General features: G+C 32.6%; 9 protein-coding genes, 1 long non-coding RNA gene and 1 other non-coding gene across 23 annotated transcripts; 4 read left to right on the plus strand and 7 right to left on the minus strand.

Annotated features, from left to right (window-relative positions):
• Positions 1–763: 763 nt before the first annotated feature.
• LOC130817398 (uncharacterized) lies at positions 764–15,565 on the plus strand. Of its 2 annotated transcripts, XR_009043776.1 has the most exons (5): positions 764–1,113; positions 6,964–7,091; positions 11,762–11,875; positions 13,197–13,724; positions 13,864–15,565. It is a non-coding gene; the product is annotated as an uncharacterized LOC130817398 (long non-coding RNA). The 2 variants fall into 2 exon arrangements; XR_009043775.1 differs by lacking the exon at positions 13,864–15,565 and having other exon boundaries at positions 13,197–13,839.
• LOC130817397 (uncharacterized) lies at positions 7,925–9,486 on the minus strand. Its single transcript, XM_057683075.1, has one exon. It carries the CDS (start codon positions 9,454–9,456, stop codon positions 8,032–8,034), a length of 1,425 nt encoding a protein of 474 aa, XP_057539058.1. The 5' UTR covers positions 9,457–9,486; the 3' UTR covers positions 7,925–8,031.
• Positions 15,566–17,413: 1,848 nt separating the features above from the next.
• Positions 17,414–22,973, minus strand: LOC130817399 (zinc finger CCCH domain-containing protein 14-like). The gene is made up of 3 exons (XM_057683076.1): positions 22,699–22,973; positions 22,059–22,119; positions 17,414–18,431 (listed from the first exon to the last, which is right to left on the minus strand). Exons 1-3 carry the CDS (start codon positions 22,778–22,780, stop codon positions 17,672–17,674), a joined length of 903 nt encoding a protein of 300 aa, XP_057539059.1. The 5' UTR covers positions 22,781–22,973; the 3' UTR covers positions 17,414–17,671.
• An 8,752-nt stretch (positions 22,974–31,725) lies between these two features.
• On the minus strand, positions 31,726–38,197 carry LOC130818640 (protein NRT1/ PTR FAMILY 7.1-like). The gene is made up of 7 exons (XM_057684801.1): positions 38,088–38,197; positions 36,663–36,667; positions 36,456–36,529; positions 35,333–35,480; positions 34,222–34,439; positions 33,568–34,127; positions 31,726–32,602 (listed from the first exon to the last, which is right to left on the minus strand). Exons 1-7 carry the CDS (start codon positions 38,195–38,197, stop codon positions 31,726–31,728), a joined length of 1,992 nt encoding a protein of 663 aa, XP_057540784.1.
• A 7,362-nt stretch (positions 38,198–45,559) lies between these two features.
• Positions 45,560–50,054, minus strand: LOC130818641 (uncharacterized). Its single transcript, XM_057684802.1, has 4 exons — positions 49,920–50,054; positions 46,258–47,837; positions 45,895–46,170; positions 45,560–45,737 (listed from the first exon to the last, which is right to left on the minus strand). The coding sequence occupies exons 1-4, from the start codon at positions 50,052–50,054 to the stop codon at positions 45,560–45,562; spliced, it is 2,169 nt and encodes a 722-aa protein (XP_057540785.1).
• LOC130817400 (enoyl-[acyl-carrier-protein] reductase [NADH] 1, chloroplastic-like) lies at positions 49,708–55,159 on the plus strand. The gene is made up of 13 exons (XM_057683077.1): positions 49,708–49,741; positions 50,287–50,591; positions 52,333–52,442; positions 52,537–52,592; positions 52,671–52,755; positions 52,861–52,908; positions 53,430–53,504; positions 53,584–53,695; positions 53,787–53,838; positions 53,921–53,972; positions 54,382–54,439; positions 54,592–54,690; positions 54,772–55,159. The coding sequence occupies exons 2-13, from the start codon at positions 50,324–50,326 to the stop codon at positions 54,924–54,926; spliced, it is 1,170 nt and encodes a 389-aa protein (XP_057539060.1). The 5' UTR covers positions 49,708–49,741; positions 50,287–50,323; the 3' UTR covers positions 54,927–55,159.
• A 1,871-nt stretch (positions 55,160–57,030) lies between these two features.
• Positions 57,031–61,371, minus strand: LOC130818643 (protein EMSY-LIKE 3-like). Its single transcript, XM_057684803.1, has 8 exons — positions 61,284–61,371; positions 60,113–60,251; positions 59,334–59,727; positions 59,137–59,205; positions 58,110–58,355; positions 57,963–58,031; positions 57,820–57,883; positions 57,031–57,482 (listed from the first exon to the last, which is right to left on the minus strand). Exons 1-8 carry the CDS (start codon positions 61,369–61,371, stop codon positions 57,439–57,441), a joined length of 1,113 nt encoding a protein of 370 aa, XP_057540786.1. The 3' UTR covers positions 57,031–57,438.
• On the minus strand, positions 60,656–71,173 carry LOC130817401 (protein EMSY-LIKE 3-like). 4 transcript variants are annotated; one of them, XM_057683080.1, is made up of 10 exons: positions 70,810–71,173; positions 65,472–65,677; positions 65,287–65,396; positions 64,936–65,182; positions 64,561–64,749; positions 64,365–64,433; positions 62,923–63,168; positions 62,775–62,843; positions 62,632–62,695; positions 60,656–61,873 (listed from the first exon to the last, which is right to left on the minus strand). In XM_057683080.1, the coding sequence occupies exons 1-10, from the start codon at positions 70,835–70,837 to the stop codon at positions 61,719–61,721; spliced, it is 1,383 nt and encodes a 460-aa protein (XP_057539063.1). In that variant the 5' UTR covers positions 70,838–71,173; the 3' UTR covers positions 60,656–61,718. The 4 variants fall into 4 exon arrangements, with proteins under 4 accessions (XP_057539063.1, XP_057539064.1, XP_057539062.1 ...); XM_057683081.1 differs by lacking the exon at positions 70,810–71,173 and adding an exon at positions 67,500–67,985; XM_057683079.1 differs by lacking the exon at positions 70,810–71,173 and adding an exon at positions 67,992–68,493 and having other exon boundaries at positions 60,659–61,873.
• Positions 71,174–79,126: 7,953 nt separating this feature from the next.
• LOC130817402 (octanoyltransferase LIP2, mitochondrial-like) lies at positions 79,127–86,620 on the plus strand. 9 transcript variants are annotated; one of them, XM_057683085.1, is made up of 3 exons: positions 79,127–79,543; positions 81,510–83,412; positions 85,439–86,620. In XM_057683085.1, exon 3 carries the CDS (start codon positions 85,444–85,446, stop codon positions 86,131–86,133), a length of 690 nt encoding a protein of 229 aa, XP_057539068.1. In that variant the 5' UTR covers positions 79,127–79,543; positions 81,510–83,412; positions 85,439–85,443; the 3' UTR covers positions 86,134–86,620. The 9 variants fall into 9 exon arrangements, 8 of the variants coding, with proteins under 8 accessions (XP_057539068.1, XP_057539067.1, XP_057539070.1 ...); XM_057683084.1 differs by having other exon boundaries at positions 81,544–83,412; XM_057683087.1 differs by having other exon boundaries at positions 81,556–83,412.
• Positions 86,621–102,846: 16,226 nt separating this feature from the next.
• LOC130818644 (uncharacterized) lies at positions 102,847–103,856 on the plus strand. Its single transcript, XM_057684804.1, has 2 exons — positions 102,847–102,884; positions 103,418–103,856. Exons 1-2 carry the CDS (start codon positions 102,847–102,849, stop codon positions 103,854–103,856), a joined length of 477 nt encoding a protein of 158 aa, XP_057540787.1.
• Positions 103,857–105,851: 1,995 nt separating this feature from the next.
• Positions 105,852–105,933, minus strand: TRNAS-GCU (transfer RNA serine (anticodon GCU)). The gene has a single exon. It is a non-coding gene; the product is annotated as a tRNA-Ser (tRNA).
• Between the last annotated feature and the right edge of the window lie 8,993 nt (positions 105,934–114,926).

The raw sequence follows: 114,926 nt of genomic DNA on the forward strand, positions 1-114,926 counted from the left end.
ATACTTATGGTCCCCACATATCTTTCACTAACTTTATTGTAACATTTTAATATTCTTTATGCCCCTATATATTTTCCACTAACTTTATAAAAATCATATTTATTAGTTGTGGTCCTTATATTTTTTTCCACTAACTTTTATTTAGTATTTTTTAATGTTTATGGTCTCTACTTTTCTTAATTAAATTTATTATTTAATAAAATAATATGTCTATTATTTAAAAGATTTTATTTTTTTAATTCCCGTGAACATTACTTGTGGGAACTTTATTAAGAAATGAAGAGAGTATTTTTTTTCTATAATAATCAACATATAACCTAATTTATTTATGTGATATAACTTTGTCTAACATGTGATAGAATTATCATTTGAAATTTATTTCACCAACAACTTTTCCTTATTATTTACTTAAATAATTAATGTATAATCTATTTGAATCGTGTAGTTTTTTTTGATATAGCCATGTAAGTAGTGTTTATGATTATCTATAAAAAAACCATTTCAAAATTATTTTCTTTTCTTAATTTATTACAAAATATTTTAATGATTTTTTTTTTACATAATTAATTAATATGTTATCCGATAATTATCCATTGTAATTAAAAAATATTACATATCTTAATTGATTGTATATGATAAAAATTAATAAATAAGATATAATTTAAAATTTTTTTTGTAACTAATCTATTAAACAATCAAAGATAATACATAATATGCTAAAATATAATTGCCTAATACGAACATGAACCGGAAAATTTTTTATCGTCAAATGTGTCCCAATTGTTTTTCACTAGTACATGGTATAGATTGCTTCCCAGTTGAGGAATGATGACATGAATAAAAACCAATAAAGGTGAAACCCTTTCTAAATCTGCCCGAAAAAAATCTGTTACCTGGTATGCTAAACATTGCTAATTCTGAAATTGATGATGGGTTGAACACAAAACGAAAGCTCTTAGAAAAATTATTGAGATGCTGATGGTGATGCAGTCAACTCAAATGAATGGCGGTAATATTGGTCATTGATAAGTTTACTATTACCATAAGACGACACGAATCAATGCTTAACTTGCTTGCAAGATCGTCGTTTGCAAATCAGATTCCAAATTTGAAGTAAGAAACATTATACTTTCATTTACTCATTTCTTTCATTTTGCTTGCCATTCCAGAATTGACTTTGAAGTATTGATGTGAAAACGAGATTGTTATGGATCGTTGCTTTAATTGTTCTTCGAATGAGTTGTTTTCAATCTGACGGTTGCTTTAATTGTTGCGAGTAAAATGTTGATGAATTATGTTGGTTGATACTTGGATGCTGGATGTTTGACCTAAAGATAATTGTTAATGTTAGAGAGGGATGACAACGGAGTATACTTTTATTGTCATTCACTCTAGAATCGTATTTTCAAATATGGGGTGTTAGTTTTAGGATCCATTGTGTTCTATGATTAACTTGATTGATCATCTTTGGATTAAATGATCATCATGCCATGATCAATGTCTCAAAGATGCTTGTTTCTTTGAGTACCTTATAAAAAATTAGTTGTAGCAATAAGGTGTTTGGCATGAGAGACTATAGTTAGACGTTGAAAATAAATGTCTCATGTCTTTATTTGGCAAATGATAAAAATAGACAGTAATTAGATAATAATTGATTATATTTACAAAGTTGTCCTTATAATTCTGTACTTTTCTTTACTTTCATTAATAGTGTAAATGTCTTTTTATAACTTACCCAAGTCTCAACTCAAATTACGACTCTCCTCCAAGACTTTTTTTGTGGGACTTTCTCATTTCCAAGTCTCAACCCCCAACCTTTACCAATTTTCATTCCCCTTAAACAAACAAGGAACTTTCTATAATTCTAACCCCAAAATGCCAGTCCCTCAACCTCGATTCCATATTGCCAAACACACCCTAAATACTTTTTACACAAAAGAAAGTTGCATATTCATAGGGGCGGATCCAAAATAAAATCAAATATTGTCAATATATTATTTATTAAGTATTGTTTTCTAAAAATATAATAGTAAGGCTTGAGCCTGAGATAATGCTGTCATACACCAATATCTTAACCAACTAAAACAATATATTTATTAACATATTTAGAGATATATCTTGTTAAATGCTGTAAGTTGACAGCATTGAACTGGGCTACATCCGCCCCTGCTTATTCATACGCATCTCGGTGTGCATGTGTGATGACTATATTGAAGAGACAAAGCCATTAGGATTAATTTTTATAACGCTTGCTTAACTTTGCACAAACGACAAACTAATGCTTGATCTTGATAGATTCTCATGACATCTATATCTTCGTAACTTTTATGTTGACGTGAACTTGAAACGATTGAGATTCGGATTAACATAAGTTTTTATGAAAATCTTTGTTACCTAATTTAGGCTCAACTTCTTTGGAGCCAGCTTTCAGAGCTCAAGGCTTCCATGCCTAATGAGTGTTGTATCCAGGCTAATTATCGTCAAGAGCTTTTATCTCGGGCCTATCTAGCTTTGCAGCTTATGAAGTGCTGCCTCAGAGTTATTTTTCGGAGGAGTAGTCTGAACGAACAAAAAGGTGTAGATTTATCGATGTGTTCCTTATAGTCTAAAGTGATTTAAATTGGTAATATTTCCTCAATTTCATATTAGTTCCAACAAGATATTGTCTTAAATATTAAGAACAATGGGGAGAAAGAGACATCAAGCAAGGCAAATGGGAGTAGAGAAGAAAATGTGAGAGATCTAGTGTGAGGAGAGAAAAAAAAACTAGGCAAAAGCTAGGGTAAGATTACTTATATTAGAAATCCTGCAAATATTTTGTGACATTTTCTAAAATGAGAAATGTTGGAACTACGAATCTGTTTTAAGTCGTCCTCAGGTTTTGAGTTTAATTAATACCTTGTTTTCAAAAACTTGAGTCACACATACAAGTTTTTGCACTTTTTTTACTTTGCGTCTTTGCCTTGGTCTGTCCACGAATAAAGTTTCTATTACCTATAATAGTGGAATTCCTTATGCATTTTGACCCATCTGATGTGACCCTTCATATCCATGCAATGTTGATCCCTTCACAAACTTCGTTCCTCAATTAAAATTTTAATTTCTTACATTTACTCTATCGCTTCTGAAAAAGCCTAAATCTCCTTGTTACAAACTAAATGGACCTCATTTATGGATGATATATTTATTTTTGGTTCTTTACGTAGGAGAGGAGTTAAAACATCAATGACAAATCCTTAGTCCCCTCACTATATCATCAAAACAATAACGTGAGGGATAACGAAGATTATACTTTATTCAACCCTATTTAATACTAATCTACATCCATGAAAATCAATTCCAATTATTAACATAATAGATTTTATAATGCAATGTATCACCTGTCATTACCATATTGCTATCATATTGTAAAGGTTTTTAAAAAACTATGATTGTAATATAGAACGAGGCTCTTTAAGAAAACTCTAAACACAATATTATAATATGAAGGAGAAACAAATATTACAATCTATGGCATTTATATAGGCAAATATACTTTTAAATATAAGTAACCCTAATCGTACTTGTAAAATTTGTTGTCCAATAAGGAAACCGAAAAATGACATAGCCTAAACTCTTATGCTAATGTTGAGTTGCTGTCACAAGTTATCAGAAATCATCCTTGAAAAAGATTCTTGATATAAAACATATAAAATAGTATGCCGACTTTTCTTATGCTGCCTCATCCTTACATCTTAATAGATTCTCCTCCTTCATTATAGTTCAAAATATTACCTAAATCATATTATTAGGTTTGTTGAGCAATTTGTGATCGAAATATTGACCGGGGCTCTTTTTGGTCTTATGACTATTCAAAACACAATACTATAAATTGAACTATGAATAATAAAGATTACAATTTAAGGCCTTTAAATAGGTAAGTAAGCTTTTGAATATACCTAAAGTAACCCTAATCAAACTTGTAAATTTTCTGGAAATTTAAATTAATCTACATACTATAATGAGTTTCTAACACATGTCGCTATAATTAGAAATGAACCTAGAAGAGATGTTTGACACAAAACATATTATAGCATGCCGACTTCATTATGTTGCCTCATCCTGATTATCTTGATATATTCTTCTCCTTCATTACAATATTGTCTGCATCACCGTATTGTGATTATAGTGTTAAGGTTGTTGAGCATATTGTGGCAAAATATAGATCGTGGCTCTTATAAGTCTTATGAAAACATAAAAGACAATTTTATGAACTGAATCATGGTTAATAAAGTTTACATTCTAAGGTCTTTATGTCGATAAACAAACTTTTGAATATACCTGAAGTAACCTTAACTAAACTTGTAAACTCTGCTAAGCAATAAGGAAACTGAAATAAAAATTGAACTAGCCTAAACTCTTAGATTATGCTGTCTTTTACAAATGTCGCTATTATTAGAAATGAACCTAAACGAGATGCTTGACGTAATACAATTCAAATTGCATGCCGACTTCCCTTATGTTGCCTTATCCTGATCATGTTGATAAATTCTTCTCGTTCATTATGGTGCAAAATGTATCATCTTATTACAATCATATTGTAAAGATTTTTGAGCAAACTTTGGTCGAAATATAGACCGATTCTCTTATAGGTCTTATGAGAACTTAAAACACAATATTATAAATTGATTTATGGGAAATAAAAAATACAATCTAAGACCTTTATATAGTTGAATAAATATTTTGAATATACCTGAAGTAACCCTAATTGAGTCTCTGTTGACCAATAAGGAAACTGAAATTGATCTAGCCGAACTCTTATACTATGTTGAGTTGCTGACACATGTCACATTTATTATAAATAAATCTAGAAGAGATGCTTGACATAAAACAAAGCAAATAGCATGTCGACTTTTCTTATGCTATGTCATCTTGATCATCTTAATAGATTCTGCTCTTTCATTATAGTGTAAAATATCACCTGGATTATCGTATTGTGAAGGCTTTTGAACACTCTGTCCTTATTGGTCTTATGAAAATTCAAAACACAATATTATTAATTGAATTATGAGAAATTACAATTACAATCTAAGTCCTTTATATAGGTAAATAGACTTTTGCATATCTCTGATGTAACCGTAGTCAAACTTGTAATTTTTTCCGACCAATGAGGAAACTGAAATTGACCTAGGCTAAACTCTTATACTATGTTGCATTTCTGACACATGTCACTAGAAGAGATGCTTGACTTAAACATGTCAAACAACATGCTAATTTCCTTTTGTTGCCTCATCCCGATCATCTTGATAGTTTCACCACCTTCATCATTATCGTATTGCGATCATACCATAAAGGTTTTTGAGCAAACCGTAGTCTAAATGTAGACCAATGCTCTTATAGGTCTTATATAAACTTAAAACACAATATTATAAATCGAATTATGGGAAATAAATGCAATCTAAGGTCTTTATATAGGTAAATAAATTTTTGAATATACCAATAAGGAAACTGAAATTGACGTAGCCTTAACTCTTATACTATGCTGAGTTGCTGACACATGTCACTTTTATTAGAAATAAACCTCGAAGAGATGTTTGACAAACATATCAAATAGCGTGGTGACATTCCCTATGCTGCCTCGTCCTAATCATCTTGATAGATTCCCCTTTTCATTATTGCGCAAAATATTGCCTTGATCATCGTATTGTGATCACATCCTAAATGTTATTTAGCAATTTGTGATCGAAATATAGACCGAGGCTCTTATGGGTCTAATGAAAATTCACAACACAATATTAAAAACTGAATTGTGAGAAATAAAGAGTAAAATCTAAGGCCTTTATAGTTTATACAGGCAAATAAACTTTTGAGTAGACCTGATCACCTGAAAAGTAACCCTAATCGAACTTGTAAAATCTGCTTACAAATAAGGAAACTGAAATATGAACCTAGAAGAGATGCTTGACATAAAATAAATCAAATAGCATGCCGACTTTTCTTGTGCTACCTCATTTCTTGACAAAGAAAACAAGTGACTTGGTCTGGCTATTCGTGAAGCTAACATGTTTGAACTTTTATGAACAAAGACCATGAGAAAGTTGATGGAAGCTTGAGACCACATCAAGATGTCTGGGTTTTTTTTTTTATCTTTCTCAATGATTATATAAGTTATCCTACATTCACTGGCCCCAAGACCAAGTATTCACGTGATTTCAATAAGTTTTCATGTGTTGTTTCTTTAATGTACAGGCCATAAAAATCTAGATTTAATTTCTCAAGCTTGCTGAAGTTTGCACATACCTATGTTCAGGATATCCAATCTATAATAAATTTTACATGAAGTAAAAAGTTTGAAAATTTGAGATTTTGATGAACGAGGCTTTTTTAGGGGAGTTACCTATTTTATTTGTATCTTCAGTGGGACTAACTTCCTGAGAGGCTTCCATGCTAAATGTGCATTATATCTGGCCGAAACATGGTCAAGAGCTGTTGTACTTGCCTTCAGGCCTGTCTTGCTTTGGTCCTGTAATGTCATTCTTTTAAGTTTATGATGAGGAATGGTGTTTATGGGATTTACTTCAGTAACAATTTAGTTACGCAAGTTGGTTTGTAGTAGAAATTTGGAAAATCTGGTTAGATTGAGACAATTAACTTATCTGATGCTATACTCTATGTGTTTAAAAGGTTAGTTCAATTTAATATTAGAACTCTCGAATGATGTGTTTCATTATGATAAGGGTTTAGCTGTGGACATCTTACTTCCTTGTTGGGACCTTTATGGAAGCACAAGATAAGCTGCTTGTGTTGGCTTATTTGTAAATAAAATATTAATTATGAAATACACAATGTCCAGGTCATTTCAGCTGAGTGAACTACTTATGTTGATATAGCTACTTTGTTCTCGTCTTGGATGCTAATAATTTTGCAATTTTTCATGACCATTCTGCAAGGGATTATTCTGATAACACGGTAATGATATTGCAGTTATTAAATCTTGTCCAATACAACCTCAGTGATATAGCCTGGCTGATTTACAAGAGTCCTCGCAGGCTAGAACTGCTGCCAGAAGATGACAAATTTGTTCCTGAAGGTTGATAAAAAAAGAAAACGAGGTATGTCTTTCTTTGCACTGCTTTATCTACACATTAAGACTCATGTGAATTTTATTTGCTTAATCAATTTACTTACGCATTTGACACGCTATTGTTAATAATTTCTGCTAAATAGCTGATAACGTAATATTACCCTTTTAATTGGATAAAAGTAAAAAAATTGGAGTAAATCATGGAATTACTATGTCCTTTTGTAGTCTAAATATTTGACAATGATAAGACTCTAATCCTCATTCATTGGAAAGTAAGGAAGTATTTTTAAAATGATACACTTTGCTCATTGGTGACGGTGGAGAGTTTTTGAAATGTATGAGTTTTATTTCAACTATTAGATCTTTCCGCAGTACAAAATATGAGTAGCTTTGCTTTGTTGTGTCATCTTTCCACAGTATGGTCACTTATCGATCGTAAAGGTTTTGAGCTTCCCACGATCAAAATATAGGTCAAGACAACCATGAAACCAATCACATTGACCGCAAAAGCGTTTTGCAATTGTTATACCAATGAAACCACATTTTTGGACTATGCATCCTCTCCACCAATTGAACACATCAAAACTCTTTTGAGAATTTAAATTTGGCACACTGAGGCAAGGAAGTATTTGTTAATGTATTTTTTAACACCTTATTATATGGATTGGATATTAATTTCATATGGGCTTATTGGAACAGAAGTTTTGTGGTTCATGAATTGGAGTTTCAGATTGTAGTATCAAATTGCTAGTTTTTTTTTATTTTTTTTATTTTTTTTTAATTTTTTATATGGTGAATACGTCCGATAATATATATAGATAACGAAACAATTTCTGTATTTGAATTCTTTTAAGACATAGAAACACAATTTGGGTAGAGTTTCAGTTCTACATTTTTGATCAACTAAAAAACAAACAATTTTTAAAATACAAACAAACAAACAACAATAACAACAAAAATTAAAATTTTTATTTCTCTTCCTTGATAATCTTAGGACCAGTTCTTACCCCCTGATTAGATGCGTTGCCCCTTTTCTCAGTAATATTTGCTGCAGCCGATGTTTCACCTTGCTGCTGATAAGATCTGGGCATTACTGTGATGATTCCATCATGTGACTGTGTAATGCACAGATCTTGCATCAGGTACTTGCGTTCACGCCGTTTCTTCCTCTCAGCTGGAGTTTCATCTTTGTAGTGGAGATTCATATGTGCTGCCAAGCGAGTCCCACTAGTAAAAGTAACCGAACACTTGGGGCAAGTGTATGGGGCATGCCTCATGATGGAAGGATGCCTTCTGTCTTGAGGATCAAGTTCACTTGTTTCATTTCTGTTGCCATTTTGTGAATGCATCTGAGGAGGCTCTTGAATTAGTTCTGTCTGAGGAAGAGGAGTTCCATTATATTTTAATTCAAGAACTTGGTCAGTTACCTGTTCTGTTGCAGGATGACTTTCTGGAGATGTTGAATGATTTGGTCGAGAATGAGAATTTTCAGGGAATGTGCCATTTCCACCATCAGGGGTCAGAACTTGGTGTTTTGATTGGTTCAGTGTCAAACTTTCAAAACCAGGAATATGATTGTGGTTTTCACCAGGGAAATACAGTGATGGCTGATTGAAGTTTAAGCTGCTTGCCCTCTGTGAAAAGGTGTGGTTTTGACTAGGAACTCTATGGTGTGGGTGGGATGATTGCCATTGATGTGGGTATAAATTGGCTGGGCCTGGTCTCGGGTGCGTCATTGATATGGGGATAGCAGTAGGAATATTTTTCTCATACTCTACATCAATAGTATTTGGTCTTGTTCCACTCACTGTAGGCACTGTAGGAGAAACATATTGTGCAAGATATCCAGTGAATTCGAGGCTTTGATTTGTTTCTGAAATTCTATCCAGTATAGGGCTTTGGTTTGAGTTTAGATTTTGAAATGGCTGCTGGAAATGGGAAGAAGCAGAAATGTAGTTATTATTCGTGATTGGGAGTGGATTTGATGAAGATTCTAAGAGATCATTTCTGGTGAATTGAGAAGGGGGCTGGCTGTTTAAGAGATTGACATTAACAAAAGAATTACTTCCCTGTATGATGTTGATGTTTACAAACTGTACTGGATAGGAATTAGATGTGCTATTCGGATGGTGACCAAAAGATAGAGTAAGGTTTGATCTCCTAGTCGTGGTCTCATCCATTTGATGATGAGAGACCACTTGACCTAACACCGGCATGAGCTGGGTTTGAGATGGGATGGTGCTAGCTGAATTGAGTAAAAAGGGAGCATCAACTGCATCATGACTATCATTGGGATGCTCCTTTTTAGGATCTAGACTGGAGGAGGTGAGAGCAAGAGTTGAGGCATCGACTCTATGGCCATTTAGGCTAGGGTGGTTGGTCGAATTTGGCATTGGGGATGAAAACTAGAAGTATTCTGAGAGCTGATGGGAGTTTGAATGAGGTAATAAGTATAAAGGCCCTTTTTATAGGCGTTAGGACTGAAAACCAAATTTTTTTACTTGATTCCACTAATGCCCCCAAGTTGATGGATAAGTTCAACGCCTCCTTTGAAAGGTATTATCTATCTTTTTATGATAGTCTACTCTAGGACAGTTCACATTGGAGACACTTAATGTGAATCTGAGCGTTCGCATTCTCAAGATCGTTGGAGATATGGTTTTAATGTAAAACGTTGTGATTTTAGTTAGTTTAGACTATATAGTTAAATTCCTTTTTTTTAATTTTTGAGAAGTTTAGTATTGCTTAGAAAAATTCAGCTTTAAAACCTTTTTAAAAGATTGTTGTTACTATGGCCATCACCATTATTATTTCAAACTTGGCTACTGGAATTACATTTGAATTTCAGGACTCCCTCATGTAGGATCGTTATATAATCAATTCAATAATTCTAACAATAATAAGCCACTTTCCATATTCCAGATTCATTGCCCTCTAGGTACCAGAAAATTTTCTACCATATTAGTATTAAATCAATTCAGGTTTATTTCTTTGTTTGTTTTATTTCATACGTTACAATATATTAATTATTTTAATAACTTGTGGACTGAATTTGATGTATAAGGAAAGGAATCAAATTTCAAAAGCTAGAAATAAATCCCACCCAATCTCATCCTTTTTCGGATGATTTTATGTCTGATTCCACCCCATGATACCTGTCATTAATCCCCCCCCAATAATACTCGGTGCTCTTTTGTTACTCACATTCACTTTTTTTTTGCAGATCCCAATGTAAACTTTAAAGTCAAATAATTTCAATTGTGGGGTTTTCAAAAATTATAAAAAGTTGATATTTGAAAAATATATATTAAGACGAATTTATCAAGATCTCACATGAATATATTTTTTCATGTGGATTGATTTAAACTTTGGCTCTAAAATTCAAATATTCTATTTGAGAAGAACAAAAAAGAATAGTGAGTACTAATTAAGCATTATCTGTGATTACTGATTAGTCAAATAAAGCAATGGTCTGTTAACTTCAACTTATTTTCACTAGAGTTTATTCATTTCTGCTGAACTTAACTAACTGAGTAGCAATACGGCAATGCATATGATATTTCGCCTGTATGATGCCAACTGAATCCATTAAATCTTTTTCTTAAAATCTTTCAAGTGGACACATGTACAGGAGAGAAGAATCCATGAATGCTAAGCATGCATGTATCGTTAGCCGTACATTTCACTCGTATCCCGACTATTGTCACTATTCACCTCTTGATAGATAACTACACCACAATATACACTTTTGACAAGATACGTTCAGAAGAAAACTGAGCTGATTTGCTATTTATCAGAAAACAAGTCTGATAATTGATTTTTCATTTTCTAAACAAACTAGTTCGCCTTTTCCTGTGCTATGGCACTGAAGTCATGCTTTTTTGGTTCCATTAAAACACATAGGATCTTCATCAGATTGTGATGATAGTTCCATTTGCTTGCCTTTCTCTTCTTTCATCTTTGTTTCTTCCTTTATCCTCAGGTTCGTGAATCATGTTCGACTAAAGGAAGTAAATTGATTACTGTTATTGTTGTGGACTCGATATGCCAATAAGATGTATTGGTGAAACCTGATTGGAGAAATGACTGCTTGAAATTAAAATAAGTTTGGAGCTTAGTGAAATTAATTATGGTGATGACTGATGAGGGTAGGAGACAGCTGCTTAAAACCCTGTTAAATTTTCATCACCAGAGTACTCATTGAATATGAATATATGAAGGATCTTTCATACATACGGGATATTGGGTTGATGATGATGATGATGAAGGATCTTTCTAAGGAGCTCTCTGATATGAATGTAGTTTTGTTAACTGTAGTTTTTGTTATGAATATTAGCTAAGCGCGTAATACTGTTAGCACAAACTTATTTGAACATCAGTAATTTTACAGTCATCATAGTCTTCAAAAAGAACTTTGCTTTTGGTTCAGTTTCTTACCAAACTCTTTATCTTAATCAACATTTAGTGAAGGTCACTATGTTGTGAAACAGAAAGTTTACTGTATTTCGTTTATGTTTAATCTCTGTGTTTACTTGTTGAGGTGCTACATTTCAAGCATTCTGTCTTCTATAAGAAGTTCATAATACTGTTTTCATGAGTTTTGTTATACATAAGGCTGGAATGCACGAAATGTATTTCTCAAAATGGTTTTAGCTGGGATTTTATGCCTAGTTAACATGTAATTTTGCATCGTTCTAGGACTACTCGACTGGACTAAGGCTGAAAGGGAATGATTGGAGGAACACTCAACTTCAACCACGGTGCTCGAAAACCGAACGTGAATTAACCTTCTTGCGTATTTAGCTTGTTTAGGTGGGTAACTCTTCTTCACTTTTCAATCGACTAAGATGCTTATTTACACCTTAAAATAAATTAGCAAAAAAATGTTTCTACATACTTAAATTTATTCACAAATTTGCATCTGTAAAAAATTAGGGAATAAATGTTTCTACAAATTTTAACTTTCAAATCTCTGCTTCATTCTCTTGCATATTGCAGCGTATATTGTAGCCTAAAACCTATCTAAAGCCTAAGAAAAATGATGCCAACTATTCTTATTAACCCTAAATAAATCCGGCTAACAACTCTTATTAAACCTATTTAAAGCGCATATTGTAGCGTAAATTTTAGCCTACATCCTAGTGCTTGCACCCTTTATAAGGTATCCTATTCAGAGTTTCGGATATTAGGATGGAAGTAAATGAAACTCTTTCGGATGTATCTAACATAGTTAAAAAGTAATTAATATTTTCTAAGTTAAGAAGACCATTAAGTTAGTAAATTGCTTGATTTTCTCCTGAAGTAACCTTCATGGGAAGTGTGTTACGATTTCATTTTCCATTTTTTTCCGACATTTGTTGGTGTTTCTACTTTCGAACTGCAATTTAGACGATATATGATTCAAGGTACCACTCCTTAAGACTTTACCTACTAAAGTTAAGTATCGTATAATAGTGTCAAAAAATTACTAGTATTAGACTGTAATTCTATTTAGAAAAAATTAACAGGAATAATATAATCTTTTGCTTATTTCCTTACAATAATACCAACTTTTGATTAACCATGAATAATACCAACTTAAAAGGGTGTTTTCCTAGAAAATTCCTAACCTGTTAAAAATCAAACTATTGGTGATTATAAGACAAAAAAAATTGGTAAATAAGTTAATATACTAAAGTTTGTATTATTCTAGGAAAAAATCCCTCTAAATTTGTTTTATTTATGGTTAATCAATAGTTGGTATTATTGTAGGGAAATTAACAAAATGTTGTATTATTCACGGTAATTTTTTCTTCTATTTATGCTTTCCCAACAGTTCTATCCCTGCTGAAGAACTCAAGTTTTAGTTGCAAGAACTAAAGGTGCTCATCTTTTAATTGTGTTAATGGTACACGATTCCTTTCTTTTACAATAAACAAACTCACCTCTAGAAGGTGTTGGTAGATAACTTTCCAGATTCGTTAGCCTCATAACGGAACACCCCTGGATCCATTACCATCTTAAACATATCGTATCAGGCTGCTTGCAATGATGTAAATAATGTAGATGTTGGAGTAAAAACATGTTTCTGCCATTTATAGTCAAGTATTAGCCAACTTTGGCCAGACGCTAATCATTGGTCCTCCAATGTTAGGTGTGAAACATTTAATGTTTTACAACCGAGGTGCAATCTTGGATCTTCACTCTGATTTCAAATTTAACCAGGAAAGCATACTTGCCTGGTAATTGAAGCCGATTGAGCAAAAGCTGGTTTTTGCAAACTATCATATCACAGCTTCATGCTTGGGTGGCCCATTTCTCTAAAAAGAGAATTTTAATGAAGCAGCCAAGCTCGTGAAGGAGATAAAGGCAAGGAACAATCTATGAAGCATAATTCTCATCAGTCTAGATTGCATCTTGCGGACTGTAATGTCATTCAGCTCTGGCAGTGCTTCGGTTAAGTGTTTGAATTACTGTGCCAAGAAGACATCGTAGGCGCAAAACTGATTTTTGTGTTTACTCTGACTTCTGGAATACAAGGCTATGGTAAATTATTGATGAACAATCTTTGATGTTGTCTCATGATTTGAAACACGGTAAAGCATGACGATGATTCAACCTTTTGAAAGAGGAAGTTATTTTTTGGGTGTGGGGTTCTTTTTCAGTCCCTTTTCCCAATATGGTAATTCTTTATACAATCTGTATTTTTTCTGGTATCCAGAATCATTTATAGGGTTGTAGAAATATTAGACACTTGTAATTTTTCGCTCCCCCGATATAGTTTCCTTTTGTGTATATCATCTAGAATTTCTTTAATGCAGCAACAACCTAATGAAAGATTAAGCTAAAGAAGATCAAGTGATAACAGCTGAATTAACTGGATCTAGTTATCGTCCTTGCAAGATTTCAGCGACGCTAATGGAAGGATCGGAGAAATATTGCAGATAATGCAGCAATAGTACATATAGGCGGAGAATGATTCATAATTTCATATCCTCTACAACATACTTTATTAATATTATTATTATTATTAGGCAAAATTATAAGAAACTACCTAATTTTTACCTCTTTTTGTAAAAAACTACTTTATGTAAAATTTTTTGCAAAAAACTAAATTTCTTTGCAAAACACTACCTTATAACGGTTTTTACCTTTTGACCGTTTAATTTAACCGTTGACCGTCATGTGACAGTCACGTGATTCTATAAACCCAATCTTCTTCATTTTAGCGTTTTTCATTCATTTCTTGCTGCTTGTTCATTCGAAAAACTCCATTAAATTCCGACTTAACTCATCTAATTTTTCTTAATTTGATGTGAAAGTTTTGAGGAATTTGTTTTAGATTATAGAGTAATTTTAAATATGAACAATGTATGTTTAAAAATGATAATTTTTAATTGGGTAAGTTATTTTTCACCTGATTTCAAATTTCCTTCTGAAAAGTTACTTTTTTTCTGAAAACATGAAGGAATGTGAAAGCTAGAACTGTTAAGATGAACTATGAATTTTTTACTGCTTGTTGGCTCAGAAATATCTCAGTGTTAGAACCTGCAGAATTCAAACTGATGTGTATTTAAAGTGTCATGAAATATGCTTAGTGTTATGAAGAATTATTTGAATATACCCAAAAAAGGCAAAAGAAATTGGAGAGGTTGTAGATTAACCGTTGTGAAAACGTAATCTTGCAGTGGAGTTGATGAACACGGGCAGTCAAAGGTCGATGGGTGGAGGGGTTCATGATGTATTGGATTGTTTGAAGCGAATGCACTCCGAGAATCCTAACTTTTATTTTGCAATTCAGGGTGATCATGATCCTTCCATTGCCAATATTTTCTGGGCTGATGCAGCTTCCCGGATTAACTATACCTATTTTGGTGATACTGTCGTTTTTGATACCTCATTCCGTAGTAATGGTTATAAAGTTCCATTTGCGACATTTACCGGAATAAATCATCATGGGCGCCAGTAGCCCAGTACTTTTTGGGTGTTCTTTGCTGCTTAATGAATCAGAGGCTGCCTACATTTGGCTGTTCCAAACATGGCTTCATGCAATGTCGGGGAGAACCCCAGTCTCAATCACAACAGAGCCGGATGGATTTGTGCAGAAGGCGGTATCTGAGGTCTTGCCTAATAGTAATACACGGCTTTGTTATTGCAAATGGGGCATGTTCAGAGAGACTCAGAACCGTTTGGGTCATGTTTATCAATCACATCCTACATTTGAGGCGGAATTCAAGAAGTGTATAATGGGAGTGACCGAGTGAGACAATTGGGGAATTTGAATCTCGATGGAGGATGCTACAGGAATGAGTTTTTCGAATGAACAAGCAGCAAGAAATGAATGAAAAACGCTGAAATGAAGAAGAATATTGGGTTTATAGAATTACGTGACTGTCATTTGATGGTCAACGGTTAAATTAAACGGTCAAAGGGTAAAAATCATTATAAGGTAATGTTTTGCAAAGAAATATATTATATAAGGTAGTTTTTTGCAAAAAATTTTACATAAGGTAGTTTTTAACAAAAAGGGTATAGATTAGATAGTTTCTTATTATTATTATTATTATTATTATTATTATTATTATTATTATTATTATTATTATTACCTAAACAGAACTCAAAATAACTGCTAGAGAATGACGGCCACCGAGAAAAGGCATAACATGCATTATTTCAGCTAATTATCAACTTACAACTCAACAAAAACTAAATTGAGTTCGAGCAGTGTTTTGATCCTTCACAAATCTTCTCTGCAAAATGGATTATGAATTTCCGATAACGCTATGAGAATTTGTTTATTCGGTGTAATACTCTTAAATTTAAACCATTAAAAATTATATCAGTAATTATATATTTAATCTTCAAAGGAATTACGGTTACACTAGTTCACTAACGGTTCATTTGATTAATGGCAACAATTGGTGGCAACGAGATTGATTTGTAGAGTAAAGTTTGATGATATATAACATGTCATGTCATTACCATGGTAATGAAAGATTAATCATAAAAACATACTTTTATTCACGATTTTCCTTTACCACTTAATATCATATGCTCAAGTGGTAATACATTGGAATGAATTTTATGAAAAAAATGTGATTGTTGAAGGAGAATTAGTATGATCATTTAATTTGTTAAGTGAAATTCTTTTTAAAATTACACTAACATTTTATTACCATTACCACCATTTAATATCAATTATTAAACAGGCATTAGGAAACTCATTTAAGGCTAAAAAAACTGGTTACTACAACTTTATTTCAAATGGTAATCTCTAAAATATTCAAATCTCAAAAACATACATCATAAAAACTCACCAAAACTCAGATACTATTCTATGTTGCAACATTTTTCCTCACTTTCTTAAGGTATGCGTGTAGGAAGCGGATTGAACGCAAGAAAATTTAGGTCAATGTAAACTATTAAATTACAAAAACTATACAGATAGAACAAAAATATAATAAACTATGATCTGAATCTGAATTTAGTTAGATTGCATTCAAATTTGACCTATGTCTATCTTATCAATCTTATCAATTGTCACTAGTGTGCTTACTGCAAATGTCAAAGAGGTGGATAAAAGACCCTTTTGACACCAATAGGTTGAGAGCATGTTAGGATTAGTGAGCCTTAAATGGGTTGGACTTTAAATAGGTATTTTGTTATTATAAATGAAGCGGCTTGAAAGCAAGCTCTAAATGGGTCCTAAGTAGGACTTCATTATTTTCTTTGCACTTAAATATCTTAATATATCGAGTTCACAAATAGGGATGACAAGTAGGTAGAATTATATAGGTTTTGCAACACATCCGTCTCAATTGGAGTTGGTATAAGTATGCATTTAGTAGGTAATGCGTGGATATGGTATGTACCCATCACGGATAGTGGTTACCCGCCCCACCTCATACTTTTCCGTTCTATATCTATAATGTACTATTTTATATTAATTTTGTATATTTTTATTAAAAACTATTAAAAAAATTAAAAATATTTATTTTATTTTATTACATTGTATGATTTAAATAAATTTGCCTGAATATTCTGCAAGCTACCACCATCCAAAGTCCATATGCCGTGTGTGGCTTTCTTTGTGGAGTCTGCCACCAAAGACTGAAGCCAAAAATTTCATAACTCTCGATGAAGATGAATTAAAAAGGTGATGGTGAAAATGGGAATGAAAACTTTTGAATAAGAATATGATGATAGAATGAGATGCTGAAGATGTTGGCTTAGCTTCAGCTAGCAGAGTACAGGGCACTGGCAGGTCTGCATCCAGCTAGACTCGCTAGTATTGCCGTTGATGGGGGTCTTGTAGAGGTAAAAAGTGAGTATATAATGGAAACATTCAAGCAAATGTATAAACTATACCACTACCAAATAGTTTTATGAGTATCAGATTGAAAGCAACATAGTGATATGAACCACAAACAAAAAGATTGAAAGCGAAAGAGATTAAATGAAGCTAATCCAACGCATATTACAAAAAGATTAGGAAAGGAAAACCCCGATGAACTTTGTACCACAAACAAAAAACATCCCACATACAAAATTAAGCATTGATTGATCATATCAAGATGACAACAAAAAACCAGAAATATGGTGAATGGAACACAAGGGAGGTGGAGCTGTTTATATTGCAGATTTTCGCAATTGTTCAGCCCCGTGAGCAAAGCGACACCGATCTCCAAACGTGCATGATCCCTTGGTAAAGTTTTCACATAGCTTTGTCTTGTGGTGGCTACCGCCACCAGGTTCGCGTCCGTGTGACTGCTTGACAGGAGGTCCAGAAGCTCCCTTGACATTTCTTATGAGCTCCTCAACCATGGCAGAGGCTTGTTTGATTTGATCAAAGGTACCCTCAAGTTCAATGTTCTTTTTGGTGGAATCTGTATCATGGTCCCTTATGGCAAGCTTCACCCCAGTAACACGGCTTATTTGCTTTGAATTGCTACCGCTTCTACCTATGACCGCACCAGCAAGGGAAGCATCGATGCTAATTTTAGCAGTAGCAGAAACCCCAAAGTTAGTGGCACCACCATGACTGGTTGGTAGAGGTTCCATCCTACCTCCTATTCTGTCCCCCATAAGCCCCATGCCATGTGGATCTTCATACAAAGGAAGGGATGGCCTGCCAAGCTCCCATTCTCCGTGAGCAAAATGACACTTGTCTCCAAATTTGCAACCTTCAGAGGAGTTAAATCTGTTGCAAATTTTCGTCTTGCCTCCTTGCAAAGCTGCGCCATCAGGAAATGATGATGGAGCTGCAACATTCCTTGCTGGTGGAGGAGCTGGAGTGCTACCAAGGTTCATCATCTGAGAAACAGCTTTATATCCACCTGGGACGTAGTGCAGAAAGTGACACCCCTCACCAAATTGACAACCTGTCGTGCTGCAAGAGACAAATTGGATTCAGGTTTCCAGTCTTGAAGTATGAAACACAATATAGTCAGACAATAGCTTCATCTAAGACATTAAAGGCTGATTGTTAACAAAGTCGGGAATGACAAGGGTGCAAATCCAGAAAATAACATGAACCAAATCAAGATTCAATTTTTTGCAGTTAAAAACAACATTGATAATATGTCAATACAGCACAACAAAAAATGCAGAATCACGAGTAACTAAGAGCAAAAAAGAATGATCACCAAAATAGGATGGTCCAAACAGCCAAGTATTATACCCACAACAAAACCAGCCCGCATCTTTGATGGTGAAAGCAAAACGATCAAATCTATGATGAAGTTGCTTGCATTAAAATATGAACCACCACTTCTCTCCCTCTCTATGTCCAACAACCACGCAAAGATGTAATTTAGCATAGCAAAATCTCCAAAACAATTGAATGTGACCCTCACGACAGAAATATCATATCAAACCCTTGGTCAAGTTAGCAATGTTCTACACCTATTTACAAAAGTACAAGACTCTGAGCTCTGATAACCTTTGGGTATAAACCTAGCTATTCTGATCCATCACATATGCACTAAATACTAAAGTTCTTTTAACCAGAGCAATATCCAAAAATGAGGTTTCAAGGTCCAATTGCAGAGGTGAGGGGCTGTTTGGGAATGAAAATTGGGAGATTAAAAGTTGAAATTATAAGGTGCGAATTGGATGAAATATTTCCCAATCCCTTGACGAGGATAATGATGACAACTGCTAGTTAGAATATAATTATTTAAGGGAATTACCTTAGTTTTAAAAAGTGCCTCGCTCTGCACCTTGAACTCAAGCTCGGCTAAAAACACCTCGGCAAGGTGAGGCAAAGCCCACTACAAAAGGCCTTGTGCGACACGTCTTGTGCGCCCGGTGGGCCTTCTTGTTGGGTTAGGTAATTAACTTATGCTTGTTTGTTCGAAAAAGAAGTAAAACTCAAAACCGTTGCTTCTTTAAGAAAAACAACAACCATTCAAAGAAGAAAATAACTTTTGGAATTCTTCGTATTCTTGTTATAATAGTTTTGTGCTAAAGTGGTGTTTATTGCAAGAAAAATAAATGTTTTCAAGCTTGTTGATACTAAAATATGAATATTTTAAAATTGATTTTTAAGCCCTCGCATACAAAAAGCTCGCGCCTTCGCCTTGCTCCTAGGCTCTGACGGCCTTCAGCGCCTCAATGCGCCTCGTGCTTTGTAAAACTAAGGGAATTACAAAGATGCCTCGGGATTTATAAAGGTTGAATTAAAAAAGATGAAGTAAACCCTGATGAATGATATTGCAATATCGGCTTTTATAATTCTGAAGTTCCACCTCAACGTCCTCCCATCCCTAAGACATGAAATGGTGCGACCTTAAAGATGTTGAAACCTCAATTCTCATTCCTATTTCCTTTCCCAAACATAAGACTTCTTCCATTTTCCTCACCAAGTCCTAGTCTAGGTTCCTCAAAACAATCATGAACCGCCCCCAATAGAAGTACGAAATCATTACATCCACATATAAAGTAAGACAAAGAGTAAAGTTTGTATGTTAAAATAGCCATCCCACACTTCCATCGAAAAATCTTTAGATCCTTAAGTGTTACGACCTTTAGCACATTGACAATACTAAGAACTATTACTTGTTAAGCGTGGAGCAAGAGAGGGCAAGGGGCAATATATTCAAGTAATGCAACAAGATTAATGTATTTGAGGTCATTTCAAGGTAAGAGACTAATCCCACATGCAATAAAATAAGGAATTTATAGATCAAATGGGCACTTTGACCTACTAAACTAAATTTTAGGGATGATCTGTTCCGTTTGATCTATTTAATCTAGTAGGACTTTAATGGGATTGAATATAATGGATTTGAAACCATTGCAAGGTGTAGAACTTGTCCCACATCGGTTGTATGGGTAACAAATGAGGGATTTATACATCAAATAGTCTTTTGGCATGACCTCTTGTTTGATCTATAATAACACCTATAATAGGATTATTACATCCAAATATCAAGTACTAAAGATGTAACCCTACGATCATTATACTCAATAAACTAAAACCGCATCACGTGAACTTTCATCCTCAAAAACCACAATTAACAAAACACCAATAAGAGTCCACGAACTAGGAAATAGAAAGCTTTAATTACAAACAAATGGCTTGCTAAAGCAACTCCAAAAATTCTTACCTACTTGGACCATCTCATATGCGACAAGGTAGAATTCAATAATATCCATATGCCCACATATATTGACGTACATAAGTGAATCTAGCTTACACAACAATCGGGACACAAAAGTCTAGAATTCTACAATCCTATTACTTAGAACCAATAATAACAAGCTCATGAATAACCACTATCCTAAACCAAAATATAACACCTGACATGGTAGCACCCTCATTCATCAAATAACAACCTCACTCATCCTATAAAGAGCAAAATTAGTAACCAATCATGCCTCAACCAATCCCCTAGGAAATAATATAATCCATAAATTGTTTCAGAAAAAAATTCGGTAAATTATTTACCAAAAAATTTTGTACAATTGAACACATCATGAATTTTCTTTGGTGAATTCAGCCTTGTAGATAACTTATTTCATCTCAGATTATCGGAAACAACACTCTAATGAATTAAGCATTTTCATCAAAATTCAAGAGTAGTATCTGTTAATTGTGATTTCTCATTTTGTAGAGGATGAACCTGTACCCAACTTAAAAGCCAATTCAATAGTCTGAAAATGGGGTTGCATCAATTTCAAAGCTTGTATTCACTTGCTCCCTTTCATGTTTAACACACCTTAATTTTTTTAAAATTTGAGAGTAGATTAAGCACGAAAGTTTGACCTCAAAAGGTGGTCCCACCAAAATAAATTTACTCATCATTCCTTGTATCTGTTTGTAATTAACAAAATTTATCAACAATTACTTATCATCATTTTTCTTAAATAGTATGCCTTATATCACAACTTTGGATGTTGAATTCATTAGTAAATATAAAATGCACTTTACCAACATAAATTTGTGTACTATAATATATGTATTATTAATCTATAATATACCTTCAATGTAAATTTGCATTAATCTAACTAGTAGCATTCTCATCAAAATTCAAGAGTAGTATCTGTTAATTGTGATTTCTCATTTCATCGTAGAGGATGAACCTGTACCCAACAACTTAAAAGCCAATTCAATAGTCTGAAGATGGGGTTGCATCAATTTCAAAGGTTGTATTCTCTTGCTCCCTTTCATGTTTAACACACCTTAATTTTTTATTTATTTTGAGAGTAAATTAAGCACGAATGTTTAACCTCAAAAAGGTGGTCCCACCAAAATAAATTTACTCATCATTCCTTGTATCTGCTCGTAGTTAACCAAAATGTATCAACAATTACTTATCATCATTTTTCTTAAATAGTATGACCTGTATCACAACTTTGGATGTTGAATTCATTAGTAAATATAAATTGCACTTTATCAACATAAATTTGTGTACTATAATATATGTATTATTAATCTATAATATAACTTCAATGTAAATTTGCATTAATCTAAATAGTAGCAATTGTTTTAGATAGGTTTTGAAATTTGAACCTGAAAAACTTTGTGCAAGGCTTTGATTTGCTTCCTACACCAGTTGTGAAGGACTCCAATTCTGTTAAAGAACATTAATTGTTTTCCCTTAGTGAGTTTATTATATTAATTCTTCAATTTATAATCTTAATACCATAATTCTTGATGAAATCTTTTGAAATTTTGATATTTTCTCGTTCTCAGTTAAAATTAAATCTTTTAATTCGCCAGTAATTTTTTGGACTACCAAAATATACGAGTACACTTTGAACAGATCAATGACAACAGCACCTCTAATAAAGGTAATCTGACTGTAAATTGCAAGAAACAAGTTAAAAGGAAACATTAGTTATTTCCTGTCAGATAATTGATAGTACGAATTCTTCAATTTCCAAGCTTCTTATCGTAAATCTAGTTAAAATGATTTCGATCATCGGTATTCATCTACTCAATTAAAATCCTTACAAATCTCAAATCCAACGAAGAATAAGACTCAAAATACTCTAAGAGCATAAAAAAAAACTAAAAATAAAGTACTTAAAAAATGTAAATCTGACAGGAAATTGCAAGGAACTCCGAAAAAAACTAAAAAGCTCCAATAACCTAGAACAGGAAAAGAATAAGCTAAATAAATAAATACATTAGAAAACGAAAAACGAACCAGGACGAGATTTCTTAAGGCCGCCATTTCCATTTAGAGCAACTTCAGATCTATTTCTCTTGCGAGGACCTCTAAACTCCATTGAAGGCGATGCGTCAAGTAATTTAATTACGTTAAACTAAGAAAAGGCCCTAAATTGGCAAGAAAATTGAATGAACTGAGCGAATTATAGAGACGAACGAGAGAGCAAAATGAAAACCCTAGCGATTTGCGAAGAAGGTAAGAGAGAGATGAATGAGGTTTAGAGAGAGAAGACGAGGAAGGGTGGATGTGATAATTAGGTTTGTTGTGGTTTAATCCACGTGCAATAGGTGAGGTCATGAAAGGTAGGATTGACGTGTCAATTGTCAATGGATGATACACATAGACTAAGGGAGCTCTGATCTGATTTGGTCTAATTCAGTTTGATTTGATTCAATTTGATTTGGTCTCATTTAATTTAGTCTGATTTGATCTGATCTAATTTGATTTGGTTTTATAAAGTTATTATTATTAGTATTAGTATTATTATTAATAATATAATAATGTAATAATATTATTATATTAATTAATTAATCAAAAATATTTATTAATAACATAATTAATGAAATAAATAATAATAATAATAAGAGGATACCTGGCACGGTTGGACTCAGTTGGGTCTCTGTCTTGAAGGGCAGCTTGCAGTTAGGTAAGGCTCTTTCTCAGGTTGTTACTTCACCATTTGTGGCCCCTGTTGTGAACCTTAATACTGTTTCGTTGCCAATTTTCCCATGCTCACCATCTATTCGTAGAATTGCTAAAATTTCTAAGATTGATGTTGAGCTTGAGATTAAGTATTGGGAGCTTTCTGTTGTTTGTTATGTTACTAGTGCCAACCCTCCTCTTCAAGTTGTTGATGGGTTTGTTCATCGTATATGGAAGGACCTTCACATTGATAAGCTAGGCATGGTTAATAGAGGTGTTTTCCTTGTTCGGTTTACTTTGAAGGAGCACCAAGATCAAGCGTGTAATATGAATGGAATTCTATTTGATAAAAAGCCCTTCATAGTCAAACCTTGGTACCCGAATATCTCTTATGAGAAATCAAGCTTAGCATCTATTCCGGTATGGGTTAAGCTACCTAATTTGGATGTTATATACTGGACTGAAAATATATTGAAGCAAATTGTAGGTTATTTGGGTAATGTTTTAAAGGTTGATAATGCTACTTTGACGAAGTCTCGAATGATGTATGCTAGAGTCTTAGTAGATATGACCTTGGCCGATGGTTTTCCTAAGGATCCTTTTTTTCTCTAATGAACATGATCAGCTTATTACTCAACATGTGTAGTATGATTGGCTTCCTACGTGGTGTACCAAGTGCGCACAGTTGTAGGGTGGGATCCAAAGCTTCTCGTTTACAAGTGGATGAGAATGTTTTTAGACCATTGAGGAGAGCATTCCAATCTAGGGGCAATAAACAGGGTGGTAATAAAGGGAAGGTTGTTGTTATGCAAGAGTTAGCTCACCAGCAGACTGTGACAACTTTTGAAGAGGTGCAACCTGCTGAGTTACCTGCTGTTACGCAAGAGTCAGCTCCCCAGCAGAATGCGACAACTTCTGAAGTGGTGCAACTTGCTGAGTTACCTGGTTCTGCCCAGCAGTCTAAGGTGGCAGCTTCTGTCTCTTCAAATCAGCAGGTTACTGTGATGCAACCCGAGGCTGTTCTACATTTAGATCCTTCTACTGATGCTGGTTCCTTATCCCCGAGGATTCCCCCTAATTCTTTGGTGCGACAAGCTTCTTTATCTCTTCATAATGGTTTTAATGTTTTGTCTATGGAGCATCCTAATAGTGCGATTGGTGATCATTCGGTTGTTATAGCGCTGGGAGCTGATCCCATCGGGTGTGATGATTAATTTTGGTGCGTGGAATGTAAGGGGTGTCAATATGACTAGGAAGCTATTAGAGGTTGCTAGATTAATCTCTTATCATAATCTCAGTCTTGTTGGTCTTCTTGAAAGTAAGGTATAGCGTAAAGGATTAGGGGTGCTTTATCTTCATATGTTTCCTAATTGGTGTATTACAACTAATTTGGCTTGGCATGATGGTGGTCGTATTTTAGTAGGTTGGAAGAGTGTGGATGTGCCTGTGGATATTTTGAGCAATCAGAGTCAATTTATTCATCTTGGTTTTTCTCCTATTAATGGTACCTCGTTTGTGTGTACTTTGGTGTATGGTATGACAAGCGTGAACGTCAGCAATTGTTTTATGATCTTATCTTAATATTGACACAGTTTATCTAGGCCCTATCTTATCTCCCCATCATCATACGCTACTCAATCTCAAGTTCACTCCTGCTGAGATCAAGCATGCTTTATGGACTATCCTTGACAACAAGGCACCGGGGTTAGATGGGTATAATAGTGGCTTCTATAAGGCTTCTTGGGAGGTGTTAGGAGATGATATCATTACGGCGGTTACTCAATTCTTCGAGAATGGCAAAATGCTCAAGAGTTGGAATAACACAACTATTACCTTGATTCCTAAGGTGCCTAATCCAGTTCATCCTGGTGACTTCCAGCCAATCTCTTGTTGCCACGTACTTTATAAATGTATATCTAAACTCATTTGTTCTAAGCTGAAGCTTGTGTTGGATTTTTTGATTGATCAAGCTCAAGGAGCTTTTGTGGCGGGTAGAAACATTATGCCTAACATCTTGCTTTGTCAAGATCTTGTTAAGCATTATATTAGATATCATTGTGCCCCTAGTTGTCTGATGAAGATAGATTTATGTAAAGCATATGATACGATGAACTGGCACTTTCTTAAGGAGATGATGGTGGCTCTTAACTTTCCTCATGAGTTCATCAAAATCATTATGACTTGTATTACTTCCACGAGCTATGTCTTGATGATCAATGGCTCTACTACCAATTCTTTTGCGGCTAAGCAGGGCTTAAGGTAAGGAGATCCTTTTTTCCCCTTACTCTTTGTCATAGGGATGGAGTATCTGTCTAGGAGTTTGAAGAGTTTTGTAGGGACTTTTGGCTTTCATTGGGGACTCTTCCATTCAAATACTTGGGGGTCCTTTTATCTTCTAAGTGCCTTAGTATTGCGGACTGTGAAAAATTGGCAGATATGATGACCAAGCGTATTAGTTCTTGGCAAGCTAAACACCTCTCGTATGCAGCTCGCTTACAATTAATCAACTTAGTCTTGATGGGTATTTCTTCTTACTGGTGTTAAATCTTCATTCTTCCTAAGAGGGTAATCAATATTGTTAATTCCATTTGTCGTTCATTCCTTTGGTTTGGGGTCTCTTATTCTCATAAACCGGGAAATATTAGTTGGAAGAAGGTATGCACTCCTAAGAAGGTAGGTGGCCTTGCTGTGAGGAATATCCAGGTTTGGAACCAGACAACTGTTGGTAAAATAGCTTGGTATATACACATCTTGCAGGAATCCTTATGGGTTAAGCGAGTCCATGGTGTATATACTAAAGGAGGACGATGGGAAATCTTCAATGCTCCTCCCACAGCTAGTTGGATTATCAAGAAACTGTGTGCAGTGACTACAGTCTTTAGGCAATGGATTTGCAATACCGTCTATTCAATTAAGGAGGTTTATGAGCATACCCTGATGACTCAGCATAAGGTTCATTGGAGAAACCTCGTTTGGAACAGGATCTCGATACCTAAAACTAGGTTTCTTTGTTGGTTAGCAGCTAGATATGGGCTAAAAACCAAGGAGAAACTTTATCAGTTGGGAATGGTGGTTGGTGATGTTTGTCCTTTATGTGGTTTATATCCTGAGACGTATAACCATCTCTTCTTTAAATGCACTTTCAGCCGTTCATGTATGAAGACGGTTAAATCATGTATTGGCATCACTCTTAAGCTAATCGCCCGTATGGATTTTGGAAAGCAAAGTATTTCCAAAATCAAGCAGCATGTGTTAAATGCCATCTTTGCTTGCATTCTCTACCATATTTGGAAGTGCAGGAATGAAGCGGTCTGGTATGCTTATGTGCGTTCCATGTTCTTACCATGATTAAGCATGACATTCGACAACTTTTGCCACGCATTGAACTTCATGGATGCAGCTGAAGTGTTACTCTGTTGAACTGCTCTGTTGACTTCTTTTGGTTGTTTTTTGATGTTCTGGTGTGCTTTGTGCTGGAATGCTACTATGTTGAACTGTGCTTGATGATTACACGTTCTGGTGTTTTGTGCAGCCTGATGAGCTGACTCTCTACTACTCTTGCAAACTCAGTTGCTATTGACTGTTTTCCTTGCTTGTATGCTGTGTTTGGTCTAGGAGCCTATTGTCTTTCCCATGTAGCTGCTTCTCTTGGCTGTACCTGTTGCAGTTTGTGTTGCGTAATCTAGTGCAGCCGATTTTTGATGGCTACCTGCTCTTTTTGGTGGTTTATTTTGTTTGTTTAATCTTATAGCTGCTTGGTATAGCTTGGTCTCTTTAGCTAACTTTGATTGTTGGCTTTTTTGTTAGGCCTCTCTTTCTCTCGTATGCACATGAAGAGTGGGACGAGGAAACCCTTTATAGAAGGTGGGCCTCGTTTCCACACTGATGCAAATAAGGAAGGATGAGTTTTTCTCGCCTTGATGTATTTGGTTTTTTTTTCTGGTGAATGAAAAAAGTTTTTATTTGCAAAAAATAAATAACAATATTAATTAATTAATTTCTTAATTAAATAATAATAATAATAATAATAATAATAATAATAATAATAATAATAATAATAATAATAATAATAATAATAATAACAATAAGTAATCATTTTTTGATATCATCTGATCTGATTTGGTCTGGTCTGATCTGAATCTTTCTGATCTGATCTGAATTGATTTGATCTGGTCTGATCTATCCGATCTGATCTGATTCCAGTAAGAATAAGTAATAAGTTCAAAAAATAAGTTGAAGAGAACATGGCCTAAGTAGAAAATTTGTTAATAGAAATTCTCCTGTATAACGGACGCATGCACGCGACCACCTCTAGCCCGACCTGCTACAAAATAATTTATTTACGAAATATTTTTAACATTTTTTATAATTTTTTTTGGATTTGTCATTTTAAATTGGAATGATTATTTTAAAGCTGAAAATAGACATTATAAGTGGAATTGACAACATTAAAAATCTTGAAGTAGTCATTTTAAACCTCAAAGTAGTCATTTTTAACCCTTAATCAAAGAAGATTAAGGCTTGCAGTAGGATCTTTAAGCATTTGAGTATGAATTTTAAGCTTAAGATGAACACTGTAACGATTAAAGTGGATAGTTAAAAAGTTTAAACCTTTGAAGAAGAAAGTTTAAGGCTTAGAGTAGTGCTTTTAAGTATTTAAATGATCATTTTAAATCTTGTAATTGATGTTTCAAAACTTGAAAAAGGTATGCAAAAGAAATAATTAAATCGTGCGATCGCACACATGCAACAATCTCATAGGAGAATTTGTGATTTGTTGATCCTCAAAACACAAACACCAAAATTCGGTAACTCCATGATGCGATAAGAAGTTGACTACTCAAAGTTGAGACAAAAAACAAAGGAAAATTACCCATTGTAACCTTGAGTTTTTGATATTTTTATGTGTAGACGAATATTTTTTATCCGCATAGTGACGAGCTTTCAACTTATAATGTCTATTTTCAGCTTTAAAATACCTAAAAAGTATTTAATAAATGACTTTTCTGCTATTTTTGACATTTAACTCGCATTTTCTCTAATAAACACTCATACAACTAAATTTTAATAAAAATCTTTATACAGATTGCTTAAACAACTAACAAAAAAAAGCCCATAATACTACCAAAATGCAACTACCATTGCCAAATACCCCATAAAGTTAGGAATGATTTATTTGAATATGTAGAACAACCGAACATGAAAATTGAGTCTAGGGTGGCCAAGAATCAAATAACCTTATCTTTAGCAATGATCCTATACAAAAAAACAAAGGAAAAGCGGTGCAGTTTGAGGGCATGGATACTCATACTCTTAGTAGCACTAAAATAAACCTTTACCGTCTGATAAGTGATATTAAACGGTGGTAATGAGAATGAAAATTAGTGTAATTCTTATTGAAAAATCTCTTAGTCACCTTGATGGCCAAGCTTATCCAACTTTAATCATCTCATTTTCTTCATAAATTTTTCATTCCAATGCATTACCATTGGAAGATGTGGTATTATGTGGTAATAGAAATTTGTAAAAAAAAAATTTGTATTGTGATCAATTATCAAAGTTTCATTACCATGGGAATGACATAAACTTTTAATGAAACTTTAAACTATAAATCATTCTCATTACCACTATTTAGTACCATTAACCAAACGGGCCGTTAGTGTTTTAATTACCAATAAGTATAAATTATGGTTAATCTTTTTTAATATTTTCAATTTTTATAAATAAATTAAACTAATTTAGCTAGTGATAGAGACATATAATTTTTATAGTATACGTATTTCATTAAATATTATATCTGATCTGAATACATATTTATGATAAAAAATATTTTTATATTTATTATGATTAATATTTAATTAATATAATGGAAACAAATGTTTAATGTTGATTTGTCAAACTAAACTTATAGTAATCCATATTAATATTTGATTGATGTATATTTTACCCTTAAACATCTCACAAATTCTCGTGTGAGATGGTTGCACCATGAGAAGGTGGTAGTTGGATAAGTAATGAAGGGTAAATAGTGAAGGGTTATTAAATTAATTAGTTTGGGTAAGTAAGGTATATGGGGATATATTCGTAATTACGTGTGTGAAGTAAGGGTATTTAAGTAAAAAAAGATTGACAAAAATAGAAATGTGACAATTGATATAGTTTTGCCAAATAAAGAAATGTGACAATTAAAATGGTTTGGAGGGAGTATTATTTACTAAAATAATTTATTTGTCAAGGCTCCTTAAGGATGACATTTGTCATTTTGCGACATTTTTATTAGTGTGTATCACAAAAAATCAAATTCTAGCTAAATTAGATAAAAATAGTCATGTAATCAACTATCCTCCACTAAAATTATTTCAATTATTAAGGCTTCTTAAACATGACATTTGTCATTTTCCAACATTTTTTATTAGTATGCATGATTACAAACGTAGTTTTGAGATAGAAAAATTACTCCTCTCATATTGGAAAAATATATTTATCCTTTTGAGATGGAGAAAAAATATTACTCTCCTTCTCTCCTACAAAATGGGTTGAGGTTGATCATCTTTCTTTCCTTTTTTTTTTCTTCATACTATTTTATTCTCTATCCAATATTATTTCTTCTTTCAAATTCACATCTATAATTTAACTTTTATTTCCTCAGGTATTTAACCTCAATACAAGCATGACTTTATACTTATTCAAAGTAATTTTTATAACTCAAAGTTACCATTAGAATAACATGAACATTTAAGAGTATAACGAATAGAGGTGTTCATGGGCGGACTTGGGCGGGTAGCGGATCGAGTAGTACCTAAAAAGTCTACCCGCGGGATCAAATATTCAAAAGCCCTCCCGTATTTGCGGGCATATTTTTTTTGTCGCTACCCGCCTATTTTTTTACGCGGGTGAGACTCGCAGGTAGGTGGGTATTTATTATATAAAAATTAAAAATATAATACAAATTAGAGTAATTTGCAAAGAAACACCTTATAAAACCAGTTTTTTTTGTAAAAAAACACCTTTTAAAATTTTTTTTGTAAAAAAAAAACACCTTTTAAGAGACTTTTTATTAAAAAAAACACCTTAAATCAGTTTCCGATGACTTTTGTCAACTTTCAGGCGTTGACTATGCCATTTGTCAACTTTCAGGCGTTGACTTTTGAGCTCAAATGGCATAGTCAACGCCGGAAAGTTGACAAAAGTCACCGAAAACTGATTTAAGGTGATTTTTAATAAAAAGTCTCTTAAAAGGTGCTTTTTTACAAAAAAAATTTTAAAAGGTGTTTTTTTACAAAAAAAAACTGGTTTTATAAGGTGTTTCTTTGCAAATTTTCCTACAAATTATAAAGTTAAGTTTTAATAACAATTAAAATACAATACATTGTCCAAAATAATCCAAATACAAGTCTCAAAATACTTAAATTACATGAATTTAAACATTATGTTGGATAAGCCAACATACGCATTGCATCGTCGATTTATCTTATTACGGAGTACGAAGTCAAGACATATACCTCTCCAATCATAATAAATTAAAAAAAATTATTAAAGTGGGTATAGACTCTAATTACTAAAGTTAGGCATGTAGTAGACTAGTTTCATAATTACTAGAATTAATTATTTAATAATTAATATATTAAAATTAGCGGGCGGGCGTGTATACCCGCGGGTATTTTTTTGGCGTCGCTACCCGCCCATTTATCTTGGCGAGTGAGTATTACCCGTCCAAATTTAAATTTTTTTTGAAAAACGTTGTCCAAGTCTGCTCGTTTTTCAAGCCGAGTGGGTCGAACTTGTGGGTAGCCCGCCAATAAACAGCTCTAATAATAAATTATTAAATTAATAACTGAATTTTTTGCATGATGATGATACTCCCCCTTACCTATTTTAAACCCTAACCATAGGCAAATATAATAGTGATAGTTTATTCATTTTAAAGTCGAGTGCAATTATAAGTCAGATAAATATTAAATTAGTGTATATGTTTTGAACACCTCTAAAGTCAATTATCATTAATGGGTAGTCTCTCGACTTTTTCATTGTGGTATTAATATCATAATCCAGTCAAATGTCATTAATTCAATTAAAATTTTGTAATTTAACCATATTTAATATTTTTAGAACCAAATATTTTATTATTAAGTAATTTAATGCACAAGCATATAGTATCAGTTCAATAAAATTTAAAATTGAGCTTATTTAAATCAATAAAAAATAAGACTAAATTTACTATATTTACATCGTACAAATTCTATAAACATAACGAAACATTTAAAACTTCTAAAAGAGAAAATGTACTCGTTATAACTTATAAGTCATTAAGAGGATTATATGTATACTGCTTTCACATCCCTAAAAAATCTAATTAAAATTCTAAACATTTGTCGTGACTTCTTGATTTTCAGGGTTTTCAAATAAATGCTCAGATTCCGGCCTAAAACTATTATCCTCAAATCTAACTGGTTTATATCTTCTAGCAAAGAATCTAAATACGATCAAATTAATGACTGATAACCCCAAAATAAGAAAATAAAATCGATCAATATGTCCTTGATTCAAGTCCGAAGGAATCCAACCAAGTTTATGACCTCGAGTGGTCACTCCCATAACCACGAAAACAATAATAACGCTCGTGAAATTTCCAACCGATATGGACAACATGACAAGCGAGCTTCCGATAGATTTTATTCCATCGGGAGCTTGTCCATTGAAAAACTCTAAGGACCCTACGTACATAAATACTTCAGAAGTTCCCACAAGTAAGTATTGCGGCATTTGCCAAAGCACGCTCAACATACTACTTTTCTTATTTGGTAACACTTTTTTAAGTCGTTGGATTTCTGTAATTCCGGCTGCAGCCATAGCTAGTATACCAATTATTAGTCCAATTCCCATTCGTTCAAGTTCACTTAAACCTTTAGAATATTTACGTAGTTTTTTAAGCATAGGGATAAGGATATGATTATATATAACCGTGGTAACGACCACACTTAAGATGTCGAACAAAGACATACTTGCTGCAGGGATCTCGAATTTTCCAAATATACGTGTGTCCATAACATCGCCTTGCTCGACGAACATAGACGCCATTTGAGTGAAGATGACTGAGTACATTATAGTACAAACCCAAAGAGGAATGAAATTAAGCACACATTTGGCTTCCTCTACTTGTGTCACGCTGCACGTACGCCATGGATTACAAGGATCTACTCTATCTTTGCTTGTTAGTGTTGCTGCTTTGTCCAAAAACCTGAAATTTATGCACAAATTTTATTCCAAACATTAGAGCCGTTTTGAAAATTTTCGGACCCTATGCAAAACTTTTATTTTGTGTCTTATTTATAGTAAATATATTTATTTGATTAATTAACTTAACATATTTTTTTTATTAACTTTTTCATATATAGGATAAAGAGGGGGCCCTGTGCGGTCAATCACCTCGCACACCCTCAAAGACCCCCTGCCAAACATAATAATGAGCTAAATCTAATTTTAAGAAAGGAATCATGTTAGTTAATTAATAATTGATGACATGGAAGGTTCTGAGCATATTCAATATGTTCGACTGCACATGACACCGAAAAATTAGAGGCCTTAATATTATATTACTCCGTATATGTTAGGTGTTTAAAGATACAAAATTGTTAAAAAAATATCATTATTTTAATATTACACAGAGCCTTCGTAGAATTTGTCAACTTTCACTCCACCCTTGATTGATAACGTTCCATCTCTCCTTGATTCTATTATAACTAATACAAAATTATAATGAATTTTTGTACTTATAAAATTAATTAAACTTAATAGCAAGCTAATTTAATTTTAAGAATAAAATTCAAATTAATCTTCAATTAGCTTAGTGATTGATGACTTTCCTTTTACCATTAGTTGGGTTCACACCATCAACAAAAAAGATTAATCATCTCTTCCCATTACACAAACAAAAAAAAGTTGTGAATTTAAAAGTGTTAGAGTATATAACATATTCTGAGGCCTCAACCATCAGCTTAAGCTTTTAGTTGATTTGGTTCCTTAACATGGTATCAGAAGCAATGTGACAAGATGTCACGAGTTTGAATCTCAACCACACATTATTTAAGTGGAATATTTAGCATCAGGTATGAGGCGTGTCTGTGCTGCATCCATACTTCTAGCCTCAACCATCAACTTACTTTTAGTTGAATTGGTTTCTTGAAAAAGCAACTTAAAACTTACTTAAAATTTTCAGAGTGAACAATCTTTCTACTTCCCTTGATAGCAGATTCAGACCCTTGAACTTCATATAACTCACTCGGAGCACCAACTTGCACATCCCACTTCTTAAACATAGCCCAAAACACTTGTAAAATGCGCGGAATAGGATTACCATGCGGCTTGATCACCCGATACCACTTCAATATAACTAAAAACAATGCAAGCCCTAATAATGCAGCAATGGTTGACAATAAAAACCCAAGAGTCCAATATCCTTTGTCTTCATAATACACTAATAAAGAGTTGGATAATACAGAGCCAAGGTTAAGTGCAACATAAAAAAAGGAAAAAAATTTTGATCTTGCATATAAGCCTGTTTGGGTAGTATCATCAAATTGGTCTGCCCCAAATGTTACACATGTTGGTTGATGCCCTCCATATCCTAATGCCACCATAAATATTGCTAGAAAGAATATATTTTGAATAGATCCGGATACTTCTTGACATTCCAAGTTACCATCACCACAACCTTTTGGTTTCAACATTAATTTCCATGACGTTATTGAAAGTAATATCAAACCCTAACAAAACAACAACTTTATAAATTAATTCAAAATGATAAAAACAATTAAATAAGAAATAATTAATTAGTAATGAGAGAATTAGGAAACATACCGGGATTAATATGAGTTGGGAAATAAAAAAAGTGCGGAAACGACCCAGGTAAGAATCACTAATAAAGGCAGCAAAAAAGGAAAACAAATAGACAATGCCAGTCCAAATGCTAACTTGATTGAGAGCAATAGCATTCTCTTTTTTCAATACTCTTGTGAGGAATAATACTAAATTTATACTCACTCCAAAATATGCTAGTGTTACTAATGCTTGGTTTACTGCAGACAAAAATTTAATAAATAAAATCAATAAATATATTATTGTAACAAAAATTTATCATCTCATCCAACTGGTTAAGAAATAACAGTCATTTTTACAGATATGAGTTTGCATAAATTTTTAGTTGGTTTATTTTTTTTATTGTGCAATATAGGTAATATCTTCTTATCCGTATTCCGCATATTGTCACTTTCTTTTGCTTATATATTTAGAAAAAATTATTTAGAATAATTCAATTTTTTAATGATTTTTCTACAATAATCTTTCCTATCCATTAACCATGAATAATCCGACCTTTAAAGGTATTTATCTAGAGTAAACTTGGATAACCTGATCACAGTAATTCACCAAAATAGTTAACTGAAAATTAATTTAATTTCAGAGAAAAATTTTTAAAATTTACATAAAAGATTCTAAAAAATAGAAAAAAAAATCATAAATTTTTTTTGAAACATTTTTGACATGTTTTTGGAAATTTTTTATTTTAATTTATTTTTTTTAAAAAAAATAAAAACTTATTATAGCAAGTCATCCGGTTACTGGATTTACTTTAAGATAATACCCTTTAAAGTTGAGATTATTCATGATTAATCAATAGCTGAGATTATTGTAGGAAAATCATAAATAGGTTGGATTATTTTAGGTAATTTTTCCATAAATTTATTATCTGCTGCAATTTAATATTCTAGCCATTTCTTAAAATTTGTGTAAATGTGTTGTTTCAATATTATGAAAATAAAGAAAAAAACATATTTGAATTTTCTAATTACGTACTTTTATAATATTAATTTTTTAAAGTTATATGTAATTTAATATATAAATGATTAAAATAATATATAAAATTATTAAAAAGTTAAATGTATTAAGTATTTAAATATATGTAAATTGTTACCTAACAAGACATTTGCGCATATCCATCCTCCTCTTTTCTTCAGAATTCGATTCGTGGATTGAGTTGCATGGGGATCATCTCTTTCCCTTTCAACTTCGTTGTTGTTGTTGGTTGGTTCTTCGTGGGATTGGACCGGATCATTTCTTTCCTACGACATTAGTAATTGATAAATTTGTAAGATTTTTATATGTTGTTTTACAAATTTTCGTGATAGACGGTTTTTGTACGAGTTTATATCTAACTCGGCTCGGCCGGTTCATAAAGGAAAATATAAAGTAAGAGTAGGTATTAAGCTTTAGTGGGTTGGGTATGAGAGACGTTTTTCAAAGAGACAGTCTCCATGTTTCAGATTACTGATTTCCTCTTCGATTACTTGTTGGTGTTCTCGTTCTCTAGCTTTTTCTTGTTTCTATCAGTATTATTAATATTCTTGTTTCCTTTTATTTATTTATTTATTTATTTATTTAATTTTTTTATTTTAATTTTATTTTTAATTGTTTTTACTTATTTATTTTATTTATATTCATTTTTTTTATCTTTCTCGTTGCAGAAATTTCTCTTTATCTTTCTTGAGTTGGGGGACTCTTTTGGCCGCTCTCTCCTTTATGGGTATGAGTTGCCGCGTCCTTTCCTCCCCAGATCCTGACCATAGTTTTTTATGAGCGAGATATACTGGATTTGATGATGATGATGGTCTCTATGGAGACTAGCTGATGTTGTTTTGTTTTTTTTTTAAATTTGATAATTACCTAATATTAACTAAAGAACGTAGAAATACGGAGTATTATCTTTTTATTCACTACAATTCGAGGTTTAAATATAATAAAAAAGATAAAAAAAAATAATATTACCTAGGAAAGTGCCACAAGTAAAAATATATATTTTTTACTAATTCTTTTACTATTTTTAGATAATGTAACAAAAGTTTCATTGGTAATAAATTGGTCTATAGGTTATATATAAGTCTAAAATAAATCTAAATAAATAAGCAAATAGGTTTATTAACCCGGACCTAGATCCGTATGGTCTTAAAAAATTAAACCCAAATCCTAAAAGTAGGGTTAGAATCTGGATGGATCCAATAAGATCTGGACACATTACATCTTACATTTTATCATCTTACCCTCTCCAAACCATAGACATCGGAAATATTGAGTAGATGATTATGATGACTTTGATTATAAATTAATTTTAATACTAATTGTTAAACGAAACTTGTATCAATAGTTTCATAATATTATATATAATTGAATTGTCAAAATTTACGCCTTATAATTGTGAGTGTGTCTTAACAATTTCGATGTAGGGGTTTAAAAATGTATGAGACAACCTTGCCTGCATATATAAACAATTCAGAGGTTACCACGATTGGGTATTGTGGCATTTAGCAGAGAAAGGTTAGCGTCCTATTTTCTCATTTAGTAATTTTTTTTTTTAAATTGAAAATATTATTCAAAGGACACACTAGAATTTGGGGCTCAAACTGCCGGTATAAAAAACCCCAAGAGAAGAAAAAGCTATTAGAAGAGGGGACTAAGAGATAGGCCACTCAAGGGAAAAGTATAGGAGTGGAGTATGCATACACCAGTACGTACGTACATCTAGTCAACGACATTCTAGTCTATCGTGCTTTATTTTTTTGAAGTCTGATAAGTGACATAGAGTGTTTTCTTTTAATACACTACAATAAAATTTAAATATAATAAATAAGGATAAAAATAAATATTAACAAATACTTCATTAATTAACTTTAACTATCTCCTAAAATAGTATAACAAACAAAAATAATTTTTGACTAATTCTTTTACTATTTTTAGAGAATGTAAATCATTGATTGTCTCTTGAAAAATGTAACAAACAAAAATACTTTTTTACTACTTTTATTAGAATTGTATACTAATAGAAAGTGATTGTAAGCTTGTAACACCATAAAAACTTACATTGACAATACTATTCATAAAGGGAGAAAACAGTTAAAAAAAATTAGTATTATATCTCTTTCACAATTGAATAATTAAAAAATATAGAAGGTTTAAGTTGAATTTATTTAATAGAAAACAATAATTTTCTAGATTAGAAAAAAATATATAGCTTTTTATGTTTTCACCAATAGCAACATTACTCGGCAGTTATATATCATATATGGAAGAATAGAAATGAAGCTGTTTGGCAAGGTTGTGTGAAGGCTCTTAAACTTAATGTTGCTCAAATAATTGCTTAATTAGAGTCTAAGTATGAAATTTAAACTCTAATGTTACCAAAATTGAAAGGCATAAAGTAACTTTGATGAATTGATATAATTTCAATGACTATGACAATGTTTAAAGGAAATAAAACAATGTAAAAAAAACACAAAAATTTAAAGAGGTTCACCCAATGATGACTACGTCCTCTATGGTGTTTACTTGCTTATATTATCACAATTGAGAAATACAACTCTTACAATGAAGTATTACAAAAGATGTAAGAGAATGCAAACGCTATGAGTTTAGGCTTAGGGGTTTGTGTTTGATGTGTTTGGATGAACAAATGAGCTTCCTATTTATAGGGGAGATCATACTAAGCAACATTTAATACGTTAAAGCTATGAATAAATGATAATAAAATGGCCCCAAACACGTGAAGAGTCAAAAACAACATCCTAAGAGCGTCAGAAGATCCGCTCGACCAAAGCAGAGGCTTGCTCGGTCAAGCGGCCTAGTCGAGCGGACTACAGGAAGCTACTGAATACATTTTGTCTGCTCGCTCGACCCACCCTGAAGCTCGCTTGGTCGAGCGGCCTTTAGTGGACATTCTGACAGCTTTGCTCGACCCAGCATAGTAGAGCATATTTTCCACTTCTTCATTAAGGTTCATAACTCCCATATTTAAGTCACACACATTAATCTCTTCATTACTTTAAGCATTATTCCATCACATTCAACACACATTAAATTACTCACTTAAAACACCAATTAACTTACTCCATAGGATTCCATCCCATGAGTTCACACAGGAATGCACAATCAATTGGTGCACTCAAGTTAACTTAAATCTCAACAGTTGCCAATATCAGAGTTGACATTAAACTTCGCTTCTTAAGCTTATGTCCCAACTGTTCAGACAGTAGGATTTTAGGGTGGCTAGCTTAACTATATATAGCTTTTTTGTGTTGATGTTTTTGGGCTTAGCTTCTGTTTGTACTCCAGTTTTGGTTCTACTGTAAGCCTCTCCTTGTTTGCACATAAAGAGTGGGACTTGGAAACCCTTCCTTAAAGGTGGGTCTTAGTTCCATACTGATGCTTGAAAATTTAAATTGTGTGTTTCAGTTTGGTTTTGTATGGTTTTGTTTATGGTAAATATAACATTTTTATTTGCCAAAAAGAAAACAATAGCAACATTAATCATCCCATTAACGATCCCTCAACCTTTGAAAGGGTTTATTTTTAATGATTAAATTAATAAAAAGGTTATTTCTGATTCACCAATGATAACAAATATTACGTACGACCTCACATAAATAAACAATGCACATAATCTAATGAACTGTTTACTTTAATCCATTATAATTCAACACTTAAAAAAAATATAAATCTAAATACTTCTATCCAAATAACCACCATATTATCCTACATAAATGTCAAAGTGAAACTTAAGTTGGTATATCCAAACAACCACCAGTTATTATGAAAAAGACAACTATTATATTTTATTTAAATCAAGAAAATACCAATATTGTAATAAAAAAAAATATGTAACTAATTTCCATTAAACATATAAAAGTATGGCATTGAATTCAATAATTTTGACTAACCTTCTCAGTTAACTCAGTTATATGGCTAGGAGAATCGTTGATGGCTTCCATTTGAAACAAATCCTATAAAAAAAATAAATAAAAACAAATGTAATCACTCAAATATTATATTTTAGAAGCCTATACAATTATTTATATAATTTGGGATCTGAAATTAACAATGTGATTGTCATATATATATATATATATATATATATATATATATATATATATATATATATATTCTATTTCATTATAATTGATACACTTAATTTTTTACTCATTAAAAATATGTGATTTTGATCATTTATATATTGAATTAGGCACATTTAAATTTAAAAATTATAAAAAGTTATTATTATGAAATTATGCGATTAGACGATTAAAAAAATATTCCACTTAACTATATTTTTTGTTTCATTAGACGATTAGATGAATAGTGTCAATAAACATAATGTAACACGTATTTCAAAACAGATAAAATACCTAGTGATGATTATAACTCCAATCGATATTGATATTGTTTCAATCTGATCACCAGTATGTTCAATGCAACCACTCTATCTACAATATCACTATATATTAATCTTATAGATCTTATTGTCATTTATGGAATACACTGGGTATAATGTTGATGTTCAAATTTTTATTTATTATTAACATAAAATTTGAACGATTATATTCGATTTGTGTTAGTATGCAAGAGGATTTAGGAGTAAATAAGTGAAATGAACGAAAGTTTAGAAATGAAAATGAAAGTTGTAATAATCTATTTTATAGATAATTTTTGAAGGTTTTAGAATAAAAGAGTAGATTTGTGTGAATGAGAAATAAAAAATTAGTGAAAATAGTTTTTAAACATGAAAACAATATGGAAAAAAATGCTCTAAATAGCAAATGGTTGGAGTAGAAGGATACTGATCGTTAAAAAATTATACTTAGATTAGAGTTTTTAGGCGCTATCTCATGATCTCATCCTATAATAGGCATGGTAGTTACTTATAAGTTATAACCTGGAATACACGGACACGCCACTAAATCTGCGTGTCGTGTGTCGGACACGGACACGTGACGGACACACGAAAATTCGTGTCCGAGACGCCAAATGAAGAGTCCAATATTTTAATATTTTTCCGGACACGGCAAGGACACGGAAGGGACACGACAAGGAGTCAAGGACACGTTTTGTTTTTTTAAAAAAAATTATTTTTTATTTCTACATGGTGTTGCCCCACCTCCATTCCCATTTTTTGTATATCCTCTTTGAATATTTGTTAATTGTTATTTGTTAATGTAATATTGTTAATGTGTTATTTGTTAATCGTAAATTCTTAATCTTAGTGTTTGTAATTTGAATTTTAAAAAGTTGAAAAATTGTGAGTTTAATGTTTTTAAAGTGTTTATTCACATATATCAAATAAAAGATTGTAAAATTATCTTTAATTTGATATATTTATTATATTACCATTTTCGTGTCCCCGTGTCCGCCATTTTTAAGTTGGCGTTTTTTCGTACCCGTGTCGTGTCCGTGTTCGTTTTAGTGCAACCTAGGTATAGCTTGATTATTGGGTAAACTTTTTTCTAATTTTTAATGTAATTTTTCTGTTTCACTATATTTGCTATATTTGACTATTATGCAATTCAATGTGTTATTTTGATCGTTTATGTATTGAATCATACACATCTAAAAATTATAAATAATTAATATTATGAAAGTATGCAATTAGACGATTCAAACAAAATCTCACTTGACTATATTTTTCTTACACATTAGCCGCAACATAAAAAGTAAGCTTGAACGATGAATATTGTCAATAATCGTTATGTAGTGAGTATTTTAGAACGGAGGAAGTATTTGTTGTAGTCCTAGTTAAATATATATAGCTAGTCTAATACTCCCTCTGTTTCCGTTTCTATGAGAATGCCCATAAAATATTTTGGGTGAAATTTAGTAGAAAAGGTAATTGGGTTGAGACAAAAAACAAGTCGATTATAAAAATAAGTGGTTAAGATGGAGATATAAATAAGTTTGTAAATAAGATTAAAAAGAACTTGAGAACATTAAAAAAAGAAAAGAATGCTAAATGAATAAGACAAATTAATATAAAGAATAGTACAAATTAAGGGTACAAATTATTTTAAGTTTCTGACATTGTTTATAATCAAATTAAGAAGAGCATCTGTTTTTAATGAATATATTGGTAGGCATGGACTTAGGCCAACAAGCAATATAAAAGTTATATCTAGTCTTGTCTATTTATTTACAGATTGGCTCAAAAAATGTATAAGTTTATAGTTTTGCTTTTTCGGTTAAATTAATAATAATCTGTTAAGTACTTTTTAATTTTTTAATCCAATTTTTTTTTTGTAGTACACTAATTAAATTTTAGTACCTACATATACTAAAAGTTATATATTGGCATTTTGGTAAACACAACAAAATTTTAATATGATAATTAAATATGAACGAATACGAAAACAAAAATATTTAAGTCTTAATTACTTTAAACTAAAAATTTGTTTTCTAGATGTAAAATTATATTTAGTAAAGGTAAGCTAAATTTAGCTTTACTAAATTAAGTTGTATAATAATAAATTAAGCAAAAAAAGTTCATAACTTAATAAAATTACCAAGAACATTTGTGGAAGATAAAAATATTTTGCAAAACATTCTATTATGGAAAAAGTCTAGTATGGATTTAGTCCACACTAATATTAGTGTGAACCAACTCTTATGCTCCGCTCCACTCTACTCTTCCACTCCATTCCACTCTTACACTCTTACACTTCACAAAATCACGTGACTATTTTTTTTCTATTTATTTTTTTTAATTTTTTTTCAGTTACTTTGAAGTATGTAATAAAGGGTAATTTTTTCATACAAAAAGGTCACATTGTATCAAAATAGAGGTCACCATAATAGTAAACTTAAAAATAAATAATTATTTTGTAACACTACATATTAATTTCAAATTTATTGTCCAATGTGGTAGATCTTTTACATTAATTACTTCTACAAGAAAGACACCTTTTGTACACCATAAAGGGTAACTTTGTCTTACTAAATAGGTGACATTGAATCAAAATAAACGTCACCTCATCATAAACTTTAAAATAAACAATAATTTTTGTAGAACCACAAATCAACTTCAAAATTTGTTATTAATATGATAAAATTTTAAACCAAACACAACAAATACAAGTTAATTATATTATATGGGAAGGATAACACTATATATATTAGATAACTTTATCTTATAATAAGGATAACATTGAATCACAATAAAAATCACATTAATTACTATAAAAAGCGAAAAAAATAAAAATAAAAGTGATAAAACTTAATCCATTCTCATTTATGACTTTAAGTTCTATGATATGAAATATAGTTCTCCTAATACTTCCCTAATTACGGTTGACACTTTAAAAGCATATAATTATATGGGTTAATGCTTCATTCAAAAACGGCTTCTTTATTAACGGAACTAATTGATGGTGATCTGAATAATATATAGTGTAAATTTTTATGGTATATATATCATGTTATTCTCATTATAATGAAAGTTTGATCATGAAAAAATTGTTTTGTTCACAATTTAAAATAATTTTTCATTACCATTTAATACCACGTGTTCAAATAGTAATGCATTAGAATGAATTTTATGAAGAAATGAGATTGTTGAAAGAAAATAAGCATAAATATTAAATTTGTTAAGAGATATTCCTTCCAAAATTATACTCTCTCCAATTCACTAGTATTGTCTCATTTGCTTTTTGAAAACTGTTCATTTCTTACTCTTAGTTTGAATTTTATTATTAATCTATAAATTAAAACATAGTCAAGTGAAATCTTGTTTGATTCATCTCAATGCAAAGATTATTTATATTAACTATTTAGTATCGATCATCAAATAAACTGTTTTACCTTTACCTTTTGTCTTTTCAGTTGGCCTTTTTAGCTTGTTTTTTCGACTTTCTTTTTTAGTGATGTTGTTTTGTATTTAGATTTTATTTTCGAATGTATTGTTTTGTTATAAGGGTTTGAGAAGGATCCGACCCATATAAATCGTCCGTCCCTCTCACATTATGATTTTATAATGATATATATTAGTAACAACATAAGTTATTTGATCAACAACACAAAGTACAATAAGTTCAACAAGCAAATATAAAGTCCATATTTCAATCACCTTATTTTGACTAAATATAACTTATGTTTATTAAAATAAACTTAATTTAACCACATAAAATTGAATTTTTGATGCTTATATATTTATTTTTTAGTATGACTGCAAGTTGAATCAAATCAAACATGGGATAAGTATAGGAAAAAATAAGTTAAGTTCAAAAAATTAATTAGAGAGAAAAAAAAACTAAACTCTATTTATTGATGATATATTAATTAAATTAGACTGCATTATGCGGTTGACACAAATTCTCAATTAAGAGAGTCTTATTGTAAGACAATTTTAAATTGAGTTAAATAGACTAACTAATTTAATTAAAATATCAATAATTTTTGTACTTAAATTAAAATAGTTCTTTTAATTGCTCAATATTATTTAACACATCACTTGAATGTTAAAATTGACACTGGCTTATCTTACTAAAGACACAGTCACATATAAGAGTCAGTAAATTGGGTAACGGTAATTCTCCTATGACAGTCGCATGCATGCAACCACGACCAACCCAACCCACTAAAAAAATAACTTTTTACAATTTTTTTTAATTTTATAATTTTTTGGATTTGTTATTTTAAACTTGTAATGATTATTTTAGACCTTAAAATAGACATTTTAAGTGAAATTGACAACTTTAAAATCTTAATGTAGTCATTTTAAGTCTTGAAGTAGTCATTTTAACCCTTAATCAAAGAAGATTGCTTGGAATAGGAATTTTAAGCATTTGAGCATGAATTTAAACTTTGGAATGAACACTTTAATGATTAAAGTAGATAGTTAAAAAGGTTAAGGCAAAAAAAGGTTAAGGCTTATTTGAGTATTATAAAGTAGTCATTTCATCAATAGTGATTATTAAGTATTTAAATGATCATTTTAAATCTTGTAATTGGTATTTTAAAACTTAAAAAGATATGTAAAAGAAATAATTAATCTCATTGGAGAATTTGTGATTTGTTGGTGAGTGGATCCTCACAAAACACAAACACCAAAATTCAGTAATTCCATGATGTGATTAGAAGTGAACTAATCAAACCTGAGAACCTGCAACAAAGGGAATTTACACATTGCAATATTAAGTTTTTGATTTTTTTATGTTTGACAAATATTTTTATATCTATATGGTGACGAGTTTTTAACTTTTGCATATAATGGACAAAAAGTTAAGATTTTTGTAAAATTAAGTACTCATTTCAAATAAATTATCGCAAATAATGTCCCATGAGGATGATTGTGATGCTTATTTTTATAAAAAAAAGAATTATTTTAAAGGTAATGCTTCAATAACCTCAAGCTGGACGTTTTTAAGAAAATATGTAAAGTCAAGGAGATTTTAAGCTGTTGGGTGCACAATGAATCCTACTGTACCCCATAAAATTAGTTTACAAGGAACTACTAGGTGATGGCCAAGCAGTATAATGGGCTAGGTTTGTTTGGAATAGAAATCCCAACGCATAAGTTCATCTTGTAACTTGTAGTTAATGATAGACTGAAACACGTGATAAGTTGTTTGCAATGGGGATCATTACTAATGCTACATGTCCACTATGTGGTGTTGATAATGAATCTACTGATCACTTGTTTTTTAAAAAGTTCTTTTAGTCTACAATGTCTCATGCACAAACATTTTGCAATGGCTGGGTATGACTGGAATTGGGGATTCTATTGTCAGTTTTGCTCATAGAAAATGGTCTGGTGCAGCTAACAAACGTAAAAGTCATGAGAGTTGCCCTCAGTAGCCTTACTTGTGGTATTCGTTGCGCTAGGGATGATAATGTCTGTAATTTTAAAGTTGCCATAGTGAATATGATGACCAAGCATTTAAAGAATGAAATTAAGAGAACATCCCAATCTAAGGTGTTCGTCTTGAAGACCCTTGGATTAGGTTGATTTTCAGCTAGATAGTTAGTTTTGCCATAGAAGTCTTGTTTTTCTTGTATGCACAGGAAAAATGTGGGTGGAAAAACCCTTCATAAAAGATGTGTGATGTGTCCCCTAGGTTGCACTAAAACGGACACGGACACGACACGGGTACGGGAAAACGCCAACTTAAAAATGGCGGACACGGGGACACGTAAATGCTAATATAATAAATATATCAAATTAAAGATAATTTTACAATCTTTCATTTGATATTTGTAAATAAACACTTTAAAATTATAAAACTCACATAACATTCAAATAAGTACCAAATAAACAACAGGAGTATTTAAAAATAGTCATACAAACCAAATCAAAGAAAACCAAATAAATAGGTAAATATAAGTTTGATCTTCACATATCATCCATATGACATCCATCATCATCCTCCGCTACAAACGTAGTTTCCAACTCGGGCTCATCAAGAGAAAGATCCGCCATGCCAAGGCAAATAGAATCTTCTAGATTTCCAAAGTCATCTCCTCCAACATCCCACAACCTTGTTCTTCCCTTGTTATAAGCCTCACCTCTCCTTGAAAGCAAACGAAGATTGTTATGAATTGTTATGAATGTACACCAAATCTTGAGCACGTTTTGGTGCAAGTTTGTTTCTAGTACATGAACGAATGAATTTATATGTGCTCCAATTCCTCTCACAACAAGAGGAAGATGATGGTTGTCCTAACAACTTGAATGCTAATGCTTGAAGCATCGGAACTTGTGAGCCATAAGTTGCCCACCAATGCTTTGGAGCCATCATGTACATATCATTCAAGCACTCCGGTTCGGTAAATACACCACCATCTCTTGCCGAGAAAATAGCATACTCCATATTAACCTTTCTTCTATCTTCCAAGTTTTGAAACAATCTTCTGAAGCAATTAAATCTTTGTGTGGAAATTTCATTGTCAACATGTGGAGCAACTCTACCGGGGACCTCTTTAAGCCACACGTCACTATAATACCTTTTAAATACATAAAAAAGAAGAGAATTTAGTTAATACATAATCTAATGCTTTAAACATTTAAACATACAATATGATCTCCTTTACCTTGGATTCAAAGAATGTGCCAAACAATGAAGTGGAGTGTTGCTTTTCTTCCAACGGCTAAGAAGTATTGTTTCGACCACACTAAAGAAAGAAGAATACTCATGCCTTTGTTTATGCTCATGGTTATATATGATCTCCTTCACCTTTGAAATCATTGAATCCCATTTTTCATATACTAGATGAAGGGATGCTTTGTCGGTATCACATGCTCTTATCATTTCATAAATGGGACGAGTAAAATCAAGGATGTAATCAACGTTGTCCCACCAATCGTCATTTAAAATCTTTTCCCTCACAAGTGTAGCTTGTCCACGATGATCATCACGATATGTGGACCAAGCCTCACTAACAACCATGGATTGAAGAGTTGGTTTAAGAAGTTTCATCCTCTTTAGCATGACAACTACCGAAGCGAAGCGAGTATCACCGACAGAAAGAAGCTTTAATGGAGAGAACTTATTAAATATAGCTAACCTCATTGAATGGTTCATTATGTAGTTTTTGATAAATAAAGCATCTCCATGAACTTCCGTTATCCAATGACACTCATCATAAACCTCCTCATTGTTTGAAACATTTTTAGCATTACAAATGTTTTTAAGAGCAAGGTTAAGAGTGTGAACAATGCATGGTGTCCAAAATATATGTGGATATCTACCCTCTATAAGTTCTCCAGCGGCCTTGTAATTGCTTGCATTATTAGTCAGAATTTGTACAACAAATTTGTCATCTCCAACTTCTTCAATGGCATCATTCAACAAACTAGCAATAAAGTCTTTATCCTTTACCTCTCCTGAGCAATCAACGGCCTTTAAGAATAGAGGACCAACTTCACAAGCTACCATGAGATTAATTAAAGGTCTCCTTTGTGGATCACTCCACCCATCACTCACTATACTTACTCCTTTTTCCCTCCAAGTAGCCTTTGTGGGTTCTAAAAGCCTTTCAACATTTTCTTTCTCTCTCTCTAACAAAGTGGTTCTCATTTTATTGTAACCAGGAGGCTTGTAACCAGGAATATTATTTGTGGCAGCATAGTTGTATGAACTAACATAGTAAGGGTTTCGACAAAGGTTAAAAGGCAATCCCCTAGTAAAAAACATCCTTGCTATCTCAGCATCTAAGTTGTTTCGAGCTTGTATATCAAAAGCTTTGGTGATTGGGTTGTCAGATTTTCTTTTCTTGGCATATGAAGTTGGTGAAAGAGAAGTTTCGGAAGACAAAGAATGACTAGGAAGTGGTGGTCTTTTTGGTTGTCTAGATTCTTTATATTGCTCAACTTGTCTTTCTAAGTTTCTCATTTGCATTTTATCCTCATTTGTTACATTAGGACATTGATTAATTTCACCTTTTGCAAGTCCCATCAAATGTGCTCTAACTCTAGTATATGAACCACTCTTTATTTGTTTGCAAAAGTTGCATTGCCAAGTATAATTACCCCCACCTCCACTCATTTTTTTCCCTTTCACAACATATTTCCACAAAGGATAATAACAGAAATCACCCTCTTCATTTGCAGCATCACCACTTACATTGCACGAATCAGAGCCACTAGCCCCGCTACTAGACATGATTGAACTCTTCAAATTCAAACAACCACAATTAAAGATTTATAGACTCCATCAAATTCCAGTAATCAAATTCCATCACAGTAATTTCATCAAATTTATAAACAACCACAACCAATACAATACAATACCAGTAATCAAATTCAATCAAATTCCATCACAGTAATCAAATTGAAATCAAATATCCATCACAGTCCATCACAGTAATCAAATTGAAATCAAATATCCATCAAATTCCAGTAAAAATAAATGTTAAAACAACAACTCAACAAGATTAAAAATTTAAGATTAACACTAAGATTAAAGATTAGAACAAGATTAATATTAGGATTTAGGATAAAGATTGAAAATACCTGAAACAAAATCAAAAAAATCGATTTTTAGGGAAGCACTGGAGCACTGGAGCATTGGATTAATATTAGCCGTCGAGTGTTTGAGGAGCACTGGAGCAGACCACAGCACCACTCAGTGAAGCCGTCGGTGGCGGTGGCGTGGTGGAGGAGCAGCCGTTTTAGGGTTAGAGGAGCAGGCGTGGTGGAGGCGTGAGTCCAGTAACTCAAAGTGAGATTTGAGATGAGAGTAAGTGAGAGTGAGAGAAGTGAGAGACTGAGAGTGAGAGTAGTGAAACTGACCGCGTGGTAGAGGGTTTATTTCTTCAGTTTTTTCAATTTTTTTTTTTTTAAAAACGACACGTGTCCCTTGCCGTGTCTCTAGCCGTGTCCGTCGCGTGTCCTTGCCGTGTCCACGTGTCCGAAAAAAATATTAAAAAATTGGACACTTCATTTGGCGTGTCGGACACGGATTTTCGTGTGTCCGTCGCGTGTCCGTGTCCGACACGTGTCGGACACGCGACACGTCACACGCCAGCCGTGTCCGTGTTTGCGTAGTGTGTCCCACTCCCATGTTGATGCAAATTAAGAGTTATGGTCTTATCGGTTCTTTTCTTCCTTTCATATTTTGTATGATTTTGTTTTGATTTAATAAAACAATTTTCATTTTCCAAAAAAAAATTTATAAGAAAGCTTAAAAAGAAAATAAATAATAACATGAATTTAATAAAAACTAATTTTTTAACTACTAAATGAAAAAAATGAAAATTTAAGATCACCATATCAATTTTAAAAAATATTCACAAAAATTTGGGTGAGACCGTCTCACTTGTGAGACGCGACTTATTGGGCCGACCCAATTGTGTGTGTGTGTGTGTGTATATATATATATATATATATATATATATATATATATATATATATATATATATATATATATATATATATATATATATATATATATATATATAGATTTTACCAATTTCATTAATTAAAATGTCAATTTCAAGAGTTAAAACACCAATTTAAAGACTTAAAACACCAATTTAAAGACTTAAAAGACCAATATCAAAGATATGAAATTGACATTTAAATAATACAATTTGATAGTTTTAAGACTTAAAAGACCAATACATTAAATTCTTATTTTAACATTATTTAAATATTAAAGTTGATATTAAAAACTTTAAAATTGAATTTTTAAATTTTAATATTAAATTTTTAAGTCTTGAAATTATCCTTTTAAATCTTAAAAATAACCATACTTTTAAAATATTATTAAATCTGAGTCAGTTGCAAAGTTATAAGCCCGTTTCAAAGGAGAGTAACTGAAAAATATTTCTCCATGTAGAAAAAGTAAAAATGATGGTCATCCGTGGAACTTGCAGAAAACAAATATAGTAACTTTTCCTCTAATTCGGTAATCCACCTTCAAACTCGTTCACTGTTTTAGAACACTTATTACAAACAAGTGTTGGGAATCTTGATTTCATAGAAATCCCATTTTTTTCATTCAAAGATTTAAATTTTCACGAACCCATTCCTTAAAATTGTCTCACCACTTTTACAGTCTTCAATTTGGTATATGTAAGCCATTATTTTCGCATTGTTGTTTCTTGATTCATTTTACTGCATTTTTTTCTTTTGTTTTATGTTGAGTTCTTGATAGAGTTTGAATCTTTGACCATTATATTATATATACATCATAAATGCATTATTTTAATATTATAACTGATTAAATCTTCATCTTCTATATGATTTTTACCGGATATATGCAATGTTGATGATTATAACTTATAATCTTTGAATCTTGAGACTTGAATGCATGGATTGAATGTAGCAATTTTGATGATCTCAATTGTGTGCATTGTACAATTTTGATGATCTCAATTGTGTGCATTGTACAATTTGATGATCAAATAAGCCTTTAAACATCAGTGCTCGTGATTGTTGGATGTTTTTCATCGTCTTCATCATACCCATTATTCCCGCTCATGCACGTCATGATTAGGGTTTTGGTGAGAGTTGGAAGACGATAAATCGCAGCCTCGTTTAAGGAGATATTGTTGGGCTTATATCTGTAGACACACAATTTTGTTTTTTCGCAATTTGATTCAATTTCAATTTTGCAGATTAATATCTGATATTGTCGGAGTGAGTTTATTGAAAATGGTCGCCTCTACAGCATCAGGGTTGCAAATGGCTGCAGTACAGCCATGTGTTTCTGCTCGTCGGCGTGTTTTTAGGGGCAGTTCAGTTTCCTTGAGCACTGATTTTAAGCCAACATCGTGGGCAGAGCATACTAGGAATGTATCATATTCAATGCCATTGCACCGTATCAACTCATCTTCCCCCTCGAAATCGCGCAAGGGAGTGATCAAAGCAATAGTAGATTCCGCTGAAAGGCCGCCTGTTGGATTACCTATCGACTTAAAAGGTGATTTGATACACTGTGCTATATTGTACCATAACATTCATGTACTCGTGTGTTTGTGCTATTATCTTACTGGAATGTGCACTGGATTTTAAGGATGTGTAAATTGTTGGCAACCCTTTATGTGTTGAAAGACTTAAAGTGTTTGGTAGTCGCCAGTCAGCTTTTGTGTTGACTTCTTGTCAAATAGCTAAAAAAAAATTTTTGATAAATGACTTTTCTATTGCTTTTGACTTTTAACTCATATTTTCTCCAATAAACAGTCTTACAACTAATTTTTAGTAAAAATCTCTATACAAATGGCTGAAACAAGTAACAAAAAAGCCCATGCTACCAACTACCATTGCCAAATGCCCCCATAACGTTAGGAATGATTTATTTGAATGTGTAGAACAACTGAACATGAACATTGAGTCTAGGGTGGTCAAGAATCAAATAACCTTATTTTTAGCAATGTTCCTAAACAAAAAAAAGGGAAATCTTACCAGCGAGTTTAATATTTGCGCCTATTTAGATTTATGATTGAGGTTTTTGTTGCCCCTGTTGGCGGAATCGGGTTTGAAATCTCTAAACCATTATCTACTTGCATTGTACAACAAAAATAAGTAGTAATGTGTTTTATTACCTTGAATGCTTGAAATATGAGACTAATGTTATTGGCACAAGTGTTCTGTTGCTGTGTGACGGACTATTCTTTTCTAAATATAGGTTTAATATAATATAATAGTAAGTACTGCTAAAGCGGAAGTCTATCGAGCCGTGATTATAAATAAAACAACAGTATTTTCAAAAAAACAAATAAAAATTAAATCATCAAAATATTCTTGAACGATCGGGGTTTCTTGCAAACTAGGTTTATGTTTCACTTCCTCAGTAGTAACAAAACATAAGAACCCTTCGTCTCCTTTTCTTATCATTTGTAACCCTTGAATTACAGAAATTGTCTCTAGCTGAGATTTTGATTCTTCCGAATACACTTCATTCTCTCGGGAGTTTCTATTCTAACAACCTTTTCCTTACACAAAATCTCTGCTGAATATCTCTCCAACCAATCCATACCCAAAATGATATCAAATGTTCCCAAATCTAATTGAATTTAATCAGTTGGTAAAAGATTCCCACAAATCTCCAATGGAAAATTATAAAAGATACGATCACACAGGAAAATTGTACCTTCAGGTAAATGGATACACAATTGGGATTTTTGAGGTTTCAAAGAAATAGAAGATATGTGGAGAAATGCACTAGAAATAAAAGACGTATCCGCTCCACAATCAAACAAAATTGTTTTGAATAACTCTTACAGTCAGTTTGTTTATTGTTATTAAATGGTGGGAACTGAATGGTAATGATATCTTAATGTAAGTTAGCTAGAAAAACTACTTAACAAGATTTATGAATCATGATTAAGCAAAATTTATTCCCTCCTATTATCATTTGAAAAGGCGGTATTAGGTGGAAATGAAAAATTATGAAGAAACATGTTTAAGGGTGGGAGCTACAGTACCATGAGAATTACGTAACCCAATTTATGAATCATAAAACTAAAATTCATTCTCATTACTATCATTTAATATCAATAAATAAACTCCTTGTCAATTACTCCATGAGAGGCTTTTATAAGGCATCAATTACTCAGATTCCCACAAACTAAAAGATCAAAATGGATGATTTTATGTGTAATGCAGTCAGGAGTGTTAAAAGAGCAATTGATTTACGAGAATATAACAGGGACTACATGCAGGTAAGAGGGCATTTATTGCTGGTGTAGCTGATGATAAAGGTTATGGTTGGGCTATTGCAAGGTCTCTGGCTGCAGCTGGTGCTGAGATTCTTCTTGGCACTTGGGTCCCGGTAAGTGACTCCTGGTTTCAGCTTTTGAAGAATAACAAACTTTTATTTCTGTTCATTAAAACATTTTACCGTCTTTTCAATGTGGTTTTTACAGGCGCTGAGTATCTTTGAAACAAGTCTAAGACGTGGGAAATTCAATGAATCACGAGTGTAATAGTTTTTTTTATCTGTTTGTTCTTTTTTTGAGACTTACACAAGCAATGGCCTGATATTGAACTGGTATTTTAGGTTGCCTGATGGTTCATTGATGAAGATTGCCAAGGTTTATGGTCTAGATGCTGTTTTTGACAATCCAGATGATGTTCCTGAAGATGTAATGATGGACCATCCATTATCTCCCTTCTTTTACTATGAATCTTTAGTGTATTTTTGCTTGATGAGAGATCTCTTATTTCTTTTGGTGATGGATCCAATGCAGGTCAAATTAAGCAAGCATTACTCTGGATTAATCAATTGGACTATTAAGGTATAAATGGTTCCGTTATCTTTGAATGCATCTTAAATATCTTTAACTTAAAGAAATGACATAACTAGGTCCCACTTTAATCCAGACTATAGGTGTTCAATCTACTCACTCTCGTTTAAACCTGACCCACTTTGGACTGTTTTTTTAAAGTTCATATAATAGTTTTTAATTCTACTTACGGCCCGTTGGGTCGACCTACCTATATATATAGTAATATCATATAAAAACAAAAAAAAAAAAAGCCGTAAAAAAATTTTTCATAACCAATTCTTATAATTATCTGGCCCAGCCCGTTAATTCACCTACCCGTTATTGACTCAACCTGCTATTGACCCTGTTAAAATGTGACCCGACCCTTGACCCATTAGGTCGACCCGTCTCGTTAAACACCTCTAATCCAGACTATGCATTCACCTGAAATGCCCACACTAGTTATCATTTCAAATTGCTCTTCTTATCTCCATATCTAATTCACAGCATATCTTATAAATTGTACTGAATCATTTTTTTATGAATTGTAGGAAGTTACTCATTTAGTTAAACAAGATTTCGGCAACATTGACATCCTTGTTCATTCACTTGCAAATGGACCTGAGGTTATTACTGATTCACATTATAAGTTTCTTGCTTTTATGGCCAATTGCTTTTCTAATTGATACAGAACACATTGTGTAGGTCATTAAACCTTTACTAGAAACGTCAAGGTACGGGTACCTTGCAGCATTATCTGCTTCTAGTTACTCTTATGTTTCCTTGCTGAAGCATTTCCTTCCAATAATGAATTACGGTATGATCCCCTTGATACGTTTTGCTTCCCTTTTATTTACAAATCTCTTTTTTCTTCTGCCCGATTTAATGGTATATTTTGCTGTTTGCAGGCGGTTCGTCCATCTCACTGACCTACATGGCTTCCAAGAGGATGATTCCAGGGTAAAGTTCCCTTCTCACTTTTTTTTACGTGCCCTCGGTTTTCTTCTTTTTTCTAAATTTTATTTTCTGACTTCTCATACAGTTACGGTGGAGGCATGAGTTCTGCAAAAGCTGCATTGGAGAGCGACACACGGGTTAGCATATGTTTATATAAGCGAATCTCTTGAGGGTGCAAATTTGCTTGACTGGTTCTTGGGGTATCCCGGGTAGCTGACCACCTAGGGCCCCTCGAAATAAGGGGTCACAAATATTTAATGGTGTTATTCAGGCTTAGTTCCAAACAACAATTTTTAAGTGAATTGTTGACAAACCTTTTTTATATTTGAAGTAATATAATGTTACAAAACGTTTTGTCTTGAATTATTTTTCTTAAAGTGGAAATGTTTTTATCTTATGCTAAAATAAAAGGCCCCATTTTAAAAGACAACGCAAAAATAAATAGGGCCTCTAAAATCTTTGCTCTACCCCTGAAATTAGAATGGTTTTTTAGATGCATTCACTGGTCAATCTTTCTTATCCTACCATTGTTTTGTATCTGCTTAGGTACTGGCTTTTGAAGCAGGGCGAAAACGTGGGGTTAGAGTGAACACAATATCAGCCGGTAGTTTTGCTATCAATTTTTCGTCCTTACTACCCTAAACCCGACCATAATTCGTTTTTTTCGATTTGCGATTACCAACGAGATTAGTGAATCATGTGACATTAGACTTCAACTGCGAGTTCAACAATTTTCTAATGTTTCCCTTCCTTTAGGTCCACTACGGAGTCGTGCTGCAAAGGCTATTGGGTTCATCGATATGATGATCGACTATTCTATGTCTAATGCTCCATTGCAAAAAGAATTAACTGCAGGTAGGATATATAAGGGAAGCCAATTGATTTGATCTTGTCGTATATTCCACTCTTCTATTAACGATCTTCAATCATGTGCAGATGAAATCGGACATACAGCTGCTTTTTTGGCGTCACCTTTGGCCTCTGCCATAACTGGTGCTGTTATTTACGTAGACAATGGTCTAAACACGATGGGAGTAGGCGTAGATAGTCCAGTTTTCAAGAACCTCGAAATTCCGACAGACCAGGAGTAAAGCACGACGAGCCAACACCTCCATTTTGTGCTGTGACGTCCAGGCTCTTCATTCAATAGTTCATATGTTGAGGAATATTATTTGGGAGCAGGAAGCCATGTGTACAGTATAGAATTCATACACATGAACTAGTTCTTTTTAGTTTTTAGGTTGAAAGTTGAAACACTTATGATCCAAATCTATTGTTTGATGCATGGTTACTTTGTTCCTATATACTATTCAACCATGTGTGGTTGAAGAACTTTTGCTCAATTGAATAATAAATTTCAAATTTAGATTCCATTATTAGTGTACTCGGCGTAGCAGTTTAAATAGTTAGTAGTTTAATAAGGCTAAAACGCTATTTAAAAATGTCACTATTCTATTAAGTAGCAATTTTTCAACAAACTACACTAACTCGCATCATGATCAATATTTTATTATTTTTACCGAAAACTATCAATTTAGGTAGCTAATTACAAGTTAATCATCCTTTAGCTAAAGCGACTCGCATAGCTACCATCATTGGCGGACCTACATAATAACCTTAGTTAGCACAGGCTACCTATAATTTATTTTCCTTTTTCTTTTCAAAAAAAATGTTGCTCATTTTCTATGACTCACACTCACCTACTCACCTTTTCTATGTTATCTCTCTCACCTTTTCTCTTTCAATTTTTCTCTTTCTCACCTTCTCTCATTCTGTTACACTTTCTCTCATTTTCACATGGTTCCTTGTACACTTCACCGGTGACCGGTTACCATACACCACCGCACACAGAACCACCATCCACGCAAACCGCCTGCTTGGTTGCTTCACACCGCAAAAATGCTTAATCATGAGTCAGTGACGATGCTAAGTGTACTGTTTACTTCTAATCTATTTCTAGTTCTATTCAATTATTCACTTGTAAGTTGTTCTTTTAATCTCATTCAATTATCTTGAGATTTGTTATTTTCTTTGCTTAATTTTTTTTTTATTTATGCTTATATTTTTTTTACTAGTGGTTTTCACTTTCAATTTATTATTTAGGATTTAGGAATAGAAACTCAAAGATGATAATTGTGAATTTGATGATGAAATGTTGAAATTTTGGATGAAATGTGGAAGTAATGTTGGACATTATCAGTGAATTTGGGATTACTCTTGTTTTGTGAGGAATTTCATTTTTAAGCTTTTGTTTCATGATTTCTAATTTGGAATGCATTTTTATTTTTTTAATCTTCAGTTCTAATTTATAATTTTTTGTGCTTATATTTTTAGTTATATTAGTGTTTTTAACTGATTAAATGATTTAGTAATAGAAATTCAGATATGATAATTGTGAATTGATGATAGAATATTGAAATTCTGAATAAAATGTGGATGGAATGTTACACTTGGTCACTTGTTTGGAGTTTGATCATTTTTAAACGAATCATATAAAAATAAAGTACGTAATAATATCAATTGTTGAATGATAATTTCTTACGTTTTTAGAGTATGATTTGTTTTTAAAATACATCTAGGTGGATAGTTTTAAGACTTTGCAAATCAATTAAACTAGCAATGCAAAATAATTTGCTTGTTAATGTTAGTAATAGAAAAAGGAGGAGTGTTGGAACGAAAGCAAAAGTGTTTCACACGCATCATCTTAATGCAGTCTCAGTTGCAAAAAAGGACATCCATTCGGGCAATTGCTAGTGCATTGGACATTGGTCATTGATCATTCCTAAGTTATAGAACGATGAAGTTCGGAAATATTAAAGCACATACTAATTCTATCAAAACCACAGCTTTCATATGAGTATAAAAATAGGAGACTTAATTTCATTTTCTCAAATTATCTTACCTACCGTAAACACTCCACCAAAGTTTAAGATGATTTACAATATTGTGCGCCTACATGAGAAGTGGTTTTATATGAGTATGGAAACACAAAGAAACTATTTATTCCCTTGGTAGTATGTCTTTGCAAGACCATAGCATTCTGTTTGATAATACTACATACATTTTTTCAGATTTTGCCTGGGTAATATGTCGTGTTAAGAAACAGAACTAAATTGCTATTGTATTTTGTGCATATAATGGAACAAACAACTGCTTTTCAAATAGAGCTACAATTTGGTTATGAAAATGAGCACGGCTAAAACGACCCTATATAAATGACTAATCAATTAAAGAATTACAAGAAAAGTTCTCGTAAAAAATACATAATGGTGATTAAGAATGTGCTAAAACGATAACCTACAACTTTCTTATAAAATCTACTGCCATTCCTAAAGATTAATCATAAAGATTAACAAAAATCTACAACTTTCCCATAAAATCTAATAAAGATTAACTAAGAATGTTCTAAAACGAAAATCTACAACTTTCGCATAAAATCTAACTAACACTGATATAATCTGGTGATTGTCACACTGGCTAAGCTTCTTTCTTCTTTTGTAAGGAAACGCGGCATTTATCACCATTTGTTCATAGACTTGGACCTTCCCTTTTCCTACCTTCTACGCCTATCTCATCGTATGTCCGTTTTCTACATCCTTGTTCTCAGTCCATCGACTTTCCTTGTGAGGAGGGATGATCTTCTCTATCTGATGAAAATAAATTAGAAGAAACTAAGAAGGTATTCAAGACATCGACAATTTATAGATAAGAATGTCCTTTATGTACAAAAATATAAGCATGTAACTAAGGGCATCATTCCTATTATAGATGAAAAATCAATTCGTTTGGAGCGTCAATGATAAAAAGCAAAGACCATGAAAGGCAGAATGAAATTTTAAAAAATTTGAACTAAATATTTGATTAAAAATATGTACATGATACCGTGCAACCGCTGATTTTTAAGAACTTAATCGAGAAAGGGAGAGGAGAAAACAGGCCCAATATGTTTCAAATTTGTACAAACAGAAGGCAGTTAGGCATTACCACTTTCACTGTCGGATGCATCCTCTAGCATAGTAATAGCTTGGGTCAATGCTTCCTCATGTTCCTGCAATACATTGATTAATTAAGACACAGATCATGACAAATGTGCTAACAGAAATTAAAGGTTGCCTGTTATTAATTACATTCAACACTTTCTTGGCTTTCTCAACCTCCATTGGGTCAGGATCATTAGCAGAAAAAACCTCCTCCACCTGCAAAACATCAAATTCTGTCAAATAAATAATCAACTGTTGACAAAATGAAACTCTTCTCCCAAGCTAAAAACTCACCTTTTTAATCAGAGCATCAGTTTTTGGTAACCTAATTTCTCCCGATCCTTCTCTTCCAATGCCATTTTGAGGCATAAATAAATCCATTTTGGGATGGCCCTTTAAGGTTCCGTGGCCTCTTACTGCACCAATTGCTCCACCACCACGGGCTAAAGACTTCTTAGGACCACGACCTTGTCCAGCTTGCGAACCTTTATGAGAGAGTCCAGGTTCCTGACCGTCCCATCTGATGTCTTCAGGGGATATCTGGCACATAGCATTAACAAATATGAGCAACTTCCTGGCATTTTCTCCAGCTGATCAGAGGAACGGCAGCAAATAATCATGAGTTGTACAAATTCTTTGTGTCAGGAGGCTCACGGATTTTTTGTAGGTACATGTGGGCCCTATCAAGTTGCTCTCTCAGTGACCCTTGGCTAGTTAAATGACCATCCCCAAAGAGCCCTCTTCTCCCCAGCCACATGAAAACCAAACCAGGAGAAAATCCCAGGGAGGTGAGGGTAGTAAAAAATCAAATCTCCTTTAAAATAGGTTTCCCTACAACATTATACCGTCCCTCCAATGACAGCCAGAGGTGTTGATTCGGTTTATCGGGTTGATTTCGGGTAAGGTGTTTCGGGTCGGTTTAGAATCGGGTTTGGTTTTCATATTCTTTTTTACATAATTGTAAATAGTTTTTAAAGTCGGGTCAAATCGAGTTCAGTTACAAGGTCAAGTAAATTTCGGGTCATCGGGTTTGTTTTAAACACCTTTAGATGTGTATTAGCAAAAAAAAATGTAGTATGACCAAAGTAGATATTATTGTTCAAACAACATGCGTGCAATCAATACTTATATAGATATGTGATTAACATGAAATAAACTATATAGCATATGGATGTGGATCTCGTTTAGAACTTGAGATCGTTTTTTCCAATGAAAAGAAATACAACACAAACACAAGAGTAAAATAGTCTAGATCATTCATAAAATCCTATTTCATGAAAGGGCAGGCTAAGTTTCATTAAAAGGATCAGAGCAGTGTTACCTCTTTGAGATTGAGCCACTCCCAAGATTCCTTTTCTGTATTCATATCATAGACTATTGCATGCAGACCCTAAAAAACACAATATAACAAGAACGTTAGTCTTTAAGAATAGACATGATGCATCTTGCTCTTATTTCTATTCAAAATCAATTATTCTGTAATTTCCCCCAGCGTTATCACGAAAACAGCAAATCTACCTCTTTATAATCTGTTATCAATGCCTCATAGAAACTGTTATCATCCGGCCACCTTATCCATACTCTCTTTCCGATGTGCTGATCAATCTTTTGAGCTTTGTCAGGCTCATTAGGTCCGAATGTACCAGAAGTACTATGACTTTTACCCTGTGGCCTTCCTGGAACAGCGGGGAATCCTGGAGGACGGCCACGTTTCAAGTTTGATGAAGATGACTGCAAGGATGGATGCTTGGCATTGGGTGGAGAAAGTGCACCAGCATCAGAGAGTGCTGACGCTGAGTGGCTCGTTTTCTGTTTCTTACGTGAGGCTGAAACAGTAGGACTTCGAACAAATTCATGAACTGGAGAAGAGCTCAGCTTGCCTTGTTGGTGCCCATTCGACTGTCTCAAATCTCTGCCAAATCATTAAACAGAGTTCTAGTCAAACCAAAGTACATCGTCATCAACTATCTTAACAGCCTGTTTGGTAAGTGGTATTAAACGATGGTAATGCCTAATGGGAATGAAAACTAGTGTAATTTTGGTTAAAAAAACCTCTTGTCTACCTTGATGTACATGTTTGTCTAACGTCAATCATCTCATTTTATTCATAAAATTCATTCCAATAGTAGGTGGTAATGAAAATTTACAAAAAAAAAATTTGTAATCACAGTTTAATACCCATGGGAATGATATAGAACTTTTGATAAAATTTTACGCTATAAATCATTCATATTACAACCATTTAGTAGCCAAACAGGCTTTAAAAGTGATATATATGACTTTCAGAAAACAATTACCTTAATCTTTTTATCATATCATCAGTATTGACCCTTGAAAGATAATCCTTGTGTTCCTCATCTGACAGTAAAGAAATACCAGAATCATGTTCAGAAATCTTAACATGTATAATGAGTTGGTGACTACTACCATAATTATCTAATAAAATTTAAATTTGATTATATCAAGAACTAATTCCATATCTAAGAAAGAATAAGCATCTACATTCTAAAAGAGCTCTATATAGTAAACCAATGAATTATAAGTCAGAGGACAAATCTATCACTACAAAACCTTTCCTCACATAAGAAAAGGCACTCAGCTCCTAGTAAAAACTTAAAATCAAGAATTTACCACCCAATACTCCAGCCATTTCAAAATTTTATGAAGCTGTCCATATTTTCTTATATACTTCATCTTCCTAAAAGAATTAATTCCCTCGTATTAAAAATATATATTTACCCTAGAGGAAGGTGGGTAATTATTGAAAATATATACTTACCCTAGAGAAAGGTGGGTAATATTCCCAAAATGAGGGTGAAATCATTTCTTACCTACTTCATCTTCCTCATTTTATATCCATATTTTTCTCTTTGCCACCATTTTAATTAATTTCTTAAAATCCATCTCAACTCATTGTTTATCTACCCTTAAGTTTCTACTTTAAAGCCAGACGTGACTATATTACATACTACATAGATTATCATAAAAATTTCAAGGACCCAATTTCTAAAACATCCTAAATTTGAACGTTGCCATTGCTAAAAATTTTACTATTTCTAAGTCCCCAATAATCTTCCAATCCAGAAAACCAGCAAAAATTAGCCTTTTTCACAAGGCCATAAAAACCATCAAAAAGTGCAACTTTCTAGAAAACCTAGATAACAGATTTTTACATAAATAAAAATTGAGAGATAGCAGTGGTATGATAAAATTAAAACCCTAAACAAACTTTTTTGTAAGGATAGAGTGAAATCACATATCTACTAACAGAAAAACCCCAAATAAATTAATTTCAGTGTCCGATCAGGCTCCAACACTACAAAAACAATTCCAAAGAAACTACTACACAAATCAAACACCAAAACGAATTATTAACACGACAAATCAAATTTCAAAATTCATTCAAATTGCCGTTACTTCAAAACACAACACAATTCCGTTGTGCGCCTAGATGAGAAGTGGGTTTACATGAATAGGGAAGCACAAAGAAACCATTTATTCCGATGGTAGTATGTCTTTGCAAGACCATAGCATTCCGTTTCATAACACAACACATATTTTCAGATTTTGCCTGGGTAGTATGTCTTGTTATGAAACAGAACTAAATTGCGATTGTATTTTGTGCATATAATGGAACAAAATAACTTCAGTTCAGCCGTGTATCACAATCGAGCAATGATGTGGTTAACAAAATCAGCACATCTAAAGCCATCCTAATTCCTAAATAAATAAGAAATCTAATAAAAATTTACAAGATCAATTTTCGTTAAAATACATAATAGTAACAGAGAAAGTGCCAAAAATCTACAACTTTCCCATAAAACCTAACACTGCCGCTCCTAAAGATTAACTATTATGATTTTTAACTGGACACTGATATAATCTGGGTAATTGTCACACTGGTTAAGCTTCTTGTTTCCTTTCTAAGGAAACCCGGCCTTTATCACCATCTGTACCCCTTCCCCTACCTTCTACGCCCATCTCATCATATTTCCGTTTTCTCCATCCTTGTTCTCGGTCCATCGATTTTCCTTGTGAGAAGGGATGATCTCCTCCATCTGATGGAAATAAATTAGAAGAAACCTTAGTTTCAAAAAGCGCGAGGCGCATCAAGGCGCTAGCTTTTCATATGCAAGGCGCACCTTTTCGTTAAACCTTAAAAATCAATTCTAAAACATATATAATGCTTCAAATAACATGATATTCAACATGCTTGAAAACATTTATTATTCTTGAAATAAACACCACTTTAGCACAAAACTATTAAAATGAGAATACAAAGAACTCCCAAAGTAATATTCTTCACATTTTATTTTTTTTTCCTAAAGAAATAACGATTTTTTGAAGCATAAGTTATTGCCCAATAAGGAGGCGCACAAGGCGTGAAGCGCATCCAGGCACCCAAGCGCATGCCTATTTAGGTGTTTTCAGTCGAGCCTGAGCTCGGGCGCACAAGGCCAAAGCGAGGCATGCTTTTTAAAACAAAAGAAGAATATAAGAAACTAAGAAGGTATTCAAGACATCGACAATTTACAGACAAGACCATCCTTTATGTACAAAAATATAAGCATGTAACCAAGGGCATCATTCCTTACTAGAGAAGAAAAATCAATTCGTTTGGAACGTCAATGATAAGAAGCAAAGACCATGAAAGGCAGAATAAAATTTAAAATATTTGAACATGTTTAATTAAAAAAAGGTATCTACACGATATTGCGCAACCACTGATCTATAAGAACTTAACCGGGAAGGGGAGAGGAGAAAACAGGCCCAAGATGTTTCAAATTTGTACAAACAGAAGACAATTAGGCATTACCACTTTCACCGTCGGATGCATCCTGTAGCACAGCAATAGCTTGGGCCAATGCTTCTTCATGTTCCTGGAAGACATTGATTAATTAAGACGCAGATCATGACAAATGTGCTAACAGAAATTAAAGGTTGCCAGTTATTAATTACTTTCAACAGTTTCTTGGCTTTCTCAATCTCCGTTGAGTCAGGATTATTAGCAGAAAAAACGTTCTCCACCTGCAAAACATCAACTTCTGTCAATAAAATAATCAAACTATTGACAAAATGAAACTCTTCCTCCAAGCTATAAACTCACCTCTTTAATTAGAGCATCAGTATTTCGTAACTTAATTTCTCCCACTTCTCTTCTTCCAACGCCATTTTGAGGCATAAATGAATCCTTTTTGGGATGACCCTTTAAGGTTCCGCGACCTCTTCCTGCACCAATTGCGCCACCACCACGGGCTAAAGACTTCTTAAAACCACGACCTTGTCCAGCTCGCGAACCTTTATGAGAGAGTCCAGGTTCCTCATTGTCCCATCTGATGTCTTCAGGGGATATCTGGCACATTGCACTAACAACTATGAGCAACTTCCTAGCATTTTCTCCAGCTGATCAGAGGAAGCGCAGCAAATAATCACAAGTTGTACAAATTCTTTATATAAGGAAGCACACGAGTTTTTTGTAGGTACATGTGGCCCTACCAAGTTGCTCTCTCAGTGTCACTTGGCTAATAAAATAGCCATCCCCAAAGAGCCCTCTTCCCCCAGCCCCATGAAAACCAATCCAGGAGCAAATCCCAGGGAGGTGAGAATAGTACAACATACACAGGGCTATAACCCAAAACCAAGAGTCAGCCTAATTATAACTAAAAACCATGCAAGAATCTCGCAATTATGTTCTACATTAGCTAAGGAGAATACTGAAACAAGTAAACTAAAATTCAGAAGCGAATTTTTGTTAAGACGTAAGAGGTAATTTAAGCAATTATATGTCGATAATCATACCAAAAATGGTACTCCCATGACATATTTATTCAACTTAGAATCCAAATTGTTTGAACAATATTATAGTTACGAGTAAAAAAACATTGCTCCAACTGTTGATGATGTCATCCCCATACCCTAGTTCTGAATACGTGCTCAAGTTTATATCAAAATTTATGCTCATCTCAACTAGTACAAACAAACAAATGGTGCAAATGAAACCTCTAAACCCTGGCCCACAAAAATCAAATCTGCATAACAAAATGCGGGAAAAGAGTAGATAAAACCCCAAGAACAAGCAACTACGATTTTGTTTTTCTATCGAGTAAGAATATCCATCTACACATTTTAGAGACTTCTGGAACTGTTAGCTGCCACACACGAGACTGATGCCTAATGGTATTAAAAAATCACATCTACTTCTTTAAAATAGGTTTCCTTACAGCATTAAACTGTCACTCCAATGACAGCGATAAAGCCTTTGTAATTCAAAATTTATTTGAGTGATGTGTGTTAGCAAAAAAAAGAAATAGTATGACCAATGTAGATATTATTGTTTAAACAACATGCGTACAATCAATACTTATGTAGATATATGATTAAGATGACATAAACTATATAGCATATGGATGTGGATCTCGTTTCAAACTTGAGATCGCTTTTTCCAAAGAAAAGAAATACAACACAACCATAAGAGCATAAAAATCATTCATAAAATCCTAGTTCAAGAAAGACCAGGCATTTTAAATAAAAGGATCAGAGTGGTGTTACCTCTTTGAGATTGACCCACTCCCAAGCTTCCCTTTCTGTATTCATATCATAGACTAAAGCATGTAGACCCTAAAAAACACAGTAGAACAAGAACGTTAGTCTTTAAGAATGGACATGATGCATTGTGCTCTTGTTTCTATTCAAAATCAATTATTCAGTATATCCCCCAGTGTTATCACAAAAACAGCAAATCTACCTCTTTGTAATCTGTTATCAATGCCTCGTAGAAACTGTTATCATACGGCCACCTTGTCCATACTCTCTTTCCGATAAGCTGATCGATCTTTTGAGCTTTGTCAGGCTCATTAGCTCCGAAAGTACCAGAAGCACTATGACTGTTAACCTGTGGCCTTCCTGCAACAGCAGGGGAAGGATATGGCATAGACTGCAGGGAAAACAATGTATCAAGTCAAAAAAGAAACTAGGACTGGTCAAAACACAAACATTTACTTGCACTTATAAGGTGTAATTTATCCAAAAATATCAAGCACGATCTCCAAAACATAATGCAAACAGCAAAATAATTAAAAACCCATGTAATTTTCAAATTTTGATATCTCCATAAACTTACTGCTTTTGCCTTCTTGCCTCGCGATCCTGGAAGAGGGCCACGTTTCAAGTTTGATGAAGATGGCTGCAAGGATGGATGCATGCCATTTGCTGAAGAAAGTGCACCACCACCAGAGAGTGCTGACACTGACTGGCCTGTTTTCTGTTTCTTACGTGAGGCTGAAACAGTAGGACTAGGAACAGATTCATGAACAGGAGGAAAAGAGCTCAGCATGCCTTGTTGGTGCCCATTAGACTGTCTCCAATCTCTGCCAAATCATTAAACAGAGTTCTAGTCAAAAGAAAGTACATCATCATCATCTACCTTAAAAGTGATAATATGACTTTCAGAAAACAAGTAGTGTTTTCATACCTTATTTTTTTGATCATATCATCACTATTGACCTTTGAAAGAGAATCCCTGTGTTCCTCAACTGACACTCTCAGCTCTTTCCTAAGTTCTGTTATCAAACTTTCCTTTTCCTGTCAAAATACAATGTGCTTAGACAAACAAGATATTAATTTTAAACATACTTGGAGATAAGCAACAGCAAGTACCCAAGTAAGGGCGTCAGACTGGGCCTTGAAGGCTCGCAACACAGCACAGTATGCTTCTTGCTCAATAATATGAATTTGTGTTTCCATGTCATTATTGGGCATCCTTGGATATGTAGAGGCGGCAACTGCAGGTCTTCCATTCCCAGTTACACGTGCATTTCTAGCAAATCTATGTTGATGAGGTGGCGGAAGATCATCATCCGTTCCTATGAAAATATAAAAAGCACAACCATTAAGATGAAGATTACAACCCATGATAAATTAACGTAGAAAACAAAGGATCAATAATCATTGTGATACAGAATCATAAAAAAGAAACTTATAATCAACATGTGTTGAAATGAGAGGATAAGAAAAAACAAACCAACTCTTAACAAGATAAAATTCAGCAGCAAAGGCACATAAGAATATATTTTCATATAGCACATTATGAAGAAGCTGTAATCTGTTGACAACAGAGTACAGACATATCTCTGTTTATGTAGAAGATCGGTACCAAGATAATTACAACAGATAATTAAAACAGGGCAATGACAGTAAAGAACTAATATTATGACAACAGCAGAACCAAAACAACTAGAAAATAAAGAAATACCAGAATCATGAAAATTAATCCATTCAGTAATCTAAACATGTATGGTGAGTTGGTGACTATACCATAATTATCTAATAAAATTTAAATTTAATCATATCAAAAACAAGTTCCATGTCTAAGAAAGAATAAGCATTAACATTCTAGAAGAGCTCTATATGGTGAGCCAATGAATCATAAGGCAGAAGACAAATCTACCTCTACAAAACCTTCCTTGCATAAAGCAAGGCACTCAAAGCTCCTTCTAGACAACTTCAAATCAAGAATTTACCGGCCCAATACTCCAACAGCCATTTCCAAATTTAATGAAGCTGTCCATATTTTCTTATATACTTCATCTTCCTAAAAGAATTGATTCCCTCTTAATAAAGGTAAATATTTACCCCAGTGGAAGGTGGTTACTGGGTAGTATCCCCCAAATGAGGGTGAAATAATTTCTGATCTACTTCATATCCCTCGTTTTATAACCATAAATTTCTCTGTCACCATTTCGATTTTGTTCAAATCCGCTTCAAATCATTTTTTATCTCCCCTTGAATTACTACTCTAAAGCCAGGCGTGACTTTAGTACATACGACATAGATTATCACAAAAAATTCAAGGTCCCAATTTCTAAAACCTCCTAGGGGTAGCTTAGATTGAGGGGTAAATAAAAGTCAAACTAGGACATAAAGTTAGTTAGATAGATGATTATAGAAATTTGATTCCTAGAGGGGTGGATGAGTTAATTAGACGTTAATGAAAAATGGAGAAAATAGGAATTAATTCCAATTTACCCTAGGAGAAGAAGGGGAATTCTTTACCTCCAAATAAGGGAAATCAACCTTTTTTTATTCATCTTTTATAATTTATTCATATTCTACCTCTATCACAATGATTTCAATAACTTCATTCGCATCTTTTGACATTTTTATCCCCTTAAATATTTACTCTCAATCCAAGCGATCTCTAGACTTGAACATTGCGATTGCTAAGAATTTCACTATTTCTAAGTTCCCAATAAACTTCTGATCCAAAAAACCATCAAAATTTAGCCTTTTTACAAGGCCAATAAACCATCAAAGATTGGAGCTTTCTAGAAAACCTAGCGCACAGATTTTTGAAAAAATAAAAATTAAGAAATAACTGTGGTATGATAAAATTAAAACCCTAAACAAACTTTTATGCAAGGATGGACTGAAATCACAAATCTACAAACAAAAAACCCCCAAAATAAATTAATTTCAAAGTCCGATCAGGCTGCGACACTACAAAAACAATCCCAAAGAAAATACTATACAAATCAGACACCAATAGCAAAATCAACACGAAAAATAATATTTCAAAATCAGTTCAAACTACTGTTACTTCAAAACACAACTCCGACACAAATTCAAATCAACTAATCTCAAAATCATACCAACAAAAGAAAAAATTCCGATCTCAAAGAATCTCACCACTACTCTCAGAAAGATCATAATCCATAGCAGCTTCAAGAGATTGTACTGAATTTTTTTCAACCAACTTCCGAAAAACCGAATGGTGAAAATAGATCAAACAGAAAAATGACCAAAAATCGATAAAACTTTCAACAGATGATTCAAATTAGTGATCAAAGCGATAAAAATTAGGATGAAAAAGAAGAGGAAACAGAAATCTGGAATGAAAAATTGATGCGATTTAGGGTTACCATCACTAATCTACTAAAAAGAAACCCCCAAAAATATTAATTTCACAGTCCCATCAGGGTCTGACAAAACAAAAACAATCCAAAAGAATACTACACAAATCAAGCACCAAATCGCAATTTTTAACACAAAAAAATCAAATTTTCAAAATTCGTTAAAGCTACAATTACTTCAAAACACAATTCCGAAGCAAATTCGAATCAACTAATCTCAACAATCATACCAACGAAAGAAAAAATTTCCGATCTCAAAGAATCTCACCACTACTGTCAGAAAGATCATAATCCATAGCAGCTTCAAGAGATTGTACCGAATTTTTTTCAAACAACTTACGAAAAACCGAATCGTGAAATTAGATCAAACAGAAAAATGATCTAAAATCGATAAAACTTCAACCAAGTGATTCAAATTAGTGAGTAAAACGATAAAAATTAGGGTGAAAAAAGAGGGGAAACAGAAATTTGAAATGAAAAATTTATGCGATTCAGGGTAGAATGAAGAGATAAAAAAAGGACGAAGGCGGTTGCAGTGTTGATAGGCTGAGAACAAACGCGGACTTGAAGCATGTTTAGTTAGTTGAATTTTTCGTTTTTTTGAGTGTTTTTCGGTTCATAAAAATTTTGAATTCCGGTTGTTTCTTTTATTTGGTTTCCTATTCAATCGTTTGTGTAAGTTGTGTTTTGTGTTTGAATTTTTATTTGGTTCATAGATTGAGAGAGTACACTTTTTTTTTGGGAAATTTCCTCACCACACATTCTCCAATCGTCCTTTTCTATTAGAGGGGAGTTTTGTTTGTGGAAAGGAAATTAATCTAAGGTTAGATAGGCAAGTTAAGATTGTTGCAATGATTAATGTACAAATTCTTGTATGAAGTGATCTCACCGTTAAACGATTTAGTATGAACTGGTTTAATTATAATTTCTTAAATTTTAATGAAAAAAATCAATTTTTGAAAACAATATAATATCACGTCAACCAATTAATTAAATTGATATTTAATTATAATGACAAATATATATTCAATTACTAATTTGATGGAACGAAAACGTAAGTAAACTGAGAATTTACCCTTATACTTACTCCATGAAGAGGCCATCACCTCAAATAATTCAATGCCAACAAAGTAATCTCAGATAACCCTAGTGTATACACCCCTCCTACTTTATCACCATTTCGATTTATAATCATATATTTCTCTTTGTCACCATTTCAATTTTGTTCAAATCCATTTCAACTCATTTTTAATCTTCCCTTAAGTTACTACTCTAAAGCCAAACGTAACTTTAGTCCATACGACATAGATTATCACAAAAAATTCAAAGACTTAATTTCTAAAACTTCCTATGAGTCGCTTGGATTGAGCATAAATATTTAAGACGTAAATAAAAATTAACTAGGAAATAAAGTTAATTAGATAGATGATTAAAGAAATTTGATTCCTAAAGAGGTGAATGAGTTAATTAGAAGATAATGAAAAATGGAGAAAATAGAAATTAATATCCTTATTTTGGGTATAAATTTACCCTAGGGAAGGAACAAGGAATTTTTTACCTTCAAATGAAGGAAATCATTAAATCAACATCTTTTTTATTCATCTTTTTATAATTTACTTTCATTCTATCTCTATCACAATTATTTTAATAACTTTATTTGCATCTCTAAATACCTTATTACATTAGTTTGACTTTTTTATCTCCTTAAATATCTACTCTAGCTTGTCTTGTATGAGACCGTCTCACCATAAGATTAATTGATCGTTTTAAGGTTATAAGTAATCAATCTAAAACTATAAAAATTAATTATTTTAAAATTATAATTGATCACTTTAACATTATAAGTTATCACTGTAAGGTAAAATATGTGTATTGGACTAGCCTAATAACAATAATCTCACTGTTAGATTGTCTTATTTAAGAATTAGTATTTACTCTCGTCCCAAGCAACCCCTAAACTTAAACATTGCGAATGCTAAGAATTTTACTATTTCTAAATTCCCAATAATCCCCTAAACATATACATTGCGAATGCTAAGAATTTTACTATTTCTAAGTTCCCAATAATCCCCTAAACTTATACATTGCGAATGTTAAAAATTTTACTATTTCTAAGTTCCCAATAATCCCCTAAACTTATACATTGCAATTGCTAAGAATTTTACTATTTCAAAGTTCCCAATAATCTTCCGATCCAAAAAATCCATCAAAAATTAGCCTTTTTCACAAGGCCAATAAACCATCAAAGGTTGGAGCTTTCTAATAAAACTTGCGCACAGAATTTTACAAAAATAAAAATTAAGAGATAACAGTGGTATGATAAAATTAAAATCCTGAACAAAGTTTTTGGCTAGGACTGAAATCACAAATCCACTAACAAAAAACCCCCAAATAAATGTTTTCGAAAAAAAAAACCAAAATAAATTAATGTCACAGTCCAATCAGACACCAAAATGCAAAATCAACACGAAAAATCAAATTTCAAAATCAGTTCAAATTACTGTTACTTCGAAACACAACTCCGACGCAAATTCAAATCAACTAATCTCAAAATCATACCGACAAAAAAAAGTCTGATCTCAAAGAATCTCAACACTTCTATGGGAGTTATAATCCATAGCGGCATCAAAAGATTGTACCAAATTTTTTTCAACCAACTTCGAAAAACTGAATCGTAAAATTAGGTCAAACAGAAAATGACCAAAAATCGATAAAACTTTCAACAAGTGATCCAAATTAGTGATCAAAGCGATAAATATTAGGGTGAAACAAGAGGGGAAACAGAAATCTAGAATGAAAAATTGATGCGATTTAGGGTTACCATCACTAATCTACTAAAAAGAAACCCCCAAATTAATTTCAAGTCCGATTAGGCTCTGACACAACAAAAACAATCCAAAAGAATACTACATAAATCAAACACCAAATCGCAATTTCAACACAAAAAAGAAAATTTCAAAATTCGTTAGAGTTCCTCTCAAAAAAATGCCATTACTTCAAAACACAATTCCGACGCAATTTCAAATCAACTAATCTCAACAATCATTACAACAAAAGAAAACATTTCCGATCTCAAAGAATCTCACCACTACTATCAGAAAGATCATAATCCATAGCAGCTTCAAGAGATTGTACCGAATTTTTTTCAACCAACTTCCGAAAAACCGAATGGTGAAAATAGATCAAACAGAAAAATGACCAAAAATCGATTAAACTTTCAACAGATGATTCCAATTAGTGATCAAAGCGATAAAAATTAGGGTGAAAAAAGAGGGGAAACAGAAATTTGAAATTTAAAATTTATGCGGTTTAGGGTTGAATGAATAGATAGTAAAAGGAGGAAAGCCGTTGCAGTGTTGATAGGCTGCGAGCAAACGCTTATTTGAAGCATGTTTAGTTAGTTAAATTTTCTATTTTTAGTGTTTCTCGGTTCATAAAAATTTTGAATTCCGGTTGTTTCTTTTATTTGGTTTCAATTTTTATTTGGTTCATAGATTGAGAGAATACACTTTTTTTGGGGTTTTTCCTCACCAGTCACCTCACATTCTCCAATCGTACTTTTCTATTAGAGGGGAGTTTTGTTTGTGGAAAGGAAATTAATCTAAGGTTAGATAGGTAAGTTAAGATTGTTCTAATGATTAATGTACAAACGTTTGTATGAGACGGTATCACCTAGACGGTTTAATATGGGCTGACCCAATTATAATTTTTTTAAATTGATGAAAAAATCAATTTCTGAAAACAATATAATATCACATCAACCAATTAATTAAATTGATATTGAATTATAATGACAAACACATATTCAATTATTAATTTGACGGAACGAAAACGTCAATAAGCTGAGACCTTACCCCTATACTTACTCCATCAAGAGCCTGTCACCTTAAATAATTCAAGGCAGCAGAGTAGTCTCAGATAACCCTAGTAGACCTCTTCTACTTGAATCACAACAAATTGAAAGAAGAACAGGAATCGTATCAAGTATCAGAAATAAAACATATCGGTGGCTATACTAACTAAACAGAACAACATGTTCATCACCCTTATACTTGGATGACAACAAATATAAAAGCCTCCCTTGTATTTCATTTTTCATGATTTAATATATTTTAATAATTAACCGTGAGCACGCAAACATATAATCAAATATACATCATATACTTTATTTTATGATCATAATTTTTTCCAACTAATATATATCTCAAGAATATCCAATTTAATCGCATTTGGCAAATCACCATTTTAAATCAATTGATGACAACAGAAATCATAAATACTTTTATCCCAAATTCGACCGCTTTTAATTGTTATTAAAATAATAATATAAATTTCATCAAAATAATAATATTTTAAAGTAAACAAGTAACGAAAATAGGAGTAAATATAATATAATCTTTAGTAATAAATATTTAAGTATAACATTAAACAAAATCAACATCTCGTTTAAACACATTATCACCACTTAGCACCTAATACTAACGAGATAATCCTAATTGGAGGGTCATTGAAAATTACCTCGTAAAACGATCACATAATATAAATTTACGCTTCTATCAAACTTAGTTTACGAATTTGACGTCTAAAGTATAATTGCTATTTGTAATTTGTAAATAGCAAATATCTAAAAATTGAAAAATACCATAAACGAAAAGAATAAACTTATAATGTGGTCAAGAAAAAATGACCAACGAGAGAAAAAGATTTCGAAAGAAAAGGAGGAAGAATCTGACAATGGTATTATATATATTATTATTATTAGGCAAAATTATAAGAAGCTACCTAATCTATACCCCTTTTTAAAAAAACTACCTTATGTAAAGTTTTTTGAAAAAAACTACCCTATATAATACATTTCTTTGCAAAACACTACTTTATAACAGTTTTTAGCGTTTGACCGTTTAATTTAACACTTGACCGTCACGTAACAATCACGTGATTCTTTAAACCCATTTTTTTCTTCATTTCAGCGTGTTTCGATTCATTTCTTGCTCTTGTTCCATCGATGATTTCAAGTCCAGTAGCAATAGTAAACTCAAGTTGATGAACATTCAATGACACTATGCAAATCCCTTTTCTTTGTTTGTTTGAAATTGAATATACTCCATGAAAATTATAGAGAATTCAAAAATATAAGTGATTGCAGTGAAACAAAATGAAGTGAATTGACCAGCAGAGAATCCATAAATTTAAGGGGAGAGAAAAGGTGAAAGGTTAGATTTCGGAAGAAGACAACAACATTAAAATGGGTTTGTTTCTGTTTCCCAAATTCCATTAAAGAATCGAAAAACGCTAAAATGAAGAAGAAGATGGGTTTAAAGAATCACGTGATTGTCACGTGACGGTCAAGGGTTAAATTAAACGGTCAAACGCTAAAAACCGTTATAAGGTACTGTTTTGCAAAGAAATGTATTATATAAGGTAGTTTTTTGCAAAAAATTTTACATAAGATAGTTTAGGTAGTTTCTTATAATTTTGCCTTATTATTATTATTATTATTATTATTATTATTATTATTATTATTATTATTATTATTATTATGTGAGAGTGAGAATAGGAGGTTAGAAAAAACTTACGCTGTAACTTATAGGTTTTAATAATTTATATTATTTTATTTTATTTTTTATTTTTTTTATTTTTTATTTTTTCAAAATAGAAAATTAAAACTGCAATTTAGTTTTATTGGAAATCTTATTTGTAATATTAAATATATTTATTATTGTTATTATTTCTTTTTTGAAAGTATTTTGATATTACACCTCTCTAAAGGTATAATATTCCATTTAAATTAGAAAATTTAGTAAATTCAAGAGTGTTATTAATGTTGTATTAGAACAAGTTGAGTGCCATCATTTAAGGTGATTAGGATGATGTTAATTAATTGTTTTTATATTACTTTGGCTTGGGATTATTATATTTCTATATGTTATTTTCAGGAAATAAAGTTGTAAATTTTACAAATAAAAACTTTGCCGAAATTTGAACCAAATATGCAAGGTACACGTGGCTCAAGCATGACATTAGAGGAAGATAAGCATGAAGATGAAGCCAACCAAGGTCCACTAACACTCCAAGACAGCAGCACAGACAGCACATAAGGCAACCAAAACTGCCAACCCCAACCTGCTGACCAGCAGACCTTGCAGCCATCCCACAGAGCTAATCTGAGCATCCCAGGAGACACCAAGGGTAGAATTGAAATCTCTATACATGGGCTTACTGCCATGGTCCAAGATGCCTCTTGACAATCACAGAAGATGCCCAAGAAATGATGCTGAAGGTCGGGTGTTCAGCAGATAATACAACAGAGTGAATCAGCATTCTGTTTTCTGATTTTTGTTCTTAAAACGTGCACATGTTAGTCACGTGTTATTTTTTAGCCGTTATGTTTGTTTGGCTGTGTAAAAATTTGTCTTAACTAATTTTAGAAGGTCTCACAGCTCTATATATATAGGAGGCCTAATCCTTTGTAAACAGAGTTTTTCAGAATTTTCAGAAATAAACATCATTTTGTTTTTTCTTTCAAACATTGTTTGTTTGAGCCTCTGAGTGTTAGTCATACACTCATTCCTTTGAATTGTTAGTCATATAATTTCAAAGTTTATCTCGCATTCCACAAGGTAGTCAATCCTTGGGTCGCATAATCAATTACACGAAGGTGGTGAGTGAAGCCATTGGAAGGTAATCAGTCAGCCGGAAAATCAAGATTTGGTTTCTTGAAGCTGATTTTGTATCGAGTTTTGTGTGCTGGTCGTGTCTATTTCTTTCAAATACATATTCATCATCTTGGGGCAAATTAAGGTGTGCTATCCACCCCTTAATTTGGTGCAAATTTTTTCTTAAAATTTCATCCATTTGTTAGTGCTTGTGAGACTTTGAACCCTAATTTTACCCTAGTCTACTACGTTATACTTATTTATAAAATTCAATGACATATGTATAATGTATAATTATTAATATATATAACAATATCTTGTTAATATCAAACATCAAATAATATGTTAAAATGACATTCTCATATTGATTTGCCATATTAAATAATTCTTACCAAAACTAACATCAATTTATTCCTTTGATATATAAGTAAATATTACAATTAGATATGTTCTGTTAAATTTTCTTTGAAATATTATATTTTTGAATTTAGAAGCTAAATAAGATTTCCAAATAAAGTTTTTTAAAATATATATTTGAATTTTTTTATATTGAAGTATTTATCATTTAATAAAGTTTTTTCATTAAAATTTTAATTTTTAAAATATTTCATCAAGAAACAAAAAATAAATGATAATAAAAAATTATTTTGAGAATGACAAAGAATCATTATGATAAGTTGATAACGTTTTTGAAAGATTACCCAAATTCATCTTACAAAGTATAAGAATTTTAATTAATATTTAAATTAACGATCATATTTTTTTCATTAAAAGCAGTATATATTCTAAAATTTTCTATCTATTTTATAAGAAATATTATAATTTTAAAATAATAACAAGTAATTGCATCTATATTTAAAATTTATATTTATATATATTTTTATACAAACAACTTTGTGTATTGCACGAGTTTTTATATTAATATTATACTCTCTTCTATTCATCCTAAGTATCTCATTTTCTTATTTGGTTAAGTCATTCTAAATGTTTCATTTCTATTTTGGGTATGTTACCTTTACTAATTTACCCTTATTAAATTTAGCTTTTTCACACCTTTATACTTACTAACCCCACTTTACCTCTATAAAAATTTAAAAACACAAAAAAATTTTCTTTTATATGTGGTCTCATTTAACCACTTAAAAATAATGAAAAGTCAAATGCGACATTTTGGATTAATAGGAGGGAGTATATTAATAGTCTAGGGATACAAATATACAATTACTATGTAAAAAGTAAAAACCCTAGCTCATTTTGTTCTCCGCTTTGCAGCCCTTTTTTCCTTTTCTTACGTCACGACCCGGACCCACGGCTGCCAACCTCTAGAGCCCTCATAGTTAAAACAAATTCATTTGCATAATTCTGGTCTAAAGACTTTTTTCTAACACCTCCACTAACCCATTGTCATTTGATTGTTCCTGGCTCCATTAAAACCCTCACGGGTAGGGCTGAAAAAAAAAATCGACCCGCTTTACTTAATCCGTCGACTCGCTTGACCCGCATCTTGAATGGTAGGTCATAAAAAGTATAAACCCAGCTCCTCTTAATCAGGTTGGGTCATGAACCACAAAATAATTTTAACCGAGTGGCTGTTGACCCATTTATCGGTTTATTTCGTTTATTGGAGAGGAAATTTTTTTTAAAAGTGTTCACTGCTTGCGATATCAAAATTGCAACAGAATGTTTATTATTGTTGAATTTGGTATGACTTTTGCTTAATAGACCAACCATTAATATGCTTAATTTGTGTTTGAGGGTGAATTATTATTAAGATGATAAAATGAGATTTAAAAATAAATAATAATTTAAAATTTAATAAAAGATGGATTATGTGGTATTAAAAAATAAAAATTACAAGTGTTTCTTAATGTATTTTAGACGAGCAAATAAGAATCATACGAAAAATAGACGTAGAGGTTTTATGGAAGCCGATATCCAGGTACCCGTGTCCCAACCCAATTAATCCGAAATTCCGAATAATCAAATATCGAATACTCGGATTAATCGGGTCAGAAAACAGACCGTTAAATTAGTTACCCGACTAATCGAGTTCCGGCTTTTTCGGGTACCCGGTTGTAAACACCCATACTCACGGATCATGACACCAATATAATATATTTTCCATTAAATTTTCTCTTTATTTTTATTATTTTTCTTTCTTGCAGAACAATTGCATAATCTGTTCTAATGAAAAACACAAATGCTCTTTTTAAATGTTAAACTTGCCAAAGGCTTTTGACTTTTCCTTCATAAAATCAACCTAGACATATTTAGAAAATTATCTATAAGGATGATCATATATCGTAGGCCACTTATAGAATGTCGCTTGATCGGCCTCAGTTACATCTGAATGAGCAAGTTCCAAAGGTGCCCAGACCGAAACTTTGACTATTCGTCGGGCAATTGGTTTACTTTACTATATCAACATTTGACTTACTATATCTTCCTTGACATCCAATTCAGAAACTTAAGCATGGATTTCTTCATCAACACCTTGAGCTTGGTATAGCTCACGTGACCCAAGCGTGCATGCCACAAGCTACTCGTCAATAATAGAGTTAAATTATTCTCTATATTTTGAGACACATTTACCTCTTGAGGTCTAAAAACTTCATATTTCTAAATGTTGTCTTTTGTGATACTAATGTTAATTTCTTTGTCATACTTGAAAAAAACAGGCATTATTCAAATGAACTTGCTTGTTGCTGAATCAAAGAGTTGCCACCATCTTGCCAATGTGGATGATTTGTAATTCTGAGTTGTTTGCCGTAATAACAACTTGACCAAACTTATACTCAAAAATACTCACAAAAACACAAACCATGTGACTCGAACAACCAAACTCGATGATCTAATAATCCTTGTAATGGATCATCTTATATGTGATACCTTTGATTAAGCTTTAAAAAGGATTGATAGACTACTCATATCAACAAGGTGCATCTTCTATTCTAGGAGCCCATTTGCTAAGAACTCTACAGTTAAGTGTGCTTGGTGGGGAACAATGTTAGGATGGGTGACCTCCCAAGAAGTTTTCCAGGGTGTGTATGGGTGAGGCCAAAGTGCGCTGAAAGGACTTGTGTTGGTCTATGGGGTCCTTCTACAGTCTCCATGGGTAGTCACCGGCGGTCCAACGAGTTGGAGTGTTACAAATGGTATTAGAGAAATCCTACCGCCGTGATTGATTATGTGTTCAATGCACCTAGCAGGGAAAAAGGTCCCGAAACTACAGTCCAAGGATGATGTTGTATTCCTAAGTGGGGGGTGAGTGTGATACGCCGAATTGAGCTTTAAAAAGGATTGATAGACTACTTATATCAACAAGGTGCATCTTCTTTTCTAGAAAGCCCATTTGCTAAGAACTCCACAGTTACGCGTGCTTGGTGTGGAGCAATTTTAGATGGGTGATCTCCTGGGAAGCTTTTTGGGTGCGCACGAGTTAGGCCAAAGGGCGTTGAAAAGACTTATGTTGGTTTGTGGTGCCAGTCTACAGTTTCCATGAGACATGGGTGGACATCGACGGTCCAAGGGACCGGGATGTTACATTATTATTAGTGGTGGAAAGTGCAGGTTCTTTTGGCTCGGTATCGCAAGCTAAGTTGACACAGTCTCATGTCAAAAGGCTGGTGAAATAACCCAAAAATTAGCCGCTTAATTAATTGTAATTAATTAAGTGTATCCGAGATTAGTATTTCTTAAGCGTGATATTTTATTAGTACTTAGTAAAATATTTTAATACATTTGGGTTATTAAATTTTAAGTATGTTATTTTATTGAGACACAAAATAATATTTTATTATTCAAGGATATCAATCGTATTAAATTTGAGACAAAAATAAGTTATACGCTAGGTTGCATTAAAACGGACACGGACACGACACGGATACGGGAAAACGCCAACTTAAAAATGGCGGACACGGGGACACGAAAATAGTAATATAATAAATGTATCATATTAAAGATAATTTTACAATCTTTCATTTAATATATGTAAATAAAGTCTAAAATAATATCAAATGATCAGAAAAATAGTATAAAATACCCTTTATCTTAATTTGAAAAGGAGAATAAAATAAAATTAAAAATAGAAAGTTGGTGAATTTATAACACCATTGAAGAAAGAGCTTAACTCATTTCCTTCTCAGCTTTCTCTCTCTTCAAAACTACATCAAAAAAAAAAGAAAAAGTTTCAACCTTTCAGTGATTTTTTCACTTCAATGGCAGATTTTACAGCTATTCATTTCCTCCAACAATGAAGATCACTCCAGACACCGACCTTTCTTCTTTACTTTCCTCCAAAAAAAATCCACCTCCACAACTCCATAAAAACCCAGATCTTCCCCAAAAAACCCTGTAAACCTACCCGGAATAGCCTTCGGGTTTCCAAAAAGTCCGGCCCGCCTACCCCACTACTACATGCTGAAGTTCTGAAGTTCTGATTTTAATTTTTTATTTTAATTTATTTATTTTTTTTTAAAAAAAACGTGTCCTTGACCCTTGCCGTGTCCCTTTCGTGTCCTTGCCGTGTCCGCGTGTCCAAAAAAATATTAAAATATTGGACACTTCATTTGGCGTGTCGGACACGGATTTTCGCGTGTCTGTGTCCGACACGCGACACGCAGATTCAGTGGCGTGTCCGTATATCACAGGTTATACGATGAAAAGAAGGTAAAAAGTAGGTGTGTCATGGTTAAACACGTAAACGTATGAGGTGTCAAACCTTTAACAATATCAGGTTACTCATCATCCTTCATTTATTTATAAAAATATAGAAAATAAAACCAGACTCAAAATTGAGCTCCCCTTCTCCCTCAAACTTCAACACCATTATCAATCATCACTACCACCATCGTGCCTCCACATACGCTGCCACTGCTGCGCCACCTTTGCCGCCACTTTAGTCACCACCTTCTTACTTCTTTCTTTTTGGTAAAGTTCCATGTCTTGTTATTGATATTAAAGTTAGGGTTTTATCAATTTGGGGTTTTTAACTTGAATCTCAATTGGGTTTATAGAATCAAGTAAGGGTTTCTAATTTGGGGAAAAATTAGTGATTTGAAGTTCCATTGGGAGATAATAAAGTTGATCATTGAAGAGGTGATTCATCCATTGTTTTCTAAAAGCTCATATATCAAGTTTTAATGGAGATTTGCTCATAAAATAGGTAAGACACAATTAGTAAAGCTTTTAAAGTTTGATTTTGAGTAATTGATTTTATATATCAAATTCATTTGATTTATGACTATGACTTTGATTCAATATAATGTTTATTGTTGAAAATCTGTTTATTATGCTTTGAGTTTGTGATGACTAAGTTATTGTCAAGATTATTGAGTTTAAACTTCATGTTGAACTTGGGTATTATGATCTTGTTTTTGGGTTTTAGTTTGAGTATCAATTAGATTTATTTAGGTAATTTTGATTATGATATCAAGTTAGGTTTCTAGTATCAAATTGAGTTCTTATCAAGTTTTGGGTTCTTGTTTAACGTTGATTAGTAATGGTTATTTGGGTTAATTTTTACATCAATTGGGTAATTAATTCAAGTATTAAAGTTGTATTCATTTGGGTTCTCTTTGAGTTCTAGCTCATGTGGTAGTGTTTGATTAATGGTTACCATTTGGGGTTTTGATTCATCTTCAAAGTTTAAAAACAAAGTTCATTTATAGTGCTTAAAAATTCAGGTTCTGTCCTCTTTGTTATCGACTGATTTCAAGCATCTTCTGGCCATTTTTGGGTTTTGGTGTCTTCATAAGATTTGTAGAGTTCTGAGTCGCGATCGTGTAGGTATTTGAATAGCCCCCAAATGAGTTCGTAGGATAGAGTTATGACCAAAATACTAACACTGTCATGAAAATCGAGAATAATCAATCATGAGATTAATTGTTCAAATTGAGATTTCAATTGGGTATTTCTTTAATCAAGTATTTAAGATTATTTTATGTTTCTTTATTGGGTAATTTTATCTTTCTCGAGCCAGAGGACTCCTTTGGTCACGCTCTTCTTTATGGGTATGAGTTGTCGCCATCCATCCCCAGACCCTGTCCATAGTTTTTCTATGAGCGGGATACACTAGGTAGGATGATGATGATGATATTGGGTAATTATGAATAGTATAAGTTTGTTGAGTATTATTGACGGTAATGAAAAAGGGAGTTTGGATTGTTATCTTTTGGCGTTATAAGTTGATGTACACAAGGTGTATGTTCAAATGAATCGATGAAGTTCTTTGGTTTTCTAAGTTGATTTTTGGTTGAAGAATTTATTCATAAAGGTAACCTACAAGCAAACTACTTTCTTTTATATTTAATTTACGTATTTTGACGTTCAAGTTATGTTTTATAAGGTGTGGTATAGCTGCTGCTTTTATTTGAGTAAAATTGTATAATTTTTGGTGTTCGAAATTTTGGATTTTGACTTCATTTGACCTTGCTTGTAGTCCTTGATCAAAACTATGAAAATGAACTTTTCAATATTTTACTATGAAAATGAGTTATAATTATTGATTTTAAAGAAAAATCAAGTGATTTATTGATTCGTTTTATATTAAAATGTTCGACATTGAAAAATGTCCGTTTTTGGGAATTGGCATTGGATATTTATATCCGGATTACTGTGAAATCCTATAGCTTGATAATAGGTAATGGTTATTCGGATCGGTCTCGAGCCCCCGATCCCGTTTCGTTCTTGTAAGAACCATATTTTCAGTGATGAGATCACTCGTGTTCTCAGGATTTAGATCAAGCCTACTTCCTGACGGCCCATATATTCCCACGTTTTAAACTGTTGTTACATTATTGTTTTTAATGAGTTTTGAATAAATATGTTTGGTATATAAAGTTTTGTTTGTTTCGCAATGAAAGCATATGTTTCATTTGCCGTATTGTTTCACTATTGACTTATAAAGTAATAACCGTATTTTGATTTCGCTATTAACTTGTAAAGTTTTAGCCGTATTTTGATTCGTTATGAACTAAAGGTTCATAGTCGTGTTTATGTTGATACCAAATGGTGTTTTTAAAAGAGTTGGATTTACCAATTGAGCAAAGAATTTGATTGGAAATTTTGTTAATGACTTGTATATAAGTGTGATAGTTTGTCGGATTACTCAACAATTCAATTGTTGACAGTCTTTGATGGGGCCTTCCCTTATGGGTGGGATAGATCCATTTTCAGGTTAGCTCTGATGTGGAGACGATGCCTACTTGTATTGTGTGTTATGTGCGAGGCGAGGACTTCTTTTTGAAATACAAATGTAAATTAGATATTTGTAAATTAAATTGTAATATTTTATAATGTTTTGTAAATAATATTCACTTAATTATGTAAAAAGTTTTTAATACTCTGATATTGGTTTGCTGCGGCTATCGAGCCACAAGTTAGATTCAGCCCAGACACTATAAGTCTTCCGCTATGCTTTGTAGACAATATTATTATATTGTTTACGTTGGTTTTGGCTGTTTCAACTGGTCTTCACTTCTAGTAAAATCTTTTGAACCATAATCTTTGATTGTGTAGGATGCTTGAAAATCCAACACCTTTTCCCTTTGGATTTCGTACTCTGTTGATGTTGTTCTACTGATTTTGACCAGCATTCTCGAGCATTGAGTCTCTTCTTACAATTGTAGCATTCTTGAGCTCCTCTTGATAGAAGCTCCTCTTAATTGTCCTTTTTGGAGTCTCCTAACATTTTGCTTTGTGTTTCTAGGTTGATTACTTGAATCACGAGTCTTCTCACTGTCTTATTTGGCATTTTGTTACCAAACAAAGTTGTATCTTCATCCTTAACAAAAAAAATCCAAACCTCTGATTATTAAGAGCCTCCTAGTTGGCTAACACATTTTCAAACTCAATTTAGGGTCAATTGTGTAGCCTAACCTCGAATTACTGTGACAAGACTATTTAAGCTCGGCTTCAAGCTACGAGCAATGATCCTTCTCATCCTTGTGTTTGCGATTGAGTTCTTAGGGTCCAACTTTGTAATTTTCTCACATAAAAAAATGAAACTCATGTTTTGTTCGGTGTTACTAACTGCGAACAACACGTTTTTCAATTTTTTTGTCTCATCTAACGTTAATAACTGCGAACAAACAATTTTGACCAATTTTTTTGTTCGCAGCGAACATATCTGGCCTTAGGCTCGGACATGAAGATGCTTATTTTTGAAATTAAATTTACTTGAAACTTATTTTTTTTTATTTCTTTTGTTAAAATTACTTAATTGTTTCAAATTTTCCCAATCTGATAAGTTTTTTTGTTTGATCCGTCCCATAGAACAATTGAACAAAGGGAGTTGGACACTTATAATGTTAACTTTTTTTTTAATAATTTTTTATAACCTTTTTTCCTTGAAATGAAAAGGAAAATTTTATATGGTAATTCTAAATTTTTTACTTTTTTACGTGAAAGATAAATATTTTTTTAAATCTATAGTGTGACCGTGATCATTCAACTTTTCCACGTATTATAAAAAAGAGATTTTTTTTAATTTCACGCTATTTTTACCCAAGTTAATTATTTTTTAAAGAAATAAACGTAAACATCACCCTAATTGACCACATATTTTAAAATCTACTCAAAATAAATAATTAATTTATTACTTATAAAATGTGAGTAACATTTTAACACTAATAACATTTGCTCAAATGAATAGTGTTTTCTATTTTAGCTGAGATCGAGCCACAATATTGTTTCAATTTTTCCTTTGCTCTAGTTTTTCCTTTCCTTTTTCACTTTTTCCTGGCTCACCTTCCTAATTTTCCCTTTCTCCCTCATCACTTTCCCTTCATCCATTTCCCTCATTTTTGGTTCCATTTTCGTTCAATTGCTGAGTTGTTGATTTTGTTCTATTTTCGTTGTTCTTGAGTTGTTAATTTCTTTAATCTACTAGAAAATCTACAAGCATCCCATGTTTGTTCAATTTTCGTTCCATTTCTTCAATTCCTTAATCTACAAGAATCCCAGTTCAGATCCTTTTTCTGTTAATTTTCGTTCATTTACAGAGTTTGGGTTTAATCCATTTCTGCTAAAACGGTTCGTCTTTTAATGTCTTTTCATTTTGATGTTTCAACTTTCTATAATTTGATCTAATTTTAATGGATTTTTGTTTTTGCGTCTGGTAGATGAATGTTTTCTTTATTTTGATATTTCTCAGGTATTTTTGTTTTTATATTTTGGATTAATTGGGATATTTGTTGGTTGATCTGATGAAAATTTTGAGCTTTTTGAAATTTTATATAGATATGACATTTGACACATCTAATTTTCGGCTTTCTCTTTCTAATATAACCAAAAAATTTACATTTTATCAAACATATATTCCCTCCGTTACTCCTTAGTTGTCCACTTTACATTTAAAGCAAATTTTGAATCCGTATATCTCTTAAAACGCCTTATTGAAAATAGTATATGTTATGTATAAAAATACTTTTGCATAATTTAACAAGATTTCACATAAATATAATTTGTTTTAATATATATTTTAAAAATTAAAGTTAAAATTTTCTCTACTACAAATAAAAAGAAACTAAAAATTAGAAAATTTAAAAACTCAAAATCACCCCTAAATTTTAATAAAAGTTTTATAAAATACCAAAAAACTCAAGATCATCTATCACCACATTAAATTTTCCAATAAAAAATTACTCTGGTAGATGAAACATATCCTAAAAAATAAAAAGTAACTGTAAACCCCAATACTCGTTAATTACCGCCATGCCACACAATCAATAAATTATCTTTCCTAAATCCTACGTTCCCCATAAATTACTAGCAGCTGCTATTCTGATATCTCTTCCTCTCGCATTGAAATTGTGCCGTGGGGTTAGTCATTTAAATTTGAGGTTTTTCCATCATTTTAGTTCATCTTGTTTTATATTGAATTCATTGGTTAACTTTTGAAATCATATTATTTTGTGGGAATTAAAATGTGCTCTAATGACTTATAGACTAGATTGTATGGTTTATTGAAATCTTTGGTTACTGAATTGTTGTTTAAAGTTGGAGGTCGGATCACTGAATTCAGGTTAGTTTTCGAATAGGTTCAAAATTGAAATTGGCTTTTGTGCGCACATTGATTGTTACAATATTGTAAATCCATTTTGAAGTCGGGTTAAAGTCTGATTCAGTTACAAAGTTCAGGTAAATGTCGAATCATTAAGTCTGTTTAAACATGTCTATCTGTATTATTGTTCATTGTTGATGGTCGCCGTTGTTTAGACTATGGTTTGTTGTGTCGCCAATGACTTTATAAGGTTTGTAGTTGCTGTTGTTAGGAGTTAAGTGAATGTGGATATATCTTATGAGTATTAAAGAGCACACACAGTAGAAACTCTATTATGATAGAATAGGATAAGAGATGATAAAAGAGATCAAGAAAGAATGTGTGTGTTGAGTATAATGTGAGAATGTAGGTTTTATATGATTAAATTTTGTAAGCTTGTGTGGTGGAGGTTGATTTTTGGATGAATTCTAAATGATGTGCAAACTCTTATTTTTAGGAGTGAGATGTTTGTTAAATGTATAACAGGAAAATCGAGATTGTTCTTGAGGCAAGCCACAAATAAATCAAAATTTAGCTAGCCTTCGAAAATTAGAGCACTGGTTTTGAGGGCCATACAGGTTGGGCCACATATCTTAGTTGTCTTATGATCCTAGGAGATACCTTGTGTTGTTAGAATTTAGAATGTGGCTTTACAGCTGGGGAACGCTTGTTTTGCAGCTATCTACTTCTTCCTACTCTGATCAAATGTTCAATATGTTTTTTAGCACTATTCACCAATCACTCGTAGTCTGTATTTTATCCTCAATTTTATATGTTTAAACATAGTCAAGTGAGATCTTTGATTCATCTCAAATGTAAAGTTTAATAATATCAACTTTAATAATTTTTAGCAAAGCATAGTTAGAGATATTGGATTGGAATATTGATTCGGCAAGTTTGCAAAATCAGATGGGATTTCTAATTAAATTATGAGGGAGTGTTTGTTTAGCTGCTGTTGGATTAGGACTATATGCAGATGGTTTACAGACTTGAAGTTGATTATCTACTATTTCGTAGGGAGGATGGGAGCTCGCCGGTGTCTTGAAGTTTGGAAGATGGGCACTGTTAGCTACTTAAACGCACTCAAACTCCAGGAGAAGTTGGTATCCGATAGAAAAGGTCAAAAGATAAAAGACACTCTTCTTTCTTTGCAACATCCTCCAACTTATACTCTAGGAAAACGTAAAACGGCTCACAATTTGCTAGTTCCTGAGACTGAGCTGAAAAATATGGGAGCTGAACTTCACTACACCCAAAGGGGAGGGGACATTACATATCATGGTCCACATCAAGCCATATTGTATCCCATCGTATCTCTTCGTGATATTGGAGTTGGCGCTCGAAATTATGTGGAAAAACTTGAACAAACAATGATTGAACTTGCATCTATTTATGGAGTCCAAGCCCGCCCTGGAGAAAAAGGTGAAACCGGGGTATGGGTTGAAGATAGAAAGATCGGTGCTATTGGTGTTCATATTCAATCTGGGATTACATCTCATGGTTTGGCTTTTAACATTGATCCTGATATGAACTACTTTACGCATATCGTCCCTTGTGGGATTTCAGATAAAGCGGTCACGTCTTTGAAAAGGGAAACAGTTTTGGAACTTCCTACTGAAGATGTGATTCAGGATCAGCTAATAGATTGTTTTGCTAAACAGTTTGGATTTAGTCTTGTTTTGTTAGACAACACTGAAAGCAATGTTCAATAAGTTGTGTATTTTCCCATTATATTGATTGTGAAATTCACCTATGCATCAACCTGTCTCGGCAGTGGCGGATCCAGAAAAAACGAGTGATGTCAATTTAAGTAAAACACGCTTATTGGGTTTTGATCCCTGGTCACTTGTGGAAACTGGAGTCTGGAAGACAATACACTAACCAACTTATCTAGGGTATATATAACATTTGATTTTATTTTGGATTTTAATGATGTCAACTGATCTCAGTGACATCACGCTAAATCCGCCACTGTGTTTTGGACTCTTGATAATTTGATATGTAGAGCACTACGCTTTTGAAGTGATGACCGCCCTAAAAAATGATCCGTAAGGGTGTAGAAACCGAAAAGGAAAGAGGAAACGACTTTGCTGTTCTGTTCCTAGAAATATAACATTGTGCTTATATATTTGAAGGGATTCTTGGTTTACTGTAAGAGCTACATTAATATCAGCTATTGTATGAATGCTGGTTTTGACAGATCAGAAGTGTTGGGACTGACAAGAGTTTCATTGTAAGTGTTAAATTAGGCTGGACTTATTGTGAATGCCAGCATATTAACGGGAGGACACAAGTGTACACACTTCATAAGCCAAGGAGATATTTACCATCCCAAAACCATATGGTTTTTTTTTTTTTTTTTTTTTTTTTTTTTTCATATGGTTTGGGGATGATATATATCTCCTTGGCTTATGAAGTGTGTGCACTTGTGTCCCCCCATTAATATGCTGGCATTCACTATAAGTCCAGCCTAATTTAACAGTAAGTTCACTTATATTTGGATGTTAACTTCATATTCTACCTTCTTTTATGTTGTTCGAGTGAAATTTCAGTTTCTTTGGGACTAATAATGTTGTTCGAGTGAAATTTCAGTTTCTTTGGGACTAATAATAGGAAGATGTAATCCTAAAGGTATCACCTTTGGGTGGTTATCTTTCAAAGGTCTTTTATGTATCTTTAAAGATCTGAATTCTAACCTTTGCTCGACCTTTTCTTCTTGAGATGGGACCTTTCATTTATCCTTTAAAAATCCGATTTTTGCATGACTTTTTCCTACTAAGGTCTAAATGACCTCATACCTGTTAAACATGTTACCGATTTCCCTGCACCACTCTCACCCCTTTTCGTCACCATTCGAAACACTGACCCCAGCACCACCAAAAAACAGTCATGCAAAGGTCTGATCATTAAAGGATATGTTGAGTTATGATTGATTTTGATGATAATAAACAAATGATGATTATCAAATTAATATGTGTGTTAAGATGTGTATGAACAAGTTATCGGTTATGAATATAAAAGTTCCCAAGAACATCAATAACTTAAAGACTTATTTTAAAGCATACAACAAAATAAATAAACAGTTTGTTTTTAAGAGAACGTACAGGAAAGATATTCGATCCGGAGTAGGATCGTTGATGAGAGTACGTAAAGACTTGGTCAAAGAAGTTGTGATAATATGTGATCCAGAAAAGCTCAAATATGTTGAGGATGTTAAAGGGTAGACAGGAGGTCTACTGTTCTCGGCAAATAGTCTGCTGTTTTTGTGTTGATAAGTCAGAGACTGAGAAATTCTGAGTTGAAGCCAATCACCAGAGACATGAAGATTCAAGTATGAGTGTACTAGGCTTCATGTAAGTATGATGAAACATAGAATATGTTAATATACGTGAAGGAACAAGAGTCTGTCTCAGAACAAGTCAGTGTAGGAATGAGTCAGTTTAGGAACAGGTCACTGTTCCTATTAGAACGAGTATAAGTCAGTTTATGAATACTCTAATGAATATATGTCCAACAGATCTACGTAAAACACAATAAGGTAGAAAATGATGAAAATCAGTAATTTAATAGTTTATTTATTATTAAAATGATTTTTTTAATAAGAAAAAAAGATAAAATTTGCTATAAATAGGCCACGTTTTATTAAGAGGTTTTTTTATTTGAAATAATCAATTCCTTTAGAAAAATCGTCCCTTAAAAAGTGGAGTTACTCCATGTTTTACTAAGAGGTTTTTCTTTGAAATAATCAACTCCTTTAGTAAAATAATTACTTAAAAAGTGGAGTGAAAATAGGAGAGTTTTACTCTACTAGAGAAAACGCGTGTGACTTGTTTAATGGAGATATTTTAATTTTAGTTTGCTATATTTTAGAAGAAAATATCTCATCTTTTTAATAGTTATTTTATCTAATTGTTTTATAAGAAAAAATATATTTTTTCAAATATGATTTTATTAAATATTTTTATGGGATTGTTTGAAAAGAATTTATATAAAGCAAAATTATATTTTACGGCAAAAATATTTCTTATAAAACAAAATTATATCTTACGTAAATTAAAAAGCTGTTATTGGAAAAGTAAAAGTCATAAACACCACCCTTAGATTTAGGAAGATGGGTGCTAAGGGGAATTAATTAACCACATTATATTTCCACTTTCCTAAATATAAGGGTCATAGAGGTTATATAACTAATGAGAAGTAGTAAGAATTTAACTTGCCAAAAATAGCTTTTCTCACTCTTATATAAAGACTTCCGTTAATCAATTAGAAAGAGAGTCTCCACAACTCCACCATGGGGTATTCACTCCTCAAGAGTGTTTACTTCATTAAAGTATGGGCTTCATAAATACTGAGTTTCACGTAACATCCTAAATACATATTTGAAGTCTATTCCTAAAGATCCTGTCATGTAATGGTATGTTCCAAAGTTTCATTATATGTAGAGTTTTATGCTCGTCCAACAATGAGTTTGTACTTCGAGAGAAGTGTGGAGAGTTTGAGTGAACTCTTGTAATTTGGAGAAGAGAGTTTGAAAGAACTCTTGTAATTTAGAGAAGAAGGATTTGAGTGAATCCATACAAGAAAGCCGAGAATTTAGAGTTAAGTTCAAGATGACTGTGTCTCGTGATAGCTTGCTCGAAGCTGGAGATTGGGAACAAGGGGCTGTTCCCAGGGGCATTAAGTTTGGAGAGGAACTTAATAGGAGGCCAGTGACTCATGATAGCTTGAGTGAAACTGAGAAAAAGTGAGCTTTGTGAAAAGCGAGATAAAGAGGAAGAGAAAGAGAGAGAATTGTTGGCCTAGTTTTGTTTGTTTTATGTAATTGTAACGAATTGCTAAAACATAGTAGAGAATTTTGAAATCTCAGGAGGTCGTGGTTTTTCCTTCTATTTAGGCTTAGAAGGTTTCCACGTAAAATATTGTGTCTCTTTCATTTATGCTTTACAAGTTCAAGTTTTTAATTCCGCAAAAGATTTAAAAAACGCTATAACTAGCTCATACAACAATTCAAACCCCCCTCTTGTAGTATCTATCCATAAATAACAGGATAAATAAAGGTCGGATATACAAAAGAAAGGTCTTGCAAATGTCAAATCTTTCAAAAATAAATAATTGTTTGGACTTTAAAAGATGAGCATATCGTAAATAAACAATCAGAATCCAATTTAAAGCTTAGTTACCTTGTATATTATGAATGGGGGCATTTTGCAACAAAATATTTTGTGCACATGTTGATTTGTTTCCCCCCCATAAGGTGTTGTATTAAATCTACCAAACCCTTTCATTTGAAGCCATGATGGTGAGTTTTAAAGTTTTGTCTGAATTGTACTCAAGCCTGTCCTGCTACAGAGTCCCCATTCACAGTTGTTTTTACTTCTTTTGAGATATAATGACAATTCACAAGCTCTTGCTGCTTGTGGCTGTGGGTACATATTGCCCTTGCCTTCCAAAATAAAATACAAGAAGGAAATATATAAACAATATACTTCCTTCGCCTCCCTTATTTTGAATTAATTGTCATTTTAGTCCGTCCCACTCACTTTGCACCATTTCTATTTTTGGACAATGACTCACTACTTTCTTTTAATATCATCTATACATTCTAATTCTTTTTAATTTCATCAACACAATTCATTTTTTCTCTCCATTTATTATCAATTTCCACTTTTTTCTAAAAATCACATTATTTCTCTTTGATGCAAATCTATGAAGACAAAGGGGCTAAGAGATAGTAATGTACTTATTATCGAGACAAAGGGACTAAGAGATAGTAATGTACTTATTATCTACATGATGAAAACTATCTGTTCTGTTTCATAATTATTGTACTTATTATCTTTTTTGATTTCTCAATTTTGCACTCTCTCCATTTTTGACAATCGATGTTAACTATTTGTTGTTCTCTTTTATAGGTTTCTTTTTGAGCTTTTCACAATCGAAATAAGAGTTGAGACAACTGCAAAATTATTCACATTGACCGTAAAAGCCGTTTCGTGATTATTACCGCAATATCAGTTCCACATCCAATATATTTCAGTAGCGGTACAAGTCAGGCTAGCTTAATACTTGGGTCATCAACGGGGAGCAAAATGTATACCGTGTATTTTCTTACTCTTCCTTACTCGGCGAATTGAAAGCGCTTAGCTTGGATCATTAAGAATTAAGAGCATTACCGGTAAATTTGCTAGTGGGAAAGTAGGTCTCAAGAGTATTAGTCCCATATTATAATGAAGAATGACAAAAAAAAAAAAAAAAAAACCCAAAATATATTCATTATTTTGTAATGTACCAATATATTCTTTCCTTATAAATATGCTATAATATTATAAGCAAAGAAGAAAAAGAATTATTCCGTTGTGTCACAAGGATAAAAGAAAAAACTTTTAATTATTAAACTAACTCAAGATTTTAATACTATTTTCCTTTTAACACGGAGTTGAGCATGTAAAAGATCTTAGAAATTTATTTTCTAAGTTCATTGTTATACTTAGTTATTTAATGTATTATAAAGATCTCTTAATGCACACAAGATTGACAATCCAAATAAACTCGAGCTTGGGAAACCTTGAAAAGATATTCCTCTTTCATAATTCATATGTATTCTTAATCTCCTTGTCAAAGTCAACATGAATTATTTAGTGAGTGAGAATATTATTATTATTATTATTATTATTATTATGTTGTGATTATGAAGATATTATTTAAAATCTCAATTCAGTGATCAAATTTAGTAAATTCGTTACTAGACTAGAAAAGTGTGCTTTCCCAGCTAAATTTGGCTGTTTATGATGTTTTTTTAAGGGATATTAAAAGTAATTAAGGATCTTATGAAAGGGGGACAGACAGCTAGCTCAATGTCATGTGATCAGTAACATTTCACATGTGAGATATCTGTTTATATAGAAGTATTAAGAAAAGCAAGGCTATGAGACATTTTTAATGCCTGTCTATTCATTATCACATGATAACCAGTTTCTTAACTTTGAATCTTGAAAGGATTCCAAGAAAAGGCCTTTTCATGGTGTTTTAGGATTATTAGATTTTAGAATATTTAGTTATTTATTGACTGATATATTAGTTCATGTAGTTGACCCTAATCTTTTAAATTAAGGCTCTGACATTGTTGTTGTAGAATATTTGATATTTATTGCACCAAGTTTCACATTAGAGCAAGCATCTAGAAATATGTAAAAGGTGTGAGCATGTATTAAATATGATTAAATTTGACCTGATCTACCCAGCCCAAAATTTGAGCAAGTGAGCTGAGCCTACAAGTTGATTTACTCTAGGCTCTAGCACACTTGCATTTCATTTTGGAGCAAAATCACAAAAACATACAGTTTGTATTAACAATCTATTATCTCATTGCCATCTCATGATAATCACCTATAGGGGATTCGAGGGGGTCAGATACTTGTAATCTTACTATTGCTAGTAATGACAAAGAGATTGTTTTCGATTGATCCTTGGTAGCAACATCATGTGCAATTTAACATAAACAAAAAGTGCATATGATTTAATGAAATATTTTAATATAGTCCATTATAATCCAAAGTCTGTAACATTAAAATAAATTGTAAATACTTGTTTTCACCATACTTTTGTTTCATTTTTCAGGTTTATGCAGTGGCCATACACTAGATACAGCGGCGTATCCAAAAAAAAGAAGTTAATTTAAGTAAAGCGTGCTCACTGGGTGTTGATCCGTGGTCATATGTGGAAGGCAATACCCTAACTAACTAATCTAGCGTATATTTACATTTAATATTTGATTTTATTTTGGATTTATGTCAACTGACCTTAGTGACATCATTCTAGATCCGCTTCTCAAATCCAGATGAGCAGAGAAGGTATAAAGGCATTGATTATCTAATATCTTGATCTGGTTGGTTTATAATGAAACAAAAAACAAGCCAAATACTCTGCCCATATCTGCTTCGTACTCCGTATATTATACATTGATAATTTAGTATAAAACATACTGAACTGGCTTCCAATTATTATTGTCAGTCATAGTCCTTTATGTCAGAAACTTACATGCCTATATTCCTCCCTTTAAGACAGAACCTGAGAAATATCACATTTTATATAATACTTGTAGATTTTAATCCTTTCTTAACTGAAAAACCATGAAAAATTCTCTGAAAATATTGTGTATCTTAGTTGCTTTGATTCTTATTCACTGTTTTATGGGTTCTTTCTTGACTCTGTATCCTCAGCAAGGAGTAAATAGAAGCCATTCAAGAAGATTGCTTGTTTCTGATCTTACACATAATGTTTCGGATTTGAATACATTGCCGGCTAGTTTGAGGAAGGCGCCGAGAAGCGGTTCGAATCCTTCACAGAATAAGTCTCCTTCTCAGTGTTAAAGGTGTGTATGGATGGAAGAAAATGAAGCAAAAGAAAATGGAGAAATTTAAAGGGATGAAATATTCTTTGTTTGGATAACAAAATGGGAGAAAGAGATTTGAAGGAGAGAGATTTAGAGGAATTAGATGAATGCTTCTTGTTAAGATTTCAATCTTTCAAAAATTGAAAAGATTTAAAGGGAAATTCATCTCTTTTTTTTTCCCTTCCGTTCCTTTCTTTTTTCTACAAAATTCTTATCCAAACAAGATGTTAGTCTTGAGATCACTATAAGAAGTAGTATTTCTGTTGAAAATACTTCACATGTGAAAAAGATCCTACATCACTAACATAGTAGATTGTGGACTTGAAAGTCTTGCATATAATACTTGATGAGTAATCCTCCTAATACCATATGATTTTGGGAAAGATTGAACCTCATCAAGTGTGCATGCAAGTTAAAGTTGATTAGCTGTTGGTTTGTGGGCCTGAGGGTGCCCCGTGAGTGTGTCCATATAAGTGGGCCCATGAGGTGATTATGTGATGAATTATTATAGCCTAGCAAGTTCGATTTTCAGGTCTGCCCACCCATTTTTGTCAATAATATATTAGAGGAAATAGGTGAGTTCAGAGTTTTCTTGGATCTCCTAGTACTTGGCATTTTGAAGGTTCTTCTTTTTGACTTATTGTAATTTTTATTAGTTTTTGTGAAGAGATGAATAAGATATTAGAGCAGTGTAAATGTGTAATTATAGAATCAAAGTATAGTTTGATGCAGTATAATTAATACTTTTAATTTTGACTAGAAGTTTTTGTTTTTCTTTATGATTTACCTTCCTGTCATTGTTTGGTATCAGTTATTAGCTATTTGATATTGTCTGGATATTTCTAAGGAAAAAGTTTGAATAGAAAAAACATCGATAAAAAAAAAGGTGTGTCTATACGAGTGGGCCCACAGGTGAATATGTGATTAACTGTCATGATCTAACATGGTATTCGGCCGAAGGTGGTTCTTGGATATGATGTGACTTACATGTGAGGGATTGTTGGAAATGCTTCTCCTGTGAGGAAGATCTCACTGATAGGTCGTTTTACTACCAAAAATAATTCCTAATTCACCTAACTAGTATAGTTGGGAAAGTAGGGTCGAACCACTGTGGAAGGACAAATGAAGTTACAATTTAAATTAGGTTCACTATTGTTAACGATCAAATGTTGGATTTTTGGTTATCTAAGTAGAACGCAAAAATAAGAGATGAATAGAATTCAATAATTAAAAACCTAGGGCTAAAAGGATCCACTATGCATAGATCATGATTCATGAACAACAATTGGGATAGGAATGAATATAGGCGAAGGAAGATGTTGCTCTCGCAAACAAATTCGACAATCAAACAATAAAACAAGCTATCGCGATTAAAGCTTAATTGTTCAAAGAAGGAAATCGTTCACTCAAACTCGCAACTCTCGTTTATAGAATTGAGCGAATAAAACTTGCAAATTGGCCAAACATGCAATCAATCTAAAACCCATCAATTGAATCGCCTAGACAAACCAAATTTAAATCCTAAAATCAAACAAGAATCATGACCTTTTGCATAGTTTCACCAAGCCCTAGAAATAAAACTACTCACTAAGCATATTAAAACTAACAAGAGATTCAACAATTAAATTCATGGAGAAAATCAAATTCAAATTTAATGGAAAAACAAACATTCAAAAATAATAATGATAAACAAGAACAAGAGATTGGAATTGAAACTAGTACCTTCAATATAATTAAAATTACAATGTTCAAGTGTTGATTAACAATCCCCCATGACAAGTAATGTGCTAAATCTCTTCACTACCTAGCCCTCAAAACAGAGAAAAAAAAACCGTCCCCAAAATTCCTCTCAAAAGCTATTTATATCCCCCTTAAAAGAGATCGGAGGATATGGGAAGTTACAAAAAAAAATAACTGCTTGACCCGGCCGGGTATGTGGAAACCCGCCCGGGTACGCAGCAAAACATTTTAATCTTCAATGGAAGTCTGGCCGGGTATGTGGAAACCCACCCGGGTATGTGGAAACCAGCCCGGGTATGAGAGTCTCACCCGGTCGGGTATGTGGAAACCCGGCCGGGTGCGTGTGGCAACTTTTTCCTCCAAATAGCGTCTTCAAATTCTTCTAAGTATCAAGTGCAAACCCGGTCGGGTATGTGGAAACCCGGCCGGGTATGAGAGGCTCACCCGGCCGGGTATGAGGAAACCCACCCGGGTATGAGACCTGGTCAGCACAAAAATGACCTTTGAGTAGCTTATGACCTTCCAACTTGCAAATCTCGCTCCAAGAGTCGATTCCTAGCATAATTAGAGCTTTGTACCTACAAAATAGATAAGAAACAAACACTCCAACCAAGCATAAAAACCAATAGAAAATTGAGCAAAATACGCGAGAAATGCTATGAAAATACAATGGGGGCATGGTAGAAAATAATATATAAAATACACACATCACTCACGTCACTGAAATAGTGGGTTATGGACTTGCATATAATGCTTAATGCGTAATATTCCTAAAATCCAATAATTTTGAAAAAGAGTGAACCTCAACAAATATATTATGTGAGAATTGTCACGGGCCTAACATAAACTAGTACTATTTTGCACCTTATCAGGTTAGTCTTCACCATGGTAATAATACTCAGAGGAGGAGAAAACAATGAACTGAGATCAGAAGGAGCTAAGGTGAAGGAGATAAAACCTAAGAAATAAAAAGATTGGCTTCTGATTCTATCATAATGCAAAAATACGTTTTCTGTCGTGATAACGGTCGCAAAATAGATTTCACGATGATTTTGCGTTTTTCGTGGCTTATATTTTGATTGTGGTAAACTTAAAAACCCAGTTTTTGCTTATATGGTCACATAATAGTGATGTGGTCTTGTTTTTGCACTATGTTTTATATTGAGCTCCTTCATCAAATAAGGTAAACTGATTCCATTAATTACCTATAAACCCAGTTTTTATGTTAATGTAACTTCTGTATTTTGCCTTTTTTTGTAAGTTTTCATTAATTTGTTTTCAGTTCTGGTTATCTTTAACCTTTCCCTGTAAAGAAATCCTCCCTGATCTTTGGACAAGATTTCAGCTAAATATCATTGCGCAAACTCGGTCTGACTCAAGCTGGTACAGACTGGATCAATTCTAGGCTTGACCATAGTGAAAAACAAGGCTGCGTTGTAAAGGTCTAGAAAACAAACCGATATTTCTCATGTTGTAAACATCTAATAATCATACTTTTGACCGTTATTTAGGCGTTATGAAAACCATATCACTGTTCTGTTACCGTAATAGTGACCGATTCCACATCTTTTCACCAATTAATGTTCCGTTCCCTAGCAACAATAAAGGTCGTTTTCAATTGAATAAAGGTTGTTTTCATTTAACCTTGAACCTATGCATAACTTTAGACTGCTTTATGATTAGTATATATATGAAAGTTGAAACGTATTGTCAAATAACCAACTCAACCAAAAACTTAAGTTGATGGTTGAGGTTCCAGGATATGCTACATACTCAAGCACGCCTCCTCACATGAGGGCTCTTTGGGCTAGAAGTGAGGATCCGCACAGATCCTTCTCATACCTAACGCTGAATAATTCACTTTAAATAAGAGGTGATTGAGATTCGAACCCATGACTTTTTATCACGCTGGCTTTGATATTATGTTAAAGAACCAACTCAACCAAAAATTTAAGCCGATGATTAAAACCTATAATGTTTGCTATATATTTTAACACGTATCAATTTGGATCATTACCCCTTAGAGTAGATCAATATTACTCTATTGGAAATGATCAGACAGTACATGAATTATTTCATTTCATTTTCCTAGAGAAGTGAAAATATATTATACATAAATTGTACAAAACATATAATCATCTCTTCAATTCATTTCCATATGCATAAAAACCTTGATAGCCTTTTAAAAATATGATTTCTAAAATTGGAAACATATTTTCTAATTGCTTCTTGTGTTCACCCCTCTTTAATCTAAGTTGCATTAGTCAGACGTGTGATCAGGTGTTTTTGGTTCGGTTTTTGTATTGATTGTTTGTTTCCAAATCATTCAAAATTACGCGGTAATTATACATGCTCACGTCTAAGCATGTAGTAGCCAATAGGCCTTATTCAACCGTGCATACCCCCAACTATGAATTTGGGAGCCCTTGTCCTTCTCTCTAGCAACCTTACAATTATCCCTATATGTTCATAGCACTGAACAAAGAATGTCCAAGGCACTCTTGATAAATGCTGAAAAATCGAGAACCTTTAACGAACGCAAAATTAAAGAGGTTGAAAACGAGTAAGTTCTTCTCTTTCAGTCCTTTTTGGTTTTGATGATTTACTCGAGTATGTATTTTTCTTCAATTCTTTTATAATTGTCTCGTGTGCAAAGTTTTAAGACGAGAACTCAAACATATAGACCTTAGATCGTTATTTGTTTTGTATACTTGAATCATCTTTGAATTCGAAAAATGAAAATGACGAAGTTTGTAATCATTGCTTCGTTTCTTGCTCTTAGGACACATAAATCTTTTGAGAAGTCGGACAATGTAAATGATGCATCGAAGTCCCAAGGTTTACTCTCTCTCAGGTATATCGTCTTCTCACAAATAAAATAACTTTGTATGTAGTTTTGTATCAAAATTTCGACCCTGACTATTGGGATTAAGGCTTTGCCTACAATAAACTTCTTGTTGTTATATCTCCTTACCCGCTATCAACTTATTAAAATTTCTGTGTAGAGGCAAATTCATGGTGTAGTTTGGATGAACACTTACCTTTACATATGTACTAACCAATTCGACTACTATTTATCTGTGTTATATGTTGCACAACTAATGAAACATATTTCGCTAGTTAGTTCGCCTTTTAAATTTGATCTTAATCCAAACTCGATTTTTTTGATATGTTTTTTTAATTTTGTCAAATTTTCAATTCTATGTTATCATTTTGGGTTGAAATTCACTATTATTCTAGTCAATTTTTATATTTTGAGCTTATTTTCTTTGTTGAAGTCTTAAAATTTGTATTTCCGTGTTTTATGTAAGAAAAAATTTTATAAAAATATTTTTTTAAAATGTTTTTTATCGAAAAAATTACGTAAAAAAAAAAATATTTAAACCTCTTAACCTTTTGAATCGACCCAAACTAATCGAAATTAAAAACAATCCGACTAATAATGACACAATTTGAAGTTAATTCATAATCCAATGTAAAATCCATGACTAGTCTTTTTGACAAGTCTAGTCCTAAACCATGGGATATTATTGTTGAAAGACGCAATTAGAGGTGAGCAAATAGAAACCTAACCGTTTCCAATTTAGTAATGGTCGACTCTCAAAATGGGTTGATCGAGTAAAGGGAAAAGTTTTGAGGTTTGGAGACATAGGAATAAGCTGAGTCAACTTTCATTATGTTCGTTCTAAAGTCGACTCAATTTTTGATTGAAGTATTTCCAATTTTGTGCAGATATTAAGCCGGGTCGGCTTTAAGTCTAGCCTCCTAAAAGTCAAGTCGATTATGAATGTTAAACAAAGTTACGCGTTGTATTTTCTTTCTTAAGCGCACTCTAATCACTTAATTAATCATCTATCTACATTCTAAATAATATTCTCTCAATTGTAATCCTAACCCCTTAATCCTAGTAGTCGTTAATTATCTCCCACTCTAGATCTTCCATTATAGACCTCCATTTATGTTAAGCAATTGATAAAAACATCATACCTAGAGAGGATGTAGTCCATATTTGATGAATTCCAATAAAATCTAAGTGTTGTTGATTGCGTTGAATTTACATTTTTTGCATTTGGTTTCCCTAAATTCTTCTTTTATTGATTTTTCAATCAACATTTCTTAATAAGTGATCCTAAAGTTATGATTATTCATACTTAATCAAAAGTGAAAATTATTATGAAAAATTAATAAAATGTTAAATTATTCAAATTTTTTTTATTTTTCGAAATAGTTACAAGCATATAGTTTTCAAATTTTAAGTCGCCCTTATTAGCATTCATACAAATTTCCCTACATCTATATTCTGAAAAATAATTTTTCATTTATCATGAATTAATTCATGATAGAAGTAATTCATGATAGAAGTTGTTACAATATATTGTTAGTTATTTTTTTAGTGTGTGTCTCTGTTCTAACCTTTGTGGGGTCTTGGCTTGTTTGTGTTTGAGTTAACGGCGTCACCGTCCTCTAACATCTGATTTGGTCCACGGGTAGTCGAGTATAGAGTTAAGGCAGATTAATATTAACCTAAGGTCAGGTCCAAGGAGGGGAAAGGGGACAACGTAAGAAGGATGTTGAACTAAGAGTGGGGACTTGGAACATAGGCACGCTACAAGCCAAGTCATTGGAATTGGCGACTGAACTTTCTAAATACAAGATTCAAGTGGCTTGTGTTCAGGAAACAAGGTGGAAGGGGCAAAAAGCAAGCGTTTTAAAGGGTTATAAGCTATGGTATGCGGGTTTGGATGGGAAGCGAAGTAGAGTCGGTATTCTTGTAGCTAATGATATCCTAAAACAATGGTAGAAGTTAGAAGGTGCAATGATAGGATTATGCTAGTTAGAATAGTAGTGGGAGAAGAGGTCATATTGATCATTAGTGCGTATGGGCCGCAAGTTGGGCTAGATGAGGAAGTCAAATGTGAGTTTTGGGATAACCTGGGTGACCTTATAGATACCATCCCTGCCGATGAAAAAGTTTTTATAGGTGTAGACTTCAATGGAGACATAGGTAAGGAGGCAGTTAACTATAACTCAGTTCATGGCGGTTTTGGTTATGGTGTAAGGAACGAGAGTGGAGAGATCTTGATTGAGTTTGCGTTAGCAAAGGAGCTGGTTATAGCAAACTCGATCTTTAGAAAGAAGGATGAGCACTTGATTACGTACAAGAGTGATGGGCCTACAACCCAAATTGACTACTGTTTAGTATGGATTGGAGCTCGTGTCTGGATTGTAAGGTTGTGCTGGGTACAGAGATGCCCACCCAACATAGGTTATTAGTATCAGTGTTTTGTATGAGGAGAAAGATTTCCGAGAAGAAGATAAAGGTTACGCAAACGATCATGTGGGGTCGACTTAAAGGGGATATGGTCGCAACCTTGTCAAGCAAGATCAAGACGTCGGGCTACCCAAGTATATCAGAAGATGCAAATCAAATGTGGGCGACCATGGCGGAAACCATTTGAAAGGTGGCAAAAGAGACATTAGGTGTAAAACCCCGAGATTTTTTGACGTCATTAATTAATATTTTAATAAATTTTGGGGATTTTATAATTATGTTAAATTAATTTAGAAGTAGTTTTAATAAACTCCTTTTATATACGAATTTAAATATTAACATATATTTATATTAAAAATATAATTACAATTTCTAAAAAAAGAGGTTCGAATCAAAAATTTTATTAAAATGTGTGAACACTCGAAGGTGAGTTTTCTTAATTACGCTTTCAAGAGGGTGAACCTAAAAAATAAATAAATAAATACTACTACTAATAATAATAATAATAATAATAATAATAATAATAATAACCATGATAAAGGGGCATGCAAACCACAGCCGCCAGTCCCTCTCCTCTTCTTTTACCTTGCTCTCTTCCTTTCCCTCACGGCTGTACCCTCACCACAGCCCAAACCGCAGCTCACCACAAACCAAACCGAAACCGGCAGCCACCCTGTCCTCCTCTGCGAGCAGCCGCAAGCAGGCTGCGTGCCTTTTCTCCTCCCATCAGCAGTCGGGCTGCTTTGTACCGCCAACAGGAGCAGCCGCACTCGGTGCTTCCTCCACCATCCCACACAACCCTGGTTCACCGCCACCACAACCTTATCCACCTCTTCACCATTTTTACTACTTTTAACTTTGTAAGCCATCTCTTCTTCTCCCATTTGATTCTTCTTGTTTTCAATTTAAAATTTTATGAAGTTTATGAGTGTGATGTTGATTTTTTGTGTTATTTTCATTGAATCTTTTTGTGGGTAAGAGTGTGATTGATGAATGAAACGTATTTATGATTTAGGGTTTGAAGTGTGATTAGAAATTATGGGTTATGTTGATTGTGTGTTAGTTTCTTTGAATTTTACTATGAGCAATAATTAAAGGTGTTATCTTTGAAATTAGTAATAGTGTGGGCTTTCATGTACATTATGGTGGTGTATTAGTTTATTGATTCTTGCTATGGATAATGGTTAAAAGTATTATCTTTGAACATGAAATGACTATGATTTGGATTTAGAAATGAAATTATTAATGATGTGTGTTTTATGCTATATTTTGGTCATAATTGATTAAATAACTTTAAAGTTGTTTTAAAACTTAGTAGATTGGTTATTGTTATGATAATTAGTAATGGTGATGATTTTAGTTGACTAGGGAAGTGAATTTTGGTTGTTAAATTGGGAATAATAGTGACTAATTATTGTGGTTTGATCGTTGCGAATTACAAGTACTCTTGTTAGGATGTTATTGAAGTCATAATGTATAATATTAGTAAGCCAAGAGCATAATGTCAACTTATCGTTGATGGTTGCTAAAGTTACTTGTCGTGTTTTGATTATAATTCTTTCTAACTTTGGAGAATGTAACAAATGATATCGCGACTCGATAACTCTAAACTTTGTCTTATTGTTGTATAAGTGTTATATTAAAATTATAAGGCTTAGTTGTGATTAGTTATTTATGGGTAACGCGAATCAATATACTCAAAATTAGTTGATAAAAAGGAACGATTCACATATGCTTTTACTTTTAAATTTGGTGAAAAGACTTATGTTGTATTGAGTTAATGATTTTGACTTGTATTGAATAAGTGGTGTACGTGCTAGAGTAATCGAAAAACTTATGTTGAATAGGTGATAGTGGTTACTTTGGTATTTAGTTGGTATGACAAAGTAGTTAAGGGGATTTATTAGTTTTATTCCTAACTTGTATAGGTTTTCAGTTCATAAAAGGAAAATAGAACCTTAGTTGAGTAAATTTTGTAACTTTTGGTCGTGTGGTGATGCTTACAGGTATGTACACGCAGTAACGAACCCTTATATACAATTTTCTTTAAGACATTATTGTTTATCATGATAATATGCATTGTATCAAAACTATGAGGTACTAGTTAATACACTTTATACGAAAAGCTATCGACTATGTCCTGTACTGGATTATGTCCGGTTAATTTAATAGTCCCCTAGGTGAGATCCGACGGGATCACCGTATGGGGGGTATGAGCATACTTTTGTCATTGGGCGCCGGATGGCCGATATCGCCCCTTGACCGAGGAGTTACCATGCGGGCCTTGCAAAGCCCAATAGGGTAGCCTCTTCACTGGATGAGTACCTTAGTGTGTTAGTGTTTCCTGAAGGTAGGACCCGAGAGGGTCAGCAGGAGGGGGTATGAGCTCATACTTTGCCATGGGCGCCAGATGACTGATAACGCCCTTGGCCGTGTCAGTATGCCAGGAAGTAGAGATAGAAGGTTTATTCATTGATCGAAAGTTATTTAATGGTAGAAGGTTCATTCTTTGATAGAAAGCTTACACATTGATAGAACGTTTACTCATTAATAGAAAATTTACTCATTGATGGAATAGTTTATGCTAGTGAGAAGTGTTACTAAGTTAAGTTACCTCAAGGGTATTACAGACTATGATCATTCTTACCTTAAGATAGACAAGCTCTATAAAATTATGTGTTAGGTATTTTGTTAATGCCTTGGTTGAGTTGATACTATGCGTGTTTCGCAAGAGTTTATGTTTTGAGAAGAGGAGTTTGAAGACCTGCATTCTACCCAAGAACACATGGTTCGCGTTGGAAAGGACGTAATGAGATTAAGAAGTATAAGTGGACGATAAACGGTTACAATTTGTGCTTGTGACTTATGAAATCATCTTATGTTGTTGTATAACATAATGTTATCTTGTAGTTGGTCTTATTATATTTGATGCTAGTTACTGACGTGTACATGTTTGTGCTTATGTTTGATTGTTGATGACAAATATGATTATCCTGCTATGACACATTGGCCTTGGGTCTAATGTCGAGTAGCAAGAGGATTATAGACAGGCGTAGCAGGTATTGAAGCTTCTTTTGCATTGCATTTCATTGGGGGAGAGTGATGAAGGCGAAGCATAACCTGTGTTATACCGTTATCTTTCGATTTTGTAGCTTTTGTTATCTTTTGTAAATTTTGGTTGTATATGTTTTGATATGAGGCCTTGTGTCCTCCCTTGTATATTTGTATTTCTGCTGCATAGATTATAACTCTGTATTGTTTTAAGGAGTTAAGTCATTTTAAAACACAAACGTCGACACTGGAACCATGATCCATGCTTGGCATGTTGATTTGAGAAGCCGGCAACGAATCATTCCGCCGTGGTGTGAGATTTTAAAGGCAATGATGCCTTAGATTAGTTTAATGTTTTTATCGTGCTAATTGCTCTACCACATGTTCGATTTTAAAAAGAGATGCTACCGAAATTTCCACTCACCTTTTAAAAGTTATTATTTAATATTTATCTAAATTCTTTTCCTTTTCTTTTATGTAACACCCGAATTTCCTCCCGCCCTTCACGATTTTGGTTTTGTATAAGGGGTTGGAAATTCAGGAGTGTTACATTAGGGGTGTCGACGGGAAAACCAAAGGTGTACAAAGAGTCGTGGTGGTGGAACGAAGAAGTGCAAAAGAAGATAAAGGAAAAAAACAGAAGATTCAAGGAGCTCAAAGCTTCTACGGAAGAGGAGGATAGGACACATAAGAAGGAGAGGTATAAAGAAGCAAAACGGGGGGCAAAGAAAGCAGTAGCGGAGGCAAAAGATCGCGCTTTTGAAGCCTTTTATCAAAAGCTTGATACTAAAGAGGGGGAGAAGTATATTTTTATGTTGGAAAAAGCAAGATCTAGGCAGAAGAAGGACTTAGTGACAGTGAAGTTCATTAAAGATGAAAGTGGACGAGTACTCCTTAGACAAGAGGACATCAAAATGAGATGGCATCAATATTTTATCCAACTGCTCAATGAGACTAGGGGTCCAAAGGAGGAAATTTGACAAACTTCGGACATCCAAAGAGCATAGGATCATGGGTCGATTATTGATATTAGCCGATAACATTCCGATTGAGATGTGAAGGGGTTTAGAAGAGGAGGGAATTCGTTGGCTTACTAACCTCTTTAATTTCATCTTGAGGTCTAGTAAGATGCCAGAAGAATAGAGGGTTAGCACACTTATTCCACTGTTCAAAAATAAGGGTGATGCATAAGTATGTGGGAACTATAGAGAGATCAAACTTCTAAGCCACACTATGAAACTGTGGGAAATAGTGATTGAGAAAAGAATTAGACGCGAGACAGTAATTAGAGAGAACCAATTCAGATTCATGCTGGGAAGATCAACCACCGAGGCAATTCATCTTTTGAGGAGACTGATGGAATAGTATAGGGCACGAAAGAATGATTTGCATATGGTGTTCATTGACCTGGAGAAAGCGTACGATAACATACCAAGAAGCCTCGTTTGGAATAGCCTCAAGAATAGAGGTATTTCACGAAGGTACATTGAGGTAATACAGGACATGTATGACAGAGTGTCGACAAACATACATACACCGGTGGGTATGATAGAGTATTTCCCAATTAAAGTAGGATTACATCAGGGATCAACACTTAGTCTTTTCATTTTTACGGTCATTATGGAGGAAATCTCTAATTCCATCTGGGAGACCGTACCATGGCGCATGCTTTTCGCCGACGATATAGTTTTGGTCGCAGAAACAAAGAAGGGGGCTAATAGTAAATTGGAAAAGTGGAGGGAAGCCTTGGAGGGTAAGGGGTTGCGCATAAGTCGTACAAAGACAAAATACTTGCGATGCAATTTCAGTGGGACATAATCGATAGGGGAGCCAAAGGTGACCATAGGGGGAGAAGTTGTTGCATGTACGTCCAAGTTCAAATATTTGGGATCGGTGATTCAGAGTAATGGAGAGATTGATGGACACGTTACTAATCGTATACAAGCGGGTTGGCTTAAGTGGCGAGCAACAACTGGGGTGCTTTGTGATAAAAAGTTCCCGATGAGATTAAAAGGTAAATTTTACCGCGTTGCGATTAGGCTGACATTGTTGTATGGGACAAAATGTTGGCTCGTAAAGAAGATTTTCGAACAGAGGATGGAAGTAACAAAAATGCGTATGCTGAGGTGGATCTGTGGTAATACTATGATGAATAAGATAAGAAACAAGGAGTTCATGGAGAAGGTAGGGTTTGAAGCCTCTCTCCGCAAAGATGCGGGAAAACAGATTGAGATGGTTTGGGCATGTGCAGAGAAAGACACATGACGCCCCAGTAAGAAGGATCGAATGCATCATATAGTGGAAGGTAAGAGAATTCGAGGAAGACCTAGGAGAACGTGGGAGGAACAGATTAAAAGTGACATGCATAAACTACACCTCTCCAAGGACTTGACCAGGGATAGGGGCAGTTGGTGACGTCTTATCCACGTCTTAGATTACTAAACTCGTCCCTTTTACCCATCGTTTGTTATTGTTCATTGCCTTTTATTATCACTCTTTACCTCCTTTTTTACTTTTATATTTATTTTTATTTAATTGTACGTATTCTATTTATTCTATTTGTACGTTGCAGGTTTCTCTCTCTTTGAAGACTTTGTTCGAGCCGAGGGACTCTTTGACCGCACTCTCCTCTATGGGTATGAGCTGTCGTCATTCTTCCTTCCCTAGACCCTGACCATAGTTTTCTATAAGCGAGATACACTGAGTATGATGATGATGATGACGACTTTATTATTTTTCGTTTTATAGGTTTTTAACTTATTTTATATATTACGATTAATGTGTAAGAATAAATATAGTTAAATAAGTTTTTTTTTGAATCTTTTATCAATACTCAAAATATATTAGCTTTTTATAGTTTTTAGATGTGTATAATTTAATTAATTGATCAAAATATTAAATTGCGTAAAAAAAACAAAATTTTCAAAAGTCAAAACAAGAAAAGAGCATTTTCTTATTTCAAAACAAAATAAAAACGTCGCCTGAGAGATTCGAACTCTCGCGGGGAAACCCCATGTACTTAGCAGGCACACGCCTTAACCACTCGGCCAAAGCGACTGTTGATGGCTTTTTCAGTTGTAATTGTTTAAACGCTTACAGGTTTGTACAACTACAAATGGTATTATTATATTTAATATTTATATTAATTAAATTACTTATATACTACTACTGCAATATACTCCTTCCTATTTATTTCAAAAATTCCCATTTAAGATTTTTTTTTTTACTATTTTAAAATCACTCTTAATTTTTATTTTGTTTTTGATTATTTAATTAAATTTAGGCAAATTAAATTTTGTTTGATTCATTTAAATATATTATTGATATCAGCTTTTTATAATATTTAATTATGCACAATAAGAAATGTTAATGATTGAATTAGGATATTTACAACCTTATATAAGCAAATTACCACAAATACTTTCTTAAACTATACTCCCTCCACACCAATATAAATGTCCCATTTCCTTTTTTTGGCAAAACTATATTATTTGTCCCATTTCTATTTTTGTCAATCTTTTTTACCTAAATATCCTTAGTTCACATAAGTAATTACGAATATACCTTCATATACCTTACTTACCCAACTACACTTCACTAATTACCCTTTACTATTTACCAAACTACCACCTTTTTAATGGACCCCACACCACTCTTAATATCCGTGCCCAAGCAAATGGGACATTTATATTGGTGTGGAGGGAGTATATGTTAATTGTTATGTTATGTGAATAGCTGTATATTAATAAATTACCATTAAATTATATAATGAAAACAAATTTGAATTTGAGGAAAATTGAAATTAGAATTACAAAACATTGTAAACCAGTTATTCGTATAAGAGTTTGTCTCTTGAAAAGACGACTCAAGATAAGGTGCCCTTATACCTCTTCTGAAATCCCATTGGTTTAAAAACAATTCAAGAATTGTTCGTATTGTGCTTTGTCTTTCTTGATGTCATTCTATATAATTGGCTAAGTATATTAGGAAAAATAATTTTCCTATCAAAAAAAAAAAAAACACTAACTTTAATTATTATTCTCATCATTTATTACGGATAAGCAAATATGTTGTACGTAAGAGGTTTTTTTAACTAAATAAATTACATCGTATATTTAAGATATTTTGTATTGATCATAATACAAATAATAAATCTCGACCAACTTGAGACGGACTCGACGACCTAGCTTTCAGACATATCTAGATGGCATGTTGTCTTATGCTATAAAGGTTATTAGGATTATGCTCATGGCTAACTCGAGAGTTGTGAGTTGACCCTTTTGCATCGTTAGGCCTCCCTTAATTTATAGTATTAAACTATCCCTAAGAAGTTCCATGGCGAATGTCGTATTATGCAAGATAAATCTATCTTTTAAATTACATGTTAAACTCATAAAAAGCTAACAATTTCTTCTCCTTTGGCAAATGCCTACCATGAGAGGAGCAATTCCCAAGTTAGTCTATTAGAATTTTGGTAGTACGTGAAAAGGTGAGGCCTAAAAAAGGTTCAAAGAGACAGTCAAAAAGGACATTTCCTTATTACATGGGAGTAATGCTAAAAGAAATACTACTTCATTTGAGACTAGAATAGACTACATGGAGCTAGAAGGCCGAGCCAAATGCCAAAAAGAAATATCCAATTCTTTGACCTTACCTCAACATTTTGGATCCTACTTTTCCATTATATATTCAATAGTATCTTTTCCTGTTTTTATGAGTTTGTTAATTATTTTATTTTAATTTAGCTTTTTTACTTTATAACAAAATTATATTAGGTGATATTTATGTCACTTTTTTTAATTTTTATTCATATATTTTTTATTATTTTCTCTTACTATTATTAATCTTAGTATCATTATTGCATGTATTATTGCGTATTGATAGAGATCGGGAGAGTAGTTGGTTTATAATAAAACATGGGTTTGAGTTTCATTTTAATATTCACCCTTGTACTTCTGATCTATACATATAAAAAAATTAGCTTAAGATTATGCTTGTGAATTAGAGCTGAAATCGATTTAAATGAATTAAAAAACAAAATTATATAACATAACTAAATACAAACAAAATTAAAAAATAATCAGATTTAAAAGCAAGAAGTTTGTCTCTAAAAAATCCATTATTCATGAATGCCATTTCCTTATTACATGGAATAGGGAAGTAAAGCTAGAAAAATAGAGCTAAATGGCAAAAATTAACTATTAATAATATTTAGTGGGCATCTTTTCAATTCAAAACTTAGACTAAAGTCTTGTTCTTACTCATAATTCGCCCTTTTTATTGTTTGAAAAGAAGGCTTTGTTATTATTTTGGGTGTTATTTTTATAAAATCAATGAAAATTTTGGTGTGTTAATGTTGTCAATTTGACCACCCACAACATGCAAAGCACAAACTCTTGAGATTTTGAATGAATTGTCGCCTTCCAAAGTGTGCCAATCATCTTGTTCCTGAATTTCAGGTTTGGTTGGTTCATTTGGTTTCCCATCATATCATTTGGTTTCCCATCATAAGACTGGAGGATTTAATATTCATCTGATTTTATAATTAAACTCGGCTTTGACCTGACTGTTACTTTAAAAATGGATTTGCAATCATTAGAAAACCAACGTGGAGTCGACCCAAAACACATAATCCGAAACTGATCTGATGATTTGAATGAACAACTTTACTCTCAATTAGTATAACTTTTCATTGTAGTTCATTCTACCCATTTTGCACTATTTTGTGTATGGCACTAAATCTACTTTCTTTGTGGTAATCGAATAAACAAACTTATTCACTCTTTTTAGTCTAACTCATTTCTATCATCTATTTAACTTTTTGTCTTATATTCTAATTCAATTCATCTTTCACTATATTTCACCTAAAAAGCAAATGGTGCTAATTCGTTGCTTTATTAATTAACTAGATTACTACATAGTACTCTTGGAATGTATGATTTATAGTTTTTTTTCAAAAAATAAAAGTCATGATTATTTTCATATATTATATAAACTACTTTAAAACAGTTGGTCTTGTATGAGACCGTCTCACTATGAGGCAGGTCCATATAATAACTCATTTCTTCAATTGATTACTTTAACGATCATAAGTCATCGTTTTAAGGTTATAAGTAATCATTCTAAGACTATAAAAAGTAATTATATTAAAATTATAAGTGACTACTTTAGCGTTATAAGTGATCGTTTTAAAACAAAAAATATATATGGGGCCAGTCAAATAAAGATGGTCTCACCGTAAGACGGTCTCATTTAAGAATTAGTGTTTTAAAAAATTAAAGTTTTTATAGTTAACTTTGTTGGTCTCTAAATAAAAAGCAATATAATGTATGATCAGTGCAGCAAGTTACAAGTATAATATACGAATTTTATTAAAAATTAAACTTTTTATAATTCAATTATCTTGTATTCTTCACAAAACTAATTCTAATACATTGCCATTTAAAAAGATAGTATTAGATGGTAATGGAAAATGAGTATAAAGAACTTTTTTATGATCAAAGTTTTCATTACTATGATAAAATCATGGTACATTTTATGTAAATTTACACTATAATTCATTCTCATTATCACCATTTATTATCAACAACACGACTCCAAAGAGTGTAAATTTATTTGTGCATGTATAGTAGTTAAGGGGCCGTTTGGTTTGCACAAGGGAATCGGAATGAAATGAGGAAAGGGAATGAAGGAGAAAGGAATGGATTCCCCTAATTTAGCCTAGTCGTTTGGCTGTGTTCAGGAAACGGAATGAACTGCTCATTGATTCCCTTTGTGACTGTTTGGTTCAAGTTAAGAAATCAGATTATGAGTTTTTGAATTTTTTTTTTTCCAAAAATAACTAGTTATTATATGATAAACTTGAAAAAAAATTATTTTTAAAAAATATATCATTAACATGTATCATCTTTTCCTGTAATATGAAGAAAAAAAAAACATAACTCTAAATAATATCTTTTTAGCTCCATTAATTACAAATCCAAATAATCACTTGTTTCTAGATCAAAATTCATACCAAAAGTGTTCTAGTAAGACCCAAGTCTTTGCCAATAGTCCTTTCTAGATAAAGTTCATGCAAAAAGTAGTAGTTTGTGAACAACACCTAATTCAAAATCATACCTTTAATATCAAAATCATACCTTTAATATCAAAATCTTGCCTTTTCTTGATTAAATTTTAAGCAATTGGAAGATGGAGGAAGTAATTTGTAGGAGAAAAAGAAAGTGTGAGTACTAATGTGAATGAATTAAGGGTAATTGGTTTAATTTATAGTAGGTAAGTGAGGTTAGTTATAAGATTTAGAGGGAGAAATGGGAAGTTATTTGTTAATGAAGAGTTATTTTTATTTTTTTTATTTTTAAATTTCTGAATTTTTTTTATAGAATTATTATTACTATATTATTTATTATTATTATTTTAATTTTTTTTAGGGTTTGAGAGGAGAGAGAGAAAGTGATGGATAATGAAGTGGGGAATGAGAATGGAAAAGTCTTGGGGGGGTGGGGAATGAGTGTGACCTAAAATTGGGTAAACCCAAAAATAAAAAAGAAAAAAAAATGATAAAAAGTGGCAAACAAACAACAACAAAAAGAATGCAGTGGTTATAGACAAAAGGGATCATTAGTTGAATGACTTTAAGGATGCTTCCATACTATCAATTCAACAACATGCTATAAAAGGTACAATTAAATTAATATATAGTGTTATTAAATAAGCATTAATCAAGAACTAAATAGTTATTTTACAATATAGGCACAATTTTACCAAAAAAGAGTAATCACAACCTATGCATCTAAGTGACTAATTACCACATGCAACCCAATAACAAATTTTGAAAATTGCAAAGTCTAGTTAGCTTAACTACAAAGTATTAGTTAACCAAAACGTTCCTCCCCAAACTAACTTTTTGAGATGGGCTCCGAGATTTGAGAGGTACGGGATAAAATATTAAATATAAACCCCTAAATATTATTTGTTATAGAAAGTCTTATATGAGCCCGTTATATCATGAAACGAGCATTTAGTTAGTCTAATAGAAATCGTCCCTTAATGATGGACGACTAAGATTGTAAATGATCATATTAAGGTTATAAGTGATCATTTAAAAATTGTAAGTGATCACTTTTAAGACAACAAGCAAGTGTATATTGAGTCAATTTAATAGAGATGATGTCATCGTGAGATTGTACTTTAAGTAACTATTAAAACAATCTTTTTTCTTTGATTTTTGGATGGACTCGAGACATACAAATGTCTCTAATTTATTTATTCATAAATTAATTGTTATATTGGACAATATTATCCATGAGAAGGAAAAAGGATCATTTGGCTTCAGAAAAGATGGAAGACCTACTGATCTTGTTCAAATGAAAGTAGGGATGGTCATGGGCGAGTCTGGCCAGATCCGGACCCGGACTCTTTTATTTTTTATAGATTCAGACCTGGATTCGGATCCTAAGAGTTTAAAATTTTCAGACCCAGACTCAGAACACCGGAGGGTCTGGGGTCCTTGATGGATCCTTAATGGGTCTTAAACAAAGTCTCTTTGATTGTCAAAATTGAACCTTTTGCGAGTTTTTTTGTATTTTTGTAAGCAACTTATTATCGTATTATAAACACTTGTTCGAGTCCATGAAATTCAAATAAAAAATTTACTAAAAAGTAAAAAAAATATTTAGGGTCCGAGTCCGGGTATGAGAGGCGGATCTAGGGTCTGGGTCTCGAGGTCGGGTCTGAGTCCGGGTCCGAGTCTGCACCTTGGGCCCGGACCCGAACCCGTCAAATATTTTCTAGACTCAGATTCGACCCAGATCCGATGAGTCTCAAAAATAAGACTCAGACTCTTAAAAAAGGGGCGGGTCTGAGGCGGGTCCAATAAATTCCTGAACCCTGACCATCCCTAAATACAAGTATAATTGGTTGTTTTTCATATTGGTTGCACATGGTTGAGATAATGACATACCTTTACCATTTATTATTCACCTAATAGTTTATTTGAGGGGCCCATATTTGCATAATTGGCATCTATGACTAGTAATTATTATTTTTGGCTCTTTAAATTGTTGTTCATAAAAATCAAAGAAAACACTACTTCCTCCCTACCTTCTCTATGTTTTTCCCCCAATTTACAATATTCTATTTTAGGAAGAGTGAAATTTGATTCATGTTTTTGACACATATTTAGAAGATAAAATATATTCATTTAAGATCTTGTTAGATTTGTCTTAATGTGTCTTTTTTATTATGTATTTTTTTATAAATTTTTATTATGTGTATTTAAAAATATTAAGATTTAAAATTTGCATTGAAAACTATAAAAAAATAAATAAAAAGAATAAAAAGAAACAAAGGATTATAATAACATTGAATCAATCAATTTAAGATTATGCTAAATTTGGATATTAAATTAAATAGCAGCATTAATAAAAGTAGATTAAATTTAGAAGAATAAATTTATTTATCTATCTACACATATGTTGAAACATGTTTAGTTTTTTCAACATTACATCACCACATTTATTCTATGAAAATAGTTGCTTAATGTGTATTAGCATTTTCATTTTCATTTTTATTTTTTATTTTCAATGTTGCATCACCACATTTTTATTTTTTTTATTTTTCACTAGTCATGAATCTGTCTATACATATGACGTAATTTTCACACTTTTATAACAAAACAAAAAAAAATCATATCATCGAAAATACTGTGTATTAAGATTTGTTTAACACTTGTTAGAATTAAACTAAAGCACCTTTCTTAAAAAAATATCAATTACATCAGAGTAATCAATTTTTATTTGGGATAGACACTACAATAAAATTAACTTTTCGCGATATAAGATTTAGTGATATTTAAAAAATATCGCTGATTTATATTTTTAGTATGATAATTATTGATTATTATTTAAGTTCCGCTATAAAGTAATTTAGTGACACTTTATTTGGCCTTTAGTGACATGTAATTGTTACTATAATTTATAGTGACATTTATGGGAAATGTCACTAGATCCTATATCGCGAAAAACTTTAGTATGATTTCCTATTATGTTGTTAAAGAGTCTAATAAATGTCACTAAATCCACTATATATACCATTAAAAATTTATAATAGTGACATTTAATTTAAATGTCACTAAATATATCCCACTAAATATATGTATGTTGTGGTGAGAAAATAAAAACTTTGAATTAAGGTTTCACAATTAGTTTTTTCTTTTCAATTACATGGTATTTGAGGGAAGAAAAGGGTTAGGTGAGATTCGATCCCAAGACCTTGTCTGGAAAAGACGGTACTTACTACTACTGAGTGATATGGTTTTAAAGTCAGCGTGACAAGAGATCACGAGTTCGAATCGCTTTCATCCCTTATATGAAGTGCAATATTCAACGCCATGTATGAGGAGGCCATATGCTATATCCACACTTCTAGCTAGTCAATCCAAAGAGCTCTTGTGCAAAGGGCGTATTAGATTATATAACATATTCTAGGATATCAACTATTATCTTAAACTTTTAGCTAAGTTTGTATATTAATAGTTATTAGAAGGCTCTAGTTAGTTAAAACTTTATTCTACTTCCCCCGTTTCTAATTACTTGCAATATTAGATAATAATATACTATTTATTCATCATCCCTAATTTGTGTTTAATTTTTAATTTGTAAGTTAAAACATAGTCAAGTGAGGTATTGTTTGATTTGTCTCAATGCAAAGACATTACATCAAAATTTTATAATATTTTATTATATACAATTATAAAAATTAAGAATAGACTGCATAAAAAGTATTTTAAAATGAGGAAATATTTTTAAAAATGATAATTGAAAAATGATAGATTAAATGTCTAGCATTTGAAGACTTTTCAAACACTAATGATCATTACTCGTTAGATTGACCCTTTTAATGTAGGGTTTCATGTGGCCAATTGATACGGCTAGAAATCGACCCTGGACTACTAATGTGTTGGAGTTGAAAGTTCCATTCCAATGTTTTTTGAAAATTTTGAATCTTAAATTAAGAGTATATGCGTTACCTCAAAACAATATTAGTTACATTATTATGTTAGAATTTTGCAAAATACAAGAAAAATTAATTATGTATCAATTGATGTTATAAATATAAGAAAATTTAATTTTAATTCTTATCTTTTAAGTGTTTATCTTAAAGGTTTAACCTTTATTTTATTTACCCTTTAATAATGAACCAATCTTTGCGTCCTTTAAAAATCTCAATAGCATGTTCTTGTGATTCTTATATGTTTCGCACTTACAATTAAAACCAATATAAAACATTTTATTATATTCATGTGCTCCCTGTGTTTCCTGCTTACAATTAAAACCAATATAAAAAAATTTCCTTTATTTACCCCATTATTACTCCAATTACTATTTTTTTTCTTTTTAATATCCGCGAACATTATTTGTTGAAACAACATTTAAAAACAAAACAAACATTCAATTGTATTATTTGTATATCTTCTAATAAATCGGAAAATAATTATTATGGTACTATAAATTATATATTAATAATTAATTATGAAACAAACAAGCTTAACAATTGAAAAGTTGAAATACAAAAATCTCTAGTTATTTCATAGAATGAATTGGGAGATGATTGGTGATCATGATAGGATCATATGATCATCAGGATCATGATTAGCAATGATTATTGGTAGTTGATGCCATGCTTCAAATAATCATATGGTGGAATCATAAGACCAACATAATATAGATTTTTCATAAAATAAGGGCTTCCTTCATGCTATAATCATAATATACATCATGATTCAATATTAAACCAGCAGTCTATCACAATTATTTAGTTTCAGGCATAAATAATAACATGGAGAAAAAAAATTAGATATAGTAAATTAAAATAATAGAATATTACAATTAATAAAATATATAAAGTAAAAGTGATGGATTCATATCAAAAAATAAAAATTTAACAAATCTAATAAAACAAACTAATAAATTAAAAATAGGGCAAATTAAGTGATACGAATAAAGTAAATAGTTGACGTACACCCTAATGACCTATGATTAAGCTTAGTA

The sequence above is a fragment of the Amaranthus tricolor genome, chromosome 7, assembly GCF_026212465.1.
Source record: "Amaranthus tricolor cultivar Red isolate AtriRed21 chromosome 7, ASM2621246v1, whole genome shotgun sequence".
NCBI classification, from domain to species: domain Eukaryota; kingdom Viridiplantae; phylum Streptophyta; class Magnoliopsida; order Caryophyllales; family Amaranthaceae; genus Amaranthus; species Amaranthus tricolor.

Bases quoted from the DNA above. Each gene is read 5' to 3' on its own strand.
- LOC130817397 (XM_057683075.1), bottom strand. From the start codon at position 9,456: ATGCCAAATTCGACCAACCACCCTAGCCTAAATGGCCATAGAGTCGAT.
- LOC130817399 (XM_057683076.1), bottom strand. From the start codon at position 22,780: ATGGAGTTTAGAGGTCCTCGCAAGAGAAATAGATCTGAAGTTGCTCTA. The intron at 22,120-22,698 runs GTTCGTTTTTCG...GTTCTTTAACAG, and splicing joins CCTTAAGAAATCTCGTCCTG to AATTGGAGTCCTTCACAACT. The intron at 18,432-22,058 runs GTTCAAATTTCA...TGTCTCTTGCAG, and splicing joins CCTTGCACAAAGTTTTTCAG to CACGACAGGTTGTCAATTTG.
- LOC130818640 (XM_057684801.1), bottom strand. From the start codon at position 38,197: ATGGGAGTTATGAACCTTAATGAAGAAGTGGAAAATATGCTCTACTAT. The intron at 35,481-36,455 runs GTAAGATGATAA...CTAATGTCGTAG, and splicing joins ATGTCTATGGTTTGGAGAGG to GAAAGAAATGATCCGGTCCA. The intron at 32,603-33,567 runs GTAAGTTTTAAG...CATAAATTTCAG, and splicing joins GTTCACTCTGAAAATTTTAA to GTTTTTGGACAAAGCAGCAA.
- LOC130818641 (XM_057684802.1), bottom strand. From the start codon at position 50,054: ATGCACACAATTGAGATCATCAAAATTGTACAATGCACACAATTGAGA. The intron at 46,171-46,257 runs GTAAAGGAGATC...TGTATTTAAAAG, and splicing joins GCACATTCTTTGAATCCAAG to GTATTATAGTGACGTGTGGC. The intron at 45,738-45,894 runs GTTGTTAGGACA...TTTGCTTTCAAG, and splicing joins CTTCAAGCATTAGCATTCAA to GAGAGGTGAGGCTTATAACA.
- LOC130817400 (XM_057683077.1), top strand. From the start codon at position 50,324: ATGGTCGCCTCTACAGCATCAGGGTTGCAAATGGCTGCAGTACAGCCA. The intron at 53,505-53,583 runs GTTATTACTGAT...CACATTGTGTAG, and splicing joins CACTTGCAAATGGACCTGAG to GTCATTAAACCTTTACTAGA. The intron at 53,839-53,920 runs GTAAAGTTCCCT...CTTCTCATACAG, and splicing joins TCCAAGAGGATGATTCCAGG to TTACGGTGGAGGCATGAGTT.
- LOC130818643 (XM_057684803.1), bottom strand. From the start codon at position 61,371: ATGTGTTGTGTTATGAAACGGAATGCTATGGTCTTGCAAAGACATACT. The intron at 59,728-60,112 runs GTAATTGTTTTC...ATGATTTGGCAG, and splicing joins GATATGATAAAAAGATTAAG to AGATTTGAGACAGTCGAATG. The intron at 59,206-59,333 runs GTAGATTTGCTG...TGTGTTTTTTAG, and splicing joins TGATAACAGATTATAAAGAG to GGTCTGCATGCAATAGTCTA.
- LOC130817401 (XM_057683080.1), bottom strand. From the start codon at position 70,837: ATGGATTATGATCTTTCTGATAGTAGTG. The intron at 65,183-65,286 runs GTATGAAAACAC...ATGATTTGGCAG, and splicing joins GATATGATCAAAAAAATAAG to AGATTGGAGACAGTCTAATG. The intron at 64,434-64,560 runs GTAGATTTGCTG...TGTGTTTTTTAG, and splicing joins TGATAACAGATTACAAAGAG to GGTCTACATGCTTTAGTCTA.
- LOC130817402 (XM_057683085.1), top strand. From the start codon at position 85,444: ATGGGAGCTCGCCGGTGTCTTGAAGTTTGGAAGATGGGCACTGTTAGC.
- LOC130818644 (XM_057684804.1), top strand. From the start codon at position 102,847: ATGTCGAGTAGCAAGAGGATTATAGACAGGCGTAGCAG. The intron at 102,885-103,417 runs GTATTGAAGCTT...TTGGAAATTCAG, and splicing joins ATTATAGACAGGCGTAGCAG to GAGTGTTACATTAGGGGTGT.